We start from the raw sequence: 141,302 nt of genomic DNA, 5'->3' as shown, positions 1-141,302 counted from the left end.
GTAGGAGCAACGCGCTGTGTCCCCTTCTCCCAGTGTAGACTGTCACTCCAGGAACTCACGCACTCGCTCCTGCTCTGGGGGCGTCTAGCTCTTGAGTGCTTGGGAGCCTCCTGACCCGTCTGTATTCCTCGCCTCATTGTTTATCGTGAATTCCTGACCTGGATGGCCAGCCCTCTGTAAGTTCAAAACCAAGTAAGCTTCAGAGTAACGTTTCCGTGCCCCCGCCCTTGTGTTTTCCCTACTTTGGCAACTGCTAGCTTTTATCAGTCTCCCAAAATAGGAAATTTGAAGTTACCCTTAACAAGTTCTGTAGGTTCCATTTCCTTGGCTTCTCTTGGGTTCGGTGACATTTTGGTATTGAATCCCAGAGGGGCTCGAGGGTGTCTCGTGGGCACTTCAGTCCTGGGAGCAGCCACGGAGGCAGAGGGAAGGCCAGGCAGAGGGAAGGCTGTGCAGTAGGACTCTGCACCTCTCTCTCGTTGGGCTTCCAGGTAGCTCTGGTCTTTTCAAAATGAATGTGTCTGTTTATTTAATGTATTGGGTGACCCATGTGAATCTGCTGCCCTAGGCCCTCCCCTTTTTATCCCATTTCCACTGCCACTGAAGAGCTTTAGCCAATCATTATTTATTTATTTATTTATTTAGCCTACTTTCATAGTCTGAATGGAGCAGGACACCATAGTGGTGAAAAACATGACCGAGTTGGAATGCAGTTCTATCACTAACTAGCTGAACTTTTTTTTTAAGATTTTATTTATTTCTAGAGAGGGTAAGGGAGGGAGAGAAACATCAATGTGTGGTTGCCCCTCACGTGCCCCTATTGGGGACCTGGCCCGCAGCCCAGGCATGTGCCCTGACTGGGAATCAAACCAGCAACCCTTCGGTTCGCAGGCCAGTGCTCTGTCCACTGAGCCACATCAGCTAGGGCCTAACTAGCTGACCTTGAGCAAGTTAATTAACATCTCTGTTTCAGTTCTTTCATCTATATGGTTGTGATAATACTATCTTCTTCATAGTTGTGATACAGGTTTATGAGTTGTGATACAGGTAGTAGTAATACAGGTTTTATGAGTTACTAGCTGCAAAGTTCTCTTTAGAATAGTTTCTACCCACAGTAAGCATTATAAAAGTGTTAGCTATTATTCTCTGTTCTTCATGATCCCTTTTCAAACAGTGTTTTCTTTCTGCAGCCAGAATGATTTTTCAGAAATGCAAAGCAGGTTACTTTCCCAACTTTAATACTTTGGGGCTCCCTGTGAACTTCAGGATAAAGTTTAAACTTCTTAATCAGTATAATGTTGTAATGATTTGTTCCCTGTCTACCTCTTCAGTTTCAATTCTTCCTTTTCTAACAGTCTTAAGTTTTAGCCATTTTGAGCTTTCTACATGGCTCTTTAAGCTGGCAATGTTGTCTCTTGGCTCTGTTGCTTTTGTATGTACTGCTTTCTCTGTGTGGAGTATTTCTCTTTTCATTGACTCTTTGCATAGAATAATTCGGCGCAGGTGTTTTATTCCCTCGTGGCAGGCAGAGCAGCTGCTTCCCCGGCTGCACCGCACCGCCCGCCGACGCCCCGCCAGCCTGGGTTAGGAGTCTGCCCTCTCTGGGCCCGCAGCAGCACCGAGTGCTCCCTGTGTCGCCCCGCAGTGCGGCCATGTGCTTGCTCGTCTTCCCCCTCGCTCCCGAGAGCCCACACGCACCAGCTTCCCCATTCCGTGGTCTAGCAGCTGACCCCACGTTAAACGCTCAGTGTTTCCTGTATAAACGTTGTAAACAAGTCCTTCAGCTGAACTCGTGGTATTCTGTCTTTGGGTTCTTCTGGAACCTGTTCTATTTATAGATATATCTGGATTACCATGGTGAGTGGTCTTTTTATTAGTAGTCATGTTTAATCACTTCATGGAATTGATAGATTATTGTATTGTTGTATAAATATAAATTTATATTTTTAAGTGTTTTCCCCCCGTCTTAGTCTTTATACTGTTTCCTTCTACACAAACTAATCAGCTCACTCTGAAACAGTTGTAATTGTTTTTATCAAGGCAATAACTCATGACTCACACAGACTACAATTATAATTCTGTCATATTGTTTCATAGAATTGGATTTTGACATAGTTTATAACTGGCATTTATATTATGATTTCTTAGAATAGTCAAAATACAAATGCAAAATAACAAAAATACACTTCATCTAATAACACCAAGGGCTTACAGATTTAAAGTATCTTAAAAAGATACTTTATTTTAATTGGGCCTCATTTCTGAGTTTAACTTTAGGAGATAAGTATTAAGTTGTTTTAAAGAATGTTAATGTCAGACCCGTTGTTCTGTTTACAGATGCTGGAAATGAGATAACAAGACTGAGTGATTTAAACCAGGTAAACCCGTTTTCAGAGAGAAGGCTTTTGGCATTGGCTTACCGAAAAATAAGTATTTTGATGAGTGTAGCTGCATATTTTGTGTTTTGTATTTTTATTTTTTTACAGATTCATGTGAATTTATCCTAAGAACATTTATCTTAGTAATTTTATGTTTGCTCATTCATAACACACTTTTTGCATCATATATTGACAATTTTAAAGGTGGCATAATTGAAAACTGCAAGTATATTTCTTTGAAGATTCATGTGACTAATGTTATGTTTGCAGCAACAGTGGAAGCCAGTCCTCTCCCAAAGTGAGGGGTGCATTTTGGTTTCCCTTTGTGATGTTCAGGAAGTTGTTTCTTTTTCTCGTGATTACAGGTTATTTTGTAAAGATAAATACATATATTTTTTCAAGTATAATAAAGAAATCCCTACAGATGTCTATAAAGCAAGCGACCGGCTTTGCTTATAATTTTTATATGTCACTAAAGAAATGCCGAGTAGAAATGCACAGTTGTACAGCTTGCCCACTTTCTTGTAAACTCGACATTTCCTGTTATTTGAAACACTGTTTTTAACATGTTTATAGGATAATCTTGCTGAAGACAACCTGAAACTTAGAATGCGCGTCCAGGCGTTAGAGGAAGAGAAGTCCCTGCTGAGCGAAGAGAAGGTGGGTGCCGTGAAAACGGGGAGCATCACTGTGGGCGTGTGTGCTCTGTGTCAGTCTCCGCCGAGGGCCGGCTTCCGTCCAGATGAGTGATCAGTCCCGGAGAGTCCCGAGGATAAAGCTGACCTCACTGACGATTGCTGGGCCAGGTTGAAGTTCAGAGTGTGAGAGGCTGGCCAGAGTTTCTGTCTAGAGATAAGCCGGTAGGCACGCAGATAGAGCAGAAAAGGCAGGTGAAGGTCCTCGGTTTCAGAGGAAGTCCTGACGGCAGCCACACACGCAGGCAGGCGGGTCGGGCGTCTGGAGCGGCGTGCCGTGGTAACTCGTCCTGCTTCCCTGGCCCCGAGTGTGTCCGGCGTGGTGTGCGGGGCCTTCTCGGAGGGGCGGGGTGAAGGGGGACACTCTGAGTGGTGGAAACAGGGTCTCTGACCTGTATTGGTAGCAAGGATAGAGGAAGGTTCTGGAATGCGGTGCCGGGGGTGGGGAAAGGTAGTTTTGTGTTTGTACCACTTGGGGAGCTCGTTCCTTGACTAAGGCAGGTGTTTAAATACAGGAGTGTGATAAGCTGGTATTTATTACAGGCAGCTGTCTCCACTCAATTTAAGATCTTAATTTTTAAAAAGTAGTAACATAGTTACTGATGTACATGTTCAGTAATACATTCTGAAAAACTTCAGGCAGCGCAGGCGGGCTCTCCATACTTGTGTTGGCCGCCTCCTTCCCGAGGCCGCCTCTCTTACCAGTTTCTTACATATCCTGCCAGACTGTAGCTATGCACGTATGATTGGTACATAATTTTTAAAAATACAGATATTAGCACACTGTGCACACTGTTCATACGGACCTTAACGCGTTTTGGACATTGTCTCGTGTTAGTGTCTAGGCAGTGTTTCTCAAAGGGGTGCTGTTGCCACTCAGCCTGGGACAATTCTTAGTCACTTAAACTGTCCTGTTCGTCGTAGGGTCCTTGCGCCCACGTTTTGTGTCCCTTGGTGCCAGCCCTGTCTCCCAGTCATCTCTCGTTACTGTACTTGACGTGTTTCCTCCGCTCTGCTCCCCGTGCATCCCGCTGCTTCCGGTTACCTCCTTCTGCGACTGGCCTTGGAGTGGTGTGTGGTCTGCAGGTCTCGGCACACATCTGATAGGGCCTGTAGCTTTCTCGTGGTGGTTTTGGATTCTGTAGCTATTTCTGATAGCTGTTTCTGCTTTCTTTTGATGTTGAGTAACCCATTGTAACTCTTCCCTGAATTGTGTCTGCTCACTGGTTAAAAATGATGAAAGGCTGTATGTAATCTTAAGATCCACCTGAAAAAAAACTTTTGTCGTTCCCCTAACTTCACAGATAGCTGTAAAAAGGCATAGGAGAGTACTGTTTTCATCTTTGAGTTGTAATTCAGAATGGATGCTTGTATTGGAAGAAGAATGAGAACTGTGAGGCAGATATTCTAATATAGTTTTCATTTGTCTCTTTTGCAAGGTGTATATTAAACTATAGAAATATGAGATTCTTATTCACTTTAATGTACATTCCATAGAAATTTGATTTTTAAAAATACAGTAATGAAAGAAGGCATTATAGCATTATCACAAACATAATCAGAGGTTGAAATAAGATTGAAGCATTGAGAACTGTCCTACCTCTTGGATTTTGGAGGGAAAGCATTAAACACCAATAGAAGAGGACATGAATGCACTGAAAAAACACATGTAGACACATGTTTACAAATGTTTGAGAAAGGAGAACCTCATGTGCGCCCAGGCTAGAAGGGAAAGAAAGGAGGGAGGGCTCTTGGGTGAGGAAAATGTTTTGTGGTGACACAAGCCAGTTAATACAGGAAATTCCTTTAATGAGGGAGAAGAAGCCTTTATGTTTTAATTAGAGACGACAAACTTCTGAATGAACGGGTGTTGGTTTTCACATTTTTGTCTGGTCCGTGGCCATCGGTGACTGGCTGTCAGGAAGCGGAAGCTGAGGGAGCCAGGAGACCTGTTGGGGAAAGGGTGTTGTGGGCGGAGGGCCGGAACCGCAGAGAAGCGGCGGTGGGAGTGGGCTGGGGGGTCTCAGATGGCGGCGCGTCCCTGCAGAAGCCGGGTCAGAAGGCGACTCCTGCCTTGGGTTGTACAAACGTTTTGCATACAGATGGAGTCTGTGGCTTATGAATTTTATATGCGATTGCTGAGGTATTACTCAATAATGTTTCTGACACAGCATTTAAAATTGATTCCCAAGGTGTGTTAATGTTTTTACTCTCGGTGTCTCTTCCTCCAAATGATGGTGTATGTTGTCTTTCTCCTTTCTCATTTAAGGAAGAACTTCAGAAATCTCTTTTCAAACTAAACAATGAACATGAGGAAGTGAAAAGTGCAACTGTAAAAGACATGGATTTGGAATCGAAGTTACATGACCTAAGACGTGATTTGGAGGCAAAGGAACAGGAACTCAACCAGAGCCTCACTGAGAAGGACATGCTGGCGGCCGAGCTGGAGGAGCTGGATAGGCAGAACCAGGAAGCCACGAAGGTGAGGAGCGCCGTGTTGGAGACAGCGTGGCGGGGCGTTCTGCGCGGTAGTCCGCGAGCCGGAGTAACCGGCATGGGCGGTCGGTGTGGTTCAACTTCATGTTTTCGAGATGTTTTAGTTCGTCGATGCTCTGGCTGTAGAGGTTGGCGAACTTTTTCCGTAAAGCGTTAGCAAATCTTTTCAGCTTTGCGGGCCACACAGTCTCAGCTGCAGCTGCTCAGCTCCCTTGTGATATGTAAACATGTGAGTGTGACGCTCGTCCAGTAAAACCTCATTTACTGCAACGGGCGGTGGCCCGATTTGCCCCGTTAGCTGTGGTTTGTTGACTCCTGCCCCATGTGTAACAGTGGAAATGAACAGCATGTATCTTTTACCTTCTTTAGTTTAAATTCTAATCTCTAAAGTGACAAAATAGACTTGCTGTAAAATATTAGTAATTTTGTGGGGATTTTTTTTTTAAAGAGTAAACCATTTTTTAAAAGATTTTATTTATTTATTTTTAGAGAGAGAAGGGAGGGAGGGAAAGAGAGAGAGAGAGAAACATCAATGTGCGGTTGCTGGGGGTTATGGCCCGCAACCCAGGAATGTACCCTGGCTGGGAATCGAACCTGGGACACTTTGGTTCCCAGCCCGTGCTCAATCCACTGAGCTACGCCAGCCAGGGGCGGGATTTTTTAAAAAAGCATTTAAGAAGGATTAGAAATATCGGAGGATTATTATTTTGTTGTGTATGAAATTTTATAAAACTTTAGGTACTAAAATGAAAGAATGTTTTAAAGTTAATATGCTAATTAATTTTTCTTTCAGCACTTGATTCTGATAAAAGACCAGCTATCAAGACAACAAAATGAAGGAGATGACATCATCAGTAACCTCAGAAAAGATCTAAATGATGAAAAAAAGAGAGTTCATCAACTTGAAGATGATAAAATGAACATTACTAAAGAGTTAGACGAGCAGAAAGAAAAGTTAATTCAAAGTGAACTGGCCCTGAATTTAACCAAGCAGGAGCTAGAGGATAAAATAGAAAAGTTAGTGGATCAACTAAGTAAGTCACAAAACAATAACTTACATATCCAGAAGGAGAACCTTGAACTTAAGGAACATGTTAAACAAAAGGAGGAGGAGCTTTCTAGAGTCCGGTGTGAGTTTACTCAGCCCTTTACTCAAGACTCTGACAGTAATTTTAAGGATGACTTACTTAAAGAAAGGGAAGCCGACATTAGAAACTTAAAGCAAAATCTTTCAGAAGTAGAACAGCTCAATGAAAATTTAAAGAAAGCTGCTTTTGATCTCAAAACGGAAAATGAAAAGTTGGTTTTGGCATGTGAAGAGGTAAGGCGCCAGCTGGAAGAATCCGTTGCTGGTAACAGTCAGACTTTTCTAGAAAAAAACGCTATTCTGGAGGCTCTGAAGATGGAGAAAGGACAGTTAGAAGCAGCACTGTGTCTGGCTGAGAAGAGACTGTCGGAAGAAGCGGACAAGTGTGAGCGAGCCACTGAAGAGCTGGCGCGTGTGCGAGGGTCGGGTGCCGCCTTGCAGCTGGAGCAGGAGCGCCTGACGAAACTCGGCCAGGAGAAGGACTCGGAGATAGCAGCGCTCAGGAGGGACATCGAGCAGCTGGACAGCGATTGTAAGGCGACTCAGCACGCTCTGTCTTCCAGTCTAGAGGAGCGGGCGCAGTTGGCACAGCTCGTGAACGAGAAAGAAATTGCTATTGAAAAGCTTAAAGAGAGAAGTTCAGAGCTCCAGGAGGAGTTAGATAAACATACCGAGGCCTTAAGGAAAAATGAAATTTTGAAGCAAACCGTGGAGGAAAAAGACAGAATTCTCGGATCTATGAAAGAGGAGAACAGCCACCTGAAAGAGGAGCTGGAACGAGTGCGGGAGCAGCAGAGCCGGGCGGCGCCTGCGGCTGAGCCCAAAACCCTGGACTGCGTCACGGAACTGGAGTCTGAGGTGTCCCAACTGAATGTAATCAAGGGTAACCTTGAAGAGAGAATAAAACACCATCAAAAGGTAATCGAAGATCAAAACCAGAGTAAGATGCAGCTACTCCAGTCTTTACAGGAGCAGAAGAAGGAAATGGACGCGTTCAAATACCGGCACGAGCAAATGAATGTCACGCACACCCAGCTCTTTTTAGAGAAAGATGAGAAAATTAAGACCTTGCAAAAAACAATTGAAGAAATCAAAACCCAGCTGCATGAAGAAAGGCAGGGCGTTCAAACAGAGAATTCTGATATTTTTCAGGAAACAAAAGTTCAGAACCTGAACATAGAAAACGGAAGTGAAAAGCATGATTTATCTAAAGCCGAAACTGAAAGATTAGTAAAAGGAATAAAAGAGCGAGAATTAGAGATTAAGCTTCTAAACGAAAAGAACGTATCTTTAACTAAACAGATTGATCAGCTGTCCAAGGATGAGGTCGGTAAACTAACTCAGATCATCCAGCAGAAGGACTTGGAGATACAGGCTCTTCACGCGAGAGTTTCCTCCGCCCCCTGCACACAGGACGTCGTGTACCTTCAGCAGCAGCTGCAGGCCTTCGCTCTGGAACGAGAGCAGCTGTTAGCTGTTCTGAATGAGAAGACTAGGGAGAACAGCCATCTAAAGACAGAGTACCACAAAGTGATAGATATAGTGGCTGCCAAAGAAGCAGCCCTCATTAAGCTGCAAGATGAAAATAAAAAACTTTCCACTAAATTTGAAAGCACGGGCCAAGATATGTTTCGAGAAACCGTTCAGAATTTATCACGTATCATTCGAGAAAAAGACATTGAAATAGATGCATTAAGTCAGAAATGTCAGACCTTAGTGACCGTTTTGCAGACGTCCGGCACTGGTGACCAGGCCGGCGGCGTTAACAGTAATCAGTTTGAGGAGCTTCTGCAGGAACGCGACAAATTAAAACAACAAGTGAAGAAAATGGAAGAGTGGAAACAGCAGGTGATGACCACAGTACAAAATATGCAGCATGAGTCAGCCCAGCTTCAGGAAGAACTTCATCAACTTCAGGCACAGGTTTTGGTGGACAGCGACAATAATTCCAAGTTGCAGGTGGACTATACTGGTCTGATCCAAAGTTACGAGCAGAATGAAACCAAGCTCAAAAATTTCGGGCAGGAATTAGCACAAGTCCAACACAGTATAGGGCAACTCTGTAATACCAAAGATCTTCTTTTAGGAAAGCTTGATATCATTTCCCCTCAGTTCTCTTCTGGACCGCCGCTTACTCCCCAGTCGGCGGAGTCTGTTAGAACGGTTAAGTCGGACACGTTGAGTGAGTCTTCTCAGCAAGAGGTAGAAGAGCTCAGAAAGGCACTGGAGGAAAAGGACGCAACTATTCGAACTCTGCAGGAAAACAATCACAGACTGTCCGATTCCGTGGCTGCCGCCTCAGAGCTAGGGAAGAGAGAACACGAACAAGCAGGTGCAGAACTTAAGGAGCTGAGGGACAAACTAGACATTCTGCAGAAGTCCCTGAAGGAGAAGGACCTCTTAATCAAAGCCCAAAGCGATCAGTTACTCTCCTTAAATGAAAATTACACGAACAAGGTCAATGAAAATGAGCTGCTGAGGCAGGCAGTGACGAACCTAAAGGAGAGAATATTAAATTTAGAAATGGACATTTGTAAATTAAAAGAGGAAAATGAAAACATAGTAGAAAGAAACAAGGAAAAGGAAACAGAGTACCAAGCATTACAAGAGACGAATATGAAGTTTTCTGTGATGCTGCAAGAAAAAGAGTTTGAGTGCCACTCAATGAGAGAGAAGGCTCTTGCCTTTGAGCAGCTACTGAAAGAAAAGGAGGTATGTCCTGGCCGGCGTGTCGCGTAGACAGGGAGCCGGGGCGGCGGGAGGGCTTGTTATGCTGCTTCATGGGTGTTTATCTTTGAAGGGGGACATGAATTTGTTCATTTAGAGATAACTTATTTTAAGGTGTTGTGGTTCATTCTAAATAAATACACTCCAGAGGCGCCTGGAAGTTTCTTTTCCCAGTTACTAGGTATTTCCAAATATTTTAAAATGCTGGGTTAATTTTTTTTATCCTATTAAGTAAAAAAGGTTAGTAGCAATTAATATTTTTCTTCAAAAAATAGAGATGTGTTACAAGAGGAAAATTTGAAGTTAGTACCAAATTTTAGGCATATTTCAGTAGGTGCTAGTAATGGTTAACATTTCAGAAGTTTTTAATGAGAATGTAATGTAATGAGAAGCTCTGTGAAGTACACGCTAAGTCTTTGACAGTCTGCGGTAAGAAATACAGCCCTGGCCAGGTGTCTCGGTTGGAACGTTGTCCGGTACACCGAAAGGTTGCAGGGTATGTACCTGGGTTGCAGGTCTGATTCCCAGCTGGGGCATGCACGAGGGCAACTGATGGATGTTTCTCTCTCTCTCTGTCTCTCTCTGTCTCTCCCTCCCTCCCACCTCCCCCTCTCCCTCTCTCCTTCTCCCCCTCCCTCCCACCCTCTCTCTTCCTTCTACTCTCTGCAAAATCAATAAACATGTCCTCAAATGAGGATTACAAAAAAAGAATTTAGAAAATATATATGTTTTACCTTGTGACACAGTAAGCACTTGTGTGTGTGTAAAACTGAAAAGTTTCAGGAATCAGAAATTACCCTTACTGCATGTGATGCTCTGTTTAAAAAAAAAGTGCTGGATGATCCGTTAAATTGGTTTCTATGAACCAGTGAGTCATAACCTGGTGCTAACAGAACGTTAGCCACGAGGGGTGCTTTCCACACAGCGGACTCGTAAACACTCCACTCCCAGCTCTGCGCTGGTGTGACTGTGGGTGTGTGTTGACCTTGTTGGTTTGTTCTTCAGTCAGAATGGAGGATTGTAGCAGCTACATATTTCAAGTATCAGGAGTTTTGATATATTTAAATCTCTACATGCAGTTGATTTTGATTGTAATAAGACTATCTTGAAGACCTTGTAGTACATCATACTCTATCTAGTAATGGTTATCACTCTGATTTTGATGGTATTAGTAATAGAGGTTTGGAAAAGAAATCAGAATACTGAACAAGAGCTTCTTGAAGGCTTAAGTGCTGCCAGGCCCGTGATACAAAATGATTTAACTCCTTCTGCCAGTTGAGTTCTCTCTTAGAGTCTTGGATTACAGTTTGGGAATGATTCATGAACTCTTCACTTTGGCAAGGGGGTCATTTTCCCCTTGGCCATCTGATTGAGCACACACGCCAATGGGGTCGAGGTGCCCTCCCTTAGGTGTCACTTCCGAGCTCCTGTGGCACTGGTCTGCAGTCGGCATGAGAAAGGTCTTCCTGGTGCTCACTGACCGGGAGGGGGTGGGGCATCTGAGGGCTGGCAGGTTACGAGGGAGGGGTGTGGGGCAGGGAGGTGCTCTTTTTAATACGCTTTTTCCTTTTGTGGTTTTAGCCTCTTGTACAATGTAGTTCTATTTCATTGACATTTACAGATCTAAAGTATACAGATTTTTTAAAAAAGGTTTTATTTATTTTTAGAGAGGGAAGGGAGGGAGAAAGAGAGAGAGAAACATCAATGTGTGGTTGCTGGGGGTCATGGCCTGCAACCCAGGCATGTGCCCTGACTGGGAATCGAACCTGCGACACTTTGGTTCGCAGCCTGTGCTCAATCCACTGAGCTCTGCCAGCCAGGGCTTAAAGTATACAGATTTAACTAAGACTCACCTTTTAGGAAGCTCCCTAAGCCGAAATTAAGTTACTCTATTACTTGAAGGTAATTAGTGTAAATTAATTTTTCCCAATACTCTATGTAGCTGAAAAGTACCTTTATTATATTTTGAATATAATAAATAACATCTCTCTTTTTTAGTGTAAAAGAGATGTTCTCAATAGGAGTCTTTAACTCTTTAATTTTCCAATCATTTGTTCTTTCTCTGTAATATGGAAAACATTTTAATTGAAAAACTACTTGGAAACTCCTGGCCTCACTATCGAGGAGAGAGTGTTAAGATGAAAGGAACACATGGTTTTATGTTTTGGTTTAGATTGATTTATGTTGGGGGACACATTGTGCATTAAAGAAATGGAAAGTTTGCATGGTTATAGTTTGAAATAATACCTTCAAACTATAAATAGATTCATATGACATGCATATTTAAATAGCCTGCTAATTTTTTGTGCTTTTCAGAAATCCAGCTATCATCTTAATTTCATGGCCCTACTTTTGCAATGGTTATCTTTTTTATTTTATTTTATTTTATTTTTTAAAAGATTTTATTTATTTTTAGAGAGGGGAAGGGAGGGAGAGAGAGAGAAACATCAATGTGTGGTTGCCTCTCACATGGCCCCCACAGGGCCCCCATTCAACCCAGGCATGTGTCCTGACTGGGAATCAAACTTGCGATGCTTTGGTTTGCAGCCTGCGCTCAATCCACTGAGCTGCGCCAGTCAGGGCTTGCAATGGTTATCTTTTTTTTTTTTAAGGATTTTATTTATTTTACTTTTAGAGAGAGGGGAAGGGAGGGAGAAAGAGAGAGAGAGAAACATCAATGTGAGAAACATTGATTGGTTGCCTCTCACTCGCTCCCAACTGGGGACCAAACCTGCAACCCAAGCAAGTGCCCTGACTGGGAATCGAACTTGAGACCTTTTGGTTCGCACTGGTGTACAATCCACTGACCCACACCAGCCAGGGTGCAATGGTTATCTTTTTTCTGCTCTCTTTAATAGATTGCAACCAAGAATAAATTTCCCCATACAGCAAGATATTATTCCAGAGCTGCCTCCATTCATTAAATTGTTGCCAAAACATTCTTTTAAAACAGGCCGTGCCTGTGGAATGACTGGCCTCTCCTCCTCTGCCAGCGCGTTGATTGACACTTGCTCTGTCCAACAGCAGCTGCGAATGTCTGTCCGATGAGTGGGGGACACACACTCTCACGTGGTTTTGAGTGATTTTGGGTTTGTGAACACTGTTTAGGGGAACTCGAAGAGAGTGTGTCTTTTGAGCTCTTTTAAAAATATTTCTAATAAAGTTTAAGAACCGTTTGAGATTATTAGAAAAGTTGCAAAGACAGTGGAGAGTTTCCACGTGTCTCATACCTAGTTTCCTTTGTCACGTCGCGCTTGTGACAACTACTGAACCCGTGCTGGTGCATTACTGTTACCTGAAGTTCACACGCCATGCGAGTGTCCCCAGCTTCTCGCAGAGCAGCCCCCCTGCTCCCGGAGGCGCCCAGCACATCGCGGTGTGGTCCGGCGTCACATGCACTCACGCTCCTTTAGACTGACCGCTTCTCACTCGTTCCTCTTTTGATGACTTTGACATGGTTAGCTGTATTTTAAAATTAATTAATGAAGAAATGTCTTTTTTAAAAATGTGTTTTTATGTAAAGCTAAAGTTATTTCGTCCCTAAAGGGTGAGACTGGGGAGTTAAATCAGCTTTTGAACACGGTGAAGTCGATGCAGGAGCAGACGGTCACGTTTCAGCAGGAGAGGGACCAAGTGCTGCTGGCCCTGAAGCAGAAGCAGATGGAGCACGCCGCCCTGCAGAAGGAGGTACGCTCTGGCTGCAGAGGGGCCACGCTGCCCGCACTCGCTCCGAGAGCCCCCGAGTAAGGCAGCTGTAACGACTACCACCTGAACTGAGTCCCTTTCACGGGCGCCTTGTGCCGAGTCCTCCTCTCGTGTGCCGTGGTAGGATTTGGAACTCCAGGAATGCACTTTACTTCATTTTTCAAAGTGGAAATCATGATCTAATCATTCATGTTGTACACCTGAACCTAAAATATACCTTGATTTTTTTAAATAAAAAAGTGAAAACCATGACATATCTTGGATATAAAAAATATTTCCCATTCATAAAATATGGGAAAAATGAGATTTACTGAAAAAGTGGTTCTATGACAAAAAGCCTAGTACTTTGTACAGTTCCATTTTCCACTATAGCCACAGGACTGAGGTCTTCCTAAGTGAATCTTCCAAATGAATATTCAGGATGATCTCAGGAGACTTTTTTCTTAGCGTAAATACATCTTGCAGTGTGAGAAATTAGTGTACAGTTAATATGCTTCAATATGGGGACATTTTTTGATAACAGTGGCTTGTGGGGTAGAGGGGCGGGAGCATTTTGTAGAAGAAAAATAAAGAAATGTCCTCTGTCTAGGTCCAGCATTTACGTGACAAAGAATTACGCTTAAATCAGGAGCTAGAGAGACTGCGTAACCATCTTTTAGAGACAGAAGATTCTTACACCCGCGAAGCTTTGGCTGCAGAAGACAGAGAGGCTAAGCTGAGAAAGAAAGTCACGGTGTTGGAGGAAAAGCTACTTTCGTCCTCTAATGCGATGGAGAATGCAAGGTAACTTTCTCGTTTTCTTAGCCTTGATGTTAACCCTACGCTTCTTGAGTATAAGAGCCAAGAAGCATTTTTCATATTTTGCCTCACTTTATTCTCACAATATTCTGATCTCTATTTTACAAATGAATAAACATACAGAGGTTTGCTGACCTTCCCAAGGGCAGGCACACAGCACGCCGGAGGGCTTTCACACTCAGGTTTAGCGCTCACCCGGAGGTAGCATTCAGGGTGACGGCCTCTGAGTCTCAACTGTTACCCTGGAGAACTGCTTCTCGTCATTTTTGGAGTTTAGATTTAAATACCAGCTGATTTAACTGGCTTTTCTGACTCTAAAAGAAGTGAGTTGATTACATTTGTATCATTTTATGTTTAATCGAATGATCTAAGGTTGAACAAGGTTTGGCTCTAAGAAGGGAGAGAGTAAAGGAGGTAGCAAGGTGAAGACCTAGGTTAGTGTGAATCAACTCTTGGTTTATTAGAACTTTTGAGTAGCCAGGTCCCTACTTACATAGTTAACAATTTTATTAATTCAGTAAGATGTCTTTTTTTCTTATTACAAAACATATTTTTCACTTAAAGAAAAGCACATAAACCAAAAGAACATAAAGCCACAGTCCCACCCACCCAGAAATAATCTTTCTCTTTGTGTCTTTATACACTTTGATATATTTGTGTACATATTATATACTTTTAAAGCAAACTAGAGGTCATATATTCACACTGTTTTGTAACCTGCTTCTGTTAATATGAGTACCAGTACACATTAAACCATATGTTTCTGCAATATCATTTTATGGCTACATAGTGTACCATTTTTGGGATTGCCATAATTTCTTTAATCCAGTTTTTATTATTGGACATGTATGTAGAGTGTTTCAGTTTTTCAGAATTACTAAGAGTGCTGTCATACCTTAAGATAGGTATTTTTTCTTGTGACAGATTATTTCCTTGGTGTAAAGTTTTAGAAATGGAAGCTCGGTTCAAAGGGTATTTTTAAAACTTTTGAAATATATTTCTGAATAATCTTGCAGAAAAATCACGTCTACTTTTATTTCCATTACTGATATGCGTGTGTTTTTATGCATGTATTTACTGTGCACTGTGCTAAGGGAGCAGTGAGAAGATGGTAGATGCATGAGTCTGCAGAGAGCTGTGGGCCAGTGGAGACGGTACTCCAGAGGTGACCGGCCCCTCACAGTGTGGGGAACATCATCATTGCGTCACACTCAGACGGAAAACTCGTGTAAAATGAGAATAGTGGATGTCGTTCGTGTGTGCGTTTCACACAGAAGCACCAAGACACCCTTGGGCTGTGACGTTGCTGTCTCACTTTTCCGGCCCTGTTTGCTCTGCCCTCTTTCACTTGCCCGTCATAGTAATTGCCGGAGTAACCGTTGCTCAGAAGAGCTGTGGTCTTGGCACTCCTTTTTAAAGCCCGGGTGGACCCCCTCAGCCTTGCTTACTTCTTACTGTAGCCCACAGCGCACCAAACCGTAGTTCTCAGTGCTCCAGACACAGCGACTGGTTTTCTGTTTCTTTTCCATTTCATACTCACTCTCCTGCTTTAAAGTGGGCCTGATCTCCGGCAGTTTTTCTGTTAATCTCACCTATTCTTCAGGTAGCATTTCCTTCACAAAGAATGCCTTGCATCGCACCCCACTCCTCAAGTCCAAAACCAAACCCTGGGGTGATACTTTTTTCCTTTGACCCTGCATAATATTTTTGCATCTTTGATGGGGCGCTTATATTTTACAGGTAATTGTTGACTCGTCTTACACTTCTCTTCCACCCAGTGGAGTGTAAGGTCGCCGAGGGGAGCGAGGACGCCGTTTGTTTTGTGCCCTCCCGCAGGCACACGTTCTCGCGCACAGCCCAGTCGATGGTCAGCAAACACTTGTTTTGTACATAGCACACGCCACAAAGCAGGTTACGGCGTCTGAGTCTTTACCTAACAGCAGTACCACGTGGTACACGTTGACCTCCTGAGTGGCCTCGCAGCTCATTTCATCTTCACAGTCTCCCTCTGAGTGCTCCGCTAGCCTGCGAAGTTGAACGGAGCCCAGGGACATTTGAGGGCAGTTGTCTGCCGCTTGTCAGTTTGCTGCTCTTTCCACGAGAGGGTGCTGTTGGGTGAAGTTTCTTCAGAGTATTAATAACTGCTCTAAATGGGCTTCGATGGGCTGCCCTTGAGTAAGAATTTAACTGGATTATTAAAAACCCAGGAAAGACTTGCAGTAAGTATTTTGTATGTAATAATTATACATTAAGGAAGTACATCAGTGATATGAGGCTGCATAGGTATTACATAAATCTCTTAGGGAACTTTGATTTATCATTTGGGGCAGTTGCAGGGGTTATTGAAGTACAAGAAGGATAATGGTAGAAGATGATTAAGTAGTAATGAGAGCAGTTAATCAGCGCTCTCACCTTTGGAAGGCCGTGATTTCACATGTCAAGAGCAAGGGGGTGTCAGAATTCATTGCTCATTGGATTTGGAAGCTGGATAAAATGATTTCTGAGGTTTCTTACAACTTACAATTTGATGGTAAATTACATTCTGGAGTTTTAGCCTGGAAGCAGGAGAGTTGCAGGCTATTTGTAAATTTTCCTTATGGTGACATTTCTCGTCTAGCCCTATGCTATCTTTAAAATGATTGCCATTTATTCAAGTCACATTCGCAGCAAGGATGGTTGGATTAACAAAAATAGGGAGAATGAGGATCAGAGGCACTCCAAGGTTCTTTGAACTCGAACTTGATGTAATGAGGTCAGACTCATGGAGACAGAGAGTAGGACTGTGGTTGCCAGGGGAAGTGGAGCTACTGTTTAATGAGTGTGGTGCTTCGGCTGGGGCGGAGGCCAGGCGTTCTGGCGGTGGGTGGTGGGGACGGCTGTGCAGGAACGTGAATGTCCTCAGTGCCACTGACCTCTGCACTTAGAAGTGATTAAAGTAGTAAATAAAAAAAGTAGTAAAATAAAGTAGTAAATAAGAGACTTCACCTTATTAAAGTTATCTAAATAGTGTGAAATCTAATTTGCATTTAATCCAAAAATGTAGGGAAGATGTTTCATCTTATAAAGCGCCTAAATAGAAACAGTTTGATTTTTCTCGTGTTTGAAGCCATCAGGCCAGTTTGCAGGTGGAGTCCCTGCAGGAACAGTTGAACGTCGTCTCCAAGCAACGGGACGAAACCGCCCTGCAGCTCACTGTGTCTCGGGAGCAAGTGAAGCAGTATGCTCTGTCGCTCTCCAACCTGCAGATGGTCCTGGAGCACTTCCAGCAAGGTGAGTGTGTGGTCGCCTTCCGGCGAGGAGAAGTTGCCGTCATCATTGGGAAGGTCAGCTTGTTTCAGTGCCACGTTAGGTTAGACGTGGGGATATGGGTGTCTTTGAAAGGCTGCCCACTTGTAGGGGGGAAGATATGTAGCCATTAACCAGTTAATTGAGACTATTTTTACAAGTGAGACTAGAGAATGTAAGCTATGTATAGCAATCACTGAAAGTTGTCTTAGTATCTGTCACATGGCCAGGCAAGGTAAGTGTGGGGAGGCTGTAAGGGCGACGTGGAGAGGACGCTCCTGCAGTCACGCGTGGAATACAGAGGAAGAGAGTCGCACGCAGGAAAGGGGGTTCGGTTTTGAGATCCCAGGTGGAGGTTGAACCTACTTGAAGAGTTGACTGTCAGTAATCGCTCTCCTCTGGAAAGTTGCAGAACCTGTTCTTAGCTCTTCACCTATAGTTTGAGGTAACTGTTTTCTAGTCCGGCTGGAAAACAGTCTTTTGGAGACACGATAACGGTGATAACCTAGTGTGCTTTTTCACATCTGTCTCCCCTCCTCAGAGTTACTCCCCTCTGAGATTGTTTACCCATCCATTTGTTCATGCATGTAGTAATTGTTGGCGGTGAATTGCCTGCTGGTGGGAGCAGGCGGGCGATTAGGGGATGTGGGGCTAATGAAGCAACAGGAGTTTCAGCTTTGTGCCAAAGTTAAACTCTGACCTCGAACACTGTAGACCTTTGGGGTTACTCATATGGTCGAAATCTTGAATTTTAAGTATAAGTGTTTTCTAGATCCACTCCACATAAATACTGAAGTGAACATGTGTATAAAACAGTGTGGGCCTGAGGCTGTAGGGAGGAAGGCTTTGCCAAAGAGGAGGTGTTGAGTGGAGTCCTGGATGGAGGCGAGTCTGCGCGATGGCCCAGGTGGGGAAGGGTTCAGGCAGACCTCGGTACCTCAATTCCAGTAAGGCTGTCACTGAGGCATGCGTAATTGTTGAGACATATGAACTGTTTTTGTTGAATTATTAAAATTTCAAGTGGTTTAAAACTCTAATTTTATAACACAATTGCAAAATATATATAACTTTTTTCTTCTTTAGAGGAAAAAGCTATGTATTCTGCTGAACTAGAAAAGCACAAACAGCTCGTAGCTGAATGGAAGAAAAAGGCAGAAAATCTGGAAGGGAAACTGATCTCGTTACAGGTGGGTTGAAATAATTTCCCCTGTAAATATTATTTACAAAGCAATTGCTTGTAGAATCGTCATCCTAGAAATAATTTCCTAAATGATTAATTGAGTAAACACTGTCTGAGTGACTAGTCTGTCCCTGTGCCGTGGCATCATAGTGAGCAAGGTCCTCAGGGTTTTCCTCGAGTGACCAGCAGCAGATATGAGATGCAGGGTATTTTAATTCAGGGGCACGGATGAGTATTTTAGAGATCAAGGAAGAAAAAACAAATTAATCTACTATTTTAACTTTATAATTTTCTCTTTTCAACAAAATATATTGGGTACTTTATTTCACATGGATTGAAATAATAGATATCCCATTAGATCTTTTTTGCAGCATAATCCTTTAAGATAGGTTTTTTCTTTATTATGCTACATTTTATACATACAAAAATTTATATATAAAATATAAACAAAAGGAACCCTTATGAAGAGATATGACACAAAGTGACTTTCTTTTAGATTTAGGGTAAACTTTTCTAAGTTTGATTAGATTCTGGTGATAGCTGGCAGAAAATAAAATGTGCATACCTGTCATTGGTGGTGAACGTGCTGTTCAGGTACATTAATATTCCAAATAAGTGAAGCCATAGTTCCTGTACAGTTCTGAATTGTTAAATACTGAGTGTCTGCAGAACCGTGTGTAGATAACGTGTGTAAAATACAAGACCAGGCACCCAGCAAAGGCCCACACGCTCACTGCCCAGTGGGAGAAGTGGGGCGCCGTCCTTCGGGGCTCCTCGTGTGTGCCTCCCCCTCTCGTCCCTTCCTCACCGCCTCCGCCCTCACCACCTCCCCGTCCGGCCTGTTGTGTTGGCCCGCCCTTGTCATCTCGTGCGGTTTCGTCACGTCGATGTGCACCTTCGAACAGTGCACAGTGTGGTTTGGCATAGTGGTGAACTCTGTATAAGCAGCACTTTGAACTACACATCGAATAATTTTCCTGAGACTTGTTTTTTTCGCTTAGTAGTCTGTTCATGAGTCTCAGCCGTGTTGCTCTGTGCAGACTGTTCGTTATTTTTACTGCTTTGTTCATTGCGTGAATATATAATTTATTTACCCATTTTATCGGTGAGGATATTTTCATTATCTGGTCTTCAGTGTGGTTACGAACTTCCTTGTCCGCATCTTCTGGTGCGCGTTACAGGGGTTTCTTCCAGGTGTGCGTCTTGATTGGAATTGCTGAGTCATGGGATACGTGTGAGCAGTTTCCACTTTATTAGATGGTGGCACATGGTTTTCTAAAGCGGTTGTGCCGACTTGTTCCTACCAGTGGTACGTAAGAGTTCTCGTTCTACGTCCTTGGTGGCGCTTAACATTATAAGAATATGTTTAAGTTTTTGCCAATGTGGTAGGGGCAGAGGGTTCTCTTCTTCTGGTTTTAGTTTGCATTTCTCTGACTACTAATGAGGTCAAGCATCTCTTAATGTTTATTGGCCATTTATGGTTACTTCCTGGTCAGCTCAGTAATATGTTTAAACAAGTATTTTACCCAGTACCTTTAGTTGCTTCCGTTGGGCGCAGAGTATCTAGTCGGTCATACTGTTCGAATAGAAAAGTCAGATCATCTTTCTTAAACTAGGTTTGTTTTTAACTTAAAATGTAACATATATTTAGAAAAGGAGTAAAATTAATCAGAAGAAACAAAAGGGAATTAGTAAAGATAAAAGCTGAAATTAATGAAATAAAAATGAAACAATGGTAGAAAGAGTAACAAAATCTGAGTATTAATTTTTGAAAAAATCTTAGTATAGTTTTAGCTTTAATAATTGATTAAATATAAGCAAAATTAGGTTAAAATAGCATTTAAACTTCTTTTACACAAGGCTTAGTGTTGTGGGTTTTGAATATTAAGTCTTTGTGTATGATGTGTGTGAAGGCACACGTTGATACATACAACATGCGCTCCTCTGAGCTCTACCGCGAGCAGCTTCCTGGGCCTGGCAGGCAGCGCAGGGGGGTCACAGGGTGTGCCGGCGGGACGCACAGGCACGGGCTGGGGCTGCCGTCCGCAGGTGGTTCGGAAGGAGCGGCGCCAGCAGGACGGAACTGCAAGGGCAGGGGCCAGACTGCTGACCACAGAAGGAACTCCTTCTGTTCCGGGGGCTGGGGGTGGGGGGAGCCGCAGGCCTGCTGTCAGGGATTTTCAACTGGTTCAGTCAGCCGAGACCGGTCCACCCTGATTATCCAGGATAATGTACGTGCCTTCCCTAAATTAAGCTGATGAGCGGCTTTGATTCTATTTGTAAATACCTTCACAGCACGATGTAGGTTACGTGTGATTGAATAATAACTGGGGGCTATAGTCTGTCCAAGATGACACCTCGGAAAAGGTACCGCATTCTGCTTCAATATGGCAAAACTTGACCTAAAGCGTACATGAGTGAATATTCCAGAATAGCTAAGAAAATTGTGCAGCGGAACAACAGTAAGGAGGGGCTCGTGCACTAAACATTGACATAGAGCCATAAACCAGTGCCATCTTGACTAGATTAGTGGAAGAGGTGGGAAATTCAGAAACAGCTCAAGAGAGATTTGAGAAACTACACCCTCAACTAAACTAACTTAAATTTCATGGGAAAAGGATAGATCATCTAACGAATGTTGCTGGTACAATGGCTCTCTCTATGAAACAAAATAAAACGGGCCCCGTATCACACCGTGTGCGGAGTTAAATTCCACGTGTGGCAGGGCGAGGGCGCTGGAAATCGGGGCATCTCTGGGGGGTTCAGTGACGGCACGGATTTTCTGGCATTTGGTGGTCAGGGGCCAGGATGTCAGAAATACGTCCATTGAGAAACACTTTTTTGAAGATGTAAATATTTTCAAAAGTAAGTTTCCTATAAGAAAACCTAGAAGACCACATGGACAGTCTAGGGGCAAGGAGGGGCCTAGCCACGACTCAAATGCAAAAGGCTGCGAACACAGGGGAGCGTGTTCGACCACGTGCAGTTCAAACACTTCCACGTGCAGAAACGGTCGGTCGGCAGGCGAAGGGCAGATGCGGGGGGGTGGGTAATGTTTGCGGCAGCGCTGCTGACGAGGGGTCCGTCTCTCCTGTGGGATGAGTGCGCGCCCGCAGACCGCCCGGAGGGAGACGGCGCAGCAGGAAAACGGCAAGGCTCGTGACGAGGCTTCCACAGAAGAGCAGGTCCGGCCATTCTGTAATCAGGAAAAAGGCTCAGATTCACTAGCAGTTAGGGAAATAAAAAGTAATAATGAAACATCGGTTTACACCCATCGGGCTTACAAAACTCAGAGCATTCGTTGCTGTCGTTCTTGACTTTTTGTGTCTGCTTTTTGTAGCTTTTGTTCTGTCCCTTTTTTATGTTTGTCACCGTGTCCTTTTGTGTTGCAGCCTCTTTTCCTAATCAGTTCCTCTAAGAGATGGTGTTGGGTTGTGAAGCGTGGGCTCCGTCTTTGACACTCAGTTGCGTGACCTTGCCCAAGCGCACTGACGGAAACGGAAAGGGTTGACCGACTCTAAGATGCGTCCTAGCCCCGTAGTTGGTGAAGTAGCTCTGACATGCTGCGTTTTCATTCCCTTCCCTGCCTCAGGAGCGTCTGGATGAAGCAAATGCTGCGTTGGATTCGGCGTCAAGACTCACAGAGCAATTAGATTTGAAGGAAGAACAAATTGAACAACTTAAAAAACAAAGTAGGTTTTTTCCCTTTTCCTTTTCTTCCTGCACACTAGTGAGCCAGTGCCTTCCCCCATGCCTGGGTAAAGTTGGGCGAGACCAACTTCCGTGGGTGGGCGCCTTCCGTTTCCACCCCCCATGACCCATTTGCTTCTGTTCGAATGTGGTCCTGGTGAGACCAGAGTCGTAAGTTGGCGCTGGCTGTCCAGTTCGTCTCCCTTGGCACTGAGACGGTCAGGTTGTGTTGGCCGTCACCCTGGTGACCACCAAGGGGGCTGCTGTGACTGACCTGACTTCTTCTGTTGATGACTTCCCCCCAGTCAGTCCGTGTTCGTCTGATTACCTAAAGCCGTCTGCTGTGTTAGCGAGTGAGTGCTGGCCAGTAAAAGGAGCTGCTTGTGTAATGAGTGTCTGGGCGCGGCTGGGTTTTTATGATTGTAGACGGCGCTCCACCTACAGGCCACTCCTCCGGTACATTCTGACGCTTGCACGGTTTGTCATAAGCTCCGTCAGCACCCTGAGATGGGTCCTGTGCTAGGGTTGTCACCTGGGCCTCAGATGATCAGGTGGCTCGTCAGTGCTTTGTTGACTCTGACGTGACGAAGATGGCGTGTCCTCAGGTAATCTCTGATGTAAGGGTCCCCAGGAAGGTGAAGCTATTCTCGGGCTGCCTGCAGCAGGTACGGATGTGATGCTGTCAGAGGTGATAAGGGGACCCAGAAACTCAGCACCTTTTGGTGTCTGGGTAGTCGCAGTCACACCGAGACGTGACTAAGGAATTAAGAAGTGCCACCAAAATAATATACAAGTTAGAAACAGGCAAAACTGGAAGGAGGTGCCACCGCAGAGATGCTGTCAGACAGCAGAAACAGCGACTGAGACGCTGAGGAAGCAGGCAGGCGGGAACCTCTGAAAGTCAGGTACCAAGGGACAAGCCAGAATCCAGGGGAGGCAGGGGACAAGAGATTTTTGGGAACACAAAAAGTAAGGTTGGTCATGCGAGGTGGTTTTCCTCCAGGTCACTTGGTTCGGAGGCAGATTACAGGCCAACTGGAAGTCCTCTGTTCGCTTTGTACCACCTGCCTGGGGTCCCCAGCCTGGGGGTCTGGCACGGGCTGACAGTTGTGTATGGAGTGTCATGGCCATTTTACATGACACGTACTGTGTGCTGGGTTGCCTTTCTTTTACTCTTCACACGCAACTCTAAAGTAGGTGGCGGTAGTTTCATTTTATAAGTCAAGGAAGCCGAGATTTGAACTCTGATCCTTTACCCTTGACCAAAGTCCGTGTTCTTAGCATGTTTGCCATATTCCTTCCTGTCGGGGGAAGGGCACCGTGTAGTCTGACTTATACTTGTTCCGTGCGTCTCCAACTCCTTTGAAGGGATACAGGCCCTCCTCTGGTGCACCCTAAGTGTTGAAACCGTTGCCCATGTCTGGAGGCGGTGTTCACTGGGAAGACAGCCCAAGTGGGTCTTGAAGGCCAGTGCAGCTGCAGCGTTTCCTGGAGACACAGGGACAGCCCAGAGTGGACACACGGGGCACCCGAGGGACTAGCCGAGAATCACAGCAGCGTAGCACTGAACTCGCGGAGCTGAGAGCCAGCCCTTGGTCTGTGACGGCGCAGGGTTGTGTGTCATGCTGCTGGAGTGTCTGAGGCCACACCCCCTTTTGGACGTCTCCCTGAGTCGTTCGCAGTAGGTAGTGGTGCGACCGCAAACTCTGGGACGTGCTGTGGCCGACACCCACGACCAGAGTCCCTGCGCTACTCAGCGCCTGTTCAGGCCCCCACTTCCGCACCCGGCAGCAGGGGGACAGTTTCAGATTTGGGTCGTCAGTGACAAGGCTTAGGTGGCCTAGACCCCTATTCACGTGAAGAAGTTACAAGTAACTTCATTGTAAATGTGTAGTAAGGTTGCGAGTCAGCGTTCGCTACAGAAAAAGCCCCGATTGTGCTTCCACCGCTGGCGTTTGGGGGGCAGGCAAGAGGCCAGCGTTGCGCAGACGGGAAGCGGAGCAGATACAGCTCTGTTATGTCTTCAGGCTGTTCTTGCCCTGCACAGCTCTTAACAGTCTGTTCTTTTATTCCCTAAGTGCTCGGTACTGCTTTACATCTCTAAACAGTGGTGTGATTTTATTTTCTCAAAGCTGCACTCTTGATTTGATAATATAAATAAAACTTTGATTGGCTTGGTTGTTTCAAAAGAATCACTGTATATTTTCTTTCATAGATCATTAAGTACTTTAAATGTTGATTGATGCCGTAATACTGTACTTTATTTTTAACACAAAACTTGGCCAGACAGCAAAAATATTTGCCAGGAGAAACAATTTTGAAAAGGACATATTGGCTTTTGTTGCAAGAAAGTACACAGAGCCTTGAATCGTAGAGGCAAAGTATTGTTTTATTCCTAAGCATCTGCAGACTGATGATTAGTTGATATGAAGTTTCAACATTTAAACAATATTAGGAAACTGATTTTAAAAAGTGATATTTCATTGGAAATGCTGATTATGTCATTGCTACCAGAAATGAGCTGATTCAGTCGGGTCGGACACGAAAAGGGAGCTATCGGGGATAATACCGGTATTAAAGCAGCAAAGAGTTGATGATTCCAGTCATTCTTAGAATATGTAATTGTTGGTGCCGTGTACGTGCAGCTGTGCTCGTGAGTTCAGGGTGTTTTCAGGCTCTGTGTGAAAAGTAGGAAGGTGCCTTATCAGGCGTTAAATAATTAATGAGAACCAATACTTGGCTTCATTTTCAGTGCTGCGTGAGATACTAGATAGGATCCCTCTTTTCAAGGAAGTGACACAGCACATAGAAACACCACCAGTTCCTAACATAAGACCAGGGTGCACGGACAGCACTGCTCGTAAGACAGTGCATATTTAATTCCTCAAGAATCCCGTTGGGGTCAGGAGCGGTCCGTGGGCAGGAGGAGCTGGGGCAGAGCCCTGCATCGGTAATCTCGGGGCTTTCAGCCTGAAAATGTGACAAGTTACTCTCTTCATCCCCGACCCCCTAAGGGAAATAACAATGGAAGAAAACCCCAAGATGATATAGGTGCTATATTTAATAGATAATGTTGGCTGGTAGAAGAATCACTGCTTTCCTCCCTTTTAGAAATTATTCTTGCAAGGTTTTCCCTTGAAATACTCTTTTTTTTAAAATAGTTCCAAAGACTTATTTCACATGTCACCCCGTACTTGTACTGATTTTTCTATGAAACAGATAGGACAGTGTCTTTCATGAACTATTTGGAGCTGACCAGAGCTCATCATTTCTGTGGAATTGTCATTCACGGGAACGTACACCCTGGGGAAACGGGACTGCAGCCACGCCATCGAAAGATGTTACGTTTCCTTACTGCGTTTATGGCCCGCTCCCTTCTCTCACCTCTTGTTCTTTACCACCATTCTCGAGATGAAGTCCTGCTTAAATGAAGGTGACGGGATAAAATCGAAATTGTACAAAATTCTTTTTGTTTTGATGACTATTATTCAAAAGAGGAGTGAATTTTGTGTGCACAGAGAAAAATAAGTTTCATAAACAACACCAGTTCAGGTTCTGGCATCGGGAAACTCCTTTGGCCTGTCTGCTGGTTTGTACCCACGTCTCCCAGGGCCCCAGAACTGATATTATTTTAAGAGAGGTTTGGTGACTGCTTTTCAAAGTATCTGAGTTGAGAATGGAAAGTTTTCTTAGAGTGTTCTTTAAAGAAAATCTAGAATACCGTAAAAATGAGACCTAGTAAACCTGCTGTGGCATTTTAAAACTACAAATATAAAAGAAGTTTAAAATATTTTTATGGAACTAACTTTTTGGTATTGGATGGTAGAGTTTTTATTTCAAATAAAGACATTCCGTTTTCCAGGACATGATTTATACAAGAAAACATACAATGTCCTGTTGAACGCAGGCCAGATACATTCCCAGACGCTTTGTTACCCAAACCTTTTGAGGGATTTCTTTATAGATGTTTTTGGCAGAAGTGGTGATTTTAGAGGAAACATATAAGAAATACCAGATGCAGTTTTCTGAATTGCCATAAATGGTTAAAAAAATTATTTGTGATGATATAAACATCTGGGTATACTACACAACGCCAAAATTTTAGTTAAGTAAAAAGTGTGTATCAGTTAGATAAATAATTAAGCCCTTTTTAACTTAATGGTTCTATTCTTACATGTGTGTTTTATTAATTCTTCCAAGTATAAAGGCAGAAGGAAATTCTGTAGAGAAGAGAATGTTTTGAATTAATATGTTTTGTGTATTTTCCTTCATATGGATGAGTAATTCAGAGCATAAATCATATATTTCTTTTGTCCTGTGTTCTGTTCTTCCTAGATATCCCCCTCCCAGAGAAAAATCAATAACTCTTTCATTTATTTATCAAAAGTCCATCGTTTGCTGTTGTGTGTTACCCAGCACTAAAACAGGCGCTAGCGCTACAGAGGTGGGGGCAGGCTGCCGGTAGTTCCACCCGTGCAGCAGGTTGTTCCCGAAGGAAGGGGCGGTCCCTCACACTCGGTGACGGCGGTGCGGATGGGGAAGGGCTAGTGAAGACACAGCTGACCTCACGTAAGTGATGAGGAGGTGTCACTGAGCAGACGGGGTCGGGGAAGGGCATTCTGGACGCAGGGAGGAATTCATGTGAAAGTGTGTGACATAATCTGGAAGCCGGCTAAAGATCTAGCGAACTAGCAATGACCAAAGTGATGCATGTGCACACGTGTGTGTGGCGTTGGCGTGGAGTGCTGAGTGGACAGAGTGGGGAGTGGTTGCTGTGAGAAGAAACACTGTTGAGTGTGGATCACAAACACAGATTGTGGTCTGGGACGCTAAGGGTAACCCAGAAGAGCAGGTCGGACTGAGCAGAGGCCGTGATGAATTGGAGTTTCTTGCAGGGGCAGCAGATGCTCAGCCCCACTCAACTCTTGCCACAGAGGAACGGGGCCCAGTGTGGCCCGGTCTTCAGCTCTTTCACGAGACCCAGAAATGTAGGCTTTTATGTGAGTTATTCCAGAGTTTTAAAATCCTCACCCGAGGACATGTCTGTTGATTTTGAGAGAGAGAAACATTGATGTGGAAGAGAAACATTGGTAGCCTCCCTCCCACACATGCCCCAACCACGGATGGAACGTGGAGCCCAGGCGTGTGCCCTGCCCGGGGGCGCGAAGCTGCAGCTGTGTGGCGCGTGGGCAGTGCTGCGGCCGGCTGAGCCGCCCAGCCGGGGGCCATTCCGCCTTTCCAGCGTGACACGTGATTCCAGGCTTCTAAACACCTGTGTGGCCTGAACATGGCGTGCTGATTTGTGACAGAAAGCTTTCAGAAGTGGTTTAAGGTCCAGGCAGTCTGCAGCCTAGAGAGCCTTCTCTCATTAGAGTGTTTTCTGCAGTGTTGGTGACAGTAAGTGCCAAAGTTACTGTAATGCCTTCGCTTTTCACTGATGGGTCGCCTTCCGTTTTGAAGGGATGTGCTTGGCTATGTGAGCCTTTAGAAATTAAATATAACTTGACTCATATTAAAATATTCTTGTTTTGATATGGAAAATACAGTACCGAATATCAGAATTCATACTAGAGGATTGAAGGAAGAGGGTAGAGAGAAAATAAATTTGACCTGGTTATGTCAAAAATGTATATAAAATCTCTCCCAGATGCACATAGTAACTTGGACTTAACTCACGGGTAACCCTGTAGACCTCAGCATTGTCACTTCCGCTGAATCGCTGACCCCGATCTGGTAGAAGGCGCGACTGTGGAGAGCCAGACAGTGCGCGCTGTGGACTCTGCACCCGAAGTTCTGGCGGACAGGGTGGAACGAAGTGGTTAAGAGACAAAGCAAATACGTCTTATCTTCCAATGTAAATAAGTGTCAGGTGCCTTTTGAAAATACTGTTTGGTGTTATGATGGCAGTGATCTTGTATAAGTTGAAATTCTCTAATAAAAGGACCATCTAATTTCTCTCTTTTGCTTTGATGACACTTAGTTAAATGAAAGGACTAGATTTTCTTACATCAGATTTACTGTATTAGATTGAAATTGATCTTTTAGGTAGCCAGCTCATGTAAGACAAAGACCCGGTTTCTCTACTGACCTATCTGTGAACAGAGTCATCTTTCTAACATTTCTCCTTCTTTTGATGCCTCTGCGTTGGTTCATGAAGATGCCAAGGCAAAATGGAGGAACAGATATCCATGCTAATGTCAACCAAAGCGATACATACTATTGATATTGGTTAGGGCTAGATTAAAGGTGATATTTTAAGAAATCAGATGAGTGAGTACCAACGCTTCCTCCAGCACTTTCCTGTTCAGAAGAGTCGTAGTTAACCACTCAGCCTCTCTAGAATCCTTTGAGATGGGCATGCTCGCTTTACAGAACAGGCAGCGGGGGCTGGCCCTGGTGACAGAACCATGGCTGCTCTCCACGTCTCGTGACAGGACCACGACTCCTACTCGGGTCTCCTGTCTCCGGAGCCCCACTGCGACCACCATTCTCTTCCCAGTCGGGCAACGGTCTCAGCGGACCGAGTCCGGTCCAAGAGAGCGTAGTCATGAAATTGCCACATGACTTCGTAAGGAGCGTGACCTAACTTCACCATTTCTCTGAAGACCGTGTTAGAGTGCAGTGTTAATAATCACACATGAAATGTGAAATGGTGACGTGCTGGTCTGTTTCTTGGATTTTTGAATCAAGTTAGGATGGTCATTGCACCGTCCCCAGGTGCTGCAGAGAAGTCTGATCGGGCGGGTTTTAGGACGTCCTCATAGTAACTCTTCCCCTCAGCTCCACGAAACCTCAGCTGCTTTGTTGCTCAGCTTGAAAGTGTGCCCCCTTGCCCGCCTCTGCGGTCCTCCCCCCGCCCCCCCTTGTGGTCCCCCCACCCCCACCTTCTCTCTCTTTTTTTAACTTCCAAAGTATTTTTTTGGCATCTTAGATTATTTCACAGGGATATTGTATTTGGCTAAAAACCCCTTTCTGAATAACCATATTTTTTCCTGCCTGTGTAAATACAGTTCTGATTTCAAATTGTGGTTTGAATTAATGTTCAGTTTTATGGAGAAATATTCAGCATCTCTGAAGGGAGGAAGGTAATGGTGCCTGGAAGAAGCTCTGCAGGAACTTGACTGACTTTCCTAACCCTTTCCTAGTTAATGCCGGCCTTCCAGCCTCCTCCCCAGACCCGGAGGGTGTTTTCTGAACGTCAGCACCAGAACACGTGCAAACACTGCTCGCGTTTGACACAGCCCTGTGCACGCCCGCAGGATGGGCAGTGACCAGCGTTCTGGCACACCAGCTCGGGACCAGCTGTAGTCTGATGAGGAGTGTAAGGGATGTTGACCCTGGTATTTTGGCCTTCGGGATGTTTGGACCCTACCTTTCAGAATGCAGAGATTTTTTTTTTTTTAGTTTAGTTTTATGGAGGAAGAGGGGGAGAAAGGGAGGGAGGGAAACGTCAATGTGAGAGAGAAGCATCAATCAGTTGCCTCTTGCACGAACCCCAACTAGGGACCAAACACAACCCAGGCTTGTGTCCTGACCGGGAATCGAACCTGCAGCCCTCTGGTTTATGGGACAGTGCTTTAACCAACTGAGTCACCCTGGCTAGGGCAGAACACAGATTTTTAATCAAGTTTACACCAATATTCATGAATTTTTATCAAGAAAACATTTTTGACAAACTTGATTATAAAGACAGATTTCTTGATCAGTTTTTCATAAAGTTATACTTTTCTGATTTTACTTGAATCAACTCTTTGCTTTGTGAATTTTACTCTGAATATGTCCATCATTCAGTTTTTACTTTTTCAATAAGAGACAGTGTGTGCAGTGGTTATATCCTGGTTATGCTCCAAAGCCGTGCTATCAAATAATATGCAAGTCACATGTATAATTTTAAATTTCTCAGTGACCACACTAAAAAGGTAAAAGGGTGAAATTAACTTTAATAATATATTTCATATAACCCAGTATGCCAGGAATGCTGTCATTTTGATACGTAATCAATATTAAAAAAATCATTAATTGTAGAAGAAAGCAGAGAGGAGAAAGGAAACCTCAGGGAAGGAAGGGAAAGCAGGCGCACAGGGAAGTTGGGCCTCCGCTCCTGCTCCCTGTCCGCAGCCTGGGGGCCGAGGAGAAGCCAAGACCGGCCCGTCGTCCCCCTGGCTCTGCCCGGGGCTCCTGATGGGACGGGCGATTCACTCCAGAGAGCCTGGCCGGGAGTCCCGTCCGGGCTGGGAATGCGGTGCCAGAAGAGGCCCCGGGGCGGCAGTGTGGTGCTCACTGAGAGTCTGCGGTGTCTGCTACCGACTCCGGCTTCGACAGTATTCTCGTTCTCCCCCACCCCCCTTTTTTGATGCCCAAGCCTAAATTTCTTATTGGAAAGACGGGAAAGGAAACTGTAGTAGATTTTCCGAACACAGACCTCACTTTTATAATATGGTTATGGCAACCATCTCTATTTTGGTAAATTAGCCTATTATATGAATTATATTTTGCAATTCAGATTTTCGCAATTTAGAAGACCCATAGCCAAACTGGGCCTTTTGTCTATACGTTTAGTACTGTATGTAAGTCAGAATTTCAGGCATTGTATGGACGAGATGAAAACATAAAGCAGATAGACCTGGCTCAGTCCGTGAGGGTCAGAGGAAGCTTCTTGGGGGAAGCGACCTAGGAGCTAAGACGGGAAGGGCGGCCAGGAGCTAATAGGCAGTGCCAATGGAAAAGAGCTTTGCGGGCAGAAGAAAAATCATAGGAGTCTTGCAGCGGGACTCGAAAGTCCGGGACCAACCATGCTCCTGTGTAAGTCAGTAGATTTTGAACAAGGGCTCCGTGTGGCGCTGGAACGGCTGGACGTCTGTCCACGTGCACAAGCCGGGGTTGGGCCCCTGCCCCGCACCGTGCACAGAAAGGTAACTCCAGGTGGGTCACAGACGCACGCCTTAGAGTTACAGCTGTAAACTTCCAGGACAAAGCATAGGAACAGATCTTTGTGACGTTGAGTCAGGCAGCGGTTTCTTAGCTGTGACCCTGAAAGCACAAGTGACAAAAGAAAAAATAAACTGGGACTTCAACAAAATTAAAAACATTTGTACTTGCAAGGATACCATCAAGAAGGTGAAATGAACCCTGACGGGTGTGGCTCGGTTGTCTGGTGAAGGGAAAGATTGCAGGTTCGATTCCTGGTCAGAGCACATGCCTGAGTTACCCGTCAGGGCACACACGAAGGGCAGCCAGTTGGTGCTTATCGCTCACATCTATGGTTCTCTCCCTCTCTTTCTCCCTCCCTTCCCCTCTCTCTAAAAATAAATAAATAAAATCTTTTTTAAAATAGCAAAATGACAGCCCACAGAATGGGAGGAAATATTTGCAAGTCACATCTCTGATAAGAGAACTCGTTTCCAGCTATTTATGGGAAATGCAATGTAAAGCAGTAAGTTTGTGGAAAGAGGTCAGAGCGTCTCCTGTGGGTGTGTCTCTTGATTTAAAAATACAGAGCTCTGCTGCAAAGCAGTCTTCTCCGCTTCTTCCAGAGTGAAATTCATGATCTGTCTCGAAGGTAATAAGCATCTCCCTCAGGTCACGCCGCCCATGTCTGAGGCCCTAGGTGTGAACTCCAGGGGTTTGGCTGAGCGCCCCTCAGTCTGGGAACCCCTGGCCCCGCGGCGTGGCTGAGTTTGGGAACAGGGCATTTCCTGTTGAAATTCTAGACTGCTTTTAATATTGCTCCAACTCGAACCATTCCACCAAAGATTTTACAGATTTTGCTTCCTTGTTGAGCAAGAATTTTAAAATAGTCCAAACATCCTTCTGAATCAGCCCTAAATTATAGTATTTTGACCAGTATACTAGAATCAGTGATACGAATTATATTTTGCAATTTACCCAAGAATTCGCCGTATCAGCTACATCCTGAGCCATGGTCTTAGCTGTGATACTTTTCTTAGCTCACCGAAAAGCAGAGTCCAGCCAGGAAAATGGAAAAAAGGAAAATCTAAAATTGTCCTTTCTATTTCTTCCCATTTAACATTTCTCTGGAAATGTTTCAGGCAAGGAAGCAGCGGTGAAAATCTCTTCTTTGCTACTAAGTTTCTGAAGAGAATGAAAAACTTTGGGTGGTTTATAAAATTTCTGCTAAAGAACAGATTACTTTATTGGGGCTAAACCATATGAATTAATGCGTCCTCTGGCTTCTAGGTCATTTCTGTACCAGCAAACCTAGTTCACTGAACCTAAGGAGAGGTGAGATGAAGTAATCGAATGTCCCTCATCGGAGTAAGCGCACATATTCAGAATTCACGGTGAAGATTCTGAAGTCGCATCACACACTCATCCAGACTGTTTCATCAGCTAACGACTGTCTTCCTTCGCATGTTTTCAAACAGATGAGCTCCGACAGGAAATGCTGGACGATGCACAGAAGAAGTTGATGCACCTGGTAAACAGCACAGAAGGAAAAGTAGACAAGTACGCCTGCCTTTTACCTTCCGTGTGTTGTCTGAGGGGCCTTTCATGGTGAAAACCTGTGCGTGCGGGTGGGCGTGTCTGGTTCGGTTTTTTAAAGACTTTTTCTTGCACAGTGATGAGACGTAGGTAGTTTTAATAAGGGGTCAGTAGAATAGCTTCTCTTCTCTTGGCTTTTAAATAGAGTTTTCCAGCTCAAATTATTTTCCTTAAAACCATATGGAAGAGTTACAATATCACCACTCTTGTAAAATAAAAAGTGTATTCTTACCATTCTCTTTATTGTCTTTAAAGGAACGTATTTTGTTCAAATATATTGGATCTAGACTTCAAATGTATGAAATCCAGGTGTATATGTAGTATATCATAAATATTTTAAAGACTTCCATATTATCAGCAAATTTAAGTAGGTGTGAATGGGGAAATACGAGCATAACCATTACACCTACAAACTGTCATTACCACCTGAGGTCGGGGGAGAGTGATCTGAAGTGTCCTTTTAGGGGCGACACCAGGGCAGTCACCGAGTGTTACTGACGGTCACCGTCTCAGCTGGTCATGGGGTTGAAGTTCGTGGGTGGCTAGTAAGTGATGCTTCGGGCGTACACCTTTCGGGTTGTTCGAAATAGTCGTAATTAGAGATGGCAAGACTTTTTTTAAGTGTTACTTCAAAATATATTATTGTTTAGTGCCTTTTACAGTGATTATGTATAATTAAATAGTCATATGTTTAGTGTTTATTATTTCAATGCCCTAAATACTGGGATAGCTTGCTCAGTAAGCTTGAGCTGTTTCTGCCTCCATTTGTGTAGAGTCCTGATGAGAAACCTCTTCATTGGACACTTCCACACACCAAAGAATCAGCGCCACGAGGTCTTCCGGCTGATGGGCAGCATCCTGGGCATCAAAAAGGAGGAGCTGGAGCAGGTAACGGCGCGACAGGCGCCACCCCCAACGCGTTCACAGTGGAGACGGTGGCCTCGTGCACATTTTCTTCCTCCGTGTTGCGTAACTTTTCCTGGCAGAATTTTTTCAATAATGTGAAAATGGAACCATTTCATACTACAGTGAAGGGTGGACTTGCTTGGTTTGTATAATATTAGATTAAGTATTTCGTAACTTATTTTCCATCTCGTTTATCAGACTGCTGAATTTTGAGAGTGACAGTCCTCAACTTGTAGTCAAGATAGAGTTTGGGAGGACATTCCATTGTACTTGTAGCCGCTCTCGGGGCGGGGGGGAACGTTTATTAGGAATTGGACCTGAAAAGCATGTTTGGCTGCCCTCTGAAATCATGTAAAAATGGTTCTTATTTTTTCTTTTCTTGTACTGATAACCCTTTTCTGTTCTCAAATAACTTTGCAGTTGTTGAATGAAGATCAGGGCGGCGTGACCAGATGGGTGTCTGGGTGGCTTGGAGGAGGATCGAAAAGTGTTCCCAACACGCCTCTGAGGCCCAGCCAGCCAAACGTGTTCAACAGTGTAAGCGCTGCTTTTGCTCTCGCTGAGCAGGGGCGGCAGAGGGGTGGCAGGGCGCCTGTGCGTCACATTCGCTTTCAAAGCCTCAGGTTTCTTTTTTCAGGTTATTTCATGTAGCCCTTTTACTTGGAGTTTTGGAAGCTGAGATCCAGAAACATAATTAGCTTAAGGATAATAAGGCAGCTTTAATAAGTTTATTGCATATAGGTTTTATTTTAGCTTTTTATTTATATAGTGCTTCTATTTTCAAAATATTAACTATTTTTACTTGTATTTGATTATTGATACTGCAGGCACACAGTCCTTTGTCTTCCTACTAAATTATGAGGTTCTTGAAGGCGGAGGTTTTATTTCGTGCATGTAGGATCTGCCTGTCATTGAGCCAGTGAGTCCAGTGGGTGTCTGCTTTGTGCCCAGCTGTCCCGAGCACGGGCAGGCGGCCCCAGAGTGCCCGCTCCCCCTGGGAGCTTCCATCCCGGCGGGAGGGGCCGGGAGCGGACATGAATGGCGGTGCCCGGCGTATCTGTGGTGGGCTCGAGACGAGCACCAGCTGAACTGAGCAGCACTGTGAGGGAGAATGGGGAGTCTCTTTATTTTTTTATTTTTATTTTTTAAGATTTTATTTATTTATTTATTTTAGAGAAGGAAGAGAGGGAGAGAGAGAGAGAGAAACATCAATGTGCGGTTGCTGGGGGTTATGGCCTGCAACCCAGGCATGTGCCCTGGCTGGGAATCGAACCTGCAACACTTTGGTTCACAGCCCATGCTCAATGCACTGAGCTATGCCAGCCAGGGCCTAATTTTATATTTTTAATAAAGAGGGAACTGAGAGTATGTAACCTACTTACAGGTAGCTAACAACAAAACCCTATTTTAAATCGAATGGCATAACATTTACGGTTTTGGATAATTTGAAAGAATTTATATACTTGACTACATAAACATAATTATATATTTATATTTTTGTTATTTAAGTCATTTATTTTTAATTACAAATAATAATTAAGTAGTTTAAATTGAATAGCATAAAATGTAAAGGAAGGGTCAGCACTACGATGTTTTAATCTGACCAAATTACTCATGAGCTTTGGCTCTATTCATTGGCTGGGTGTTACTTTAGAAAAATAGAAGTTTAATACTTGTTTTCTGTCAATACAAGTTTTCATGTCTGTGTAAACAGTTATTAAAATGACTGTAGCATGTGGCTGATTCCGACTACAGGTTTATGAAGTGTTGTCATCAAAGACTAATTAAGTTAAAGGCTTCACTTGTACCTGTGTAACTAAAGTGCTAGCACTTTTAATTATTCATAAAGCTTATTTATAAAAAATGATTCAGATGACATGATTAGTTTTTAATATTTAGAGTAGTTAGTATATTTTCTGAGTGGTAGTGAATGCAATTTTAGTATCTGCCTAATATAAACCAAATGTTTTTTCTTAGTCTTTTTCAGAGCTTTTTGTTAAATTTCTAGAAACAGAATCCCATCCATCCATCCCACCACCAAGGCTTTCTGTTCATGACATGAAACCTTTAGATTCACCAAGGAGGAAACTAAATACAAATGTACCAGAAAGTTATAAAGGTAAAACCAGACACTTATTTTTGGTTTTAATTAACTGTTTAATTTATAATTATGTTCTACTCATAACTGTTAACTTTTAACTGTTTAATTTATGATTATGTTTTACAGTGATACTAAATTTTTATAGTGTTTTTGAAAATGTACAATAGCTTCTTCCAAAATTCCAGTAAGACGTTATATTTTGGCTTCATATGTTCTGTGGCGACCTGATACGTAATTGCTTTAGTTGATTTAAACAATGTGAAACACCTTCCCTTTGTGTATTGGTGTAATTGTTCTCTGTCTGTATAAGCCACTTGGACTTACTGGTATTCTTCTCGGAAGAGGTGGTGAGGTGGTGAGTCTCCGCCCAGTTACCTGTTTTCCTTTCCCACGAATGGCACTTTTTCTAATCGGGGAAGTGTAGTTTACAGTTAGAGAAAGATTTTTTCCCCTCTGAAAATCTAAGTGTTATGTTCAATACCCAAACCTTAGCATGTTAGTAACATTTATTATAAGAGCAGTTTGATAAACTGGCTTAGACATCCAGGAACATCGGGCAGCATTCTTACATGTTGAAAGATCTGCCCAGAAGCGAATGGTGTGGAGGTGAACATGTGCCACATAATTTTTTATCCCACTGTTTCTGAGGGTCTTTACGGAGGTTGCTCACCACTGAACAATGAATTGTTGGAGGTCTTGGGTGCTGAAGCCGAACTCCATACAGTGAGACATTGGGCATAAACCGAACACCTGTTCCAATGAAAACTAATTGTTCAGCCTAACTTTCTAGAGAAATAATCTAATTGACGATTGTTTTCAAACCTCTGAATGTCTAAGAGATGATCGGGTAACGCAGCGATTTCCACCCGGAGCGCCACAGGAGTTTTAATGCGCGCAGCCCCTGGCTGCTCAGTCGGGGGTGCGACCGCTTTCCCCTGAGATCACCAGCCAGAAATGACACAGCCAGCACAGCGACAGTCATCCAGGGTGAATGAACCAAAGTCATACCTATTTTTTGTCAGATTGGCAAACAAAATATTTTTTTGGTGTGCCACAGAACTTCAGTAATTAGGAACTTCAGAACTTAGTGTGTGCCATGAGTGCAAAAGGTTAAAACTGCTGAGCTAATGTAATAAGTGTGTTGTTTTCGTTTGGTAAGTTAATATAAACTTAATTGTTAGCATCGTAATGTGGGTGCCAGTTGTTTTCATCGTTATCGTAATTGTTTGAGGAAAAGCAAGTTCTGAAGTCCTTCACCTTTCAGGTGGGTAGGTAGAGAGTCTGCCTTGTGACTTAGACGATGCTCTTTAAAACGTGGTTGTAGTGTGGGAGCTAAAAAAGAATAACTTTCTTCTCACCTTCTGTGTTCTTTTATCGGGGCCAACCAGCCAAATTAACAGAGACGGATTAACAGGAGAAAATCAGATTTCTAATGTGTGTGCATGGGGAATGCACATAAGCATGAACATTCCAAAGACAGGCAACACTGGGCGTGTTGCAGAATCTCGGACCGTGGAGCAGGGCTGGGATAGGCTCTGAGATTTCCGAAGTGAGGGTGGGCTGCGCACGCGGACGAGGAGGAGTGGGCACGCATGCGGGAAGACCCTCGCTGGCCGCTCGGACACACTGAGGCAGACACCTTGAGGCGCTGGCTGTCCAGCTGACAGGCCCCGCCCGAGCCCGCCCACTCACCGAGCTCCACTGGAGGGGGCTGCCGGGGCGAGGGCCAGACCTCCGCGCCCCTGGGGCGGGAAAGGGGGAGAGGCTCAGGTTCTTTCTGGGTTTTTTCTTAATTACCAGCTTAACAATCAGTGTCCTCAACAGTAAAACTTTTGTTCCCCTTCGATAGTGAATGACGTTTATCAGTTCTATGACTTGTATGTAAATGTAAAACGGGAATATTAATGTGTTTAATGAAGTAGGATTCAGTCACATATTCTTCTGTCCCCTCTCCTTCCTCCCGTCCTTTCTCTCGGCCTTCATTCTTCCGTATTTCATAGACCCTGCTTACTGGGCCCAGAACCCAGCGGCACAATGAATTACATTTACTTAGGGGCCAAGCCCGGGAGCCTGAAACGCACGTGTAGTGCTGACTCCATAACCTGGAGGGGACTAAACGATTCCCGTTTTGTCGTTCAGATGTGACAGAGCCCCGGTCTGGCAGGAGAGCGGACGTGAACCCGTTCCTGGTGACCCGCTCGGCGGCCGTGCCGCTCGTGAACCCCGCGGGGCCCGGCGGGCCGGCGCACCTCCTCCTGAAGCCCATCTCGGACGTGCTGCCCACGTTCACGCCCCTGCCGGTGTCGCCGGACAACAGTGCCGGGGTCGTCCTGAAGGACCTTCTGAAGCAGTAGGCGGCGCTCCGGCCGGGAGGGACAGACCTAGCACTTTAAAGGACCGTGAACACACACTACGTGGATGCACTTGATCACACAGTGGCCTTTCGGAAAAAGTCATGTATTTGTCTGCACTTGTATTTTCTCTAAATTTAATAAAGATATTCTTAATACTTTTAGAAATTGCAGGTGTCACAGGAGGAAATGTTTGCTACATTACTGCTTTTTTCCTTCTCTGATTTGACCCAATTTATGCTAGAAGCATTTGATTTTTTTATCTTAACAGAAATAGAAAAATAAAAAGACAAAAATACTAGTAGCTATATATCAACTTTTAATTTTTTTCTCTGATTTTCAAACTCATTTAGGCTAGTAAAAACCTATGTTTTCTCTTTTAAAGATAACCAAGAGATTTGCCAAAAAAGAAAGGAAAAAGAAACTAGCAGTGGCTGATCTGCCCAGTGCAGAAGGCGGACGTGCAGTGCGTGTCAGCGGCCCTCAGAGGGCTCGTGCGCACGGGCGCCGGCCCTGGGAGCGCGCGGGTGTCCCGGGGTGGGGGTGTGCGTGCCGGGCTCTGTGCAGTTTCATCACGTGCGACCCGCGTGACCCGCCACTACGGCACAGGTGCAACGTGTGACCCCTCGGGCTGTCCCCTCCCCTGGGCCCCACCTCTGGCCGCCACCCAGTGCTCTGCCGTGTCCAGGGCGCTGTCACTTCAAGAGCGCTGTGTGAGTGCCATCCAGCAGGACGTAACCTTTTGAGACGGACTTCCTCCCTCAGTGCAGCGCCCTGAGACCCGTCCGGAGGGTGGCGTGCATGGTATCCACAGGTGCGCACTGTCGGTCCCCGATTTGGTGGTGCGAGCTGAGGTGTCTTTGTAGGGTGTCGTGTGAAAGCTAATGGCTTTCTCACACAACTTGCGTATGAGCGTGAAGTCGTACAGCTGCATTTACGAAACTACAAGTAGCAATATCACTCCGTGTGACCCTCCACCCCGTCTCGGGGTTGCCATCCGCTCTCTGAGCGCGGGGGAGCTGCTCCGACGCCAGCGCGAGGTGTTGGGGACGCCAGAATAAAGGGGTGTCTCTTCAATTTTTTATAAGCCCATCATGAAAAATCCTGACTCGGAACTCGATCAGGATGTTCCCGTTTGTATTCGTTGTTGATGTTGTATATTTAAAGACATTTCTTGGAAATTTTGTAAATTTCAACATGCCTTTAAAGCAGAAACATCTGTATAACAAGGAAATGTGAAATGATACTAATCCAAATATGTAAATAGCCCCGGCCCCGGCCTGGGTACATTTGATTATCTGTAAATTTTGCTGTGGCTAACTCGACACTTTCTACTGTGTTTGGGAGAGTGGAGATCTTGATGTATCGATGGGTAAAACTGGTTTTCCTGGAGAACTTGTAACCGAGGCACTGCTGCTTCACAATGTCGTGTCTCCTTGACTAATTTATTTATACTGCCGTTCTGTCTCTCGCACGTGTGAAAGGAAGCGGTCGTACCGGTTCTACATTAGAACTGTCCGACTGCCTCCCGTCTGTTTTACCTGTTATTTCTCTCATGGAATTATGACCCTGGGGTCTTACACGATCCTTTCAAAGACGTTTTCACTGACCATCCTCAATTATTTGCTGCTTGCCATTGAAGTTTCATTTCAGTGTGGAGCATCTGAAATAAAAGTTCTAAGTTAAAAAAAAAAAAAAGACACGTGATCCTTCATTTTGGAGAAGTAGAAAATGCAAAAATTTTTCTTTTATTTTGAAAATTAAGATTTAAGTAGTGGGCATTTGAGTAGCATGTCATCAGATTTTAAATGCCTTTTATGACACATCCAGTATTTCCTTCCCTGCTCAAAACAGCCTGTTCCCCCTTTGCCCCATAGGTTAACATGAGTCTGAAAGCTGCTGTGTGCAGATTGCGTATCTGAGTGTCACTGCACGACCTTACGTGGCTGCTAGTCAGTGAAGTCCGTGACCTTGGACCGAAGCTGCAGTACCTCATGTTTCAGCTGTGTCATCGTCGAAACTATAGCTCCCTGGTATGCACACTAAGTGTTTGTTGATCTAAACCAGACATAACTCATCCTTTTCTGCAACTAAGTTGTGTAAGAGATGGACCATCTGCGTCCGCTCAAGGAATCTTTTTAGTAGCCACAGAGTGATGAAGCATGTAATTCTAATGTCAGCAATAGGGCACTGCTAACGAACTATACTGCAATATTTTAAACTGCAGCAATTTCACTGTTTACTTCTCTGCAAACTTAGGAGACTTTGTGGTTGAACTTTGCTTTAGCTGCCACAGTTTTTCACAACATTCCCAATGGCTTTCAATACTGTGAGAGAAAATCCAGCCAGACGTTGAATGTGACATTTTCAGTACAATTCTGTATTGTATGGTTGGTTGAGTTTTAGTTCAAGCCATTATTGCTTTAAAAGGAAAAAAACAACAAAAAAACATGAGAAGAAGGAACTTCCTTACAATCAGCCAATTAAAATATTTAATATTCCCCTGCCCCCCAAATAAAGCCTCCAGTTCATTTTAACCTGTTAATGTTAATGTAAATGTTAATGTAAATCAGTAGGTGGAAAATAAAAAACTCTTCAGGGGTGGGGAGTGATGAAAATTACTGAGAAAGTGCTACTCATCCAATTCGAAGCACTTGAATTTGATTGCTAAAGCTAATGAAGTTTTTCACGTGTCAGAGTACCAGAAACCTCTTCCACCAAAATACTAATTTTGTAAGGATCAAGGCAGTGACGCTTGATATTTATGTTATAATTCCTATGGGAAAAGTAATGGCACTTTCAATGTTCTGACATTTGTGATGATTTCCCAGTGTTTACTTTTTTTAAACTTAAGGTTTCAGTACTCAAAATTGCTAAGTTGCCTTTTGATTTTTGGGGAAATAACTAAATGTGGGAAATTTGCAACCCAGCTATAAGATTGGGCTGTGTTTTGTACAGCTGAAGTCAATGCATATCTGAATTTCTCAGGAGCACTGCAAGGCAGGGGGGAAAAAAAACTCCAAATAAAAATGATATATGTGAGTTGGCCATGTGTTCATCCACAATAAAAAAAAAAGATTTTTTAGCAAACAGCTGCTGACTTTTTCTTTAGAAGGGGAGAAATGACTTACACATGTTGTTTATAACAGCCGTTGATCCACTACTGAAGCTAATGTCTTCACCGGATGTCTGCTGTGAGGATGCGCTGTGAGCCCTGGAAATGCGAAGTACGAACAGTTTATTAGATGCTTTACATTAGCTATAAGACTTTTTTTTTCTTTTAAGTTCAAAGGTGATATTATGCATCACTGGGCTCTTGGAGTTTCTGCAAGATAATCAAGTCACGTCTTCAGTGTCTTCGTGTTTTCTAAGATGTGGCATTCGACTATTTTTAACTTGAACGTGTGCTGGCTGTGCTGGAAGGAAGTTGAGAGGTGGATTTGGTTGGCCCTTTCTGTGGGATCTTTCACAAAATCACTTTGGACTGCGGGACTGATTTTTCTCGTCTCTGAAATAACCTACATAGCAAAGTGGGGTTGGAAGGATCCAAAGACACATTCATTCATAGTATTTATTAAGTGAACACATGTACCACTTGTGGACAAGTGTCAGCAGTTGAGATTATGGCCAAAAAGTGCATAACAATGCCAGGCGTGGGGCGTTAACCAAAGCCAAGACTCATGTCAGGAAGGTAGGGAGAGGTCAAAAGTGTGGAGAGCCTGCGGCTCTCTGTGGTCAAGAGAAGCTGTAAGAAAACCCCTTTGGAATTAGGGACCAGGGAGCTGTCGGCTTTGACTTAGAGCTGTGTTGGCGCAGTGGTGGGAGGAATAGCGGGATTCTTAAGGGAGATGAGTAGGTGATGAGCCATGGAGATAGTGTTTGTTGGCAAGTCTTCTGAGAAGTTAGACGGTGGGGGGAAGAGGACACTAGGAGAAGAAAGGGGGGTGGGGGGAGACTGGCTTCAGTGGGGAGGCTTAAGCGTGTGCAGGTGCGAATGCTAACAGGATGGAGAGGGTGCAGGGGAGAGCCCTGTAGGAGGCGGGCTGAGAGTCCAGACACGGGTGGAGGGACTGGCCTTGGACAGAGAGGGCTCCTTTGTTAGCACAGGCGCCATGGGAGAGAGGGAGGGGCGGACAGCAGGTGCATCTGGGAGGAGGGAAGTGGGAATCATCTGTGAGGTTGGCAGGGAACGTCATGGGCTAATGTGGGGGGCCTGAGGAGGGTCCGAGGCTTGAGAAGGTCACAGCGAAGTGGGAGAGATGGACTTCTGTCGCCATCACTAGAGAAGTGTGGGAGGTGCTAGGGCCCTGACTCACCCCTGGCAGACAGATGGGAGGAGGGCGTGTGGTGGTTCAAGGGAGTAACGCTGGCGCAGCCAGGGAGGAAGCGAGCTAGCAGTTCATGTCCAGCGGTTCTTGCCCTAACCGATTCTGATGGACTACGGAAGGTTATTCACCTGGACTTGTTTTCCGGTCCTTGGGGCTCAGGTTGCATGAACACATGATGTGGTGGAAGGTTTTACTGCATGTCAGCCATTTAATACGTCTAGTAAGTCAATAATCCTTCTTAAATACACCAACATTTGTTTTGGAGATGAAGAAAACCTCAAGAATGTTAGTAAGTGGATCATGAAGGCAAACGTTTGAACCCTTAGTTTGTTTTCTTCCTTGGCTGCTTGTGCATCAAAATTTTAGCCCTCCGGGGTTAAGAAATTAATCATTTGCACTATGATGATATTTTAACTGTGATACTTTTCAGCTGTGACTGTTTTTTTTTTTTCACAAGAGGGCTCTCCTTTGCAGCCCTAACATTCTTTGACTTCAGTGAACTATTTCTGACCCTCAAAAATTAAATCTCGATGATTGAAAATATTTGTGAACTTAATATAAGAGTTTGGTACAGTCGTTTCCCAGCTATCCTTGGACTGTTCAAAATGTAAAATATAGTCTTCTTTTGTTTGTGGAATATAAGGTATTTAAATGTTGGGGGCCGTTCAACTGTGAGTTTTCCTCTAACAATGGTGAATTGGTGTATATTCTTGAATGAAGACATTTCCCAAAGGGCGAGGTCCACGCCAGACGGTGAAGCGAAACATGATTTCTTTTAAAGAAAAGAGCTGGAAGCAAAGGAAGATAAATTTGCTTCAGGTTTCCTCGGCAGCTCCTTCCATTCCGCCGTGTTTTAAGAACCATGGTGTCATCTGTGAGTTAAACACATTCATCCCTTTATGAAAGGGATTTTCAGGCACTCCCTGAATAAAAAATGGAGTGGCGGTGATAAAGTTACACATTCTAGACTAATGAGGTAATTTTTTATTTTTGAAAACGTATATGGAATGTGTAGTCTTTGAACAGTTTTGGAGTCCTTTCAAGCCCGTTTCCCCAAAGCATTTAGCATGCCTCGCGCATGCACACTCCCCACCAGAACAGACCACATGTGTGTGTGTGCAACCTGCCTTGCTGTCTCCAGGACTGCACTTGCCAACCGCAGCTCCTGGGTTGAAAAAGATCGATAGCAAAAACCCATGCTCCACAGAATTGCTACTTGAGAAATGGACTTCCATTTCTGAAAATGTTTTCACTCCGTTTTTTTTTTTCTTTTAAACCTGGTAGCTTTCCCCGGTGAAGTCATTTCGTTTCTGCGGTCACGCTCTGATTTGTGTGTGTCAGATGTTTCCATCATCCGAGAGTAGACAATACGGATATGAGGGGGGACAGACAGCTGGCCGTGGCCATGTGAAGAGGTCAGCCAGTCCCCCTGCCAAAAAAACAAGTGTTGTAACCAGAATGGTCAAAAACAACCGTTTGGGGGTTCTGCTAATTGCCTTTGCAGACGAGACCTTGAAAACTGTTCCGTTTTGAAAAACTTCTAGAATGCAGGTAAGACCCACTGGAGTCTGTGGCCTTCCTGCCTGAGGCTCCCCACAACCCCCCCCACCCCCACCCCACCGAGCATCCTGGTTTATCCAGCACCCGGCCAAGTCTGAAAAGCAGCAGCTTTGTTGCCTGAGGGGTGAACTCCACGGAGTGGGGGTGGGGGCTGTGCAGAAATCATGACTTTGTCAGTCAGAAGTAGCAGGCTTGGAAGGAATCGTGGAGAGAACTCAGCGTTGCTAGCCTGAGGTTGCACTTCAGGTAGGGCGAAGGGCTGACCAGTGGAAACTTAATGAGGAGCCCCTGGAACCGGGACAGCCACGCAGGGTCCTGGCTGACGGGAAGAACTGACTCATGTGCAGGGCGGGTGGGGGACACGAGAGCCCAGTGGGCAGAACGGCCTCAGCCAACAGCAGCCTGGCGTGTGTGCTTTTCTCAGTCAACACGCAGATCCATTGGCAACGGACGGAAGTCACGTGGGCTCTCGGTGTTCAATGAGCACAACCTCCTGCTGACCATCAAGCCACAGACGGCAACCTCTGGGGAGCCAGAATGAGGGATTACAATGAGGATATAAAAAGAGCCATGGCTGGATGGCTCAGCTGGTTGGAGTGTCAACCCGATGTGCCAAGGTTGCAGGTTCGATCCCCGGTCCAGGCACTTAAAGACTCAACTAACAAAGGCATAAAGACATGGAATAACAACACACTCTCTCTCCTTCTCCCCCGCACCCCTGCCCACACACACATCAGTAAGAAGAAAAACAGCGCAGACATCAGGAACCACACTGTCCTTGTAGGGAAGATGGCTTCCTCTGTTTAAATCCAAATTTTAAGCCCTGGCTGGCGTAGCTCAGTGGATTGAGCGCGGGCTGCAAACCAAAGCATCGCAGGTTCGATTCCCAGTCAGGGCACATGCCTGGGTTGCGGGCCACGGCCCCCAGCAACCGCACATTGATGTTTCTCTCTCTCTCTCTCTTTCTCCCTCCCTTCCTTCTCTAAAATAAATAAATAAAATCTTTTTTAAAAAAGTCTATCCTTTTGTTCAGTATGGCGACATACTATATGATAGTTGCATACATGTTTTATTTTTATTTGGCAGAATGAAATATTGACAGTGTAATGTGTCTTCTGATTTTGGAGGGTGTTGCTTTTACTGGTTGGGTAACTTCAAGAATCTGGCAACCACTGCTGTAGGTGGGCTATAAACAGGAAATGAGGTCGCTTGAACATTCTACTATTATAAAACTTACATTAAATACTAACTTTGCCCCAACCCTCAGTATATATTAAGTGTCAGAAAACTAACGGACAAAAACAAAGCAGAGACAGCGCGTAGGAGAATGCCAGTAGCCGTTTTCTCGGGTGCATCTCTGGGGCTCCACGGCAAGGAGCACAGCGGCTGGAAGTCTTGGACAGCGGAGTGCTCCCATTTCCCACGGGAGTCTCTGTGCAAACCCCAGTTCCAACAGGCCACAGGGAGAGCCCAGGTGTTCTCGCGAGTCCCCGAGTTTCCTGAGAATTCCAAGTGTGTGCAGCGGATCCTGACCAGCCGGTTGGTTGAGGGGGAGGACAGTCAGTGGCAGCGTGCGATAGGCGGAGTTGTCCCCAGGCAGAGGTTCAGACACCTGCTCCGGGCCCCTGTTCTGCCTCTGGTGGTAGGATCTTGGGTAAATTAGTCCCTCCGGGCCTTCACTGTCACATCTGTAAAACTGGGTGGCAGTGCACGGTTCCTAAGTCCGGTACTCGGTCCTTCCTCCAGGCAATGATCTTTTTAACACCCCCTCGACTGGCGAGGGTCCTCCCTGGACGCGCCCTTGGCCTGTGCACCCCTGCTAGGCTGATCAGGCACTCCCGGTAACAACCAAAGAGGAAGTGTCCTGGCCTTTAGTGAGGACCTACTGTGCCTTGGCACCTGCTAGGTGCTTTATGAACACTCTTTCCTTTACAACATCATGATGTTATTTCTGCCCCCCATTTTATAGCTGAAAACCTGGAGCTCAACAAGGTTAACAACTAGCTTAGGGCGCTGCATTTGCCAGGATTCTGCAGAGAAGCAGAGCCGGAAGTTTTAAACATTGCATACGTTTAACATAAGCATGACACAGAGGGCAGAAACCGTGAAGGATGGGATGAAGACATGTAAACACGTAGAAAGGTAAATGTATGCATTGCCGAAAACTCCATAGATTAAGAGGTAAAAACAGACAAACTAAGAAAAATATTTGTAATATATTAAATGATAACGGGGACATCTCTTTACTACAGAAACAAAGACGGGCAGAGTAAGTAAAGGTAACTGATGCCCCTTAAGTTTTCCGGCGGAGCTGGCCGCTTGCCCCCTGATATCCGTGTTCTGCTTGAGCAGTAAGAGAACTCTGGATTTTTAGCGAAGTAGGTTCATGGTCTCTCAGAGCAGACTGCCTCTCCCAGTGTCCCTTGCAGCCAGATGCTGCTACAAGGGACACATTCCAAAATGTAGGTGTGGTGGCAGTGCACCGTTTTGGACCTTGTAGCGTAGGTCAACACCTTAGAGATTGCTAGGCAACAAGATAGAAGGAGCCTGAGTCTCCGGTACCTTAAAGGGACAGGGTTGCCAAACTAGCCCTCCACCACCAACCTACAGAACGTGAGACCATGGGTCATTTTATCCCGAAACATGCCTGTGGAGCTATTCCTACTGAAACACACACCACCACCACCCACCACCACCCACCACCACCCAAACCCCAAACCAAAGGCACCACTGGGTGGAATCCTTTCGACTTTTTTATTAGTTCACAGGGAGTGGCTGGGTACCTGGTAAGCCAGGAGAGGAAGTAGGCTTAGGGAAATACCTCCAAAGGAGTTGGACATTGGGTCTGCAGAGAAAGAGGGGAGTCAGGGACGATGAGAGGGATTGGAGGCGTCTGCACAATGCTGACCGTTTCGGGAACTGTGTATGTCCCATAACACCTGCCGGCTCGGTGACTGTGTCCCCAAGAAGACGGTGAGAAAAAGTACAGAGGCTGGATTTGCCTTCGGGGGAATCTTTAGCCAGGGAGGAGGAGAAAGAAAAGAGGCTGGGCAGGGCCGTAGCGAGCAAACCAGGGTAACCTAAAGTCACAGACAGGAGGGGAGAAGATGGATTCCCAGTGGTCGAATCCTTCAAAGAGACAAAAGAACAGTTAAAGATGAGGGCATGGTATTCCACCATGGAAAACTTAGGAAGCATCATTTTGGGTATATGGTGGCGACATGGCCAGACGCCAGAGGATTTGGGTGGGACTAGCTGGTGAGGAAGTGGCTGACACATGTACCCATGTGTCACGGATACTAGCTGTGCAAGCAGGCAGTCAGAGGAAGCACGTGTTGACCCTGAGAGGGAGTATGTGTATATCTTCCAAGAACTCCTTGTGATTAATTGGGCCCAATTAGCCGTTGCTGGCAGAGGCCTCTCACACACTCAGTGTCTTAGGGAAAAGCACAGACTGAGCCGCCAGCGCCCTGCACTGGGTTCCTGCCATCTGAGCCCAGCCTTATGAAGAAGCTCCTGAAATCATCTTTCAACCAATGGGACTGAGACCCGCCCTGTCTCATTGGACATGCAAAACTACATCTTCATTTGCATCTCTACTAGCCAATCAGCGGCTCCATAATGACCATCAGGATGCATGATTGTGACCAATCAGGAAAGTGCTATTGGATCAATCAGACTGTGCAAATCTGGATTCCTCATTTACATGAAAATGGACCAACCAGAGACTAAGGCAAGACTTTATACAAAAGCAGTCTCCCCTTTACCTCAACAGAACCCACTATGGTTTCCACTGGAGGCTGCATCTCCCAGCTTTGCGAAGTGATTACCTGAATACTTTCTCCCTTACCACACCCCATATTGGGGATTTCTGTTGGTATTATTGGGTTGGCCAAAAGTTCATTTGGTTTTTTTTCTGTAAAATGGCTCTAGTAGTACTTAGTTGTCTTTAACTTCATTTGAAACACTTTTGTTAGATTGTATTGTGACAGCTGTCATATCAGTGTGCATTTTTAAAAACTTACCAAAATTGGTGAATCTTTGTGTAGCCATTTTAATATTGAAGGTGGAAGAAAATAGGTAACATTTTTGGCATATTATGCTTTATTATTTAAAGAAAGGTAAAAACAACTAAAACACACAAAAAATTTATTCAGTGCATGGAGAAGGCGCTGTGACTGATCAAATGTGTCAAAAGTGGTTTTCGAAGTTTCCTGCTGGAGATTTCCCCCTGGACAATGCTCCGCGGTTGGGTAGACCAGTTGAAGTTGATAGTGATCAAATCGAGACATTAATTGAGAACAATCAATGTTGTACATTGCAGGAGATAGCCGACATACTCAAAATACCCAAATCAATAAAGCTATTGGTGCAAATGAAAAATCTGTCTTTTATTTTATGGAAAAAACCATATGGACTTTCTGGTCAGCCCCACAGGTTGGTGGCAGTGGACTTGTGCTGGAACAAGTCGTGGTCAGCTGGAAAAACGAGGGCTCTAGGGTCGAAGGGGCTTGGTTTAGGCCGGAGTCTTGACTGTTCGCTGTCTGTGAGGCCGTGAGGTCTCTAGGGCTGTTTGCTCCCATGCAGAAGGGAGGGGGTCCTATTTGATGGCAGCCTCATGGGGGGCGGGGTCAAAGGAGAGGGTGTGGTCGTGTCTCACACCGCCAGACACAGGCAGCAGGGTCCCCTTCCCTGTTTCTCCTCCTCTCGCAGAAAGGCATTCTGATGTGGTTATTTTGGACAGTGAAAAAAATAAACAATTTAATATGAATAGTCAAAATAGATCACCACATATATTAATTTTGTGAAATTCACCCTCAATTTGAGGCATCATATTTTTTAAAAAAAAAATAGCTCATCTCCTGGCTGGCGTAGCTCAGTGGATTGAGTGCAGGCTGCGAACCAAAGCATCGCAGGTTCGATTCCCAGTCAGGGCACATGCCTGGGTTGCAGGCCATGACCCCAGCAACCGCACATTGATGTTTCTCTCTTTCTTTCTCCCTCCTTTCCCTCTCTAAAAAGTAAATAAATAAAATCTTTAAAAAATATATTTAAAAAAATAGCTCCTCTGTTTTCCAGCGATGCCACAGTGAGGAAACCAAGTTTCAAAGGAGCCAGGAAAGTCCCACTCGGCAGACGATAGCCTCTTACAGTCACGTTACAATTCACGTTTTGTGAAGTTGTCCTGCAGCCGTGATTGTGTTTAACTCCGGTGATGGGAGGTGGGGTAGGTGCTGGGATCTCTATTTTGCAAATACAACATTTAAAAAGAATAACACGCCCTGGCTGGCGTAGCTCAGTGGATTGAGCTCGGGCTGTGAACCAAAGTGTCCCAGGTTCGATTCCCAGCCAGGGTACATTCCTGGGTTGCAGGCCATAACCCCCAGCAGCCACACATTGATGTTTCTCTCTCTCTCTCTCTCTCTCTCTCTCTCCCTCCCTGCTCTCCCTAAAAATAAATAAATAAAATCTTTAAAAAAAAAAAAAAAGAATAACACTTAGCAAAGGAAGTGCTCGTCTCTAGAAGCCAGCCAGGGTCCTTTAGCAGTCCATGCTCTACAAACCTCACTTTCTTTTCTGAAACAGAATTGCTAGATCAGGAAACACTATTGATACTGTGCACTGTGATGGTAGCTGGGCGTCTGATAAAGTCTCCCACCAAGTCTGTGTGGACAAGGTGGGGCAACGGAAACTGCAGGAGAGAAGCTGGCAGCACCCCGAGTTAGAGCATCGGCACTGGCCCCGCAATGTGCAAGAAAGAGAAGTGAACTGGTGCCCAGCTGGACGGAGGGCTCCCTCCTAGCACCCGTCCTGGTGAATTTAAAAAAATTAGTATTAATTTTGAGAGTGAGATCAATTTGTTGTTCCACTTATTTATGCATTCATTGACTGATTTCCCGTAGGCGCCCTGACCGGGGCAGATCCCGCAACCTTGCTCTATCAGGATGGTGCTCTGACCACCGAGCTATCCAGCCAGGGCTGTCCTGGTACATGTTTACTGGTAACTGTGATCAAGTTAAAGACATCATTACCAGCAGATCTGTAGTTGTCAAAGCTGGGAAGAACACTTAATACTTTAGGTAGTAAACATGTTGAAAAAGATCTGGAACGATGGACAAAAATTTCATAGGGTCACACGCAAAACTTTGTTTTTCACTAAAAAAACATTAGCAACCCAAGTATGGAATGGAGATGGCGTTCAGCAGCCTGTGTCCCGTGGACTGTTTTTGTTGGTGCAAGTTCAGTCTGAACCGAGGGTGAGGCAGCCAGTAGAAGGGGAGGGTGTCCAGGCTGCAGCAGGGTCGCGTGGCTCACAGAGGACCGACCCCTGGATAGGGCTGGGGTGTTCAGCTGGGGAAAAGGATACCAGCTCCAGCAAGAGGGGGAACTGTTTTCACAAAAAGGAAGCTGGTTTGGTAGCAGAGAGAGTAGCCTGTGGCTGCGGGGTGGGGGTGGTGGGGGGTGGGGATGACGACCCGGGGAAGGTGGTTACATGCAGGGAAATAGATTTGGGTTCAACTCAAGACAATTTCCTCACAATAGGAAACTGTTCGACCATGAGTGGGGCTGTCTTAGTGAGGCTATGATTTCCTTGTTCGGGAAAGTGGGTAATGCCACATGTACTGGACATTAAAGATACTTTGGAAAGGGTTGTGTAGGGGTGGGAATTTGGACCCAGTGACAGCCATGAGGATAACTGACTTGTTTTATTCCCCCGACAACCCTGAGGGGTTCGTACTATTTCTCTTTTGCAGAGGAGGAAGCGGAGATGCTGATAGGTTAAGCAACATGTGCAAAGTCACCTGGCAGCGCAACTCAGACCCAAGTCTTTCATCGGAGCTTTTTTTTTCTTTCCCTTTTATCCCAGCCCTGCAGTTTTAGGATGGAAACCACCTCTGAGGCCGTGGACACTTCTGCCTTCAAGACCCTCTATTTGCTCACACAGAAAATGGGCACATTGCCCTGGCTGGCGTAGCTCAGGGGACTGAGCATGGGCTGCAAACCAAAGTGTCACAGGTTCCATTCCCAGTCAGGGCACATGCCTGGGTTGCAGGCCATGACCCCCAGCAACCGCACATTGATGTTTCTCTCTCTCTCTTTCTCCCTCCCTTCCCTCTCTAAAAATAAATAAATAAATAAAATCTTAAAAAAAAGAAAAAAGAAAATGGGCACATTGATTCCCCCTCCCCCGGAGCCCTTAGGGAGGTTGACGGCGTAAGCGGGGTAATGTGTGGTACTAAGTCATTTAAAACCCTCTCCACCCCTCCAAAGAGCCCTACCTAGATAGAGGATATTTTTCAATAAATTAACTTCATATTTTGAATAGGCAATACATGCACATGCTACGAAATTCAGATTACACCAAAGAGTGAGCAGTGCGGAGCAAATTGTCCCTTCACCTCTCTCGTCCAGCCAGCGGCCCGACCTCCTTCCTAGGAGACGAACAGTGCTAACAGGCTCCTGCGTTTCTGTGCGCACGCACACACGCACACATGCACACACGCAAGAACGTGTGTGCCTACGTTCTCTCCAGTAATGGCAGGCTTTAGACACAGGTCCACAACTAACCCTTCCACTTCTTACTACGGTAGGCTGATGTGGGTGAACTTACCAATAGTCTACCCTTTCGACCTACAGAATATATGGGAAATCCTTCCATATCAGCACATATGGAGCTGCTTCAGTGTTTTGTTTTGTTTTTTAATAAAGTGTAACAGACAGAAGATTCCACAAACCCCAACTGTACACTCCCCTGTAGAATGAACACCCAGATCAATAATTAGGATATTACCAGCACCCAGAGGCCGCTGGAGCCCCTTCCAGTCACTGCCCCATTTTGATTTCTGTACAGTGGAGGCAGTCAATAGGCACCCTTGTGTGTCTAACTCTGTGTTATTGGTTGCACAGCCGTCCATTTCTGGGAGTCCCTTACTTTGCTGACCTCTGTTGACACCCCAGTGATGGACATTAAGGCTGTTTACAACCGTGCGCTGTTGCAAGCTTTGGGGGCTGTGAACAACCTTGTATATATATATATAATGCATTTTAAAACATGTTTTATGATGGGAAATTTCCAACACGCATAAGGTAAATAGAATAAATGGACACTCGGCTTAGACCGTCTGCCGTTCTAGTTAGAGCAGTTTTAGAGAAGCACGGGGCTAAACACAGTGAACTCTTCCCCCCCCCCCCCCCCCCCCCGCCCTTCTCCATTCTCTCGGCTGGGCCAATAATCAAATGAACAGAGACACATCAACAGTGGAAAATCAAATTTCTAATGCATGCAAATGGGGAATTCTCACGATCGTGAACCAGCCTTGTTTCTGGGGGGACGGGGGACGACACGCGTGACATGTTGGACGAGGGAGAGGAGCAGGAATCTCACGCAGTCCCGGTTTCGGAAGCCAGACTGTGGTCCAGAGGCAGGTGAGGGACACCGGAACGCACGGGGCTGGTAGATTCCTGCGCGCCCACCCGGAAACAATGAGCCGCGGGGGAAATCGAGCACACAGGCCCCTCGGGCCCCCTCGGGCCCTCCTGACTCAGTTCAAATGAGGCGGCCCCGGCGAGCCTCCTACGGTTCCCTTCCTGGAGAGAGGTCTTTCCCTCTGGATCTGTCGGGCCGCCAAGCGGGGGAGGGTCCAAAATTCTGAGCCTTTTCTTAAATTAACAGCTTAAAAATCAAAGTCCCAAAAGGCAGCTTCAGGGTGGCAAAACTTTGGTCCCCTTCAGTACAACTCCATTTACCTACCCAAAACACGCCCTCTGAGAAGGCTAGGCGTGCAGCCCCCTTCAGGGGCTGGGCTGTGGGGCCTTGGGCTCACCCAGCCTCTCTCCACCGGGCTGAGGACGCTTCCTAGGCTCCGGGCCGCTGGCCCTCCTCACCCCGGGTGGTGCCGGCTGTGGGTGTGGCTTGGCCGAGGGCCCCGCGGGAAGATGCAGGTGGGGAGGGAGGCACTTGGACTACTGCCAGTTCACTTTGGTCTTTGACGGAATAGTGTCTTTGGTAAGATTTCATTTGGTGGAAAGGGTTCAAATGCTTTTTTTTTTTTTAAGGAAAAAAAAGTTTGAAGCCACCAATACAATGAAGAACGTAGCAGAGTGCTTTTGGGGTATGAGGATCGTCCTGTTTTCCTGGCGGTCCTTGTTGTCTTTTCAAAGCACCTTTTCTGTTGTTCAAGTCCCTTTCCAGCCAAGGGGCTCTTTTTTTTTTTTAATGAAAAAGGTTTTTTTTTTTTAGCTTTATTGGGATATAATTGACATATAACATTGTGTAAGGTTCAGGTGTGCGACGTGTTGATGGGATCCGTGGACACTTTTTAATTAAAGCGAGAACGTGCCCCGGGGCTCGCGGGGCTGACGGGGCTGACGGGGCTGGCGGCGCGTCCTGGGGAGGAAGGTTTGCACTGCACACGCTGATGTCTTCAGTTAGCGCGGGCCAGATTCCGTCCTCCACCCCTTCTGGAAAATCGTGAGTTCCTGTCGCTTACTCCAAGCCTCTGCTTCATTGGTTCTGGTTTCCCAATAAATCATAAGACTCGAGTCCCTGCTGCAGCGTTTGTTATGAGCTCAAGTTATTGGAGAGGCGGCTAACTTTTTCATGGGTGTCCCAAAGCCAAGGGGTGCTGGGGTGCTGGATCCCCTCCCGCGCCGCGGCCACGACCGCCCAGCCCCGCGGGGATGTCCTCCCTGGGTGGGAAGTAAAGGGTCAAGAGGCCCTTCCCCGCCCCCGCCCCCCTCCGCCCCCCACTCCCCGGCACTTGCCCGCCAATCGCCTCCAGCGGAGATGCTGGGAGCCCGAGTGCGGCTGCTCGGCCCCGGGGAAAGCGCTCTCCTCCCAGCGCTGAGCCCTGGGTCCTGGCAGACGCCCCAAGATTGTTGTGAGCGCTGTAATCTGAACCAGCTGTGTCCAGACTGAGGCCCCATTTGCATTGTTTAACATACTTAGAAAATGAAGTGTTCATTTTTAACATTCCTCCTCCAATTGGTTTAATGCTGAATTACTGAAGAGGGCTAAGCAAAACCAGGTGCTCCCGCTGTGGGCTGTCCAGTGGCTCGGAGGACCCAGGCTCTCCCCTCGCCCTCTGCACGGCTCGCTGTCCCCCCGCCCCCCCGGAATACACTATCAGCGAGCCCCACGGGCCAGAAGAGGCCGAAGTTCAGGAACTGCTCCGAGGGTCCCGCACGGCCAGCTTTCTCTTCCCCCCGCTTTGCTTCTCCGGCTCCCGCATCTTGGACATGCCAGCATTTCAAAGGTAGGCTCTCCCCTCCCAACGTTTTCCTCCAGGGTCTGGAAACCTTCCCGCAACCCTGATGGGTGGAAAATGGCTATGGACCGATTCAGGCGGTGTCAGGATGTTGGAAAAGGCACGCGCGAGTGATGCAATGATATTGTTAATTATAAAAAGCTGCTCCTCTGTAGTTTTTCATCGTGAAGCCCTCTTTTGGGAGTGGGTGTTTTAGGAGACGGTCTCAGAGTCGGCATCCGGCAGAGGTCTGCGAAAACCTCAGGGCTCCGTTCCTCTTTCTTTTCGGGAAGGGCAGCAAATCCGTGTGCCTTTTTTTTTTTTTTCCCCAACAATTTATGTCTTTTTTTCAATCTGGGAGAGCCAGCACTGGTTCCCGAGCAATTATTTTGCTGCACTGGCCGTCGGACAAGCGAAGGAGGGGCCGCACATCCCGGGCTGGCTTCGCCCCTCATGCGGGGTCCAGGAAGGGCATGCGACCCAGAAGTCTCAAGCCCGTGAAAAGTGGGGGCTGCAGACCGAGCTACTACATGTAAGCGAACATTCCTGCTGTTCTTTTAAGAAAATTGTAATCCCAGGTGGGGAGTCAGCCCCCCAACTGTGAAGAGCCCTGTCTAGGTTATAGCTGCCCAGTCTTTCCTGAGGAAAGTCTGGAAAACGTAGCTGCTTTATGGACAGGTCGTGGGCATGCGTGCGTGCCTGTGCTGAAAAGGAAGCAGTGACAGTGCCATCCTGGAGTGGGGACACCCAGCCCTGAGAATCTGCTGCTCCCTCTGGCTTTCCCCGCCGCAGTTAGGGTGATGCCCAAGGTGGGTGGACCCACCTGTTTCCCAAAGTCCCGCGGACCAGTGAGGACCACCAGGGGCTTCCCTAGGACCCCTACAGTTAGTTTATTTTTTGTAGTTTGCTAGGGTTTTTCATGACAAGGTGCAACTGTTTATGGCAAGTGAGAGCAGCATGCTTGGGCATCGTTTCATTTTTTAGAAAGCCTTCTCAGTCAGCCCACAGCTGACCCAGCCCCCAGGACCCAGCTGCGGCTTTTTGCGGGGGGACTGGGCTGGAGACTGGCCCTCACAGAGGGGACCTGTCTCAGGACCGCTCTCCCGCCAAAGGGGATGGGAGAGCCGGGAGCAGGGGGAGCCGTGGGGTGAGCGTGCCTTTTCCACAAGCCCTTGAAGTCCACAGCGTTCAGGCTACCTGTCCTGTCTCCAACATAAACGAGACAGGGTTTTGTAACTAACCGAAAGAAAGCCTCATGCGAAGAGACAGGAAAACATTGAAATTCATAATATACAGCCTGGAAAATAAACTTGTTATTGTTCTTTCATTCCTTCCAGATATAAATCTGGCTGTCGCAAATATCAAAAAGCCCCGGGGTTTTGGCTCTGCGCTTTGTAAGGTCAGCGCTGCCTGCAGCGCCCTGGAACTTTGGCTCGTGCAGGCGCTCGGGTGCAATAAAAACTTGTGGGTGCTCAGGGTCTTCCGTCTGTGGACTGGAGACTAGCGGAAGGAATTGGGCTGGCATCTTCAGCGCCACATCAGGCTTCTGTGCCCTCTGCATGCCACCTGAATCCCAGGGTCCTTAATTTGGGTCCTTGGGTTCCAAGTACCCAAAGCTGTTGACTCAGATGAGCCTTGTGTCCTGCACTGGGTGAGCTTTGGAGTCTGTTGAACACTCTCGTTATGAAGGGAGGGATTATACAGTGGAGACTTGTTTGATAGGAACATGTCGCTGAATCCAAGCAGGTCCCAGGTTTCACTGCTCTGCTGGAGAAGCCTCCAGGGTCACCTCCTCCAGGAAGCCTTCCCTGACCTTCCTTCCCCTGACTTCCAGCCTGGATCTCATGGCACTCAGTGGGTATTTCTGTCAGTGTTCTAACCAAAGTGTGTAGATATTATTGATTCCTGGATCTCCCCAACCAGCTCTCCAGGGCAGGGATTGGGTCCTAGTTTTGTAGCCCTTCTGCCTGAGGTCCACACCTGCAAGCTGTAGTTGCTCAGATAAATCCCCATTGAACTGGGTAATGATAGCACCAAATAAAGCTCTGTATTTGCATAGATTTTGTTTCTTCACCATCGTAGCCATTTGCAGTGTTCAGTTCAGCAGCGTTAACATTTGCCTTGTTGTGCAACCAGCCTCCAGGGCTTTCACCTGGCGGAACTGAACTTCTGTTCCCTTTAAACAACTTCCCAGTCCCTCCTCCTTCCAGCCCCTGGCAACCACCAGTGCACTCCCCATCTTTGTGATTTGGGTTGCTGTAGGCGCCTCCTGCAAGTGCAACCCTACAGTGTTTGTTGTCTTTTAGTGACTAGCTTACTTCCTTTAGCACGATGTTTTCAAGGTCCATCCAATTCGTAGCCTATGTCAGGATTTTCTTCCTTTTTAAGGTTGAGTAATATTTCATTGCAGGTGGATACCACATTCCTTTTGTTTATCTGTTCATTGATCAATGAATGAAAGGTTGCTTCCACCTTTCGGCTATTGTGAATAATGCTGCTGTGAACAAGGGTGGGTGCACACGTATCTCTTTGAGACCCTGTTTTTAATTCTTTTCAGTATATACCCAGAATTGGAATTGCTGGATCATATAGTAACTCTGTTGTGTGTTTTTTTAAGATTTTATTTATTTATGTTTAGAGAGACAGGAAGAGAGGGAGAAAGAGAGGGAGAGAAACATCAATATGTGGTTGCCTCTTGTGCGCCCCCTACTGGGGACCTGGCCCACAAGCCAGGCATGTGTCCTGACTGGGAATTGAACCAATGACCTCTCAGTTCCCAGGCTGGCATTCGATCCACTGAGCCAGGCCAGCCAGAGCCCAATGTTGTATTTTTTTTAAAGATTTTATTTATTTATTTTTAGAGAGGGAAGGGAGGGAGAAAGAGAGAGAGAAACATCAATGTGCAGTTGCTGGGGGCCGTGGCCTGCAACCCAGGCATGTGCCCTGACTGGGAATCGAACCTGCGACACTTTGGTTCGCAGCCCGCGCTGAATCCACTGAGCTATGTCAGCCAGGCCAATGTTGTATTTTTAAAGCATGTTGGCAACTACAATTTTGGGGAGGAAAAAGCTTGTGTGGTCGAAGGGCAGGAATCTCGGGCTCTGAGAGGTTCGGTGGCTTGTGAATGTCAGAGCTGGCCCGACTCCCGATTTTGTGACTCCCCCTAAGTTTTCCCGCTGTGCGGCTTCTCCTTTTGCCCAGGTGCCCTCCTCCTCTTCTCTCACAGGGCCAGCGAGAAGTCTGCTGTGGCATTGGGTGACTTCCTTGTGACCCCTTCCTTCCGTGGGGTCTGCCTATCCTTTCCTTTCCTTTTATCATTGGAGGGTGTGGCTGGCTCCTTCCATCCGTCACCACTTCTTAATAAAGGAGTTTGAAACTCAGGCCTGTCTCTCCGTAAGCAGTGAGATCAGAGCAATGGGCCGATACATTGTTAATACCACAGCAGTGGGTTTTAGATTTGTTCTTCGAAGTAGCAAAAGCCTTTGTTGAAAAAATGCCATCTGATGCATTATCCCAACGTAGAAAACCAGCAGAAGAGACCCGTTCTGGATGGGACGGTTGGGGTATCCAGGGTCCCCCTTGGTCGCTCCAGAGTCTCCCCCTCCCCCAACATAAGCACATGACATCGCCACCATAAATGCACAGCAGCGTGAGATCCACGTTTACCCTCAGACCTGGATCCAGGAAGGAGCTCAGGCATTCATGTCGACTTTTGCTCTCCGCAGGATACTCACTGTCACCATTCTGGCGTTCTGTCTTCCAAGTCCTGGGAGCACACAGGTAAGCTTCTAGTTTTGTCGACAACCTGGAAGTGTGTTGCAAACCAGGATGTCCGGCTGTGCCTTTTGGAATCCTAGGCTTGGCGGGGGCTTTACAGTTCGCCCAAATCGAGCTCTTCCTTATACAGAGATGACAGCGGAGACTCGACCCAGGCGATGTCATTCAGAATGGGCAGGGCTGGGACCTCGGGGCCCTGACTCCCAAACCGAGATTCTTACCATCGGAGCACCCCCTTCCTTTGTGTCCCTGGGAGGGGCGTGCCTTGACTTATCTTAAATGTTAAGTCGAATGTGCTCCACTATTTCTGGGCAGCAGTGCCCCTGCGTGCCTGCACTTGGCATTAGCTGCTGAGCCAGGGCTGGCACCCAGCTCTGCTGGTTTCCTGAGCTTTACAGTGCAGCCTCCTGGCTCACTCGCTCTGTCTCTTTTGCTCCAAGGCGACACCTGAACCCTCTCCTGGGAATGCAGGCCAAATCCCTCCGCTCAGGGAAGTGGAACTCCTGTCGCCTCCCTCCTGCAACAGGGCAGGCTCCAGGGGCCTTCCGGAAAGGCCCCGCGACTGGTTTTCTAAATGCAGAGACTTGCGACTCCTGTCGTACGTGAAGCCCGCAACTCTTGGGGACCACGGGAGACCTATTTTGGGCTGTGTCCTTGTGGAACTGCCTTGCTGGGTTGGAAAGGGAGGAATTTCCCCAAATCCACTTTTCTCAGAAAATAGACTGCACCACGGAGTAGCTTGTATTTTCTGTGCTGACGTCAGGATCAGGTAGAGAAGTTCATCGGGTGCAAAGAACTCCTGCTGGGGGCTGGGAAGGGGGGTTGGATAGCACCCGAAGAGAGCGACTGCGGGGAGGGCACAGGAAGTGCCGCATCAGACGCATCAGGTGAGATCGTTGCGCTTCGTGACTAGAGCGTGAAACAACCCCGAACCATGTGCTCGAAACAGGGGTTTTGAAAGCAACGGTGCAGGGCCTGAAAAAGTAAGGCTAAGTGTGGAATGGCTGTGCACAAAAGGACAAGTGGGGGGTGTAACACAGGTGCTGGTGTTAGGGATGTTTTATTGTCTTTGTTTCCTGAGCTTTCTGTGATGCTGTTCTAATGCTTTTAGAGTTCAACAAAAATACGCCGGTAAAATGACCCTGCCCCCTCCTTCTCTCCCCTTCCCGCAGCAGCAATGCACTAACGGTTTTGACCTGGACCGCCAGTCAGGACGGTGTTTAGGTAAGAGGCCACGGAAGACCCTTCGTGGGGACGGGCTCGTGGGGGGGGGGGGGACAGGCAGTGGCAGCCCCAGGGCAGGGCTGTGTCTTCCTCCACTGTTGCCCGATACTGTCACCGTTGGGTCCGCACAAGCCTGGCCCACGGGAGAGAGCAGTGCCCGGGGTGGTCGGAGGCGACGGTGCCCTTTCATCCATCACCTTCTCTGTTCCCGCCACCTGTCCCCTTCACCGGGGTGAGCCCCGGGAGGGGGCAGAGATGGGTAAGAATTGATCCCTGTCCCCAGGGAGCTCTCCATTGGCATTAGTGTCCGTAGGCTGCCACACTGAATGGCCACCGATGTGGCAGCTTAAATAACACAAATGTATTATCTCACTGGTCGGGAGGTCGAAAGTTCAACAGAGGTCTGACTGGGCTGATCCGAGGGGCCAGCAGGGCTTCGTGCTGCTCTGGATGCCTTAGGGGAGAATCCAGGTCCTTGCTCATGCAATTGTTGGCAACATTGAGTTTCTTTCTTTCTTTACATTGAGATGTAATTGACATATGACATTCTGTAGGTTAAAAGTGTCCAACATGCTCATTTGGTATATTTATATATTGCAATACGATCACCACCATAGCTTTTGCTAGCACCTCCATCACATGATGTAATTCTCCCTTCTTTTTTTTTGTGATGAGAACGTTTAAGATCGACTCTCTTAGTGATTTCTAAGTATGTGATACAGCCCTGTTAACTGTCATCCCGGTGCTGGGCATTAGACGTTGAGAGCTTGTTCATCTCATAGCCGGAACTCTGTACCCTTCTTCCAGCCTCTCCCAGTCCCCTCCAGCCCCCGGCCCCCAGCCACCAGCACCCACTGTTCTGCTTACTGTTTTCAGAAGTTCGGCTTTCTTAGATTCCACATGTGAGTGAGGTCATGCAGTGTTTGTCCGTCCCTGTCGGACTCACCTCCCTTAGCACGGCACCTCCCAGACCCACCTGCGTTGTTGCATATGGCAGGATTCTTTCTTTTGTGCCTGGAGTAATATCCCATATTGTGTGTGTGTGTGTGTGAGAGAGAGAGAGAGAGAGAGAGAGAGAGAGAGAGAGAGAGAGATCCTCTTTATCCACCCATTCATCTGTAGGTGGGCACGCAGGTTGTTTCCATACCTTGGCTACCATGAATAATGCTGCAATGAACATGGGGGTACAGGTGCCTCTTGAGACCCTGTTTTCATCTCCCTTGGATGCCTGCCCAGAAGTGGACTTGCTGGACCATATGGTTGTCCTGTTTTTTTTTGTTGTTGTTGTTGTTAAAGATTTTTAATTTATTTTTAGAGAGGGAAGGGAGGGAGAAAGAGAGAGAGAGAGAGAAACATCAATGTGCAGTTGCTGGGGGCGGTGGCCTGCAACCCAGGAATGTACCCTGACTGGGAGTCGAACCTGCGACACTTTGGTTCACAGCCTGCACTCAATCCACTGAGCTACGCCAGCCAGAGCTGTTCTGTGTTTTTTTTTTTTAATTTAATCTTTATTATATTTTTCCTCATTACCATTTTTTACCCCCTCCCCCCAGCAGTCACCACCCTGCTGTCTGTGTCCACGGGTCCTTTTTCCTTTTTGCTCACTCCCTCCACCCCCTAACCTCCCCCGCTACTAGCTGTCATCTGTTCTCCATCTACGAGTCTGTCTCTGTGTTGCTTGTTAGTTCAGTTTGCTCATTAGATTCCACATGTGAGTGGAATCATATGGTATTTGTCTTTCTCTGACTGTCTTACTTCACTCAGCATAATGCTCTCCAGGTCCATCCATGCTGTTGCAAAGGGTAAAAGTTTCTTCTTTTTTATGGCCAACTATAATTCCTCCCAGCGCACCACTTTCATGGATGAGTTCAGGCTGACAGCTACTGAACGGGGCACTCAGAGCCCGCACTTCTCGTCTCCCAAGGTGGGAGCTGGTGGGAGGTTCCCAGGTGAGATGGCGGGGAAGGGGGAACCGTCAGCCTCCTGGCATCCCTGCCAGCCTCCTGTCCCACGTGGAGCAGCCCCCGAGGCTGGCGGGAGGGCCCCGTGTGTGATCTCAGGCTGGGGCCAGAGCTCAGGCTGCCCCTGCCCCGGGCCAGCGAGGCTGGTGTTGTAGAATGCCCCCACCTCCCCTTCCAGGCAGAACAGGCGGAGCGCCGGCCCGGCTGGCAGGGCGTCCTGCTTGCTGGCACGGTGTGAGCTGGCTTCCCAGTGGGGCCCCGCTTGCTTTCCTAACCAGGAACTAGCTCGCGGCCAAGCCTTGTCCTGGAGCAGGGGACTCTTTCTCCCCAGCCCGGCTGCTGTCTGGGGCAGAAACGGTTCCCGGGTCGACCACCCCAGGGTCTCCTGAGCATCCTGTGGGCGCACAAGCGTGTCAGAGAGGCTGCCCCCACAGATAAACACCCTTTATTTTAATAGTTCCACGTTCATGTTTACTGTTACCTTCTGTTTATGCTAACAGACAGTGGTTTTCATTTGCTATAGTCATGCAAAATGTAAAAAAATACATTTACTTGAGTTTCAAATGTGGCTTCATGTTTTAAAACGTATCAAGCAGCTGATAATACAGGTGTGTGTGGATAAGGCCAAGATCCCGATGGTGGCAGTTGATGGCCGACGTCTGGGGGACGTTGGTCATTCTGACTCTATATGACGAGCCTGTGGGACACTTGTCGGCGATGGGCTGGGCCCTGTTTGGGAGCAGATGCGGGTGGAGTGTTCTGGGGTTCTTCTGGGCACAGAGGCCTGCTTACCGAGGCCCCCCGCAGAGTGTGGCCGGGGGCCGCTCACGCCCGTCTCCCCCGCGGCCTTGCAGATGTGGACGAGTGCCGGACCATCCCGGAGGCCTGCCGAGGGGACATGATGTGCGTGAACCAGAACGGCGGGTACCTGTGCATCCCCCGCACGAACCCGGTGTACCGCGGGCCCTACTCGAACCCCTACTCGAACTCCTACTCAGGTCCTTACCCGGCAGCTGCCCCGCCGCTGCCGGCTCCGAACTACCCCACGATTTCCAGGCCTCCCATCTGCCGCTTCGGATTCCAGATGGACGAAGGCAACCAGTGTGTGGGTGAGTAGCCCGGCGTCCTGAGCTCCCTGTCCACGGCGCTCTGCGGAAGGCCGCGTCCCAGCCAGCGGGTCCACCCGATGGGTGGTTCGCTGCCCGCCAATGCGCCGGAGAAAAGATGGCTTGCTTTTGACATAGAATTTTCCCTCCTCGCAGCCTGTGTCTCTGGGTGCCCTCCTGTCTAAGGATCAGTTGGGTCTGGTGGTCACGACAGTTCTCCAGGAAGCCGATTTGTTTTTTCTTTATTTTCATCCTTCTATTATCTGTCTGTCTGTCTTCCATCCATCCACCCACCCACCCATCTGTCTCTCCACCCTACCACCTATCTGTTTAAGGACCAAGTTCACAGTTTCCCTGTTCAGGGGCGAGTGCCGCTGCTCACACTCAGCGAGCAAATCACAGAAGGAGATCTGGGAAGGACCAGTGCTTTCTTTTCATCCTGCCCCTCGCCCCCGAGCGGGGTGTGTGCTCCTGAAACAGGAGAAGCCGTGAGGGCCAGGACCCCTGTGCTGGAAAGACAGTGGTTCCTTGGGTGGGCACCAAGCCCTTTGGGCCAGAAGGAGCCTCACTGATGGGCGCTCACGGCACAAGGGGCTCCCTGGGGTGAGGGGTCTGCCATGAGTCCCGAAGGGGTCGGCGAGTGCTGTGACGGGGACCCCGGGGAGCCTGGTGTTCTGGCGGCCAGCATGGCCCTGGCGGAGGGTTACCTGGACTCCCCCTGCCACACCTGGTCACTTGGCTGTGGCCGGACCGAACCCTCTGTATCTGTCTCCAACTCTGGGAGACGGTCTAAGGTGATGATGGCTCCCAACGTTTGTGATCATGTGACTCAGGTACTAAGTCTTTTTGTCCCTGGACCCCCATCATATGCGATGTATACATGACGTGCATATCCTGTTACACTAACACGGTTTGAGGAGTATAAAGCATATGTAAGGAACAGAAACATTTAAAGGATAGGGTAAACACGAATGTGAATTGAAGTCCTAGTATTTCCTTCCTTTCCCCTGGGAGTTTGGGCGAACGTCCCCAGTCCATGTAGTGAGGTGTTTTTTGGTTCCGTTCCAGGGCTCGGGAGTGTTGAGCAGTAACCCACTGTCAGACTCTGTGTGGTTATTTTGCAATGCCTTCTGTGTGTTCGTGCAAATGAGCATGCATTTATACTTGAATGCGTGTAAATAATATGCCAACGAGTGTGCTTCCGAGTTACAAGGGAAAACTGGATGTGCCTGAACCCGAATGTCTCCATTCTTACTGGTCTCAAGAGGTGGGGTGTGGGGACGAGGGAGGAGGGAAGGGGTGAGCTGGTTGAAGGTCACTCGAGTGTAGATGGCTGTGCAGAGGGAGAGAGGGTGGGACCCAAAGCTCCATCCCTGAGGCTTCGGTGGGGAAGAGAAGAACAGTCCTTCCTGTAACAAGCAGCAGAGCAATAGACACTGTAATTGGAAGAGGCCTTACAGGTTGCCTTTGGTGTCTCCCTTCCCTTTTGTAGAAAAGGGGATGTGGACCCAGTGGGTTAGATACGTGCAGGGGCGGGTGGGGGTCCGCTCTCCTGACAACCAGTCTGCATTCTCCTAAGCCGACCACACGGCCGCTCGCATCTGCGGAGAGAAATGATCTCAAAAGCAAATGCAGACAAAGAGGGGTTGGGGTTGGGGTGTGGCTCTTCCAGGGTGTCCTGTGCGGCCAAACAGGCCCAGTGATCTGTGCGCCTCTTGACGTGGAGAAGGGGGAGTAATGGCCATTCGAGGCACTCCAGGTGTTCGGGCGGGGCTGTCCTGGGCCGTCTCCCAGGCCCCGCTGGCTCAGCAGCTGGGAAGGGCTGCAGGGCTCTCTGAGCTCCTCCTGCCTCCCATGGACCTCCTTCCAGGGCCCTGGTGCCTTTGAGAAGGAGGACATGGCTGGGAAAGCTATTCACCTCCTGGTCCCTGTGACGGCGTGCAGTGTGACAGCTCTAGCCCTGTCACACGGGACATGTGGGGCCTTCATAATGGCCCTTTTGTAAGAAAAGTAACAATCGAGGAACCCTGGTGAGGACTGGCACTGGGCCCGTCCATTTCCAGAAAGTTCAGCATTATGCATTCATAAGTCCGGAGCTCTTTCTAATTTCCCTGCACTCCACCCGACAGTTTCCTGATTTACAGAGGGTCCTTCTGGGCATTGAAAGAGGTGGCCTCATGGGGAGGGGTCAAGAGAGGGGACAGGGAAGGGAGTTTCTCTTTCCAACGCTGCCTCCTCCAGGAAGAGAGAAGAGCGAGGTAGGCCTGGGAACAGGCCGCTGGGGAGCAAGGCACACGGGTGATGGACAGGGGGAAGGACCAATGAGGGGACGTTGTCGTCACCACTCAGAGAAGGAGCACGTTGGTGTCTCCCAGAATGCAGGTCCAATCCTACGGAGGAAGCATGGAATGAACCTCGGGCAACTGGGGAGGACCGGGACACGTTTCTGAAACTTTGGGGCTCTAAGAGAGGCAGACCACAACCTCCAAAGGGGTCCCCTCCCCCTCCTCCTGCAGATAAAAACTAACAGAAAACAGTAACAGTAGCAAGCACTCACAGAATGCTGTGTGCCCGGATCTGCACACGAATGAACACGTTTAATCCTCACGGCAGCCCTACGAGGTAGCACGATTATTATTCCTATTGTATGATGAGGCCCCAGGGCACAGAGAGGTCAGAAGACCAGGGAAGCTCACACAGGATGGTGGGCCACGCCAGGACTTGAACCCGTTTGGGCTCCGGGTGAAGAGACTGAGGTGCAGCGAGGTAAAGGTTTGTCCAGAGCCTCTCAGAGAGTGGGTGGCGGGAGCCATGGTTAAAAACTGGGACCTTCCTTTTGAAAAGTTTTTTTTGGCAATTACTGCTCATGTTCTGTGAAGCTCTGACCCTGGGCAAAAGCAGAACAACGCGGTGAACGCTGAGCTGCCCGTCGTCACCCGGCTGCAGCGATGAGCGGTGTAGACCCGTCTCCTTCCCGCGTCCCCCTCACCTCGCAGGTTTCTTTACAGCGAATCCCAGGTGTCGTATAATTTCATCCTGAGCTACTTCAGGATGTGTCTTCCGGAGATAAAGTTCCTTCTTAAAAAATAGACACAACGCTGTCATCCAGCCCACGGAAGTCCACAGCACCACCTCGGCAGCGGCCAGACTGCCTGGGTGGCCTCCCAAACCTCGTGTTTCTGTCGGTTGGTCTGAATGCGACCCAGACGAGGCCGACGCGTGACGTTGGGTCGACAGCCCTCTCCACGCTAGGTCCTGGCGTTTCCTCGGCCCCTTACCTGTTGCAGGGCCTGAGTCGTCTGTCCTGTAAGATTTCCTGCACTTGGGGGTTAGCCGACGGCGGTCTCGCGGTGGCATTCACGTGCTCCTTCACCCCTCTGTCTTCCCGCGAACGGGTGGGAGTTAGATCTGGAGACGTGACCCAAGTCGGGTCTGGTTTTTTGGCAACCTGCTTCCCAGGGCGCGCCGTTGTTCCTGTGTTCCTCCCTTGTGCCCTGGTTTCTGCTCCCGAGTCGCTGGACGTCTGTGGGAGTTTGCAAATGCGAACAGGCATCCCTCTCACTGTGGTTCACTGCTTCTGAGTTCTGGGCCCCTTTCAAGAAAGCAGCTCCCTCCCTTGTGCCCAGACCCTGCCCTTTGGTTTCTGCGGGTCAGGCAGGGCTAGGATCCTGACCTTGGCACCTGGATCCCTGGGGCCTCTGAGCTTCCTTCTCCCCATGTCCGATCTGGGTTCCTCTTCAAAGGTGACTAGAGCCTGCTCCTTCAGAAGCAAAATTTGATTTGAGTCCACAAGCCCCTGGATGTAAATCAGGACCAGTCGGGGCACTTGCAGACAGCGTGAACGGTGACCCAGGAACCGAAACAGTTTTGTGTCATTTAGAAAACTGAGCCCTGGCCAGGTGGCTCGTCTGGTTGGAGCATCGTCCTGTACGCCAAAAGGCTGTGGGTTCAATTCCTGGTCAGGGCACATCCCTAGGTTGCGGGTTCAATTCCTGGTCAGGGTATGTACAAAAGGCAACAGATCAATGCTTCTCTCTCTGTCTCTCTCTTCCTCTCTCTTTCTTCCCCTTTGTCTTCAACCAACAAGCATATCCCTGGGTGAGGATTAAAAAAAAGAAAGAAAACGGGCACCTTGGCTTGGGGGTGCTCGGTACCAGGGCCACCTCTACGAGGGTGGTGGGCCTCACGCCTCGTTAGAGTGTTTCCCCTGGACCCTGGACCCTTGGGAGATCTGGGGACCAGCCCCTCGGGACGGAGAGCCAGAAGGACATGGTTAGTTGGCAAGGAGGAAAGGGCTGCCAGGAGGAAGCCTTGCCCCCCTAGGAAACAGCCAGGACCCAGACAAAAGGCAGAGTCAGACACGCACGAAGGGGTCTGAGTTGGCCCGAAGACGTCTCGGAGGCGGGACGGTGTGGGGCTGGCGAACAGTGCTGGTGCCGAGGGGTTGGGGCACCCTGAATCCAAACCCCCCCATTCAAGAACCTTCCTGTCACAGCTCGCCGCCTCAGAGGCCTCTGGTACGGGTTCCTGCACGTGGGTGCCACTTGCTTCTGAGTGTTCCTCTCCTCTGGGGCTCAACTTGTCACCTCTCTGGGTGGACATTCTCAGTTCTGCCTTTGCTAATCAACTTGGCATTGGCAGATTTCGGGACTCCACCAACAACTAGTGTTTGCGGCATAGAAAGCAGCTATTCATTGGAGCCACGCGACCCTGGGGTGGGGGGTGGGGGTGGGGCTGCAGAAACTCTTCTGGCTGCTTGTGAGAAAGCGGTACCTGTGTTCTCCCAGCTCGGGCTTTTCTCCCGGATCAAAGCGCCCCAGCCGCAGGGAGCAGCACATATGGATCCTTTTGGGGGACGGACGGCTGTGGGCCTGAGGTTTTTCTCTTGAGTTATTTTTCCTGAGAGCCAGCCAGGATTCCCTCAACCCATGTATGTAGAGAACCTCGTTGGTGCCAGGTTCTGGCCTAGGCGCCGAGGGGGCGGGGCGTCCGGGCTGAGCTGCAGGGCTCTCCCCAGAGCTCACCATCGAGGAAGGGGGATCAGCTGCCAAGCCAGCCACTGCAACTCCAGGCAGCCTGGGACAGGTTCCTGAGAAGGCTGGGGTCGAGGAGTGGTGAGGGCCGAACTCGGGAGTCAGGCGGGGCTTGATTCTCACCTTGGTTTGGCCGCTTCTGAGCTGTGAGAGCTTGGTCTCCATTTTCTCGTCTGGACAATGGGTCTGGCAATGCCCGCCGCACAGCTAACAGGTGGAAGTGCCTTGTCCAGGATCTGCATGGAGTCTCACGCAGTAAATATTGAAGGGGAAAGTAAATATTGATTCTGGGAGGAGGCGGCCAGGGTCTGGAGATGACAACCCATGGAGAGGTTCGTGGAGTCAGAAAATGTACTGGAGGCCTAACTCTCTTTTTCTTTTTAAAAGATACTATTCGTTTATTTTTAGAGGGAGGGAAAGGAGGGAGAAGGAAAGGGAGAGAAACATTGATGTGATATGAGATAAATCAATCGGTTGCCTCTCCTAGGTGCCCTGGCTCAGGAGTTGAACCCAGGCAGGTGCCCTGACTGGGAATTGAACCGGTGACCTCTTGCTTTGCAGGATGATGCCCGACCCCCTGAACCACACTGGTCAGGGCTGGAGGCCTGCTTCTTTAAAACGTTTGAAATGACCTAAAACTGAACTTGGCACACACACACCTCGCGGGCCTTTGCCCAGGTCAGCCCTTTGCAGAAACATCAGATGCTGCTTTGAAACACCAGCGAGGCCTGGGTTTGTTTAAATGGTGAGACAAAACAGTGGGACCTGGTCCCGAGGTGGCATTTGTTCCCAGCGCGGCACACAAGGGCGGGACACTGGGAGACCTCGCCCAGCCCTGGCGTCACAGGCTCCCGCAGGCTCCCCTTCTGACTCTCTCTCTATACAGGCCAGGGCTGTAACTTGAAACCCAGTCAGTCCTCAGGCAAACGCAGGAAGCCCTGGCCACTGGGCTCTGTAGCTGCCCAGGGCTTTGGCACCAGGAAGGCCTGGGAGGCGGTGGCCCAGGACTGAGGCACGGGCTGGGGGTGGGGGCCTACTGGTGGGTTCAGTCGGGTGCCCTTTGACCTGGGCCTGAGCACGCTGGTTCAAGTGCACCCCGCTTCCCGGGTCGTCCCCCTCTTGCTTCAGGTCCTTTCTGATCCGCGGCTGGGAGGCTGAGCAAGCCGCGCAGCCTCTCTGCACCTCAGTGTTCCCGTCTGTGCATGGGGGTCGCAGGGCCAGCCTCCTTCCGCAGGGCAGCAGTGAGAACGGAAGGCGAAAATGCACGTAAAACTGCCCAGCATGGAGGCTGGCTCGCGTGTCGGGGTGGGGCGCCAGTTCCAGCCGCTATAGTTTTGTTTTCTTCCCATCGGGCCCCCCCCCACCCGTCACGGACTCGCCCACCCCCCAGTCGTGTTATTCTGCCAGCACCCGTTTTCTCCTTCGGGGACCAGCTTGGCCCATGCGTTCCTTTCAGAGGGTTGGGGGTTGAAGTCTCGTCCCTGTGCAGCACTGGGGGTCGGTGACCTGTACCTCCGAGGAGGTCTCAGCAGCCAAGAGGCTCCAGGAATCACGCAGAACCGCTCTTCTCCGAGGGTCACGTGCCCGGGTATCAAGGGGTGGGGGGCGGGGAGTGCAGGTTCCGACTCCGAGGGCGTCTGGGGAGGGTCCGAGGTCCCGCCGTTCTCATTGGCTCCCTGCAAACGTGAGGTGGTCGGCCCCCTTGCATCAGCGAGGCTCCGGTCCCTCTGTCTGCTGTTGCACAGGGTTCTACTTAAAGAGCAATAGAAACTCCATTTTTAAAATGGAATTCCCGTTCTGTCTGGATTTGTTAGAAGGAGGTATTTTGTTTAAAAACAAAACAAAACAACAAAAGCTAAAAGAAATGATTTTAGAGCCTACCCTGAGGCAGCAGGCTGTGGTGGTGAGGGACCCGATAGGACATCAGTGAGAACTGGTCTCTGATCCCAGGTTGGCTGGGTATTTGCTGTGTGACGTTACAAAAGTCACTTGGCCTTTCTGGTCTGTTTTTTATTATTTGCAAAAAGAAGTAATGGTAGAAAATTAGAGGTCTTGATCTAGGGTCTGTGGATAGAATTTAGAGGATTCATTTGCATGTGTTTTCCCCACTAACTGATAATGAAATTTAGCATTACCTTCAGTTATATAGGTAATAAGTTATAGGACTGTTAGCAGTAGCTAGGGCAGTATTAATAAGAGAAACACAGATATATTTTAAAAATATTTTATTTATTTGTTTTTAGAGAGGGGAATGGAGGGAGAGAGGGAGAGAAACATCAATGTGTGGTTGCCTCTCACACGCCCCCTACTGGGGACCTGGCCTGCAACCCAGGCATGTACCCAGACTGGGACTCGAATCTGCGACACTTTGGTTCACAGCCCGTGCTCAATCCACTGAGCTACGCCAGCCAGGGCATGCTTTCCTTCTATGATCCTGTGAATGTAACGTTAGGGGCTTGGAAGCACCATTCTGGGAAGGGTCCCCGGGTTTTATCCGTCTGCACAGCAGGTTCACAAAAGGCTTCCGCTCCCTGGACCAGACAGCTGACTTCTCAGGTCCTCTCCCACTCAAGGAGGTCCCGCTACTCCAAATCCTCCCGACCCGCAGGGGAGCCGACACTTGCGTCCAGACTGTCTGGGTCTTCTCGTCGCTCATTGTCACCTGCATTACTTGGTGATGTGGGCTTTCTCCCCCTGTGCTTCCACCAGCCCACGTGCTCAGGGACACCGTCTGCCAGGGCTGTGCCGGTTCCCCTACAGGAGGTGGCCTCCCCCACCCGCAGTGGGAGCTGGCTCTGCGAACCGGCCCTGGCCCGCCATGAGGTGGGAGCCCGTGGGTGGGGCGCGCCCAGCCTCGGTGCCTTGGTGTGGTAGGCGCTTCGCCGGTGCCTCGTGTGGCAGTTTCTCAATGACCTACAAGTTTTTCTTGGCTCTCACCTTATGTTCCTTGGTCCGGTCCTGTTTCTGTTCATTATGTTCCACTCTGGACGTAGCCTGTGTGTGTGAAAGGCAGGAGAGGTTGCAAGAGGCTGGAAGGGTGGACTTTCGACAGCGGGACAATTCCGCTCTGCTCTCTGTGGTTCTGGCTCCAGTGGGTGCACGGCCCGGTCTCCAGAGAGTGCCTGCTGGGGGACAGGAGGGCACGGCTACCTGCCGGGTCGCAAACAGCCTCCCGTGCCAGGGCCAGGACAGCAGACCTGTCAGCAACTGGTCCATTGGGTGTGTCTTCCTCCACCGGCAGGTGTGGGTTATGGTCCTTCTCAGCGAGGCAAGATGGTGCCCAGTGGGTTGAAGCAGAGGAGGGTGACTGTAGCTGGTCCTTTTTCATCGAGACTAGGAGATTTCTTTTCTTTCTTTTTTTTTTTTTTGATTTTATTTATTTATTTTTTAGGGAGGGAAGGAAGGGGGGGAGAGAGAGAGAGAGAGAAACATCAATGTGCGGTTGCTAGGGGTTATGGCCTGCAACCCAGGAATGTACCCTGGCTGGGAATCGAACCTGGGACACTTAGGCTAGGAGATTTCTTTTCCAACGTCCTTTCGATGGGAGTGGAGGGAGCACGCCACTGGTGAACTCCGCACAGACTGCTCGTGTGGGTCCTGTCCCTGCCCCCGTGGCTCCTGCAGATGTCCCCCGGGGTCCCCATGTGCTGTGTGGATGGCGTCTGCAGGACATCGGTGGCTCCCACCCCCCTTACATTCTATGATGCAAGAATGGCGCAATTTGGAAGCTCTTTGCACTCCCTGGAATGCAGCCAATGAAATAAAGAAGTGAAAATACCACCTGGAGGCAATTGGTTAGTGTTATGGAGACTATGGGCCTGGCAACATTAAAACTGATTAAAGCCATAAATTAGGAACCATATCTAATGTTGCCGTCAGCAGCCTCACATAAATACCATCTGATAGGCCCGGGTTATAATATCTTTGATTTCTCACGGGACCTGGAGGGGGTGGCTCATCAGGCCGGGGTGTGGTGGGAGATAGTATGATGCCGTGGGAAGAGCATGGACTTTAGGCTCAGACATACTGGGGCTTGAATCCCACCCCCACACAGTTGTCTGACTTGGGGTGTTAAACCCTTAGAGTCCAAACCCTAAGACTGGACCCTGGTACTTTCCTTGTGGGGCTGTTCTGGGGCCTGGCACAGGGGGCTGCTGGGTGTTGGATGGTCAAGTCCGCATGCCCTCAGTGACTGACGGCTGCTGTCACGCCGTCCTCCCCGCCTCCCCATGGGGGCAGCGATGTGTTTGCTCCACACCCACCAATCACAGCCCAGGCACAGGTCGGAGAGTGGGGTGCCATTGGATGCTCACTCCGGATGGGGAGGTTTGGGGAAGTTTGGGGAGGGAGAGACCGCCTTTTAGCCTGTGCCACCTGCTGACACCTCTCCCCTCCTCGCTCTGACCCCGCTCAGGCAGGTGGCCTTGAGCCTTCCCCGGGACCTCAGCCCTGGCGAGGCCCAGGAGCACGTGGGCATGGTCATCCTGTGCTCTCTCTGGCTGCCAGCTTCTCAGGACGCACGGATACGCAGACACACAGACAGACAGACTCCAGACCACACTGGCCTGGCAGGCTGTGACTGGGGAAGTGCTGGTGCGTTGGGCTGACCCCTTAGTGCACAGAACCCTCCCCTCACCCCGCACCCCACCCTTAGGTGACCTCCCCCAGCAGACCGGACCAGGAGTCGCCTTGTTCCTTGAGTGTCCGGTGGCCCACACCCAGCATGGGTCCTCACACTGTGGGCACCGTGTGAGTGAATTGAATTTACACTGCAGCTGGAGGCTGATGGGAAAAGATGCCTGTGGGGGGCCTTCCGGTCAGACTGACTTTACGAGGAAGCCCCCCTTCCTCTGCCCTCTTCCCGTTGGGATGCACCAGATGGGAGTCTCTGGCAGGCTGTGCCCTTCCCACCTCGAAGCCAGCACTCCGTTCCCCTGCCAGAGGAGAGGCTCCGGCTCCCAAGGGCTTGCCTCTCGCCAGGGCCAGCTCCCTGCACAACCCCAGGGGGTGCCATTTAATTGTGTAACATGCCATTGGCACCCTCTGGAGCCCGACAGCCAGCCCTAGGCTCCTGTTTGTCTTGGAAGCAGAGGAGTGTGCTTGGGGAAGGGTCCCCAGGCCGTCTCCGTGGGGGCTGGCAGGGAAAGGACATTCACGGGATTCCTTCCCTCCCAGGGCCTCAGACATCAGACTGGATGTCAAGGGCTGACCTCCCCTTCCCCTGCAGCTGGCGGAGCCCGGCCAGAGGGGAGACGGGGACAGCCGGCACTGGGCCCTGGCCCAGGGAGCCGGCGAGCACGGACTCCGGGGGACGGCAGGCGGGCGGCCCGGTGGGGGGAGCAGTGAGGCTGGGGCCACTCGTCAGTGCCGTCCGACTGGCCCTCAGACGAAGAGCCGGCAGAGACCCAGCCGGAGCTGATTTATGAGCTCCACATAGCTCGCCTGTCTCAGCACCCCCCAGGAGTCCGTGAGCCAGACAGAACAGACTCCGCATCCGGAACCAGTGAGGACTGGCATTTCCCTAGTTCCCATGGGAATCGGGGTGGTCACTGGAGGGAGAGAGTGTGAAACAATGGAAACACACGTGCACACACACACGTGCACACATACCCCACGGCTCTGCTTCACTCCTGCTGGGGAGAAAGACAAGTCCCCCGTTTTCTGCGTCTGAGACTTGTGAGGGGTGCGCCCCACCGCCGCCGGGCCGCTGGGGGCAGGGGGAGCGGGAGGGACCGGGCCGCTGGGGCAAGCCACGAGCTCAGGGCAGACTTGGCAGTGACCGCAGCGACCCGTACCGTGTCCTCGGGCGCATGCTCCTTAGCCGTGATGAGTGGACGCTGGTGATTATTTATTTCACGTCTGGATCCCGCAGGAACTTTCTGTCCTGGTTGCTGTTGTATTTTTAGCACCTGATGGGTTTTTTGTTGAACAAGCCGAACGGCTACACGGGGTGAATTATATACGTGTAGGACTCAGAGGAGCAAGAGAAAGCGGTCATGTCTGAGATGTCCAGACAGGTTAATTCAGTGTTATTAATGGACTTTATTGATTCATTTATCACGTATGTGCTGGGGTCTGTGTTGTGTGCACACGCGAAGATAAATCACGCATCGTGACCACCCTGGGAAGGTCACGCTCTTTCACCAGGAGTTGGGGTGGGATGGTAGGAAACGGGGAAGCCGCCACTTCCGTGGTTGCGACCCAGTGGAGTGGGGTGGCGGCAAACGCAGGTGGGAGGCTCCCGCCGGCGCCGCTGGAGCGGTCCCAGGGACCGTCTGCCCAGACAGGTGTTCCACAGCTGCGCGTCACTGGGCTGGACAGACCTTCGCGGAGCACATCTCCGCTCAGATGCCGCCGAGTGCTGGAAGGGGATCTGACGACGCAGCAGACATGGTCGCTGCCACCAGGCCCTCGCAGCTGGGCGGATATGGTGGGGGGGGGGTTGGGGGGGTGGGGGGAACGTGTACATCAGCATCCAGCACGAACCGGGACAGAGAGGCGGCCAGAGCAGTACTGCCAGGCGCTGGGGGCGTGAGCGCCCACCAGCAATAGGGATGCTGCTCCGAGAATGGATACAAGGTCCGCGGTGTGGATGTGGAAGGGCTGAGCGGGACTTTTATGTGAGGGGTGGAGAAGGGCTGTCTGGGTCGAAGGAATAGCGGGGGCAAAGCCTTGGAGGCTAGACATTTCACGGCACGTGGAGGAATCGCGTGGCAGGCCAGCCTCGGTCAGGAGCCCGTTGACCGCCTGCCCGGCCAGGAGACGCAGCCTGGCCGTGGACAGGGGGCGGGGCAGCCCAGAGTGAGAGAGACGAGCGAGAAGCTCGCCTGGACTCCGGCAGCCTGCGAGGCTCTGCCCGTGGCTTGGGCTTTTGTCTGCGAGCACCAGGGCTGCCGGGGGAGAGCGGCATGTTGACGGCTGCCCGGAGAAGGTGCCTGGTGTAGGGGCCCAGGGGACCGGGGTCTTGATCGCATCCTAGCGCCGCAGCAAGTTCCGTGGGTGGCTGTGGCTCCAGTCCCCTCTCTCTCTGGGCTCCAGGTTCTCATCGATACCAGAGGGGCTGGACCACAGTCTCTAAGGCGCCCTCCACCCTGACCACTCAGGATGTGAAAATCTAGGTGGAGGGGACCCTCTGCAGGCAGAGGGATTCTGCAGACCGTGTCTTTTCCTTCGAGGCAGTGAGTTTGCGTTTAGTCCAAGCTCTGGGGGCTAATTACTGGGCCGCCTCGTAATGACACCGCCTCCATGTTCTCAGAGTCCCGGATGGAGCCTTCCTTCAGGCTTGAGGCAGAGACGGGCCCTTCTCTGAGGGTCTGCAGGGAAGGGGCATCAGTCAGATGGTGATAACACGGGGCCTGGTTCCCTGGGACATCTGGCATTGCCTTCACAGCACCTGGGGAGGGTCTGCAAGCAGCTGGAGTAAAACGCCAACTCCGTGTGAGGAAGGCGAGAATCCCCTTAGAGTGGAGTCCCCAGGAGGGTGCTCTACTCTCAGGCCCTCCTGGAAAAGCCCCCACCGCTGATCTCCCAACAGACCCCTTTGAAAGGGTCACCTCATCCTCGTTTAGCTCCGGAGAACAGCCCTTGGCCGGGGGCCAGGTGGCGCTGGCCTGCGGTCAGTTGGCTTCTCGCTGTGGGGCGCTGGTTTCTGCGGTCACATCCTTAGTCGACTCCCTTAATTGTGATAATAATTCCCACTTGGACACTGCCTCTCGCTCTTCCCAGTGCTCTCATATCCACTAAGTCACTGAGTTCTCCAACAGCCCAGCCGGCAGGCTCAATATTGGTTCCCGGTTTTGGAGAGTGCTTGGGAGGGCTGTGGGACTGTCCCGTCCCAGCATCCACAGCCTGTCCGTGAGAGCGGCCCGCCACAGTGGAGGCCTGGAGGCTGGCTGACTTTCAGGCCCCGCCCCCACCCCTGCCCCACCCATGAGATGTTGCTTTGTGGTTCATGGGCCCCACTGGCCTCCTTTCTCTCCCTCCAGTATGGCAGGCCCTTCCCTGCCTCGGGGCCTTTGCACGCGCTGTTCTCTCTGGAACGTTACCCTGGCTCTTCTCGTGTCTGGCTCATTCTCCTCTCTCAGGCTTCAGCTCAGTTTAGATGTTTCCCTAGTTTAGATGTCACCGACCTGTCCAAAGGAAGCCTGCCCTCACCCTCCACCACAGCCCTGTCATTGTCTGTCACAAATCTGAGCATGTGCAACATCGCCTGGAGGGACTGGAACACAGATTGCTGATGTTTCTCATTCAGCAGATTTGGGGTGAGGCCAGGAAACTCCACCCCCTGGAGTTTCTCACTCAGCAGATTTGGGGTGAGGCCAGGGTTTCCAAGAGATGCTAATGCATCTGGTCTGGGGACCCCACTTTGAGGACCACTGACTGATAATTATCTTTTAATTATTTAGTTAATTAATTAATGCTGAGGTGTTTTGATGTATAACATTTGAGTTTTTTTTAATTTACTGATTTTAGAGAGCGAGAGAGAGGAAGCGAGAGAGAGGGAGAAACACAGATTCATTGTTCCGCTTACTCACGCACTGGTTGGTTGATTCTTGCAGGTGCCCTGACCAGGGTTCGAACCTGCAGCCTTGGTGTACGGGGGTGATGCTCCAACTGAGTGCCCCGACCAGGGCAACATGGAACATAGTAGTTCCAGGTGCACAGCGTAACAATTTGATATTTGTATGCATAAGCAAATAACCCTAGTTAACATCCATCACCACCCATAGAAAAATGTAATCCTGGTTAACTTCCACTACCACATACGGAAAAACATTTTTTCTCGTGATGAGAACGTGTAAGATTTGCTCTCAGCACCTTTCGAATATGCAAAACAGTATTGTTAACGGCAGTCAGCGGGCTGTGCGCTGCATCCCCGTGACTTATTTTATAACTGGGAGTTTGTACCTTTCGACCCCTGTCCCCCTTGTTGCCCACCCCACCGCCTGCCCCACCACGCTGTCCTCTGTATCTGTGAGTTCTTTTTTTAAGACTCCATGTAATGAGAGCATAAGGTATCTGACTTATTTCACTCAGCATAATGCCCTTGCCATTTCCTCCTTTTTCATGGCTGGGTAATATTCCATTTGGTATATATTACTGCATTTTCCTCATTTGCTCCTCCGTCACGGGCACTTCGATTGTTTCCATGTTTGCTGTGCTTATTTGTTTGTGGTCTGTCCGTCTCTGACCGCGTCTCTGCCGTGTTCCCAGCACCGGGCCCTCGCTGGTGCTCGGTGGGTATTTGTTAACGAGCGCCAACGGAAGACTCGGTCAGGGCCCCGTGCTTCACGATCATCCCACTCGTGAGAAGGGGGAGGAGGCCGAACATGGACAGAAGCCCCTGGAGTTACTTGGTCTGACCGATCCCGTTACCTTTTTAACTTTTCACGCCCGAGCTTTGTCTAAGGCTCACTGTGAGTTTTGTGTGTGGACTGCATGGGCGACGGTTGTGAAATCCCAGGGGAATGACTTGGACTGTCTGGGTTCGAGCAGGGTTGTCAGGAGATACCCAACCACGCTATAGGACACCCAGCCAGGTGTGGGTCCCCCGTTTGCCACGTTTCTGTGCTGGGCTGGAACCCCCACATTTGCCTTCCCTGCCAGCAGGTGGGGAGGGGCACACACACCAACTCTTCTCCCGGGAGACGGGGTCAGGTGGGGGTGGGGCATAGAAGGCTGAGGCTGTGACCCAGGGCCTTCCTCTGTGATGAGCAGACTGGCCCAAAGGGAGGGAGCCTTGACCTTGGGCTTGTCAGCCCCACATTGTAACCAACCGTGTGACCCCGCCCAGCCGCCACCGCTCTGAACCTCCCGGGAGCCTTCTGGGTAAGTGAATTAAAATTTTACGACTGGCTTGCACAGAACACTTCTCATAATCCCCAAAGTGGTGCTTTCAGAATCAGCCAGTGTCTGGGGCCTGGTCCTCCTCTCTGGTTTCAAAAGAACAAAGTTGAGGTCCTTGCCAGACTGGAATTGGGTTTGAACTGTAAGATTCTATCTTCCTTGGCAAGGGGGAGCTGAAGATAGAATCTGGGATGATTCTAGATCCCCCAAAGCTATTACTGTGGCCCAGGATTGCTGAAGGCAGGCTGAGACCCGGCTGAAGCTTCATCCTCCGGGTGGGGGCAGGGCTCCCCGCCAACACCCCCTCACCAGGACTCACAGGAAGTGGATGGTGAGTGTGTGTGTGTGTGTGTGTGTGTAGGGGGCACGGTGCCAACTCCGCTGGGGGCCACCTCACCTTGTGGCTACCGTGAACTAAGTATCAAGGCAGCAACTAATTCTGCCCAAGGTTTTCAAGGAGGTGTGTGCCGAGAAAGGACGTTCACAGTTTAGTCGGGAAACCTGGAGACCAGGGATGAGATGTCATTTACCTCCGAGATCACTTCCAGGGTCATTCACAGAGCCAGGGGGCAGGGGGCGGCAAGCCCAGAGTCTCTGGATTCTTAATCCTAAGAAAAGACACTGGCTTTGGAAGCCGAGTGGCCGTGGGCAAGTCACTGCTCCCCGGGGGCGTCCCAGAGGAGAGCGATTCACGGGATTAGTTCAGATAGTCACTTGTCGTGGATGCGAAACACAGGACATCCGATGGATGGTTTGTGGATCTTCGATTCTCTCACCCATGCTCATTTTCAGATGTTCTGAGCAGTTCGGTCAGGCTAGTGTCCGTCGGGGTAGGGCAGGGCAGGGCAGGGCAGTGCAGGGCAGGGCATGGACCAGTCTGCTGAAAATGGGCTCCTGGCCAGGGCTTCCAGTCCTCGAGGCAGACTCTGGTTTCCCGAGAGCTCCCCCGCAGCCAGCCCAGCTCCGCAGAAATGCCCCGCTTGGCCGCCTTTCCAGCTGTGGAGCCCTGTCCTCTCCACATTCAAGCTCCGTCAGGAGTTGTAGATGGAACAGATCTGGCTGCCAGCATGAACTCTTTCTAAAGAGGAAAAACAAACAAACAAATAAGCAAACAAACAAACGCCGAGGCAGGAGACCCTGGGACTTCAGCAGGCAGACGAGCCACCGAAGGGTTCATCAAGGAGGAAGGGATGGGGACGAGGAGACAGCGCAACTTGTCTCTTCCCTGCTGGCCAGGGGGAGGCTGGCCAGGCCCACATTCCAGCGTGGGCTCCTGACCCCGCTGAGCTGGGCAGGAGGGAGCATGCGGGGTCTGGTCGACAGCACCCCTGAGGCCAGACGGGGGACAGAGGAAGGGGAGGCTGTCACTGCCCCTTGGAAGGCGGGCTCCTGCGTGGGAGGTGCTGGGGGCCGGCACACGGAAGGTCCGAGTCTCCTTGGGCTGCCCCAGAGGTGCCTCAGACCGGGTCTTAAACATCAGACATTTGTTTTCTCGCGGTTCTGGAGGCCGGGCATCTGCGGTCCAGGAGTCGGCGAAGCCGGACCCTTCCAGGGCCACAGCGGTGGGGTCTGCTCTGGGTGTCCTTGGCCTGTAGAAGGCTGTCTTCACAGTGTCTTCCCTCCAAGTGTCTCTGTGTCCAATCGCCTTCACCTCTGGAGGATTCCAGTCACACTGGATTCAGATCCACCCCAATCTCCTCAATTTAACGTAATTACCTTTTTAAAGGCACCTCACCATCTCCAGATAGTCCCATTCTGGGGTACGAGGGGTTTGGACTTCAACACAGGACTTTGGGGAGGGACACAATGCAGCCCATGACAGGGGACACAGCCCTGCTCCTCCAGCAGGCACCCGTCTGAGATCTGAGGCACGGGGAACACTGTTCTTTTTCCTTATCCGTAACGAGCCAGGCCAGATGCGACTTCTTCTTGGAGGCCTTCTTCCATCTCTATTACCCCATCCATTGGAATTCGCTCCCCACCCCGCGCCGAATTCCCCAAACACTGAGCTTGTTCCTCTGCTGGGGCGTTTGTCATCATCTACCTTAGACTTAACGAGAAGTGTGTCCGTGTCCTGGATGGGTTAAAGCTCTCGAGTAAGTGCTATCTCTCTCACCTCCCCCACCTCCTCTCTGGCTCACGGAGCCGGTTCAGCGTTCCCTGGCTTGCTGACGGGTCCGCGGGCCCACGAAGCTGGGTGACACATGCCAGCTAGACACGGAGATGTGGCTGTTAATAAGACAGCGACAGCAACGTGCTTTTCCTTAGCTTCTTTGCGCCCCTTGTTGACAAAGTTCAGCTCCTGGATTTATAAAGCAGAGAAGCCCTTTTGCCCTCCTGTCCTTGTCTGACCACAGCGGGCCAACGGAGGAATCTGCAGACTGGACGCCCAGCATTCTTAAACCCCCAGAGTTCAAAGAGAACGACTCCTTTGGCCCGTCTTGAAGAAACTCTTCAATCATTTCTGGAATAATGGCATTCTTCTGGCTCAGCCCTAGGGCTGCTGCTCCCTCCACCCCCCAGTCCGGTGACCTTCTGTCCCTTTGTTTCTTGGCTGGAAGTCTGGGGCTGCTGCTGAGAGCAAGCGCCGTCTCAGCAGAGCGAGGGGTCCTTCCCACGAGCCCAGAGCTGCACGGCCCGGAAAGCCTGACTGTGCAGGAACAGCTGGCCTCGGGCAGACTGCTGCTGAACAACAGTGCTCACAATCAAAGAGCACTTCGTGCCGGCTCGGTGTTTGGAGGACAGAGAAGGGACCATCGGAAACGGCAGGTCTCCCATCTTCATAAGAGAGGACTCCGCCTTTACTTCCTCTCGAGAAGCTGCTCACCCGGCACCTGGGAGAGCGGTGTGCCTGGGGATTGGTTGGCCCTGGGAAGGCTGGGAGGGGCTTGGGATGCCTGAGTCCTCGGACCAATCACGTCCCCGGACCAATCAAGTCCCTGGACCAATCACGTCCCTGGCGCGCTCTCCACGGCGCCTTACGCTGTTGTAGGATTTTCCATGTGAGCCTCAACGTGGAAACGTTGGGGAAAGACTACTTTAGACGGATGTGTCCTACGGAGATTTCTAGGAGCACAGAGCAGGTTTCTCAATATTTGCCTTTGAAAATGAAACACGCCCACTTACTGCTCTCGGTGCTCTGGCTTCTGACCGAGCGAAGGCCAGCGGCAGAACTCTGCGGACCGGTAGAACTGTAGGCAGCTTGCATGCGCTCAGTGTATTCAAGTCACCAGGACTCCGGGCTGCGAGTCACAGACACCCGGCTCAAGGCAGCTTAAGCAAACAATGAAAGTAAAACAAGAAGACACAGAGTTAAGAAAAACGACATGCCCATATAATTTATGTGTTTTTTTTTAATAATGGAAAAGTCCGCGAGCAGACTTCGCCTTAGCTGCGGCTGGCTCCAAGGGCTCACCTGGCATCATCGGGGCTGGGTTTCTTCTCTCTCCGTCTCCTGGGTCCCCTACACAGGCTCCTCTGTTCCTGATGCAGCCTCTCTCGGGGGGCGGGGGCCCCTGAGAGCCCCAGGCCTTTCTCCGACCAGTTCAGCAACCACAGAGAGGATGCCTCAGTCACCGGAGCTCCAGCAGAAGGACACGGTTGGGCTCCGGTAGCCAGCTCGGGTCACGTGCCCACTCCCAGGCTCATGACTTGTCCGGGACACGTGCGGCTTGGACTCACCCAGCCCACGGCTCAAGTCCAGACCTGGAGCCAGCAGTGGGTCTAAAGCCCCCGGGGAACACATGCACCCAAAGTCGGGGAAGGCAGTTCCTCATAGGGAAACTGGGGTGCTCTTCCCAGGTGGAGGGAGTTTAGATGTGGAGAGGGCAAGAGCTGTGCCTGGGGTCCCAGCGTCCCCCTGGCAAGGGGAGAAGCAGAAGGTCCCTGAGTTTGTTCTGAGCCAACAGGGCTGGCCAACGAAGGGTGTGCTCGCTGGCCAACTCAGCATGCTCTGCGAGCACCGGGGGACAATGACCAGTGAAAAAGGAAGGGGACCGGAGCCTTCATTGACGCTGCCCACCTGTCCTCAGGTGTGCAGTGCATGCACACTGCACCTCAAAGACAACCCACGCTCCCTTTCATTATAAGTTGTCCGGGAAATAATACCACGGATTCTCTTTACAGAAGCAGTAGGCTGTTGCAATGCCCCGAGTCAAGGAGAAATGTCCAGTGCCTTGCTAGAATCTTCTGTGCTGCTGTCTTTCTTGTCCTGCCCTTAGGAAAAACAAAAGAGAGATTGTTACCATGTATAACTGCCATCATTCATCACCACCACCGCCACCACCACCACCACCACCACCTGCATCAGAGTGCCAGAGTGTCTCTGACCCTGTTTTAGTTTAAGGTGACAGCCCTGGTCTCGCCCTCGATCTGCCTCCACTCACAGGTGCAGAACTGCTGGTCCTTCTTTACCTCCCGTCTCCTCACCGCAGTGCATCTTGGGAGTGGCCTTTGTTTTCTTATCTGTAATGTGAGGACAATGCCTGTCATAAATGCCTCAGTCAGGATTAAAAGAAGGTACCCAAAGCATGTGACCTTAGAAGGTGCTCAGTCAGATGCATTGCTGTGTGTAGCCCGAAGACAGGGTTCATGAGAGCAAAGAACTTCTTCCCTTAAATGAAGTCCCACTGGGCCCTTACACAGTGTGTGGTCGCTGGTTCTAAGTGCTTCAGAGCTGGGACAGTGGTCAGGGGTGCGCCACAACGACGCTGCACCTGAGAAAGCAAATCGTGAGCAGTTGGAGAACTCTATCCTGAAAATCAGTCAGGATTATTCTAGAAGCTTAGGGCAGAGCTTAGTCTATCAGAAGTAGACTAGAATCTTTCCAGCTCAGCCCCGCACTAGCTGTGTGACCTTGTCCTAAACTCTGAACCTCGGTTTTCTCTTCTGTTAAATGGGGTAACAATTCCCGCCCTGCCTGCTTCACAGGATCCTTAGAGATGCAGCAGAGCCCTTAGTGCCGCTGAACTCTGCAGGACTAGTTGTTTCCAGAGCATTCTAAAAAAACTGCTCCACCACAATATTTATGAGGGTGCTATTGTTAGTGTGTCTCGGTGAACCACGAGCTGAATGTGGAGAGGATGTGTGCAACATTTGATACATACACAAAATTATATGTCACGCACGTGAGCCAGAAGCCTACCAACTGTGCCTGTGGGGGAACCCAGCACCCAAAACCCGAGAACCTGTGGGCTTCTCCATCACGGGGCCCTCCATCTCCTTCCAAGGTCTTCTGAGACTCGCTTCCTCCTACGTGGTGTTTCTAAGATTCCCATCCACGTGGTTGTGTGTACCTGTAGTCTGTTTCTTGCTTTTGTGTACTTTTCTATTGTGGGACTTGCACTGGAGCACAATGTATTGATCTAGTATTTTGTCAGAAGACCCTGGGCTGTCTCAGGTGTCCGCGGTCAGCAAGAGTGGTGCTGCAGAGCGCTCTCCCAGCCGCGCCCCGCCTGTGGGGCAGGTGTGGGCGTTTCCGTTTTCTGGATCGCCAGTTTGCACGTTGCTCCGTGACAATTAAGTCTCTGATCCACAATCCATCCAGCACTCGGGTCGCCAGACTTCTTAATTTTCTCCAATCTAGTCATCGTGAAATGCTTTTTCTCATGCGCTTAGTTGCATTTTCCAGGTTACTAATGAGGTTAATCATCTTTTAATGTGTTTATTGGCTACTTGTGTTTACTCTTGGGATGTAGTTTGATCATCATCTTTGCCCATTTCTCTATTAAATTTTCTTTTTTTTGCACTTGTGATGTGTATGAATTCTTTTAATATCTAGATACTCAGCCTATTTCAGCTGTATAAGTTGCAAATATCTTGATGGTGTTTTGAACAACAGACAACCCCAGTTCGTGGAGCTGAATTTATTCATCTTTTCTTTTGTAGTTAGTGTTTTTGTGGGGACTTATTTGAGAAGTCCTTCTTTATGGGAAGATCATAAACATAAGATCATAAATATGTAAGATCATAAATTATAAGATCATAAATATGTTTTCTGACATTGTCTTTTAAGAGTTTTAAGGCTTTGACTTTCACGTACAAATCTTGAAGCCACTTGGGGCAGATTTGTGTGTGTGGTGAGGCGGGATGCAGTCACCCTTTTCTTTGTGCGGATGGCCACCGGTCACTCCATCACGTGTTATTGCATCCTCCCTCCTCTCCGTTGCTCCGCGATGCCCCGGCTCACCTACCAGGTGTCCATGCCTCTGTTGTATCTTTCTGTTCTCTGCTGTCTTTCATTGCCAGTTTGTGCACCGATGCCACGCAGTGTTAATGATTATAGTTCTATAATGTCTTATTAGATAAGCCACTTAAAAATATTTTTTTTCTTCAAGAGTGTGTTGGCTGTTCTTGAGTCAAGTGTCTTAAAAAAAAAAAAACTCCAAAACACCCTGTTGAACTTTTGGTTATATTTCACTGAATCTTTAGATAAATTTGAAGAGAACTGGCATCTTTGTTTTATTGATTTTTTTACACCCTTGAACCTCAAATCTCTTTCCCTTTGAAGGTCTTCTTTAAATATCTTTCAATGAGGTTTTATAATTTTCTCCAAACAAGTCTTGCAGTCTTTGTCTAGATGCATTCCTAGGAAGCTTTTTGTTGTTGTTGTTGTTGTTGCTATATTAATAGCATCTTTACAAAATTCAGTGTTTCTATTGTTGCTGGTATGTAGACATGCAATTTATTTTTGAATATTGATCTTATATCCAGATGGCCTGTGAAATGCTCCTATTATTTCCAATACTCAGTCTGCAGAATCTTTTGGGTTATTCTGACAATCACACTGTCTGTGAACAGTGAGATTTGGTTCTCTAATTTCTACCCCTCTTATTTATTTTTCATGTTCTACTGCATTGGCTGCTGCCTGTAGAACAGCACTGAGTATGGGTGGTGATGGTGGCCGTCTTTGTCAGTTTCCTGATAGTGAAACGACTGTGTCTAATGTTTTCTCATTCACAGTGAGGTTTGCCAAGTTTCCTCTTCTTCTGAAAGTATTGACTGGTATTGAATTTTATCAAATGGGTTTTCTACAACTATTGAGATAAATATATGTTTCAAAATCTGCTCATGTGGAGAATTACATTGATGGATTTTCTTATTAAACCACCTTTCATTCATTCCTAGGTTAACTAGCTTGGTCGTGATATAGTACAATTTGTTCAAAATATACTGCTGGATTTGTTTGGCGAATATTTTAGTTAGGACTTTTTCATCATGTGTATATATTAAAATGCCTGTCACATTCCTTTTTAAAAGCTATTCTTCCTGGGTTTGGTATCAACATATTAGCTTGATGGAGTGAGATCATCTTTCTTTTCTATTCTCTGGAAGGCTAGAACGGTCTGTTCATGAAAAGTTTATTGGGAAAGAAAGTTTATTGGAATGCATCTGTAAGATCGTTGAGGTCTGTTTTTGTGTGTGTGTATGAGAAGATTTTTAGCTGCTGATATAATTTCTTTAAGAGTTATGGGACTATTTGGACGTTTTACTTTTTAAGTCAGTTTCGCAGTTATGTTTTTCTAAGAATTTGTCCATTCAAGTTTTCAGGTTAATTTGTATGAACTTTTTCACAGCATTCTCAGTACTGTCTTTAGGTCTGCCGAGTCTAGTTCTGTGGCTATTTTCTTTCATAATATTGTGGTGCTGACTTTTTTTTTTTAAATGCTAAAATCAAATCCATTTTTAAGCCATTTTTAAAGAACCAGTTTTTGGCTTTGTCAATCTCTATTTCTTTTTATTTTTTTTTTTACTTTTTTGCTATTTATTTCATTTATTTTTGCTCTTTGTTATCTTTTCTAATTTTTTGGATTTCTTTGTTTCTTTCCTCATTTCTTAAGCCAAGCACATGGCTTTCTTCTTTCCAAACATTAGCATTTAAGACTATATATTTCTCTCTCTTTCCTACAAGAGTGGATATGTCGTATTTTCACTGTCATTAAGATCTAGGACTTGTCTGATTTACTGTGATTACTTCTATGGTCTCTGATTTATTTAGTGATGAGTTTAAACTTTCACACATTTATGGAGGCTTATCTTTTTGTTAACTGACTTCTTTTTAATTATGTTATCACCAGAGAATATGGTCTGTGTGATGCTGATTCTGTGAGATTGGTTTGGAACATGATTCGTTCACTTTGGTATCTGCACTGCCTAGCACAGTGCCAAGAATGCAGAAGTGTTTGGTCAATGTTTGCCGATGACATGAATGACAGATGGATGCCTGTCTAGTGACCAGGCATTAGAGGGATTGTCTCTTTCTGCTCAGCCAAGTCATCCAGTCCTGCCAGCTACATCGCATTGCAAATTAGCCTTGCAAATGAGCACCAGTACTAGATGGGTGCTCCAAGGTTCCCTTCTAGCCTGCTCACTCCTTCCTCCCTTGGCCTGGGAAGCAGACACTGAGTAGGTGGGTGCGAAACGGCTCATAATACTGGTAGTGTGAGATGGTCAGGCCCAGCCTTGAATGTAATACAGTTAGATCATTGCTTTCTATTTATTTCTTCTATGACTTGGAGGAAAGTATGTTTTCTCTAATGCCAATAGTCTCTAAAAATACACATAAGGTGGCATTTCCTCCAATGGAAACTTTAAAAAAAAATTCTTGCAGCATTGTCTTTTAAAAAAAAGATTTTATTTATTTATTTTCAGAGAGAAGGAAAAGGAGGGAGAAAAGGGAGAGAAACATCCATCGATTGCCTCACACATGCCCCCAGCTGGGGGTCTGGCCCGAAACCCAGGCATGTGCCCTGACTGGGAATCAACCCAGCAACCTTTTGGTTTGCAGGCTGGCACTCAGCCCACTGAGCCACACCAGCCAGGGCCCAAAGGAAACTCTTATCTCATTGAATCCCTGAAAGTAACCAGCCATGATCCCCCCTTGTAAAAAAAAAAATTACTGAGTTCCTGATCTGTCCTTTTCGTTCTATCCAGGGACCATGTCCACCTCATTTTTATCCCTGATAATAGAGGGGTGGTAACACCTTAGACTTGCCTAAGAGAATATAAAGGCGTAACAACATCTGGCTGAATCCTGCTGGTACAGGGCATTTGCAGACGAATGGAAAATACATCCGCTCTGCACTAGTCCGTACATATTGGTTCGGTGACTCTGTGAACAATGAGTTACATTTTAGCCTTTTTGAATCAATACCACCCGGACATATGAGAGAGAAAAGGGTGAATCGTTTGCTTCTCTGTCTTTTCCTAAGCCCCCTGAGAAATGCCTTTTGAAGATACCTATTAAATAGGCCCCGAAAGAGGTCCAGAACATTCTTACTTCAGAGGAAACCTCAGGAGAGGTGGCAATGTTTCTAGGTTATAACAGCATTTATAAGTCACAACAACATCCATATAGTGTAACAATGTGCATATCCTGTAGCTGATCATACATTATAACAGTGTTTATATGTTGTAGTAAATGGCTGATGTGAGGCTGACCAAACAGTAGAAGATAACTTAATGGTGCTCCCCAGTACTTTTTAAAGTGGCATCACGTTAGGAGTCCTTCCCATTCAGGTCCCCCTGTGACCTTAAGTCTGCTCCCTGCTTTATAATAGCCTGGTCTACAAGGTCGTGTCCTCATTGTTGTATGCCAAGGCAAACTGTGGGCATCTCCCTGCCTTGCTATGTCTGTTCCTCCTGTGTCCTCCAGAGGGCGTCCTTAGCCCTGCCTAGGGCAGAGGCGGTGGACGGTGAGTGACAGGGGTAGGGAACTCACCTGGAGCGCAGAGGATTCAGACTGGTCTACCTTTCCAGACAAGAGACCTCAGGCATCATTTTTCGAGGGTGGAAATGGGCTGAAAAGGACTTGCTTGAAGGCCACCAATGAGCTAGTAGAAGGTTCCGGACTAGCACTAGGCTTCCAACCCCCTTTCCTCTCTTCTTTTAGGGGCGAGTTTCCCACCCGCTCCCTTCCTCCTCCTCCTCCTCCTCTTCCTCCTGCTTCCCTGACGGAGGGCCATCTGTCTGCCAGGCATGATTGAAAGACTTTATTTACACGGCATCCTCACAAAGCCCCACGAGGTATGTGACATCACTAACTCCTTTTACAAATGAGGACACCAAGGCTTTTAGTGGTAAAACTAAACATGAATAACAACAACAAAAAACGTGTTTAAAATCACACAGCTAAAATACATGAGGGCGGTAGGATTCGAAACAGGCCTGACGCCAAAGCCGGTGTCCCCACCAACCTGTGTGGCCTTTGAACCGATCCATCTCTAGAAGCACCAGACCTCTGCAGCCCAGACCTGCTCATTCCCGCTTCCCTTCCCCCCGCCCCAGCCCTTCTCCGCCTTCAACGTTGTCTCCCTCCATCCCCTTTCTCCCCGGTTCTCTGCTCCCACCCTGGGGGATGCTCGAGCCTTAATTCCCGTGCAGAGAAGGGGCTGCTGGGGAGTGGGGGCTGTTGGGGCGGAAGAGTGGAGCCCCCCCCACCCAGGAGCCCCGGGCGCTGCTGTGTGCTCCCTCACCAGGACTGGGTTGCAGACCGGAGGCCGATTCCGACTCTGGGCGGGAACTGTTGATACAGTTTAGAATGGAATTCAGTGAGGAAACAGGCTTTGATGTCCAGATGCTAACTTTTTCGTTGCTGTAAAAACACATACCGTCTTCATCATTCGTGCGCGTCCAGTGCAGTCGTGTGAAGCACGTTCATATTGTTGTGCCACCAATAATAAAGACTGTATATCTTCTTGCAAAACTGAAGCCCTGTACCCATTACACGTGAACTGCCCGCTCCCCTCTCCTCCCAGCCTTTGACCACCGCCATTCTGCTTTCTGTTTCTATGAGTCTGACTACAGTAGATTCTCATATAAGTGAAATCATACAAAATTTGTCTTGTTGTGCCTTATTTCACTTAGTGGAATGTCTTCAAAATTCATCCATATTGTAGTAGGCATCAGAATTTCCTTCCTTTCTAAGGTTGAATAATATTCCATTGTGAACCTGTGTGATTTATACACACATACACACGTACACACATTTTGTTTGCCTACCCATCTGCTGATGGACGTGACAGGGGGTGGGGTCATGGGAGACTTCCCACTGAAGGCAGTCTCTGAAGAAGAAGGGTTAGGTCGACTGTGCCGTGTGCTGCTGAGGAGTAGCGAAGAGTGGAAACCGAGTCATTGGAGATGATATTGCGGGGGTCGCTCGTGACCTTGATGAGAGAGGCTACAGTCGAGGGAAAGAGAGGGAAGCCTGACTGGAGTGGGTTAAAGAGAGGTGGGGTAGGCTCCCCGGCTGGTGTGGCTCAGTGGATTCAGTGCCAGCCTGTGAACCAAAGGGTCGCTGGTTCGATTCCCAGTCAGGGCACATGCCTGGGCTGCGGACCAGGTCCCCAGGAGGGGGTGTGGGAGAGGCGACCGATCCATGTTTCTCTCACATATCACTGATGTTTTATTCTGTTTCTCCCTCCCTTCCCTCTCCCTAAAAATAAATAAATAAAGTCTATAAAAGAGTGGGGGAGAGGCAGGGGCCGAGTGGTGACTGTAGCCAACGGCCCCGGGCCGTCTGCGGCAGAGGGGCACCCAGAGCTGCGCTGGTCCCCGGGAGGCACACTGGACCCTCTGTTTCTGCTGCTTGTCTTAGACTTCCCTTCGCTACTGCTACTAACACTTACCAAAAGTGCATTCACTAGGAACCCGATCGAGCAGACTCTTGACACAACTGTTCAGAATCGGGGACTACATTTTGGGGGGGCGGCACCTTATGGTGGCTTTTTTAAGGTACGAAAGTCAAGTTGTTCTGACGGAAGCTAAGCCAGAGAGCTCACTAAAACATAAAATGTCATTTTGGTTTTTGCTAGAGTTAGTTTCGTCTCTTCGCTTTCTTTCTTTTCCCCTTTTCTGTTCTTTGTTCTTCCTGCCCACCTTCTCCATCTCTTCCTCCTCCAGCCTGCTGAGCTTGGTGCCAGACTTGTCCACAGATGGGCTCCCCTCCCCGGGCCCCCGCTGTGTTCACCCGCACGTCTGCTCACACTGACCGCTCTTCACTCTGAGTGTGCTCTGCCCCCTGTGCCCTTGCACACGCCTCTCCTACTGCATCTCCTTCTCTTGGTTAACTCCCATTCATTTGTATTAGGGGATAAGCTAAGCTGCTGTAACAAAGAGAACTTCAACACACGGTTTAGGCCAGAGAAAATTTTATGTCTGTCTCATGGCATAGTCCAGAGGCAGATGGTTCAGGACTGGTAGGGTGGCTGGGCCACCCCCACTCAGTGGCTTTTACCTCTGGACCCAAGATGGCTGCTCCAGCTCTCACCATCACACCTGCATCCCAGCCAGTGGGAGGAAGAGAAGAGACAACAGGACCACACACTCATTCCTTTTAGAGCATGACACAGATGTCGTTTCATGCCACCATTACTTACATCCCACTGGCCAGAATTTAGTCACATAGCCACATTTCACTGTAGGGAAGCCAAAAAACAGTCTTTACGTCGGAAAATGGATAGTGGAGGGCAATATCCAATTGAGGCAGCTTCTGCCACATCATCCATCTAGAATTACCCAATATCTTCTGTTGCAGGAAGCCTGTTCCTCCTGGGGGTATCCCCATTCTTCCTTCCAGCATGGCACTTACCATGCAGAATTGGGATGACCTGCCCTGGCTGGTATGGCTCAGTGGATTGAGTGCCAGCCTGTGAACCAAAGGGTTGCCGGTTCGATTCCCAGTCAGGGTGCATGCCTGGGTTGTGGGCCAGGTCCCCACTAGGGGGCATGTGAGAGGCAACCACACCTTGATATTTCTCTCCCTTTCTTTCTCTCTCCCTCCCTGCCTCTCTAAAAATAAATAAAATCTTTACCAAATTTTTTTTAAAAGAATAATTGGGATGATCTGGTCCCTTATCTGTTCCTTGCTGGACTGTAAACAGACACGGCTCATGCCCCAAGCATCCCTGAACCCTAGCACCTGTGGCAGCGTGGGCTCGTGGTGAGTGGTGCAGCATCGATGAATCCTGAATGGCTGTGCTGTCGGCGCTGAGATGCGGGCACTGGGCCCTGCGGGTAGGGGCGGGGCTGGAGTGGCCTGGCAGGTGAGGTGGTTGGCTGGCCCCACAGGGGGCTCCTTCACCTCTCTGCCTTCCACGCTGAAGTCCAGGAGCCTGCCAGGGGCCACAGGGAGGTGGATGGGAAAGAGCAATTCAAGGATTTTCTTTAAGTTCAAGTGATATAATCCAACTCTTAGCACGTCCAAAGCCTGGTAAGGTGTGGCCGTCTCCGCTCTGTGCTGGGTGGGGCAGGGCCCCGGCTTCCACACTCTCTGGACCCGTGGCCCCCTTGGGCAGGAGGTGGGATTGCCAGGACTTTCTCCCCGGCACCATCTCCCCGCCCCCGTGGTCCCCATTCTTCACGTCTTCTTGCCCCCTCTTGAGGCTTCTCCTCCTGAGTTGCAGCCTCAACAGTTATTCTCTGCCATGCCGGGGTCGTCTGCTGGAGCTGGGAGCTGGCAGCTCCGGACAGGGTGGAGGGGTGAGGGCAGGAGAGGAGACCAGCATCGTGGGGGTGGGGGTCTCAGCATGAAACATTCACACCGTTTTTTGCCTGGCCCATTTCCCCCATAACCTGTGATGTCAAAAGCACCATCCACCTGTCACTTCCCTCCATTTTCTTAGGAGACCTCAGGGTCCAGGAATGGGTGTATGTGAAGGGACTGTTCTCCTACGACACTGTCCAGTGTCCAGACCTGCCCACGCCGCCCAAATGGGGGACGGCCCCGGTTGTGGGTTCTCACGGCCCCCTGCAATGCCCTCTGCCCTCACTGGGCCCACAACAGCGGCCTTCCCCGCGGCCTGCGAGCCCTGGGAGGGCCGGGGCGGCAGCCTCATCCAGCAACAAGGAAGCAGGTGCAGGAAGTCAGTGACATTCGCCCGGCGACGCTGGTTAGATATTAATGGAGTCGGGAGGGGTGGCGGGGTCTCTGATCGATCTCGGGCTGGGGAAGAGAGCAGGTGCAGGCTCATTATCGCGCTCCGAGCTCTGCGAGTGGCCGGCAGGGGACGGTGGCCGCTGACGAGGGGCCCACGGGTCCCTCGTGGGAACTTGCACACCTGCGAGTTCTCACAGCCGGCCCTCAGCCGGGGTTTGCCCCCAGCCCGAAGCGTGGGTCGGGTTTCCTGCTTGTGCCCTGGGAGGTCCTGTGGACGCCCGTTCTCAGGCCAGGCCAGGCGGATGGACGGGGCACCTTTCCCCTCCTCTGGCCCCTCCCTCCCTCCCTTGATTGCTGTGAATAAACGTCTCCCCTGTCGGCGATGACACCCAGCTGTCTGGGAGGAGAGAGGGAACACCCCCATCAGGCCAAGCACATCAGGCCAAGCACATCGAGGCCTCGGGGCGGTGAGGACACTCTCACGTCGGGCCAAGGCTGGGATGGGAGCGAGGCTCCAGACACCACAGGCCAGCGCCCGAGGCTCCGTGGGTCCGGGCCTGCGAGCCAGTGCCTGTCAGAGGCCCTTCATTCCACGGCAGTGAGGTGCCGGCCACAGAAGAGGTGGGAGGCCGCGCCGTGTCCTCCGACGTCTGTGACTGACCCGCCTTCCCCTCTGGCCGTCGGAAAAGCCCAACAACAGAGTCCCGTCGTTGCCAGCATCCTTCCCTTCCCTTCTCTGCCACGTCAGGCCCTGTCTGTTGCCTAGGAGACGGGTGTGAACGAGACCTGCTTCCTGCCTTCAAGAGACTCGTGGTTTGCAGGAGGAGACGGGGCTGTCCACAGGGAACCGCGTCCCACCGCGTGACGTGCCCGTGCTCGGCACATGTGAGGGTGTGGAGCCACCCACACGCGCTGCGCTGCCCTGCCGGCGTCGGAAACGGAGCTCTGAGTTCTCCAAGGGGCGGGCGCACGCTTTGGAGCGGAGCCTTGCGACCTCTCCTGTGCCTCGGGTGGCGTGGAGGCTGCGATCACTGTGCACTCAGAGGGGGACGCCGGAGGCTGGTGGACTAGCACCAAAGTTATGACGCTCATTGAGAGGAAAGTCAATGGTGTCCAGAAGGAGGGCAGTGAGCCAGGTTTCCAGAAGAACTGCCCCAGAGTGGGGAGGGGTGGGGGTGGGGATCTGTGGGCCACGGAGCTTTCTAGGCTGGGATCCCGAAATGCGGTGACGCTGGTAACTGAGACGCCATCGGAGAGGACAGTGTGGGGGTGGAGACAAGGACAAGACAGAGAAAAGACAGAGAAGCAGGGCACCAGGAAGCTGGGTCACGGGGGAGGAACAAGCTGGCGGGGGGTGGGGGATTTGGGGAGCAGGAGGAGGGACCTGCAGGGAGGGGAGACACTGGGATGCCAGGGCTGTCGCCTTTATAGGCTCTGCCCAAGAACACTCCCTTCCAGAGCGACGGTCTGTTTGTTTTCGTTCCAGTCCCAGTTAGGACCAAGCCCCATGCCCTTTAAGGAAAAACACCACGTCTGGATCGGCCACAAGCAGCCGGTCCTCATACTCTCAGGGCATCTTGATGCGTGATGCTTGCGGGGGGCAGGGGGGAGGCATCTGTCATCTCCCTCTTGCCGCACCCTCTGCCACGGCAGTGACCCTGCGTCCACTCCACTGGCAGAGCCTCGCGGGCTTGGCCAATGCACTGCCCGGTCTGAAAGCGGCGGAGGTCAGCTGATGTTTACCAAGCCCTCGGGATGAAAACCGTTGCTCAAGACCCGCGCAATGTGATCCCCATTAGCGGCACAGCCTGTTTCCGTGGACGGTCAGCGCCGGAAGGGGCCTTGCAGACTCTCCTCCCGGCTCTCACTGTGTGGACAGAAAAGCAGGCGTCACAGAGAGGCGGGAACCGGCCTTCCAGCTGGCTTCTTCTAGAAGGAAAGGATTTTCTGTTGCTTGGAACAGGCACCGCGTACTTGCGGCCTAACCTGAGACAAGACGAGCGAGCCCTTGCAGCCTATGCTTCCCGTCGAGCGTCAGGAAGCATGCTATAAACACACAGAGATCTGGCTCCTCTCGACCGCCCGGGACCCGCAGACACAAGGAGAGCAGATGTCCTGGGAATTCAGGACAGCGCGAGTTCTCCAGCGCTGAGGTCTTTCATTAAGCAGGTGTCTGGGAAGCAGGCCCCGTGGAGCTTCCAGCCTTGGCTGGGCTCGTCTCGCCGAAAAAATGGCACCGGCCCAGCTCAGCAGCAGGCCCGGAGCTGGCCTCCAAGTCGGAGACGCAGGAATGTGCCATTGTTATTTTCTCCTTTCTTATCAAGCCCCGTTAGCTGGAGCGAGGAAGGAGCAAAAGCAGGCTGGGAAAACATGTTGTTTCACCGGGTAAAAATTTACTACCAAGGAAAGGATTTCACCGTGTCCAAAAAAGGACTAGTGAAGAAGGCCTTTGGGCGGGCAGGGTTGTCCAGACACTCGGGGACAGCGTCTCCCAGTGTCACCCAGTGAGAATGTCTTCTGTTGGCCGATGGCTGTGCTCACGCGGGAGCGGAGACCTTCTGCTGAGGCTGTGGGCACGGGCTCCCAGGGCCAGCCCTTTGGGGGCACTGTGCGGGGGAGGAGGACACACAGGAAGAGGAGGGAATCACGCGTCGTGGTGCAGAGGCTGGTCCTCCCTGGCTGTGGCACCCAGTGGGACGCACACAGGCTTGGGCCTTCAGTGTCTACCATGACGGAGTCACAGATGGATCCTGGGAGGCTGACGTGCAGAGGGGGGCACAGCTGAAGCCCCGTGAGGAATGCTCCTGCCTTCCTGCGCCTCTCGTCCCAGTCTGCTGGCGCGTGCCTGGGGCTCTGGGGGAGCAGGCTCTGGCTCTGGCTCTGGCTCTGGCTCCGGCCCTGGCTGAACCTCAGAATTAGCCACGCCTTCCAGCCCCAGGGCTGTCACCTTGGTGTCTGTGGTGAGTTCCAGAACACAGCCCGCAGGAGCCAAGCTGGAAACAGCGCGGCACCAGGGCCAGGAGTGGCGCTCCCGGGCACCTCCCCCTGTGCCCTGCAGCGGCCAGGGGGCCTGTGGGCACGTTGTTTGGTTGTGAACACCCCTCGCAGCCTCTGAGGCAGGCCGCCGAGGCTTTACCTCGCACAACACCCGAGGATCCAAGAGGGCAATGAACTTGCTCAGTAACCCTCGGTGATCACGTGCAGGAGCCTGGCCACACACCCAGCTTTGCCTGCCCCCGAAGTCCTTGTGTTATTTGTATTTTTATTTTTTACCCACTAGCCCTTTCGGGGGAGGCTCAGCTCTTCAATCTTTTCTCCTTTAGCTTTGGTGCAGGGAGAATGTGCTCCCTGTGGGCGTGGGGGAACTGCGAGTTTCTGCTTTGTTGAGTTTTGTTTTGCAGCTTTTGCAGGACACTTAATTTCGGTCAGAATTTGTGTTTGGAAAGCAGTTGCAGTATTTCCCTTTTACAGTACAGGACTAAGTGATGAATTATACATTCGTATATATATATATATATGTATATATATGTACACTATGTATATTCAAATGCAGTAAGGAGCTGGCATACACACCTGTACTATCTACACTCAAACGCACATTAGCCTGTCGCCCGGCCTGCAGAGGTTTGCACACAACGGCCTATGAGCTCACGCTAGGCTGGCACTGGCACCGTTCGCTCAGCACGGGACAGAGACGTGGACTGCGTGCTGTCTTCGCAGAACCAGCCGCTCCCGGGAAGCCCGTGCCACCAGTATTGACCGACGGTGTGAGACTGCGAGGTCCTGGGCCCGCCCGACAAGGAGACGGCTGCCTGTCACCACTGGCATCCGTCACAGGCGCCTGCCCCTGGGTGTCTCTGTGGCCCTCGGCCCTCCCCACGCCGTCCCTGGAGTCCGTTTGGAAGGTCCCGCTGTTTGCCGTCCAGGGTTGCTACGGGGTGGGGGGTGTGCTCTGAGACTGGAGGCCTGCCCTCCACCTGGAGCCTCTGTGAGACCTTGCCTGGACTTGAAGGGTGTTCTTTATCCGCCCTGCGTCCTGCATCTGCCCACCTGAAGCTTCCGTCGGGCTGGGGACAGGAGATCCAGCTGGGGGTATGAAACCCCACAGGGATGCCCTAACGTGAGGCTTGGGGGCCCTCTTCTGCCTGTGGCCTCCTGGGTGGTATCAAGGATGATGATGCTGAGTGGTTCTGCTGATGTTCCTGCGTCCGCAGTGGTCCCGGACTGGGCCTGTTCTCACCGAAGGGGCATCTGCAGAAGGGACGGCAGCTCGGACTAGGCTGGTGGGCCCGCAGAGCCGCGCTGCCCCATGCACAGGGTGATGCCTTCCCAGGCATCCCTCCTTCTGGAGGAGTCATCGTTCTGGAAGAGTCAGCAAGAAGCCCTGTCCTGCTGGTTGCCGTGACAGCGGTGGGCGTTGCCCCATCTTGGGGGAGGAGCCATGGCTGTCCCAGTGCCATCCTCCCAGTGCCCAGGCAGCTGGCTGCAGCTCCAGGAGCAGGTGGGGGTGGATGGGGAGCTGGCAGAGGACTGTCAGTAACGTCTGCTCTGGGGATCGGGGTGGTCACAGGGCGTGTGCTCGCCGCCAACTCTCCCAGGTGACCCGAGGTTTGGGAGGACACGCACACCCACGCACAGCCTCGGCAGGGCACGGAGGATGCACGAGAGGATGAGTGACCGCACGGCTGGATGCACACGGCCCTCTGGCCTCTCGGGAGACGCTTCCCAAGTGTCACACGGCAGGGAAGGAAGTCACTGGCACAGTCTGCATCAAGGGTGACGGCGCTCACGGGGTTGCTGGGACCTGCACTTTTCCGCTGATGCAGAAAAGCACGCTCTGCCAAAGAATGTCCTTGGAGGGAGTCGGTGTATTTTTCCTTCTGTTATTTAAGTCAAATGCATCTAATGTAAGCGATTCAGCTGTGAGCTGGAATGTGGGATGGATGGGTCTCCTCGCCCCAAGCGGAGCCCCCACCGTGAGCGGGCCCAGCGTCAGCGCCACCCGCCGTGTCACCTGGCCGTGGGTTTCCATGGGGCGGGTTGCTTTTGGAGTCCACACAGCAGGACGGTCTTGTTAGCGGGTAGGCTGGGAAGAGCTCGCCTGGGGGGTACAGGCAATGATGCTTGGTATCCATGTGTCCGTCCGTTCACTCACCAGGCAGCCCCTGAACGCTTCCTGTGGCCACAGCTTTCTACCAGGTGCGTTTTGAGGATACAGAGCTAGGGCACCCCCCAAAACTCCAGGGACTTCTGTTCTCCAAATATATCTAGATTGACAGTCCGTTCAATCAGATAATAGAAGTTGCAAATTTACTTGTTTCTTTTTTTTAAGATTTTATTTATTTATTTTTACAGAGGGAAGGGAGGGGGGGAGAGAGAGAGAGAGAGAGAGAGAGAGACAGAGACATCAATGTGCGGTTGCTGGGGGCATGGCCTGCAACCCAGGTATGTGCCCTGACTGGGAATCGAACCTGGGACACTTTGGTTTGCAGCCCGAGCTTACTTGTTTCTTTTGAATGTACACCAACAGAAATGCAGTATAACCAAGCTAATTCCTTAACTCTGTAGAAGTGGTGGAGCTTTTTAAAGAATGAACTTTAAAGATTTTGGGTCTAGGTTTGACTGTTCTGCATGTGCTTGGGTATGTGCGTGCACACACACGTGCACACTTGCGCCCCACGTGCGCTGCTCAGCCCAGTCTCAGGGCCCGCACGTGTTCCTTCTGTGCGGGGCCCTCGGGCACTCGGTGTGCGTGCCAGGCACCCAGACGGAGCCTCGGGAGCTCGCTGTCACCGAGGCCCTGTCACGGCCCCTCTCTCCTCGGGTCTCCCTCGCCCCGCACTCCCTTCGAGGCAGGAGAAAGAGCACACATTCCTGAGGCGACGCTGTTCCCAGGGTACAGTTTCCATCCATCACGCCCCTCCGGAAAAATGTAAATATGCTCCCGCCGATAGTGGCATTATTTATTATCCCAGGCTGCCACACGGGCTGGAGCGGGCGCGGCTGCCGGCCAAGCCTTATCCGTGGTTCCCCTGGGAGGCTGCTCTGGGAGGGCAGAGCCGGGGGTGGAGGGAGGGAGGCTTGGGGGGAGGCGGGAGCTCTGGCAGCTGGGCTGGGGCTTTGCCACCGAGGCTGCACACGGTCAACGTGTCGGGGCGGAATGGGGCTGCCGCCACCTTGGAACCAGGTCCTTGGAGTCGGTCCACGTTTGGAGGGCGGAAGGCTGGCTCCACACGGTGCCCAGGCACATGGTTTTTTCGGGGGTGGGAACCGATCCATCTCGTTGGCGTTTGACTTGTGGCAGGTGGGTAGTGGATTGTGCTGACGTCACTCAAATCCGAGAGGCCGCTGCTTGCCTGGCCGACATTTCGTTGAGCCAGCCACGCTCGCTTCCTGTGCACACAACGGAGAAGGCCCGTGCGACAGAAGACCCTTGTTCTCAGGGCGCTTACACACCGGGGCTGCGGGTGCCCCCGCCCCACTGCACTGCAATACGCAATGTCAAGAGGCAGGCAATTTTCCGGGAGGGGCAGGAGAAGGCACCCAAAACTCAGTCCGATCTCCTCTGCCAGGCCTGCCAGCTCCCTCGTGGACCGGCTTGGTCCTGGCCTTCACGACCACGGCCGTTCCCACACAGAGTGGGCTTGGATCAGGCAGGCCACGTTCCCATCTGGGAGGTGGGGCCCCCGCCCACTGTGCAGGGTGATGGCAAGAACCAATACAGTAAGCTGGGCACGCTCCCCAGAGCTTTCCATGTTGTTTCCAACTGTGCGGCTGTCTGTCGGGTGGGGGAGGGGGAGGAAGCTGCAGGGGAGCCAGCCCTGACTGCAGTGATGGGGAGCCATAGGTGCAGACAGGTGTGGCCGGGGACGGACGCTGGAGTCAGGCCAGGCAGGCCCAGGGCTGTAGGTCGACGTGAGAGTGGGTATCAGGAGGTCCCGTGACAGGATGCTGCACGCTCTCCCTAAAATTCAGCGTGGGGAGACAGCAAAGAAGGGTTCACCCTAGCGGAAACGAACAGTTTTGTGCACCACCTGTGTGCACCGGAAGTCTTGACAAGTAGGACTTGGCGGCAGCTCGGTCATTGTGCACTGAAGCGCTCCGTGAAGACGGGACTGACTTGGACAGACGCACCTCCCCACTGCCAGGCGGAGGGCGGCGGGCACGGAGCCGTGTAAACAAGCCTGGTGGTAGCCGAGGGCGCGAGAGAGCAGCTGCAGGAGTGGAAGGAGTGCTGGCGGGCTCCGGGAGGCTTCTCGAAGCGGGGGGAAGCCCAAACCCAAAGATTTTTGTGGAGGGATCCAATCCAGTGACCCGAGGATGAGCCTCCTTTGGCGGGGGACATTTCTGTGTTCTGTTAAGGTCTCAGAGGTGTCATAGCTCTGCGCACACAGTAGGTACACGAAAGACCTCTATTTAACCAGCGGAATGGATAAGCCTAAACAAAATGCATCTCTGGAACAAGTGATGGTTGTTACCCAGGTGACTTGCTTTCGGAAAATGATGGGGTAGGACGGCGGGAAAGAGCTCGTGGGTGTGCGTTCTCTTCTCGGCCGAGTCCCTCAGAAATGGGTTTCTGGGGAGCGGACCGGCTCCGCCCCCTCAGGAAGGGCCGGCGTCTCCTCTCCTAGCGACGCTCCTTGGGGAGGTGCTCCGTCTTCTTGGCTGTAGCCCAGGGACGCGACCCACTGCCTGCCAGCAGACAAGCAAGCAGCTGGCCCCTTGGTGGCTCTCAGTAGACGGAGGTGACGTTCCTGGAAATCTGTCTCATTGTAGATGTGGACGAGTGTGCGACGGACTCCCACCAGTGCAACCCCACGCAGATCTGCATCAACACCGAAGGCGGCTACACCTGCTCCTGCACGGACGGCTACTGGCTCCTGGAAGGCCAGTGCTTAGGTGACAGCTCTGGGGCCCACGGGGACTCTTGGAGGTGGTGACGGCCGGGGCGGGGGGTGTGAAACGTGGGCCAGCTGGGGGTCCCTAGGGCAGGGGGCCTTTCTTTGCAGGGGGCGGGGACGTACAAGCCTGGTGAGCTCCCATGTGTCATGCATCACCACCCTTTCAAATCCGTCGTCACCATCACCGTCGTGTCCTCGTTAGAGATTTTTCAATCCTCATTGGAGGATATATTTTTTAAAGATTTAATTATTTATTTATTTATTTTTAGAGAGGGAAGTGAAGGAGAAAGAGAGAGAAACATCAATGTGCGGTTGCTGGGGGTCATGGCCTGCAACCCAGGCATGTGCCCTGACTGGGAATTGAACCTGCGACACTTTGGTTCGCAGCCCGCACTCAATCCACTGAGCTATGCCAGCCAGGGCAGAGAACATTTTTTTATTGCTCTTTTTAGAGAGAAAGGAAGGAGGAGAGAGAACTATAGATGCAAGAGAAGCATTGATTGGGTGCCTTCGTAGGCACTCAGACCCGAGATCTGTGCTGGGACCGGGGATCCTAGGTGTCTGGACCGAGGTGGTTACACCTTCAGGTGCCCCGGCTGGGAATCGAACCCAAAACCCTTCGGTTATAGGATGATGCTCTAACCACGGAGCCACACCGGCCAGGGCCGTCAGAATTTTTGAATGCATTTTTAAGGCTCCTGTCTGATTTCTATCCACACTGTTTCCTCTCCTTCTGAAAGCTGACATCCAAGGCGGGACATGGTAAGGTGGGGGGTTACCCTGTCCGAACCAGAGGTCACGCTGAGAGCAGAGAACAGTTTGCGCAGTCACAGAAAAGGTCACGTCTCCGGTGTGTGGACCGGTGGATTCCGAGCTCACGCCGTCTCCTCTCGGCCCCCCACCGGAGCCACCGCCATGCCCACCCCGCTAGCTGGTCTTCCTTTTTGCCGTGAAACAGCCAGTCATCCCCAGCTGAGAACCTTGTTTCTTGCCGTTGGCACCCGCTGTGCGATCTCTCTGTGTATTTTTGCTGGAGGGCTGTCTCCCTTTCCGCCCCTCTAGCTTTGGGTCCAGCCCAGTGGATGAATTCACAGCAACCTCGGGCTGTCAGTTCCAGTTCTCTTCCTGGGGTCTGATTGCGATACCATGTTCTCGGAGAAGCCCTGCCAGTTCAAGTTCTCTTAGACGCGGCTCTGTTGCCTGCAAGTCAGTGCCGGGGGAGCTGAGAAACAAGCCCCGGCCGACCGCATCATGGAAACCAAAAAAGAAGGTTCTTTTGTCCAAGCCTCTCTGGCCTGAGACGGCATTGGGGCCGGCTCTAGGGCCCCGTCCGTGGCCTCCTCCGGGCCTGATAAGCCCGCCTAGACGTGGCCTGGCTGTGCCTCCCAGGCACGCCCCCAAGAGCTGGCTGCCCACGGGCATCTCAACCAGCCCCAGCGATTACGGAAAATCTGATGCCAGGGCTTTGAACATAAGCAGATCATTGTGAGTGAGTTATTTGTACGGGAACTTAATATGTAGCGTTTCAGAACTGGAAGGGATGTTAGATATTATGTCATTCAACTTGCATGGAGCTGGAAACCGGGCCTCCAAGAGGAAGGACGTTTTGGACAAGGCGAATTCGGTCTAAAATCCGCTCTTGTTTCTCAGTCTGGTTTTTTTTTCACCACAAGGGGGCGCAAGAGGGGGGGGTCACAGGGACACACAGGCTGAGTTGATAGCTGGGACAGAGGAAAGCCCTCCCCATCTGAGGGGGGCCAGCCCCCAGGACATTCCGGTACCCACCTGGGAGGGTGGCTCGTCCACAGAGCGGGACGCTCTGGGAGGGATGCTCCTGGAGGCCATCGTGGCGTCACACACACGGCCTGCCGCTAACCCAGGTCCAGAGTGAAGGCCTTTACTCCTTGTGGCTGAACTCAGGCCATTCTCTGGCCAGACTCGTCTTTCTCTTTTAAAACCCAAGTTCCTGAACCATCCACCCCCCCAACCCATGCACATTTGGAGGCATTGCTTTTGAAGAAAAACCATGGGCAGGGGACTGCCTTTCCTCCAGGGCACCCCAGGATGTCCCCCTTTTCCCTGCCGCCTCCCTGTCCTCAGTGATGTGTCCACCTGCACCCAGGAAAGAGGTCGGCTGGCGGCTGCACAGGCCGAGGTGCCTTCTGAGCAGGAGCTGCAAAGCCCTGGTGGCGGGGGGCAGTGGGAGGGGCCAGGTTAGAAGTGGATGGGACTCAGAGACAGAACAGAACCCCAAGGGTGGGGCGCAGCCTCTGAGGAAGGTTGGACAGCAGGCGGGTGGTGGTGGGACCCTGTCTGGCAGTGGATGGTAGGAACCAGGCACAGAGACTGAGGCTCTGAACGGCGTCCGCAGCCCTGGGTGGACCCTGGTTCCAAAGGAATGAGGGTCCCGGGAGGGAATGTGGTTAGTGTAGGGGGTGGTGGGGATGCAGTAAGAACCAGTGTAGCTCCAGTCACATCGGTCGGTGACAACAGGTGCCTGTGTAGGTGAGGACTCTGTGTCCACCCGTGCCCTTCATTCAAGACATCTCAGCCTATAGCAGTGAATGCTGCAGCCCATCCATCAGCCCGTCACCCTGGGGCGTCGGGAAGTGCTTTCCCAGGGACGCCAGGCTGCCCATTGACGGGTACCTGTTGGCAGGGAGGCCATACCTGCCGCTCGGCTAAAAGGACCCGTTCACTCACAGAGCTGCCTGCTCAGCATAGACCAGCCACGGCTGGGAAGAGGTGTGTTTGTCCAGGGTGCTGTGTCTGCTCTGGTGCAAGTCGGAGACCCCGGGGGGCTCCGGAGGGAGCCCTTGTGTCACTGGGTTCACGGGTCCCTAGACCCCAGTGCTGCCAGCTCATCCTCACCTACACTTGCCCTTGTTCCCGACACCTGGACACACTGGTTGTTGGTGGGGCCGGTGAGGAGCCTGTCGGAGCGAGGCTACCAGTTCCTCTTACACTTTGAGCTACCTTGTCCCTTCGCGGGGCCATGAGACATTGACATAGAATCTTAGAGTTGGCTCTTCCTGTGGGTAAAAACCCTGCCCACTCGGAGCGGAAATGTCCCCTACAACTTTGAAGACAGGTTCAGGCGTTCACGGGAGTGAGATGGGTCAAGGAGGGTCACGGGGAGACTGAGCCTTGGAATCCAGAGGGTGTCACGGTCGCTGCCGCTCCGTAGGCGCTGTCTCCACGTCCGCTCCCCCGGCTTCCCTCCGTGGTCTCTGTCCCGCAGGGACGGGCAGCTAGGACACCGGGGGCGGCGGCAGTGGTTGAGAAGGAGTGTCTCACCTTGTGCGCGTCTCTGTTGCCAGACATCGACGAGTGTCGCTACGGCTATTGCCAGCAGCTGTGTGCGAATGTCCCTGGATCCTACTCCTGTACGTGCAACCCCGGTTTTACCCTCAACGAGGACGGAAGGTCTTGCCAAGGTACGTGACCCGGACGGACGGCGACTTGGCCACGCTGTCTCATACACAGTCTGACGGTTTGTGTTGGCGGGAAGCGCTGTCCCTGCTAAAGCGCTTCCTGCTGGTTGTCTCCGCCTGCTCCTCCCTCTGCGTACAGAAACCTGAGACCTGAACGGAGGTTATCTGACACCTGTCGAAAGGTACGCCGGGCACTGCTGAGTTTAGGAGCACCGTCCTCCATCAGCCGGGAGCTTACGCCCGAGCGCATTAGCTTCTCCCTGCACCCCGGGAGGAGTCCTGCTGGCTTTCTCGACTACTTAGAAATGTTCTCGCATATCCTGTAGCCCAAGTTCAATTCCTGGGGCCAAAGTGGAGCGGTCAGAAAGAGCTCCTGACCCTCGATGAATCACAAAATGAGCACGTACACTCTCGGCAGGGCTGTTGGGGGCAATTCTGACGCCTGTCACTGCAGCTTTTCCCCTTCGGCCTGTGCCAGGAGGGCCTGCCGCCTCAGCAAAGAGTCTGGTGGCGGCGGTCCCCCCACTGCTCGGCATTCCCCACAGGAGCAGAACGGGGCACAGGCGTCTTCTGGTTTCCACAGGATCTCTTCAAACACTGATAAGGAAGACAAACAAGCTACGTGCTTAGGGTAGTTTCCCTCCGCAGGTTTCTTCTGCTCAGGAAGTGAATGGGCGACTTAAGGCTCGAGGAATCAGTGCGAGTCCCGCCTGGCCGCCAGCTCCCGCCCCCCGCCCCCCCCCCCCCCAGGCCGGGCCTCCAGCCCCTGGCAGCGGCCCCATCCAGGGAGGAGGCAGTGCCGGGGACTCAGAATGAGGTCTTTGTCTGGAGTCTGCCACCCGGCTTTGCGGGGCCCGTTTCCTTGTCACCCCATCCTCCGAGGTCTGGCTGGCAGGCTCCCGGCCAGCGCCTGGGAGGATATTGTGTCTCCATTAGTTCAGTCGTATCGAAATCCTTGGGTAAACAGGAAGGCATCAGCGTTAACGCGTTTGATCCTGCGTTCTTGGGACGTCTCTCCTCCAAAGCTGGTTCTGCTGATTGTTCCAAGGAGTCTTGGTTGTGTTCCTCTCGCCAGGAGAGGTCATTTTCTTCTGAGAGTGGAGACGCGGTTGGGAGATCGAAGGCACTGATAGAGCAGGGTGTGCCCCCCCACCCCGCCGCCCCCTCGCCCCCCCACCCCAGCCCAGCCCCGTCATTGGAGCAGGAGCCAGCAAGTGGGCCCCTGGCTCTCTCGCTGCTGGGATAAGCAGCTTAGGACAGACGCAGGCTCCTCCGTGCCAAGGCCGAGGGCTGGACGTGCCAGCCCAGGTTTCCCCCAGAGGCTGGCTCGGTGCACCCGGCGCCTCCTGAGGAATAGCCAGGCACAGCAGAACCGAAAGTCCCATGTGCCCTTGAGGCCTTTCAGGGCCGGGCCTGTGGCAAGGAGACAAGGAGCAGATAGGACACCTGGCAGCGCCAAGGCCAGCAGCAGGCAGAGCACCCAGGCCGCACGCGCACCTGGCCCCTGGGATGTCGCGTCAGTGGGGCCCACTGGTGACATGGAGCGTTCCCAGCCCCCGGGAGCTTTCATAATGTCAACACCTCATGCGAGGAAGTGTGTGCTTTGCACTCTTCCGGGCGTGGTCACGTCTGTTCGTTTCATTGGATCCCAACAATGGCCTCGTGAGGTAGGCTGGGCAGGAGTTTGTGGCTCTGCTCCCAGATGAGGAAATCAAGGAGCAAAAAGGTTAAGCAATTTTGGCCAGGGTCGCTCAGCCAGGTGGTGGCAGGGTGGAGAGTGGAACCAAGGGCCTTAGCCTTCCTGTCCAGCAAGTGGGAGTGGGGTTCGGGCTGCTCCCACAGGACTCGGAAGGACGTTTGGGCATATGTGTGGATCCCAGGGCTGGCGGGGAAGGGCAGCCGGGGCTCCTGGGGGGCAGAATCCTTTGGGTCAGGGCTCCCCCAACCTCCCAGATGCAGACAGGGACTGGCCTGGGCTTGTTAGAAACCGGGCCATGCAGCAGGAGGAGAGCTCAAAAGGAATGCACCGGAATCATCCTGAAACCGTCCCCCACCCCTGGTCCATGGAAAATATGTCTTCCATGCAACCAGTCCCTGGTGCCAACAAGGTCGGGGACCATGGCTTTGGGTCCTGCTGCTCGGCAGAAACCTCTGGGAGCTGAGAGAGCGTGGGACTCAAGCTCATTCACCTCTGCGTGACCGGCGTCTGGCCGGAAGCCGAGCACGCCAGCCCCGGTGCTCGCCAGGGCCATTCTGCCGGAGCCTGCGCCCTGCAGCTGGGCCCCGAGACCTCTCCCCTGCTTCCCGGGCAGAGGCCTCCAAGCTCCCGTGGGCACCGGCGGGGACAGGTATCTCGCCAAACCCTCCCTGCATGCCCGGCTATTATTTCTCTTTCTCCAGATGGCCCCACACGTGCCAGGAAGCAGGAAGTATGTGGGCACGGGATTAGCCCTCCGCTTTAAGAAAAGCTCCTCAAGCTGCTCCTGGTGAAGGCATGTGGCTCTGACAACACTCCAATCTCTGCTCAGAGTCTGAAGAGGTTTACTGGGGCTTTCTGAAGAGGAGAGACACTCTCTCAGCTGGAACTGGGGTCCCTGGCATCAGGAACGTGGGAGAGAGTGGGCTGGAAGCTGGTCCCCCTGCGTAGTGTGGGAGGGGGCCCCCTCCGCCCCCCGCCACCTCCGTGAGCCGTGCAGAATGAGCCTTGGGTTCTGCAGAAAGACCCTGGACTCACCTCCCAGCTCCGTCCGTGCCCTTGTTATGTTTGCACATCTGTCAACCTTAAAACAAATGTGAGCACCTCGCTCGCTGGTGTGTGACTGATACACAACGAACTGCATTGTTAAAGGCACATGATACCATGAACTTTGGCATGTCCACACCCCGAGAAAGCACCGCCACTCTCGAATAACGAACATTCCAGCCTTTCTAACAGTTTCTTATGCGCCTGTGCCGTCCTCTCCTTGGCCCACTGACCTTGTAACGCAGGGCCGTGGCCCTGTGGGGGATCCTATTATTATCTATTGTTGTTGGTGATGTTATTTATGCATAATTGTCCTAGCTTGGGCTGCCCTGACAAAATATCTTAAACTGGGGGCTTACACAACAGAAATGTATTTTCTAACAGTTCCAGAGACCGGAAGTAAGTCCAAGGTCAGGGAGCCAGCGTGGCCAGGCACTTTGGAGGGCGCTCCCCCTGGCCTGCGGACGGCCCGTGTCTCTCTGAATCCTCACCTGGCAGCAAGAGCAAAAGCAGGCTCCCTGTGTCTCTTTTTACAAGGGCACTCATCTCATCGGGGGGCGGTCCCCATGCTGGGACCTCGCTTCAGCTCAATTATTTCAGAAAGGCCCTGTCTCCAAACACTGTACCATTGGGACTCAGGGCTTCCGCATGAGTTGGGTTGGGGACGTTCTTAGACTTGTCACAGTTACTTAGTTGTTTACCTGAACGTCAAAGTCAATGGCAGTGAAGGGAGAGTTCGTTGGGAATGGAATGTAGCAGGGGACGGGAAAGAGCAGCTATTGGCTAGAAGTTCCTGTTGGTGACCTCGGGGAGCGGACTTCCTAGGAGGGGTATACATGGGTATGTGCATATATGTTCATGACATGCAGACATGTTGCTTCTACCCTTCCCACTCCTTGACCCCAGAGGGGCATGTGGACAGCACCCCTGATTCTCCAGTGAACACTTTGGGGGCTGACGTCTCGGTCTGCCAGGTCCCGGATGGAGGTTCGCGGTGCCTGTGGGCCTGGTCTCCCAGCCGCAGGTTTGGTGGCCGGTGCGTTTTCATCTGCCTCGTGACAGCGGGCCTGTTGTTGTGGGGACGGTCAGTGACGCGCTGTGGCTCTGGCTCTCCGCAGACGTGAATGAGTGTGCCACCGAGAACCCCTGCGTGCAAACCTGCGTCAACACCTACGGCTCTTTCATCTGCCGCTGTGACCCGGGATACGAGCTGGAGGAAGACGGCGTTCGCTGCAGCGGTAATGAGCTTTACGGAGCGTTGGAGGTTTCCGCCTGCACCCGGGACCCGGGGGTGGGAGGGCGGAGGTCAGTGGCTTTCTTCACAGGTGTTTCCTCTCCTTCCCAGAAGCCTCTCCAGTTTGGGACATTTCCCAGTGCAGTGGGGTCACAACCCCACAAAACAGAGACAAGTCACTGCTTGAAAGGTGGCACGGGGTCCCACCTTCCTTGTCGCTTGAGCCCAAATGCAAAAACCAATGGAGTTATCCTTGAGGGTCTGAGATGGGGGCGAAGGAGGGACGAAGTCACCCAACTGGTGTGAGTTGTCTGTCCTCAGCCAGCACTGACCCAAGTCCTGGGATCACAGAGACAGTGCTAGCCCAGGGCAGCCACCCTGGACAGTTGGGAGAGGTGGCCGTGGGGTGGACGAGGTCAGGCGTATGAGTGCAAACACTTGGCGAACTTCTAAAATCTCTGCAAACACTCGGTGCTCAGCTCCAGGCCCGGCTCGTGGGGAGCAAGCAATCAGCAGTTTTCAGATCGATGAGTGAAGGGTTGAAGAGCGAATGGATGAAATCTTAATTTATTGTGAGAACACAGATGTGATGGCTCAGCCGACCTTTTATAAATTCCCTTCCAGCCCTAGAGGCCGAGTTTCTGCCCATGCCAGATGGTAAATCCTGTTACAATTTTCTTATTAACTCATGTAACAAGAAACTTGTAAACCCCTTGAAAAATAGCGACAGCCTCTCACTCATATTTATGGGCGTCCTACACAGAGCCATGCATACCGCTTTCATTTTCTTCTTCCTTTTCCTCTTTTTTTCTCTGTTGTTTGTTTGTTTGTTTTGGGGGTTTTTGGTGAATGTTGAATCCAGCCCCAGCCCATCCACTGTTGGCATTCTCAGCAGTCAGTGGTAGATGAGCACAGTCCAAATTAATAAAGCTCCGCTCTGGTTTTCAGAGTAAGTGGGCCATGCCCTCGGGTGTGACAATCTTTCTGTCTTGCGGAATGGAAAGTTTCCTAATCCGGGGTCTCGCTGTGATGGGAGCTAACCCTGTCGTGAGTGGGGCTGGGTGCAAGGACAGCTGTGCTCTGGGGACAGTGTTCCCTGAACAGATGAGCCCCCCCCCCCGGGGGGGGCCAGGAAGCTGGAGCAGTGAGTGAGCGGTGACAGGGAGTCGTGCACCAGTTCCGCGTCCCTCCCAGACGCCGAAATGAAACACCCTCAGGCCTGAGAAGCCACGTTCCCCCTGGATTTCAGCTCCCCGCCTGGTGCTCTCTGGGGAGCCTGGGCTCAGGGACGAGTGGGCGGAAGGTTTGGATTGGGAGAGGACCAGTTGTTTCTCCAGAATTCCCGGCGCGTCCCCAGAGGTTTACCGGCCACCCGCAGGGGCGGCGCGGGGGAGTGGCTCTGGAGAGAGAGGCCGGTTTCTGGCTCTCCCGTTCCGTGCTCTCCCTGGGCGGGTCCCTCCCCAAGGCTCAGTTTTCTCCTTCATTAAAAACAAACGTGCCCCCTCGTCGGATGGGCAGTCACACAGGTGAAGTGATGGGTGCACCTGAGTGTTGTCACCGGGTCCCGAGTCCTGTCTCTGAGCACAGGTGGAAGAGGCCGTCGGCTTTTCCAGCACTTTTCACGTCCCCGGTGGTTTGGCAAGGGTTTTCATTCAGCTGACTTGCTTTCCCCAACACAGCTAACCCCTCCGCGTTCACCCTGAGGCCCACTGTCCTTAGACTCAGCGTGAGCTTGACCCCTGGACGCCGAGGGCTTTAGGGCTGGCCTCGGACAGCACTGCGACAACGAGAGAGTTTGCTCCCTGCTCCTTCCTGTGCTGCCCACTCCTCTGCTGGTCATTCCCCCAGGAACGTTACCCTCGGTGTTATCACAGCCAGTGTGGCTCCTCCGTGGCACCGGACCCTTCCCAGCTGCGTCCCCTTGTCCCTCAGGGTCTGTGGGGAAGAGCTGATCCCCAAAACCATGGTGGGCTCTCATGTGGATGAATGAAAATGGCCTCATGTGAGCTCCTGGCCACAAACTGGGCTTGTATTACATTGGTTTGGCCCAAAAGTCTGTTTAGTTTAGTTGGGTTCTGTTTTTTTTTTAAGATTTTATTTATTTATTTTTAGAGAGAGGGGAAGGGAGAGAAAAAGACAGGGAGAGAAACATCAATGTGTGGTGCCTCCTGGGGACCTGGCCTGCAACCCAGGCATGTGCCCTGAGTGGGAATCGAACCGGTGAGCCTTTGTTTCACAGGCCAGCGCTCAATCCACCGAGCCGCATCAGCCAGGGCTGTTTAGGTATTTTTCTGTAGAGTAAAAGACACATACTTCATTTCCACCAATAACTTCACTGATTTGGATATTTTGAGTGTATTGGCTCTCTCCCACTATAGGCTTCTAGTGGGTAGAGGCCAGGGGTGCTGCTAAACACCTTCCAATGAGTAAGACAGCCCCACAGCAAAAGGTTATTTGGACAAAATGTCAATAGTATCAAGAAACTTCGCAAACTACTTTTGACTCATTCGATCAATCACAGCACCTTTTCCACACACTGTGCGACTCTTTTTGTGTGTTTCAGTTGCATTTTTACCTTTCTTGAAATAATAAAGGGTAATACGCCAAAAATGTTATTTTCTTCCATCTTCAATATTAAGATGGCTGTACAAAAATTCACCAATTTTGTCACGTTTTTTGAAATGCACGCTGATGCAACAGCTGCCACAATACAATCTAACAAAATTGTTCTGGATGACGTTAAAGACAACTAAGCGCTACTCGAGCCAGGGTAAGAAAAAACTAAACAAACTTTTTGGCCAACCCGATATTTCAGCTCTTCGGCCTGGGGCTTGCAGACCCTAAGACAAACTGGGTGTGGATGTCAGGGCCCCTTCCTGCCCGGTGGGAGGTGGGGGTGGGTGCTACCATCTCTGCCTGCACGGGAGCTCACCCAGCTCCAGGCAGTTCCCCCAACCTCAGGACTCCCCAGATCCACCCGTTTTCAGTCCTGATGTGATAGGCTCAGGGAGACATTACAGCATTGTGTTGAGAAGTGTAGGAGCTGGAGGCTGGCTGGGCTCAAATCCCAGCTTGAATCCAGGTTGCCCATTATCTGTGACTTAACGAGTCACCACACTTCCTTAGACCTCCGTTTCTTCTCTGTAAAATGTGGCCCCCAATAGCGCCTCCTTCAGAGGGCTGAGGTGAGAATCAAATCAGAGGAGGCGGGTAGGGCAGTGAACTCCGTGCTTGGTCCCTACCCAGTCTCAGGAAGTGCCAGGGTTTACGACTGCCCCTGCTGACGGCATGAAGGAGTTTACGAACTGACCTATTTTCAGCCTCCTTGAACCTGCCTCACCCCACTCCAGGCAAGAATTCTCCATAGCGGGGCCAAGCAATAGAACTATAATGTGAGCGACAAATGTGACGTATCTGTGATCTAGTAGTCCACAGAGAGTGAGGCCCCTCTGTGTTCTGATGGGCTGGGGCCAGAGACACGGACCCCTCAGGCTCCCAGGGGCGTGGGGGAGGGGGTGTGGCAGAAGCAGGTCCCACCGTGCATGCTTTAACTTTCAAGCCAGCAGCCCGGTTCTGCTGGCCACCACCCATCTCCTGAAGATCCCCGGAGAGCCCGGAAGGAAGGAGTTTTTCCTCCTTGGACGTGAGAGGCATGGGGCATGCAGCCGGAGTCCTCCGACGGCGGAGGAGCCTCCTGCTCTGCTGACGCCCACCCTGGGCGACTCCAGCAGCCGTCCGAGGGCTGTTACAGCGATCCGAGGACATGCCACTTGGGGAAACTAGGGAACGCAAGTTTTCGGGAAATGACATGAAATGAAAACATGTTTTCTTTGGCATGTTTACTGAATGACGCGCACACGGGGGCTTCGTTGCCAGAGTGTGATAAAGAGCTGGCTTTGCTGCAGCGCCTGCTTCTGCATCGGTGGCCACGGAGGCTCCCCGTCCCGTTCCCTCCTGTCCCCTCCTGTCCCCTCCTGTCCCCTCCTGTCCCGTCCTGTCCCGTCCCCACCTCTGCAGCCAGACAGTGGCCCAGCGCCAGGTTCCCGGGTCCCAGGGCCCTCCTGAGGCAGGCAGGCTGCCACAGGCCGCCGTGCCCGCCCACCCCATGCTGCTCTAGAGATCTCTCGTTCCGGGAGGTTTCTGGATGTAATGAAGTTTTAATATTGGGTTGGCCAAAAGGTCTGTTTAGTTTTCCTATAAAATGAAAGCCACATTTTTCATTTTCTCCAATAACTTGATTGATTTGGATATTTTGAGTATGTCGGCTCTCTCCCACGATTGGCTTCTAGTGGGCAGAGGCCAGGGGTGCTGCTAAACATCTTCCAATGAGTAAGACAGCCCCACAGCGAAGAATTGTTTGGCCAAAATGTCAGTAGTACCAAGAAACTTTGCAAACCGTTTCTGACCCGTTGGATCAGTCACAGCACCTTCCCATACACTGCACAGATCTTTCTTTGTGTTTCAGTTGCGTTTTTACCTTTCTCGAGATAATAAAGCGTAACATGCCAAAAATGTTGTGTTATTTTCTTCCATCTTCAATATTGATATGGCTGCCCCAAAATTCACCAATGTGGTAAGTTTTTTAAATGCACACTGATATGACAGCTGTCACAATACAGTCTGACAAAATTGTTTTGAATGAAGTTAAAGACAACTGAGCACTACTAGAAACTATCATACAGGAAAAAAAAGCAAACAACTTTTTGGCCAACCCAAATATAATGGCCTTCTGGGTGTGTCCCTTTTTAGTTGTGATTTTAGGAATAATATTGTGTTTCAACTTGGGACGATTGGTAAAGTTGCCCTTTCAGAGGACCAGGACCAGTGAATGATTTTCGGATCCAGGGGAGGAATCCCACACTCAGCAGGCAAACAAATCCCACCTCCAGACTCAGGGGGTGGGTTCACCTACGGGGCAAGATGAATCAGCAATGACTAGATAATGTAGCAGAGCCAGAGGCAGAGGGTGTGGGAAGCCCAGTGGAGACAGGTTTTACCTCCCTGTAGAAAGTAATTCCCTAACAATTAGGGCTGTCCTAATATCAATGGGCTTCCTTATAGGTAGTGAGCTCCCCATCTTCAGAAGTATTCAAGCAATGAATTGGGAACTTCTCAGCAGTAAAGCTGTCATGTGTGTCAGAAGGGTGTGGAAGCTGGAGTAGATGGCCACTAAGCTCTCCAACTAGTCTGTGATTATAAACAGCAGGCGTAACTTGTCACCCCCAGACATGGATGAGTGCAGCTTCTCCGAGTTCCTCTGCCAGCACGAGTGTGTGAACCAGCCTGGCACGTACTTCTGCTCCTGTCCCACCGGCTACATCCTGCTGGAGGACGGCCGCAGCTGCCAGGGTAAGGCTGCGGGCGATGTAAGGTGGGGCCGCCTCAGGGTGCTGTCCCCTGGGGAGTCCTGCGCCGCTTTGGGAAGGTGACGGGGTAAGAGCATGAGTGGGTGTTGGTGGCTCCCAGAGCGGCAGGCTCTGGGCAGGGTCCCAGGGCCGAGGCCTTCCTGCCCCGGGATTCGTCCTCTGGCCCCAGAAAGGACACACCCACTCTCACTCCTGGAAGTGGACTCTGCAGAGAGAGGCGGCTTCCTGAAGGGCCGGGGCCGCCTCCCCAGGCAGGTCTCTGGGGGACACTGAGGACCGCTCCTGTCCTTACCAGGACATCTGTGGCCGGGCCAACCGGGGCCCAGGCTTTCTCACGGCCCCTGGGGGCCCCTGGGGGCCCCTGGTCACTCTTCCCCTACTGACTTCCTAGAGAGCGGGTACCAGGGGGACCTCGCGCAGCTGACTGCTCGGTCCCTCAGAGGGTCGGGACCCCAGGCTGGGTAAGGGGTGGGTCTTGTGCAGAGGGGCTGCCGGGCCCAGCCCCCGGCCCCGTGCTCCACCCTGACCCCACACCAAGCGAGTGTTCTCCGTAGCAGCGCTGAGCAGTAGGAAAGGAGGGGGAGCTACGAAGGGAAGCCACAGACACAGGGTCCGGCACAAACGACGCCCCCTTTTTTTTATCACAAACTCTTTTATTACAAAACTGGGAGCACGTAATTCTGCAATGTACCAACATCACATGTAAGCACCCCACGTAAGATTTTAGGTGAAATGTTCACATTAAAACCGTCAGTTATTACACCCATATTGTCACCCTGCCAGCCACACTCCAGTGGGCCTTACTTCTTCCGGACCCTGTACAATTTAAATTTTCCTAGTAGCCACATTAAAGGAGTAATTCTTTTTAGGTAAAAAGAATTTTAGCTTCTTCATTTCTTTAATTTCTTCTTTACCTGAGCAGGTCAAATTAATTTTAAGACTATATTTTATTTCACGCAATATATCCAAAATAGGATTCCCACATGTACTCAGTAGAAAAATTAGTAATAGATAGTTTACATTCTCCTGCACTAAGTGGTCCAGTCTGGAGTGTATTTTCCACCGACCGCACGTCCCGGTGTGGACTCGCCCCCTTCCGAGTGCTCAGGGGCCACGTGGGGCCCGCCGTGGCTGCCGTGCTGGAAGGTGCGGCTCTGCAGCAGGTCAAGGGCAGCCCTCACGCCCAGCCCCACAGCCCCGGGCGCATGCAGGGCCAGCGCCTGGGAAGTACTGCCCGGCCGCAGCCTCCCGTCCACCCTGCCTTTCAGACATCAACGAGTGCGAGCACCGGAACCACACGTGCACCCTGACTCAGACGTGCTACAATTTGCAAGGGGGGTTCAAGTGCATCGATCCCATCCGCTGCGAGGAGCCTTACATCCAGATCAGCGATAAGTGAGTCATGGCTTCCCCTTGGGGAAAGGGGGTGTGTGTGAGGGGCCCGGGCGGAGGCTGCCAGTGTGGTGTAGAGGAGAGTCCACCTGCCGGGGGGCTGGGAAGCCTGGGCCACTGCCACGCGCTCCCCCCGCCCCACGGTTCTTGATCACTCGCCCACTCATGCCAGACCTGTATGACGATTCTCCAGGGGGCGTCCAATCTTTTTGGCATCTCTGGGCCACACTGGAAGAAGAAGAGTTGTCTTGGGCCACCCGTTAAATACATTGTGGCACATAATCACACACAAAAAAATCTCATACTGTTTTAAGTAAATTGACAGTTTTGTGCTGGGCCACACTCGCCACCACTCTGGGCTGCATGCAGCCCCGGGGCCGCAGGTCGGGCACCCCTGCGAGGGCCAGCCGGGAGGGGAGGCCAAGGTTACAAACCTCCTTTCCCTTTGACAACTTCGTGCTGGGTACACGGGTCTTTTTAGGGCGGGACTTCCAGCTGTCCTGGGCATGGGGTCCACCCGGTGGTCTTGTCAGAGTCTGACCCAGCGGGTGGTGGCACAAGAACCCGGCTGTCTGGCGAGCACCGGGTGACACGGGGGCTGCCCGTCTCTCTGGACTGGGCTGCGAGTGGCGAGGAGCAGGAGACGTCATTAGAAAGTTCCGAGGACTCGAGGGTACTTAGCTCGCTTTAATCATTTCCGATATCAGAATGTTCAATGTGTTTTACCGAACCACCAGGTGGCAAATCTTAGAGCCGAGGGTAGAGTGCAAGCGAAGACAAGCTCTCCAAAGTACAAGCCCTGGACGGTGTTTTTTCTGTGCATGGTCTACTAGGAGCACCTTTTCCTTCCTTTAGTCCCCACTTACCCACTTCGGCTCCTCCTCAGGCCACACACACACGCACACACACACACACACGCGTGCACGCAAGTGCATGCATGCTCGCCCTCTGCCCTCCTCTCCACTGGGGGCACACTGACTGCCCGGAGCCCTGGGATGAATAGCACATGCCCATGGTGTCCTCTGGGAATGCAGCACCCAAAGGGGATGTGTGACTTAACCAGTGTGTTTCCCTTCTGACCAAAACCAACAGAAGGAGACAAAGCAGCGACAGGCAGGCCCTGCAGCGACGCCCCCTCCACTCCTCACTGAGAGCCGTGCCTCCAAGCAGCCCTTTGGAGCTGGTTCTTTGATTTCTGGCTCCAGGGCCCTGCTCGGCGGAGAAGCAGAGCTTTGGGCTGTGCTCACCGGCTTCCATCCCGGTTCTCGCTGGGCATCTCCAGGCTGCCCATGTCTGTGGCCGGGAAATTGTCCCCATTCGACCCCCCGAAGCACTCAGCTGGTGCGTTCCTGGTGAGGTCCCTGGCACGCCGCTAAAAATGCTCAGTGACTCCAGCCTCCTCTTCCAGGCCCTTCCTCGTCCAGGTGTCCTGTACTCCTGCCAACCCGGACAGCACACGCCCTTGGGTGTCCGGCCTCCCGGCCTGGTGTGCACACTTCCTGCCTGGGGGAGGCATCGCTGTCCTCGCCACACGGACAGATCCGAGCTATCTTTCAGATCTCGGCCCCGTGCCGCCTCCCGCAGCTGGTTGTGATCCTCTGCAGCTGGCGGCCATCACTCCTCCCTCCCACATCTTCTAGAGAGCCTTCTCTGTGGGACACGGGACACTTGAATGTGGCCATTTGGCAACAGGGACATTCGACTTGGCAACTTTGATGCAGCCTTAAAGAACAAAGCTTCAAACATTCTTTTCTACATGCATGTAGTCGAGCTCCTGTCATGCACCAGACGCTGCGCTAGGCGCTGTGGGGTTTGCTCTCATGGCCGTGGGGGAGAGAGACAGGAAACATGCTGTGGCAAGTGAACAGCAGCTGCGTTCTGATAGGTTGTGATTGGTGCTGCAAACAGGGAGAACAGAATGCACAGAACGGAAGACGGGGTTGGACCCGGTCGGGGCTGGGAACCTGTGAGCCCTCCTGAGGAAACAAACGGCCTGTGGGCTGGAGCGGGAAGGAGCTCTGGTTAATGTAACGCAGAGTAGAAGAGCAAGGGGAGCAGCAGTATGCAGGCTGCAAGGCAGGAGCGACCTTGATTTCTTCAGGACATAGAAGGGCCCGAGGTACTACAGCCTTGTGAAAGAGTGGACAGTGACTCAAGAGGAGGTTAGAGGCATTGACAGAGGCCAGAGCCCAGGGGCGTCTCAGAGGTGAAAGTGGGTGATTCGTTTCCATTCATCTCACGATGGGTGGCGACTGTTGCCTCCTTGAGCAAGGTTGAGACATAGTCTGGTTTACGTGACATAGGGCACTCTGGAATGGGCTGGAGGGGGAGACCCATGGGGGGCCATCGCAGGGATCCAGGTGCAGTGACAGTGGGGATGGTCACACAGAACTGGCTGAATTTGGACAGTGTTTTGGAAGTAGAACCAATAGGTTTTGAAGATATCCAGTAGACTGGGAGTTAGGGGACAGTGGCAGACATGTGACAGGCTCCCTTTTGCTCTGGCCACCAAGGCTTGTATCCACAGGTGTCCTCAAGCTGCCGTGAACACTGAGCCCCAGGGGCATCTCAGGGACCAGGTGAGAGATGGGAGGTGGTCAGAGTCAGTTAAGGGGTGCCTACCACAGGCGCTCAGTAGGAATCAATGGTTTTATGTCACGACGGTGCTCCTCCTCGTGCTCTGAATTCGCTGCTTTGGATGAGAGACATTTGTGTCTGTGATTTATCTCCCCCGATAGACGGCAAAACTATGTGAGGTCAAGATCTTATTTACCATTATAATTACAAAGTGTCTTAAGGTCATGTCTTTTTAAAAATTATAATGTATTGGTTATGCTGTTACAGTAGTCCCAATTTCCCGCCTTTACTCCCCTCCACCCAGCACCCCAACTCCCTCAGGCAATGCCCCCACCATTGTTCACATCCATGGGTCACGTGTGTAAGTTCTTTGGCTGCTCCATTTCCCATACTGTACTGTACATCCCCATGGCCATTCTGTAACTACCCGTTTGTACTTCTTAATCCCCTCACCTCTTCACCCCTTTTCCCCCACACCCCTTGCATACAGCAACCATCTGTATCCATGATTCTGTCTCTGTTCTTGTTTGCTTAGTTTGCTTTTTAGATTCAGTGGTCGATAGATTTGTATTTTTTGCCATTTTATTGTTCATAGTTTTCATCTTCAACTTTTTCTTAAATAAGTCCCTTTAACATTTCATATAGTCGTGGTTTGGTGATGATGCACTCCTTTAGTTTTTTCTCATCTAGGAAGCTCTTTATCTGCCCTTTGATTCTAAGTGATAGCTGTGCTGCGTAGAGCAATCTTGGCTGTAGGTCCCTGCTTTTCATGCCTTTGAATATTTCTTGCCAATCCCTTCTAGACTGCAAAGTTTCTTTTGAGAAATCATCTGACAGTCTTATGGGAACTCCGCTGTAGGTAACTAACTGCTTTTCTTTTGCTGCTTTTAAGATGTTCTCTTTATCTTTAATATTAAGCACTTTAATTATGATGTGTCTTGGATGGGCCTCTTCGCATCCATCTTGTTTGGGACTCTCTGTGCTTCCGGGACTTGCATGTCTATTTCCTTTACCAAATTAGGGGAGTTTTCTTTCATTAATTTTTTCAAATAGATTCCCACTTTCTTGTACTTTCTCTTCTTCTGGGACCCCTGTGATGCAAATGTTGGAATACTTGAAGTTATCTGAGAGGCTGCTGATACTATCCTCATTTTTTGGATTCTTTTTTCTGCTTGTTGTTCTGATTGGTTGTTTTTGCTTCCTTATATTCCAAATTATTGATTTGATTCTCGGTTTCATCCACTGTACCGTTGTTTCCCTGTAAATTGTTCTTTATTTCAACTAGTGTATCCTTTGTTTCTGACTGGATCTTTTTTATGCTGTTGAGGTTCTCACTAAGGTCCTTGAGCATCATTATAACCAGTGTTTTGAACTCTTTATCTGATAGATTGCTTCTCTCCATTTTGTCTAGTTCTTTTTCTGGAGTTTTGATCTGTTCTTTCATTTGGGCCATGTTTCTTTGTCTCCTCATTTTGGCACCCCCCTTCCCCATGTTTGTTTCTGTGTATTAGGTAGAGCTGCTTTGACTCCCTGTCTTGGTAGCATGGCCTAATAATATATATAGTAGACATCCTGTAGGGTCCAGTAGCAGAGCCCCCCCATCACCCGAGCTGGGTGCTTGAGGTGCACCCTTCATGTGGGCTGAGTACATCCTCCTCTTGTAATTGAGCCTTGGTTGCTGTGAGCAGGTCAGTGAGAGGGATTTACCCAGGTGAGTCTGCCTTCGCCCTGCAGGGAGGATCAGTTGTGTAGCTTTGACTGTGGGGCTTTGACTTGGTCTGTAGCTGTCCATTACATGTGCAAGCTTTGGGGTTTCCCAGGTGGTGCGGGCCAAGGTCAGCCCCCACCTGTGTTCTGCCTGGGGCCAATGTCCATGAGCTATAAAGCAATCTGAGATGGCTACTACTTGTGCTGGGCCTGGAGATTCCCAGGCAAAGCCAAGCTGTAAATCTAGGCTGGCTGCTGCTAGTGCTGGGCCTGAGGCCACTTAGCAAGATGTAGTGGGGCTAGAGGCTCAGTGAGGCCAGCTGTTGCTTCTTTAATAGGATTTAGGAAGTTGTGAAGCATGAGCCAAGACCAGCCATTCACATGGAAAAGTCACTTTTGACAGCTTAGTGGGCCTGTAATTTGGGTGGGGTGGAGTCTCAGAGGATCTCCAGGGTGGGGCAAACAGTGGTAGCCAGGTTGATGGAGTCTCAGATACGGTACCCGCCAGCCAGCTCTGTGGCTCTGTGGGGGGAGAGTTAAGACAAGGGACAGTGGCCTCTGTCTGCCTTTCTGCCTGGGAGAAAGCTGTCCCTCAGCTCTTGCCTTGATGCCAGACACTTCAGTCCCTCCCTGTACACCACTGGTGCCTTTCAAGCTGCGACCCTGGTGCTGGAGCTCAGAGGGAGTGAGTCTGAGTAAGTCCGTGTGTGGGTTCTTTAAGGGGAACTGCTTGGGACTCCAGAACTTTCTTCCATTGACTCCATCCCTGCTGGGTTTTGCAGCCAGGAGTTATGGGGACTTATCTTCCTGGCACTGGATCCCTGGGCTTGGGAGGCCTGGTGTGGGGCTGGGTCTCCTTGCTCCCAAGGTTTCCCCCCTGAATTTTTATCCACACGTGGATGTGGGACCAGCCTCTTCCACATCTGTGCCCCTCCTACCAGTCTGGATGGATGTGGATTCTTTAATTCCGTGGTTGTTGGACTTCCATTCAATTCGATTTCTGACGGTGGTGAGTGATGGCGGTTCCATATTTTAGTGGTAACTTTGATGTGGTTGTGCAAGGAGGTGAGCCATGTCTGCCTGTGCTGCCATCTTTCCTGGAAGTTCTCGACTTTGTGTCTCATGCAGAGTGAATTCTGAGTTCTTGAAAAGATTCAGTCATGTTGCACACAGACTAAGCTACATGTGGCAGAGAACATGAAGGACCACCGAAGACCCGTCGATCTAATGTGATTTCCACTATGAAAACGTCCTTTTTTCTTTATAAAAATAAGACCTAAAATGTCTTGATGAGCATGTACAGCTGGCGATGTGAAGGGCAATGCCTCGGCGACACATTTCCCTAAGGACGTGACAAATGGGAGGGGTGCAGAGAATGTCCCAGGACTCCGAGAGCCAGACGCCTGAGGTCTACACTCTGGTGGCAGGAGTATCTGCTTGGCCGGTGCAGGCCGTTCTCTAGGAGGCAGGGAGCTCCGTGACATGCTGGAGATCGTGTCAGCGACAGCCGGGCGCAGAGCGGGTCTGCGGTTACAGCTTTGCACACTAGCAATGGGGTGGCCTCCTTCTCAGTGTTGAAAAGGGACAAGTAGGTACGACCGGCGGCCTGAGAGGGTTTTCCACGTTCTCACAAAGTCTCCCTTCTCAACAGCCGCTGCTTGTGCGCCTCCGAGAATCCCGGCTGCCGAGACCAGCCCTTCACCATCTTGTTCCGGGACATGGACGTGGTGTCAGGACGCTCCGTGCCTGCCGACATCTTCCAAATGCAAGCAACGACACGCTACCCCGGGGCTTATTACATTTTCCAGATCAAGTCTGGGAATGAGGGCAGAGAATTCTACATGCGGGTAAGAGGGGATGGTGGGCACCGGTCGCTCCCCCCAGCGATGATGCACCGTGTTGTCTAGCCTGGCACATGCTTCTAGAAGCGGGGCTGCGTGTGGCTGGGAGGGGCGGGGGTGAGAAGTGAAGAGAAGAGTGGAACGGGGGTTAGGACATCAAGGTTCTGGTCCTCACCTCCTCCTGCAATTCTGGTCTCTTTCCTCCTGCAATTCTGTGGGAGAGGCATTTGCATAGCCTTTTATCCATCCACCCATTTGACAAATATTTATCAAGTACCTACTACGTGCAACTGGAAACTGAGAACGTAGCGGTCGATAAGACACCCCCAGGCCTTGCCCTCCGGGTGCCTACACTGCCGTGAACGCAAAGGCCCCCTCACAGGAGCGGGCTCTGCCTGCATTGCCCGACGCCGTAGCGGTTGGGCTCTTTAAGTTTACACTGATTGAAGTTAAATAACATGACCAATTAGGTTTTTCTGTGGCACTAGCCATATCTTGAGTGCTCAGTAGCTACACGTGGCTGCTGTATTAGCTCAGACGTAGAGCATTTCTAGCCTCGTTAAAAGTTTGATGGACAAGAACTGACTTCTCCATGTCAGTAAAAACCGCAGAGCGCGTGCCCTAAAACGCATTTGCTTGTTTGTGGACTCCATGCATGTAACACGGTCCCATTTATATGACTGAGCTTTATGACCCGTAACTTCTGGTGTGGTGACACCTGTTCTTTTTTTTGTTTGTTTTAAAGATTTGATTTATTTATTTTTAGAGAAAGGGGCAGGGAGGGAGAGAAACATTGATGTACTAGAGAAACGTAGGTCCCACACCCCCATCTGGGGACCTGGCCTGCCACCCAGGCATGCGCCCTGTCTGGGAATCAAACCCGTGACCCTTTGCCTTGGGGGACAACGCCCAACCCACTGAGCCACACAGGTCAGGGCAATGTGACCTCTTTAGAGACCACTGGCCTAGATGTTTTCCACATGTCAGTGTGAGTCTGGGCACTGGTCCAAACAGTGGATTCCAGAGCTTCATCTCCAGAGAATCTGGAATGATCTGAATTAGCCAGGATAAGTCAGAGCCTGGTGGCCGAGGCCTGGGACGTCGGTGTCTTATGGCTGCTGTAAGAAATCGCCAAAACCTTGGTGGCCTCATAAGACAGCAGACGCTTCCTCTGATGCAGGCCTGGAAGCCAAAGCCCGACCTCCCTCCCACCGAGCTGCACTCAGCCTGCTGGCAGGACTCCGCTCCCTCCGGAGGCCCCAGGCGGGAATCCATTTCCTCTCCTCCTCTGGCTTCTGGTGGCTGCCAGCATTTCTTAGCTTGTGACCACATCGCTCCAGCCTCTGCCTCCTCGGTCACCGGTCACCGGCCGCCCCCTCTGTGTCTCTTATCTTGATGCTTGGGATTGGATAGAGGGCCTGCCCAGGTCCTCCGGGAGGATCTCTCAGTGTCAAGGTTCTTCACTTAGTCACACCTGCGGAAGTTCCCTTTCCTCTTTCTGGAACATTTATAGGTCCCAGGACATAGGACCTGATATCTTGTGGGCGGGGGTGCATTACCCAGGAATCTACATTTCTAACAATCACAGCGGGGAGTCCCCCTGAGTCACTGTGGGGAGTGATACTCAGAAAGGCTGCGAAAGTGTATCCGCTGCTGGGGCAGATGGCCCCAGGGCCCGCAGAGGTCCACATAGCCGAGCTTCCTACCCCTCCTTTCCCAATCTCCTGGCAGAGTCTTCCAGCCCTCGCCTCCGGGGATGAGCCTGCCTGAAACCAGGGAGGTCTCAGAAACCGAGGTCAGGACAGATTAGAGAAGGTCCCAGGTGCTGGCCACATGCCTGTGTCCTCACTGATATGTTTTTGGCAAGCCCCGAACAGGGCCGGGCCTGCGGGATCACACGGCCTGCGGAGCCGACATCTGCAGACCAGGGTAGCAGGCTCAAGGGCTTTGGAAGGAGATGGAAGGAGCTGAGGAGGAGAAAGGAGCTCCTGCGAGATGAAAAAGACGGAACCGTGTTTATGTCTTTTCCCCAAACCGTAAGCAGCAGCTGTCCGGCAGAACCCCACATCTGGGAGCTTCCGTGGGCCTGCTGCCCGTGGGAACAGAAGGCTGCCTGCCGACACCGCCGGTCTGGCCTCTCTCCCCTGCACAGATGCAGCGGGCCCCTCCTGGGGGCTGCAAATACCATCACTGATCCCACCGGCCTCCGTTCCCGCCCCCTCCCACCAGCAAAAGAGCAGATCTGCAGAAGGTGGTCTTGGCTGGGCGAGATTCCGCCCACTCAGGTACCACCCACTGAAATCCCCCAATGTGCCCTGTGCGGCTGACTTGTAAGAGGTGCCCAGGATGGTGGGGGAAGCGGATGGTCCTACACATGGAATGGACAGGTGTGAGGGCTCCTTCTGGAAGCTTCCTCTACTGCCCGGATTGCCACAGCAACTAGGGGACCCTTGGAGCTCACAACGCTGAGCTTCGGGTGGCTTGCACCCTCTCTGAGAACACTGGGAAAAGCCCCAGTTCTTTAGTATTTATTCAGAAGAGGAGGCCAGGGTGCTGAGGAATGTGGGGACGCAGTGCCCGCTCTGAGAATGGCTGCAGGGACTTAAAGACGGGAAGGTGGTAGCCCTGGCTGGCGTAGCTCAGTGGATTGAGCTCAGGCTTCGAACCAAAGTGTCCCAGGTTCAATTCCCAGTCAGGACACATGCCTGGGTTGCAGGCCATAACCCCCAGCAACCACACATTGATGTTTCTCTCTCTCTCTCTCTCTCTCTCTCCCTCCCTTCCCTCTCTAAAAATAAATAAATAAAATCTTAAAAAAAAAAAAAAAAAGACGGGAAAGTGGCTGCCAGCTGGGCAGGTCCCACGGGCAGCACCTAGGAAAAGGAAAAGAGCTCAAGGAGGGGAGCCTATGAGGAGGCCACAGGGCGTGGGAGGAGGAAGACAGACAAGGCGGGACAGCCCCAAGTCCGGGCTGCCCAGAGTTGCAACACCCTCCTCAGGAGGGCGCACGCAGCGGTTCTCTTGAAGAACTTTTTCATCTTTATTTTTTTACATGATTTTTTTTTACATACTCATGGTAGAAAAATGAGAATATACAAATTAACCCAAAAGTTATAGCGTCGTCTTCCTGCTGTGGGCTCCGGAGCCAGGCCGTCCCACCCCAGGCGTGGCCCGCGGTGCACCAGCTGCGTGACCTTGGCCGCGGTACCTGACCTCTGCAGCCTCCACTTCCTCATCTGTGCAGACAGGATGGTGATGACAGTATTTACTTTAGGATTAGATGAGATCACGTCCTTGCGCAGCGCCGGGGACACAGAGTGCCTTCTCATCAAACAGCTGGGGTCGGGCGAGGGGGGAGCGTTCGATAGCTTTCTTCTCCCCACCCTGCCGTCTCGAGCCGGGCACCCCTGGGCGACACCTCGGGTTAAACCCGTAGGGCGCACGGGTGCTTTCAGTTATGGGTGAATCGCCTCCTCCTCCCACGTCCGAAGTCCGAGCTGGTTTAAGTGGGAACTTCAACCTCTCAGTCTCTCATTCAGCGTAAAGGCGGGTGCGGGGGTGGCCCCGGAGGGGCACTTGGCCTCCATGCACTGTCCTCTTCCCCTGCCCCCACGACTGGTGCTGCCCCGACTCCTCCTCCGGGGCGGGGGTGGGGCGGATGGCGGGAGGGAGAGGGTGGGGCCCAGGTCCTGGTCGTTGCCATGGTAAGCAGGTGTTGCTCCGCTCACAGGCTCTTGCTTTGGATGGATGTTTTGTGGGGTGTTGGGAGGTTTCCCTGAGAACTGAGCACTGACCATTCCCTGGTGTGGGCGACAGGGCCTCTTGCCCCCCTTTCTGGTGTAACATCCTGCACAGACTTTCTGGGGGCGGGGTCACCGCCTCACCCTGGCAGGCAGACCTCTCGCCTGGGCTTCAGGACACCAGCAGCCAGGTCCCTGCCGCGGCTGCTATTGATGGGGGTGCAAGGCCGCTGTAGGGCTCTCTAGGCTTCCCCCGGAGGGAGTCGGACACCGCCCTCTGCACCCTGACTTGTCAGGGGACCCACAGCTCTGAACAGATCTCTTGAAACCCTCTCTCGCTTGAGATGGGGGCTGGTACAGGCGTTCAATACACGTTTACAGGTTGGAGGGGGTCACAGAGGGAGAGAAACGGACCTGGCATGAGGCCGCCGCTCTCCAAGTCCTGTAAGACAGAACCGACACCGCGCAAGTCCTCCACCGTGCCCGACAGCTGCCGGCACTGGGCCCAGGGGTTTCCCACATCCCGTGGGCAGGGCCCGCCTGGCCAGCCCGGTGTGCAGAGGGGAGCGCTGAGGCACAGAGAGGCTAAGTAGTTGCCCAAGATCTCAGCCAGGAAGCCCCAGAGCGGGATTCACATCTGGTGATCGGGCAACAAAAACTCTAGACATACTCTCGTATTTCTCTGCAGGGTGTGGGGTATTTTACTTCCTCTTCTAGCTTCGGGGTCTCAGCAGAAGTTGAGAAGACGAGAAAAGTCTGCTGTAACATCTAGTGAAAATAGAGGGTATCCAAGTAGCATTGGTTACTACTGCATTGGTGGGGTGGTTCCCGCTGCCGCTGCTCCTGCTGTGGTGACGAGCCGGTGAGCTCTGGGGCCCTGGAGGAGCCAGCAGTGCTGCCCACGGGCCTGGGGCGTCACGTGGGAGGGGGGCTGATGGCCACTCAGGCTCTTCCACCCTGAGGTTCCCTGGTTGTATCACAGACACTTGGGAGAACTTCATCTTACCCAGCAGGCAAACCCCACTCATGTGCACACGCACACACACACGCACATGCACACAGATGTGCATGCATGTGCAAACACATACACTCATGTGCACGCACACACTCACACCCCCACTTGTACACACACATGCACACATGTCCCTTTCACATGCCCTAGCGGTGGTCTGTCTCCCCCCGAGCCCTAGACAGAGGACGGGTGATTGGCTTTGGCCGGTGACACAGGGACGCAGCTGGAACCAGGAGAGGAAGCGCAGTCAGGGGGTTCCGACTGTGCCAGAGCGTGTTCAGCCCGTGACGCCCATGGGTCAGGCGGCAGGGCCGGGGAAGCCGACTGGCCGCGGCCGTGGCTGCTGGCCGCGTTCAGACGGTGCTGTCCCACAGGTTGGCTTGAACAAACCCGAGCGTGTAGGAGCAGGGCCAAGGAGACATACTCGGGCTGCTGTTCGCAGCCTACGCTCACTGGGGGCAACTCCGAGGGCACCCGGGACTCACTCCTCCTCCCTTCACCGACAGCGATTCAGCACCACCCTTCCGGTGGGCACGTGCGCTCTGCAACAGACAGGACGTGAGGAGCCCCCACTAGAAGGAAGGGAGGGAGGGGCAGCCGGGCAGCCGCGCAGACACTTACAGTGCAGAGGGGGGACTATCAAGTAGAGTTGCTGTTTGGGGAAATTAGGAGGTGCCAAGACCTCACCGTAGAGCGTGGTGGTCAGAACGTGATTTTTGGAGTCCGACCCTCCGGTACCATGTGCTAGTTTGGTGGCCCGCTCAGTGCACTTAACCTACTCACATTGCGGGGGGATGAGGGTCAAACGAGATGCGTGAAAGGCCGCAGCCAAGTGCGTAGCATCAACCCCTCCACCACTTCTACTCACTTCCACCTCCATTGTCATTGTCATCCCCCGCCCCTACGACAGGCAGCCCCACCCACCACCTCCACCACCACCACCACCATCATTTTGCACTATGACCACCAAGGCCACCAATGGCCAGGGGCTCTCAGGGGCCTGTTTCATGAATGCCCTGACTCTGCCCTGAAAGCCCAGCAGGCAGTGCGGGAGCAGCGTGGGCTGCCCTCAGCTCCCCTGGCTGGCGCCTGAGCCCTTCTGGTGCCGTGGGCAGGCCTTTCTCAGGCCGTTGCAGATCTGAGCCCGGCGGAGATCGAACTCCCTGGCCTCTGAAGTTACTTCCGAAGGGGAGAGACAAGGAACTTTCTATACTCTGCAGACTTTTGCTGGGAAAGCCCAGAGAAACGACCTGGAAGTTTCTAGTTCCACCCGGCTCTGGGCTCTGCAGCTCTCCCTCCAGAGGGCCACCCGCGGCTCGGGGTTCTCAGCCCTCGGCCTTTGTTCATGCAAACAGCGAGAGCTGGCGGATATTTATATATGTAAATGCTCTATTTCCCGGTGCGGCTGTGCCCTCTGAGGAACTGGCCCCGGGCTCTGGGATTTGCAAGAGCTGACAAGGAAGTCCGAGAGATCCTCCGCGTGAGCAGGTGCCAGTTGCGTCGGTGCTGACGTGAACAGAGGGAGCTGCTGCCAACAGGAAATGGTGTCAGCGGACAGGGGGGGTCTCGGCACCTGGCTGACACCTGTCTGCCGGCCCCACCCTTGACATACCTGTGGAGCTCTCAGGGATGTCTAGAGCTATATAGGGAGCCTTCCCTCGTGGAAACGGATGAAATACCTGGTGTGGCCTAGTTCCTTGGTTTGCAGGGCCCACTGCTCTGTTCCTGGCCCAGCGCCAGGCTCTGCCGCTTGCAGGAAGCAGTGGCCCAGCATACCCTTGTCCCTCGTGCTGTGTCCTCTCCAGGGGCCTGCTGCCTGGGCACTTTATGGGACCCCGACGAGCGTCTCCTCTCCTTAAGCGCAGGGCTGGGAAGACAAGCAAAACCCGCCAGTCTCCTCTGATAATTGTGCAGTGCCACGGGCCAGGGCTTGGGGTCAGATCGAAGCCCGTGAATGAACTCCCTTGGCTCCGCCCCCGGCTAGCGGGGTGACCCTAAGCAACTGTTAACCTTCCCGGGCCTCAGTTTGCTTGGGGGTAAAATTGGAAAATAATGAGACACCTTTAATACGGCAGCCAGGACCTGTGCTTTTACTTATTTATTTTTAACTGTTATTATTTGAATCCCCACCTGAAGTTACGTTCATTGATTTTGGAGACAGAGGAAGGGGGAGAGAGCAACATCGGTGTGAGAAACACCCAGCAATGGCCTCCTGTATGCCCCCACTGGGAATTGAACCTGCCAGCTGGGGTTGTGCCCTGACCGGGAATCGAACCCACAACCTTCTGGTGTAGGGGGACAGCTCTCCAACCCATTGAGCCACCCAGCCAGGGTGGGGCCTGTGCTTTCAGAGGAGCGCTTCTTGGTTGTTAACGTGCCCATAAATCACCTGGGGATTGTGTTAACCGCAGATTCTGGCTCGGCAGGTCCCAGGTGGGGCCTGGGATCCCGCATTTCTAACAAGCCCCATGGTGCTGCCCAGGCGGCTGGGCCAGGGACCCATGCCGTGAGCAGCAGCAAGGCCTTCCTGGGTTTTCCTGAGGGTTAAACAAACACGGGCACACAGAAGGGCCAGAGGAGCGCCTCACCCATGGTGGGTCTCCGTTGGTGTCAGTCTGCTCTCCCTCCTGCCTCGACTTCGGGGAAAAGGTCCCGTGGAGAGGAACTATTCACATGAAGTTGTTAGGACCTCAGCAACAGGGTGGGTCGCCAAAGGGTGAAGCTGGAGCTGGCAGCAATGTCTCGACGGGAGCCTCACAGGGGGCTGCCTGTCGCAACCACCTGGAGACTCACCAGCGGACTTCGGTCGCCCCAGGCGTCACCGAAAAACCCTCTGAGGCATGAAACCCTGGAGCCGGTGCCTGGAACTGTTAGTTCAGAAAAAGTGTCCGACGTGCTCTGGAGGCTGTTTACCTGGAAACCACTGGCCTGGCACAAACCCGCCCTGCAGAGCCGGGGCCCCAAGGGGTGAAGTGACAGATTTAGGTCACTCAGTTCCATTGCTCATTCATTCTTTCATTCAAGATGCATGTATTGCACACCCATGTGCCAGGCACCACCGTGGTGTTCGGGGGACCCAGGGGTGACAGACCTAACCCTGATCCCCACTCTGTGGAGCTCACGGTCTGGTGGGGACCTGGCCACCGGGCATGGGCCAAGTAAACAGTGTGGGCAGGGGTACATGGTAATGAATACTCTCCCTTCTGTGCAGAGTAGCAGCTGCAGTGGCAGAAGGTCTGGGCGGGGCGGGGGGGGGTGGAGGGAGGGGTGAGTTCCATCGAGGAAAGCAGGGAGGGCTTCTCTGAGGAAGTGATGTTTCTAGGTGAGGCTCGAAGCATTAGCAGGAGAGAGCCTGGTGGCATGTGGGCAAAGCCAGAGAGCGTGTGGCACCAAGGGGGTGCCAATGTGGCCGTAGTGGGGAAGCGGGGACGCCCTGACTGAGGCTGCAGAGTTGGGCTGGGGCCAGACCACCCAGGGCTTCTGTTTTGGGGGTCCCGTGAGAGACCGTGTGTCCTGACGGACAGCTGTCTGCTTTTTTCCTGACCTTCTCTGCTCTTCCGGAGGGCTCCTGGGGTCAAGCTCACCCTTCCCCCCAGGCTGGTCAGAGCTTCTCTAACAAGTGTCCCGGGTTCTGTCCACAGCAAACGGGCCCCATCAGTGCCACTCTGGTGATGACGCGCCCCATCAAAGGGCCCCGGGACATACAGCTGGACTTGGAAATGATCACCGTCAACACCGTCATCAACTTCAGAGGCAGCTCCGTGATCCGACTGCGGATACACGTGTCTCAGTACCCATTCTGAGCGCCCGGGGCCGGAGCCTCCGACACTGCCTCTCCACGGCGCCAAGGGACGGGAGAAGAGGAGAGAGGGAGAGTGAGAGCGAGACGGACGTCACCGCCTTTCCTGCTGAACGTTTCCAAGGAGACAGCCCGCCATCCTGACCCCGCCCCTATTATCATAGACCTGGTGTCCCGCGGGGCGCGCCGGCCCCCGTTCCCACGACGCAGTTATTGAAAAGTATTATCATTGGCACCCTGACCTGAGAGATCGATGGTGATGTTTCGAGCCCTGCAGTTTAGCTTCTCATTTTGTAAAGAAAATAGCTTAGGTTTGCTGGGGTCCGAGTCCACGTTCAAAGACTGTGAACAGCGCCCCCTCGCCTCCTCGCTCGCGCTCGCTGACTGCCGCTTCGCAAAGGCCCCGGGAGCTCGCGCGGATGCTGTGTGTAGCTAGTCTGCCCCTTCTGTGTACAGAGAAGGCTATGGAGAGAAACCAGTGCAGGATCTAAGGGTTTTAAAGAGTCTATTTCAAAACCATGTCTGGTATTTTCAGCCATAAAAGAAGTTTTAGTTTTCCTGAAATTTGTATAACTATTTAATCCTTTATTTTTTTTTTTGTTCATTTTGAGAGGTTTTTTGTTTTGCTTTGTTTTGTTGGATTTTTTTTTAAAAAAATAACAAGTGGTGGAATTCCTTCAAAAGGTCTTTAGGCACGTGTTATGTCCTGTCTTCCCAAACCCAGTCTCCTCTCCGTTTTAGCCCGGTGGGTTGTTTTGAGGACCCCTTCTTCATGCTTTTTTTTGGAATTTTTACTGAACTGGGTTAGAAGGCAGAGGTCCCCAAACTGATTAAACATTCGAAGAGATCTTGCGTTTGGTTCATTCTGACATCGTAGGTGATTCGGCACCTGCGGTTGGTTCTGGCTCTCGTCCAGCCTGTTCACCGTCCCGGCTTGAAAAGTTCTCCAGAGAACTTGACCTTCGTGACGCAGGCACGTGATGGGGACAGGGGAGCAGGCATGGGGGTGGAGAAGTGAGGGGCAAGCATCCATCCTGCATCCTATTTCACTCAATCAGAAAACTCTCAGCCCCTCTGTTATGTGGGTTCTTTCCAAGGACTTTTCCAGAGCAGGGATCTATCCCATTCACTCTCAGCCAGCGGTCCCCGACCGTGCCTGCGGAGTGGGGGGGTGGGGGCGAGTGGGGTTTTTAAGATGAAACTGATTTCCTGGGCGCCACTCCCAGAGACTCCGATTGAGTTGTTTGCAGGAAGGGCCCAGGCGTCAGGAATTTTTAAAACCCTAATACCCAGGTGCGGCTGAGAACACGTGGTAATGGACACTACGAAGAGAGGGGGACGAGCGTGGCCCAAGTCCTGGCCACCTTGCTGTCACATCTTTTTTAGTTACTTGTAGGGTGCATCACCCTTTTCCTGAGCAAGGACCCTTCCAGTGCCAGAACCCCCGGCGAGGGTGAAAGGTCAGCAGTGCCAGGCCTGGATTCGAGAACAGGTGTGGGGGGAGGGGCAGCTGCCTTGTACCTGACCCCACTAGTGGGCCCGAGGCTTCTGAAGGAGCAAGTGCACTCCCTGATGGCCGAAGTTGCTTCTGCAGGCAAGGTCTGTTAAGATGTATTTATTAAAAACCTACTGTGTGCCAGGAACTGTGCCCTGGATTCTTAGGGTTAGGAGGGGTTTCATAGATTCTTTTTTTTTTTTAAGATTTTATTTATTTTTAGAGAGGGAAGGGAGGGAGAAAGAGAGAGAGAGAGAGAAACATCAATGTGTGGTTGCTGCAGGCCGTGGCCTGCAACCTAGGCATGTGCCCTGACTGGGAATCAAACCTGTGACACTTTGGTTCACAGCCCGAGCTCAATCCACTGAGCTACGCCAGCCAGGGCGGGTTTCATAGATTCTTAATAGCTGGTTCTTCGGCGGAAGGAACAGTGTACTTGGCTTCCTTACCCAGCAAGCATGTCTCATAGCCACACTAGCTTTGCCGTGGCTGTTTTTTTCTCTAAAACTAATCGCATCCAAACCATTTCCCACTGTGCTCCTTCAGCAGGTTCAAGCGATGTTAGCAGTAACACTGATGGCAAATGGCTCTGAGCACCTCGCCCCACAGCTTGGGAGAGCAAAGGTGGCTTACCTAGAGACTTGCCAGCCCAGGGGCCGCGCCGGCTCTCCCTCCGCTGAGCAGAGTCCAGACAGGGGCTCTGAGCCCGGCTCCCCTTGTGGGGTGAGCGGCGAGGCTTCAGGAATGGGCGCGGAGTTAGGGGTGCTGCGGGTCGCTGTGAGCTCCACACAGAGCAGCTCCCAGTTACAGACTCAGGCTCCACGCGGCACATGGGGCAGGTGTCCTTGAACTTCTGGAACAGAGGGCAGGGAAGCTTGGTCTTGGGGACCTTGGGACCCACTGGTTTCAGAGATGCCACATTTGGACCCAGGCTATATGGGCCTTGCATTTTATTTGTCCACGTCAGCACGTGGCTTCCCGCTCCTAAGAAAAAAGGCACAGGGACTCGTAAAGCCGCCCAGAGAGCTTCTGGGGCCTCAGGTTGCTCTTTCCAAACACGGTCTGATGAATTCGGTGTAAGTGAATCAGAAGCACATGGGATCGATTTACCTTAAAATGCACTTGGGCCTAAAAACTAAGGAAAAAAACACCCAGGGGAAAATGTGTACAGCAAGGCCAGACCCCAAACACTTGGGGAACAGTTCCAGAGGCTCCCCAAACCCGAAACGCTGTTGGCTTCACCCACCCCCTTGAGAACAGGCAGATGTTACCATTTTCACAACAGGGGGGCTAAGCCTGCTCTTTGAATCACACGGCATTGTGCTGCCTCCGCCGAGTCTATGGGGCTGGCCGTACCATGGAACCCTGAACTACCTGGGCCTTCCACGCCTGTCCCTTGTCAGCTTTGTCCCATCTCCCAGGAGGGCCGAGAGCTCGCCATTCGAACCCTCCACCAAGGCCTGAAGAATGATGGGACCTTTGTGGGAGGGGCACAGGATGAAGAGCGGGACACCTGCCAAACATCCTTGTGTTTCCGCCCGACCTGGGTTCCATATGGACGAAAACTTGCACTCAGCTGCCTCTACTTCTCAAGTTTTGAGATTCCTTGAAATGTTCTCTGGGGACGACAGCCAGCATTTCCACTAAAGTGCAAGTTTAGAGTTTCACAGTGGTGTGCCAACCCCAACACTTTCTAACTGGTATGGAATCCGCCTACCTGCTGCCCCTCCGGCCTGGGTCACATGCTTAGATGTTTTCTTAGGTAACTGTCCTGGCCCTCGGGATGTTATTTCTCCAGATGGCGGAAACATTTCACTCGGTCTGATGACTTCATTTTCAGTGGTTTAAATGTATTTTTGTGGTCTGAGTGTTTATTGTAATGTGCGCGAGTTCTTCCTGAAGCAGAAGGCTCACCAGAGAGAGAGAGAGAGAGAGAGAGAGAGAGAGAGAGAACACGACAAAGCAGCAACTCTTCTTCACTTCCTTCTCAGCACCCAGAATCCTGCTGGGCGAGCCGGGCCCTGGATTCGGAGAAGGGAAGAGACAGATGAGGCCCGTCGATAAGATGTTTATCCGGGGGCGCATGCAGCCCGTGAGAGCGAACCGGAACGCAGAGTGATGGGAGCATTTTGGCAGTGGGAAGAAAGTGGTTTTGGTCGTGTTGACCGCGTGGAGTTCTCCAATGCAAACTCCTTCCAGACACTATCTACCTGTGGCTGTTCACTGTGCACGTAAGGGCTGGCACGGTGCCTGGCACAGTGCCGGTGGTCAGGGTCACTGAGTGAGGATGGTGCTGGGGCACGGCGAGAGAGTGGAGAGAAGGGGAAAGACTCGAGGGAGCTCTGGTCGAGGGGGTCGCTAGGTCTTGGGGGTTTATCAGGCCTGGAGGCCGAGGGAGCTAAGGGACAGTCTGAAGTGAGCTCAGGAATGCCTTAGAAGGAGGAGCTTTGGTAGTGGGGAAAGATGACTTCCATGGTAAACGTGCATCTCTTAAAACGTGTTTTTGTGGTCGCTGAGGTGTAATTTGCATGGAGTGAAATGCATCGATCTCAGTGACACCCTCAGATGCCCTTGTGCCGACAGAATGTGCTGAATGTGAGGCGACTCTGGGACATCCGGTGGAGGTCCTCAGAAGACGGTGGGAAGTGTGTATTCGGTGAGAGAGTTTGGTGCCAGACACGTCAGGGCCCGGGGTCCTGTGTGAGGGGTTCTGGGGATGCCGGTCAGGGGGCTCTTTGGGGCTGAAAACCTGAGGATACATTGTTCGGTCTAAATGACCAAATACAGCCCTGGCTGGCATAGCTCAGTGGATTGAGCGTGGGCTGGGAACCAAAGTGTCCCAGGTTCAATTCCCAGCCAGGGTACATTCCTGGGTTGCAGGCCATAACCCCCAGCAACCGCACATTGATGTTTCTCTCTCTCTCTCTCTCTCTATCTCCCTCCCTTCCCTCTCTAAAAATAAATAAATAAAATATTAAAAAAAAAAAATAAATAAATGACCAAATACACTCTCGAAAACAGTCATCCACTCAGAGCGAGCCAGTGAATTGCTTCTTGAGTGAGTGGCGGGGCTCCTGCCCCCAGTGCTGATGCTCAGCACACGTGAGGAAAGAATGCTAAGACAAACAAGAATGACTCATCGCCTAATATGAAAACTGAAAATTGCATTAACCATGTGACCTCTAAGCTTCCTGAAACAGCAAAGTCGTTTTCTAACGAACCCATTAGGCAGATAAATGTTCTCGGTTGGAGGTCTGCATTCATTCCCTTCCGAAGAGCACCGCATTTAATTAAATGTGCAGGGAAATCTCTGTCGGCCTTAGGAGGTACGGTGATGTGGTCGAAAGATCTCTAGTCTGCAAGTCCAGACAGCTCTAGTTTTTTTCCCCACCCCTTTCTGAAAAAAAAAAAAAAAAAAAAAGGAAAACATTTTCTAGGCCTCTTGATCTGGGGCAAGTCACTTGGCCTCTCTGAACCTCGGATCCTTCTTTTGTAGCCTGCAGAAAATTTTACTCCTGAATCTGCTATTTATTCAGCTCCGGAACAGGTATTTCTCAAGTTTCTACTCTGTTCCTGGCTCTGGCCTGGTAAGAATCCTGCTCTAAAAAGTCTTTGCTCTGGCCTATTTAGACGGCCTTCCTGGTGCATCCACGGTGTGCTGGACGAGTCAAAATGCTGCTGGAAACCACAGCCCGGTGTGCAGCAAGTGGAGATGGAGTAGACCTAATTTCAAGTCCATGAACTGAAATGGAGAGAGAAGGACATCGCTGAGGGAAGTGGGCTGCTTTGGTCCTCCAAGTTCCAGGAACTGTTTGTAGACAGAGTCTTGGGTCGGGAGAGCGGCTTTGTTATTCAGAATACTTGAGGCAAAGAAAGGCCGGGGGATACTGGCTGCTTGCTAGGATAACAGGGAAGAAAAGCATTCCCACACATCCTATTTCTCAAAACAACAAGGGGTTGTCCTTATCCCCCTTTAACATAGCAGGAAAATGAGGCTCAGAGAACCTAAGCAGCACACTCCAGGTCACAGACTAGGGCACGGCAGAATCAGGACCCAAATCCAGGTCTACTCAACTCCGATCCCAGGGTTCCCTCTGCCTCATCAGACCCGCACAAATTCTCGCAGTTGTCTCAGCCAGAACAAAATTCCTACTTAGCACCTGAGTGGTGCACAGCCCCCTTTTCTGCCCTCGAGCTTAAAGAACACGGGCATGCTTTTGCACTGAGGGTGGTGGCCTCCATACAGATCCTGGCGGCTCAAAGGATCTAGATATTATATCACGAGGTCCAATCACCTGTCTATGATGAGGAATCTGAGGCTGGGGATAGGGGATTGATTGACCAGCCAACCTAGTGGTATAACAGCCTACAGGCCTCTTGACTCCTGGTCTAGTTCACTTTCCCCTAAACCACAGAATCCTTCCACTCCTAGAACCTGTTAGCTGCTTGTGTCTCAAGCGGCGTGAGAGCTGTGTGCTTCACTCGGGGCTCCCCTTGCCCTTTTGTGTGGAAGGACCTTCGCTAGTGTAGACCACTTTCATGTCCATGCACGGGAATTCGGTAAGGTCAACTCTGGCGCTATGAGGGACAGATGAAATCTTAAAGAGGCCAGAGGTATGTGGCAACTCAACCTGGAGCTGAGACAGAAGGTGCATCATTGGCAAATGGAAGGCTTCAGGGGCCTTGGGTGGGAAATGGGCGCCCACCACTTTGGTCTGCAGAATGAGGAGGTGGAGAGAGGCAGAACGGGTTTCCACAGGGTACTCCGGCCTTAGAGGTTAATTAGGGTCATGAGCAAGCAGCCACGGTAGGCACAGCTCTGGGTGACAGTGGGGGCAGTTTTTGGTGACACAGCATGGAGCCTACCATGCATATTTCTCTTGAGTTTGCTTGGTTCCGAGGCCATTTCAGCACCACCGCCCCTTCCCCGGTCCCTTGCCGGTTGATTTGACATGGAACTGCCTCTTACTTCCATGAAAACGAGATGAAACAGCGCAGTGGCGGGTTGGACAGTGTCCCTGCAAAATCCACGTCTGCCAGGAACACCACAATGTGATCTCTTTGCACGTGCGATTAACCAAGGTAGGATGAGGTCACACTGAAATTGGGTGGGCCCTAACTCCAGTGACTGATATCCTCAGAGGAAGAGGAGGGGACACACGAACATACATACGTGACCCCAAAGGCCATGTAAAGATGGAGGCAGCATTGGCATGACGTAGCCACAAGCCAAGGAACAGCAAGGGTTTCCCGGAGCCACCGGAAGCGAGAGGAGGGATGAGGTAGCATTGTTCCCTGGGGCTTTCAGAGGGAGCACGGTCCCGTTGACACCTTGATTTGGGACTTCTAGGCTCCAGAACTGTGAGAGAATATATTTCCATTGTTTCAGGCCAGGTTTGCGGTCCTTTGTTACAGCAATCCTAGGAAACTCATGCAAACGCATTTTCACTGGGGCACGTGGTCACCTCACCAAGGACCTGAGAGTGGAACTTGCCATTCCGGCTCTCCGTCCCCATTCTCTCACTGGCTCTCCTTCCTCGCCCCCCTTGCCTCCTGATCTCTCTTTCTTCGGAGGCGCCTGAACCCCAAATCCATTTGGCTCTGTCATGCAGAAACCCTGCTCTCACACTTGGCTGCTAGCCTGCCACTCAGGCCAGAAGCCCTCCGGGTGCCCTCCCATGCTCGGCTGTGCAAAGACCCCTTGCAGGAAACAGCAGCCCCCTGAGAAGGGAGATGTGGATTTAAAACACTATTCCTGTCCCCATGTTGAGCAGACACATTCCCTTTCTACTGCCTGTGCTTTGGCTGCCCAGAGGCAGCGAGGTAGACGCTGCTGGCCTGTGCCCGCCGCACCCCTGGAACACTCAGGGCATGGACTGTGGAGGCCCAGAGGAGCCTGTCCCTCTGCCAGTCAGGGGGTGCTGCCCTGGGCACTTCGGGGAGATCCCAAGAGAGTACAAGCGGTTGTCCCACCCTTGAGGAACATTCCAGAAGACTACCCTTAGCTTGTCTTTTTAAAAGGTTTTGTTCAGCTTGTTTGGTCTCTCCAGTCTTCTAATAACAATCTCTGACATTCCAATCCTCCTCCTCCCTCCCTCCCCGTGTTTCCCTGTCTTTTATGTGTCTGTATGTATAGAGCTTTTAAACCTTCTGTTACCCTTATTGTTCTATTTTTATAAATGTCAAATTCTTTTTTAATTAATTTTTTTTAACTTTTTGATTTCAAAGAGGGAGGGAGGGAGAGAGAGAGAGAGAGATTGATGTACTGTTGTTTCACCCATTTATGCATTCATTGGTTGATTCTTGTAGGTGCCCTGACCAGGGATCAAACTCACAACCTTGGTGTATCAGGACAATGCTCTAACCGACTGAACTACCTGGCCAGGACTGTTCTATTCTTTTATGCTTGTAAATTTCTAAGACATATGGAGTAGTATTGTACTTTCCATCTTTTATAGGAAAAAGGCAAGTCACACCCAGAGGTGAAAGAAATTGTTCCAGATCACCTATATTTAAGTGACAGAGCTCACCCTGAACAGCAGGCCAGAGCCCTCCCTGCAGACGCCAGGGCCTCTTGTTGAGCGGCTGCGAGCTTCAGCCTGTAGCCTGGCACACCCACTGGGTTCAGACCGGCCGTCGTGCCCGAGTGAGGGCTCTGGGCACTGCACGGGATTCCGTTTAGATCCCACTCTGTTTTAAAAACCAATTTCTAGACTGGTCCTACATTAAGTATATTAACTGGTTGGAAGAAAACTCTGGATTTTGACTCTGGTCTCAGAGAAATGTTCTTACTAGGTTACACGAATATTCTGACTCAATAAGAATTTGCGCAAACAATGCGTCCCCCAGGAGAAAAGCATGCCAGGTCCCAGATGTTTAGCACGTTTGCCTCAGATATTGGAGGTCGTGGCCTCTTGTGCTTGTTAAACCAAAAAATGGGAGACCATAGAAATGATTTTTAATATCTAAGCGTGCTGCGAGGTCAGGCTGGATTCTGAGTAATTGTGGCATTTCAGCAAGTTTTTTGATCACAGGTTTTCTCGTGTGTGGGTAATTAAAAAAAAAAAAAAAAAAGAAAAGGAAAGGAAAGGAAAGAAGAACCAATCCAGGCAGAGAGCTCATGAAGGGGAGTCTGAACCCTTTAGTTTGGACTCAATTCCAGTTCCTTTTGGCCGATCTATGCAAATGTTCAGACATTTCTTTTCCAGTCCTGACATTCAACTTGTCTGTTGACCATTCAACATTCAGTCACTCACCTGGGACTGCCCTTCGATCCACCAACCACTTAGCGAGGAGTCTTGGGGTTCAGAGTGCTGCAACACTAGTAGTAGCAGGCACCCACTGGGGAGGGCTTCCTCTGCCTGTGAGAGAGAGATCCTCTACCCCGTCAGCTTCACCCTCCTCTCTGCCCCCGCTGTGGTCCGTGGGCCAGCCAGTCTCTCTGCTGCCACGTTTGTGCCACCCCCCCCCCGGCCCCTGCTCCCTGCAGTGTATTCTCAATGCAACGGCTCGAGTGCAGATGTTAACTTGGTTCATGTCATTCCTCTGCTCCGTACCCTGCAATGGCTTCTCCCGATGCCCCCCTCCCACCCCACACTCTTCTGTCCCCCACTCTTTCTTTTGCTCCAGTCATCAGACGCTCTCCCCGTCCCTCCAACGTGCCAGGCGGGGTTCTCCTGTATGCTTCTCGGGGCCAGTATAGGTTGCAGCACACATGTTGCATTATGGGTATTAAGGGAGGAAACTGGGAGATGATTTGTTTCAAGCAATTGACAACAAGGTAAGGATTTATTGGTGGGGTCAAAAGAAATCCAAAGCCTGTGAGGATTCATTTTTTTCAACAATCTTTCTTGTAGGAAACTTGGCCCAATACAGGTTTCCCTTATAAATCGAGAAAGTCAAAGTTAGTGAGGCAAAGTACTTTCATCCCGATAGCATATACAATATTGTTGGGAGATTGGCCATTTGCACTCACTGTGAAATGTTAAGGGTTAGGATCTTCGCGTTATGGGGACCTAGCACCTACGGTTAACTTGCTGAGCCATTGAATGAGCAGTGAAGCCCCAAACTAAGGCTCTCTTGCAGAGTTGAGACGATGAAACCTCTCAGGAAATGTGTTTCAGCTAATTAGGAATATCCTTTTTGCAGCACTAAACCTTTCAAGTAATTTTAGTCATTTTGATGGCTATTAGAAAGAAAGTGTTGGCCACTTTCCTGTCGTGGAGGCCATACTGTATGTGTCATACGTACAGTTCTACTTGATTCGGGGTTATCACTGTGAACTTCCGTGGCTGCACTCGGCTGCATCATGATACAATGGTTCTGTATTACGTATAGATCTGTTTGCCCCACGGGTGACTGTGCTTCTTGAACTCCCGTGTCTTCTTTGCATAATTTTATAGGGGATTTGGGAAGAGGAAAAGGAATACATGGGCAATTTACATCCTGAGAGTTTTGTGGGAGCCTTAGTCGTGCTGATGGTTCAAAAGGAGGTAAATGCATGTGCTAGTTAAAAGTGAAAGGGCCCTAGATCATTTAATACTCTCTCCCTTCACTGTCGTCTCCCACTGATGCTTCTACGAACAGCATCCAGCAGCCCCAAGACACTGGCCGCTTCCAGAATCTGGGGCCAGAGACGCATCGACTCTGTCTGGATCACACGGAGGGAGAGTCACCGAGGAGGGAATGGAGGGGTGCTGGTCACAAGCCCCCTCACCTCCCCTTCTTGCTAGCAGGAAGTTGTGTTCATGGTGTCGATATTGTCGCTCAGCACACGGCCATCTTCACCTGCCCGTGTGCATCCTCACACACACACTCCCCTGTCGTGAAGTGGTCGTAATCGGATTATAACTCACATTAAATCGTGCTTGAAAGTGCACCACATGCTTTCCGTTTTTAATGTTATTCATCAGACATTTGAATGTTACCTACACCACCGTCCCAGGCTGTGTGGCGGATGTGAAAATGCGAAGATGACTATGGCCCTGCCCCTTTCCATTCCCTCATTGTGACCAACGTATTAAGAGCAAAGATTATCCTTGTCCCCACTTTCAGGACTATGGCCCTGCCCCTTTCCATTCCCTCATCGTGACCAACGTATTAAGAGCAAAGATTATCCTTGTCCCCCCGGCTCAAAAAATATATTAAAGCTAGCATTTAAACACAGGCTTTCAGCCTCTAGATCCCATGTTTTCCTCTAGGCTCCCACGCCGTAAATAAACACTGAGAGGCAAGCACTTAAAGCAAATATAAACATATGTAAATCACAATCAATTAAAAGTGCCAGACTCAGTTCCAAAGAATCTCATCGGGACCTAGTTTTTTTTGTTTGTTTTTTTTCAGTACTCATATCAAGTCTCATGTGTTTAAGTGATGAAAGCTTAACATGTATCATCTTAGCCAAAAGATGTTATTTATCAGATGTGTCCTGGTGCAACGGGAAACCAGAGTGTAGCTTCCTGCAGGACTGGCCACGGCCAAGAACTCAAATGCCTTGGAACGTCTCACGCCGCCTCCTGTCTGTACTCCTCTCGGGGTGTCAGCTTCGTTCTCCTTCATCACATGGACAGCTGCCCGGGGGACCTGCCAGTGAAGTGTCTTCCGCTGCCGGAAAGAGGACTGACTGTTCTTGCCTAGTTATTGTTCGACAGAGAATTCCAGAGAGAGACGCTGGGTGGCCCTTTGGAGTCACGTGCCTTTTCATGAACCAATCCACTCCGACTAGGGGAATAAAATCTTGGAAACTATAGTAGGCACAACTACAAGTACAACTTTAGGAAATGTGTACTTGAGGGAGTGCTTCTTACGATCATCTCATGACATAAAGAGATATCTACTCTTGAGCATCCTAAATTTAATCTACAAAAAGTGTTTTTTAAAGAGAAGTATCATTTTTTAAAGATTTTATTTATTTTTAGAGAGGGAAGAGAGGGAGAAAGAGAGAGAGAGAGAAACATCAATGTGCGGTTGCTGGGGGCCGTGGCCTGCAACCCAGGCACGTGCTCTGACTGGGAATCGAACCTGTGTCGCTTTGGTTCAAAGCCTGCGCTCAATCCACTGAGCTACGCCAGCCAGGGCTCAAAAAATATTTTTTCAAGAAATACCCCATTCAATTTTGGAAGCAAAGTATTTGTAGAACTCTATCACAACATTTTGGGTGTTTAAAGGAGTCAGCGCCATGCCACAAGGAAGGGGCAGGAGAACTCCATGAAGAGAAGGCTATGGAATCCTCATTACTTTTGGTCAGTCCAGGAAGTGAAAGAGGAAGGCAGGATGTGGAGATGGCCCAGAGCGGTGAAAACAAAGTAGTGACGGATGGAGAGAGGGTGACTCTGGAGAGGACTGAGCATAGAGCGTGGCTGCCACAAATGACATTGACTTTCAGGCATGGCTGCAGTCATCTTGGAGAAGGCAGGAGGCAGAGTGCAGAAACCCCTGGAGCTAGAAAGCTTAGTAACCTTCTGGTCTAGTCCTTTCGTTTTAGGTATGCGCAGGTAGATGGAAGAAGTAATCTGCCCAAACTGTAAAGCCTTACTTATTTCATTGGCACACACGGGAAAAATAATGAGCCCAGCCCTTGCCTATGTCAGGGGTTATTCTTCTGAGGGAAACTGGAGGAAGTTACCAGAATCAAACAGCGCCTTTTGTACCACCAGGCTGGCCTTGGCCAGAGAGCAGGTATAAATATCCAGGGGGCTGATGAAGATGGGACAGCTGCTAAAAATGGGGTGAGGGGGCAGGAGAAAGACCCCAAGTCAGCAGGTTCCAGAAACTGACTTTACCTGCTTCATGACACGTTCAGAGCTGAGTCCCGCACAGCTCCCCCAGGCCGGCCCCCATCCTGGGAATCTTCTCCTTGTGATCTTGGGCATGCTGGGGCTGGGCGCCGCCTGAGGCTTTTCCTACCTGCCTGGCCTTGTTTTCAAATGCTCTCACGCCAGGGAAGCCCTTTCCAATCTCCGTGCTACCCCATAAGTAGCAGCAACATGATTTGGTACAATACATTGATCTCAACGTTAGGCCTGATTAGTCAAAACATTATTTTACCCTTTTTGCTAGTTATTTGTTCAAGAATGAGCATGTGACCCAATTCAGGCCAAAGAGACATGAGGAGAGGTTTGTCAGCTTCTCTCGAGAGCGGTCCAGGGGAATTTATTCTGCCCCCTCACCTGAATCGAAAGAGGAGGCTCTGAATGCCCCGGCATGCAATCTATAAACACAAGGAAACTAGATTCAGCATGAAGCTTACACAATCTGGAACAGAGCAAAGGGAAGGAAGGCATTCGATGATATGTGGCTGAATTGCTGGGTCAGTGACTCTGAAGTCTGGTCTAGCTTCGGACTTCCTTTCAGGTCAGCCATGTCAGTTACCCTCGCCGTGGAACAAGCCTTCCCAAAACGCAGTGGCTTAAAACAACACATTATCACTATTCAGCCCATAAATCTGCAATATGGGCAGGGCCCCGTGGGGACCACTTGTCTCTGTCCCACGAGGTGTCAGCTGGGGGCATGAGGATCCACTTCCCGGATGGCTCACCCCATAACTGGAGAGTGGGCACGGGCGCAGTCGGGTCAGGGCGTCCTGACCCTTGGTTCCCTCTCATGTGGTTCCTGCTCCCCACGCTTCTCAAGCTTCCTCAGAGCGTGGTGGCTGGGTTCCAGGGGCAAGCCTCCAAAGAGAACCAAGCAGAAATGGTATTGCTTTTGATGACCTAGCCTCGGGCATCGTATTCCATTATGTCCACAGTCTGTCATTTCCACAGTCCTCTGGTCAGCCAGGCACCCTGGTTAGCCTAGATAGAGGAGAGAGGACATCCCGGTCTTTGGAGAGCGGAAATTCCAAGAATTATGAACATGATTTAAACCACCACACTGGCTAATGCATTTCCTTATTTTTATGACCGTTGGAGCTGGGTTTTTTACTTGTGGCTGAAAACATCCTTATTGGAGCTGAGTTTTTTATTTGTGGCTGAAAACATCCTTATCGATATCGTTAGTGTCATCTCAGCCGTGGGCAGCAGAGTGTCTTCACTTCCCAACAACGATGCCAATGGTAACATACTCGTCAGTAATTTCCCAGTTATTTAATACCAAGGTTTTGAAACTATTTCCGTTTTTTCTTTTGCACATGAGAACAGCATCCAGCTTCACACTATAATGGATTAGAGCCATTTATCTTAATTCTAGTAGACTTTTCCCAACGGG

The 141,302-nt window shown here is 50.8% G+C and overlaps 2 protein-coding genes across 8 annotated transcripts in view; both read left to right on the top strand.

The window, feature by feature from the left end:
* Nucleotides 1-40,909, top strand: part of TRIP11 (thyroid hormone receptor interactor 11) — a 63,261-nt gene extending 22,352 nt beyond the window's left edge. For 2 of the 4 annotated variants that reach the window (XM_036013296.1, XM_036013305.1), the window contains exons 7-20: nt 2,338-2,378; nt 2,955-3,038; nt 5,343-5,555; nt 6,363-9,368; nt 12,930-13,070; nt 13,678-13,871; nt 16,993-17,156; nt 18,255-18,358; nt 21,944-22,043; nt 32,427-32,508; nt 33,318-33,432; nt 33,871-33,987; nt 35,428-35,569; nt 37,691-38,172. In XM_036013296.1, the coding sequence (XP_035869189.1) occupies nt 2,338-2,378; nt 2,955-3,038; nt 5,343-5,555; nt 6,363-9,368; nt 12,930-13,070; nt 13,678-13,871; nt 16,993-17,156; nt 18,255-18,358; nt 21,944-22,043; nt 32,427-32,508; nt 33,318-33,432; nt 33,871-33,987; nt 35,428-35,569; nt 37,691-37,905 (4,718 nt within the window). In that variant the 3' untranslated portion in view covers nt 37,906-38,172. Of the gene's footprint in view, nt 1-2,337; nt 2,379-2,954; nt 3,039-5,342; nt 5,556-6,362; nt 9,369-12,929; nt 13,071-13,677; nt 13,872-16,992; nt 17,157-18,254; nt 18,359-21,943; nt 22,044-32,426; nt 32,509-33,317; nt 33,433-33,870; nt 33,988-35,427; nt 35,570-37,690 lie in introns of all 4 variants that reach the window. The other 2 variants (XM_028506705.2, XM_036013301.1) reach the window with 2 other exon arrangements.
* A 12,656-nt stretch (nt 40,910-53,565) lies between these two features.
* FBLN5 (fibulin 5) lies at nt 53,566-128,450 on the top strand. 4 transcript variants are annotated; one of them, XM_036013286.1, is made up of 11 exons: nt 53,566-54,046; nt 57,763-57,817; nt 58,990-59,038; nt 61,854-62,108; nt 98,634-98,756; nt 102,079-102,195; nt 106,054-106,173; nt 111,396-111,518; nt 112,804-112,930; nt 118,863-119,058; nt 127,446-128,450. In XM_036013286.1, exons 1-11 carry the CDS (start codon nt 54,030-54,032, stop codon nt 127,605-127,607), a joined length of 1,344 nt encoding a protein of 447 aa, XP_035869179.1. In that variant the 5' UTR covers nt 53,566-54,029; the 3' UTR covers nt 127,608-128,450. The 4 variants fall into 4 exon arrangements, with proteins under 4 accessions (XP_035869179.1, XP_035869177.1, XP_035869171.1 ...); XM_036013284.1 differs by having other exon boundaries at nt 58,987-59,038; XM_036013278.1 differs by lacking the exon at nt 53,566-54,046 and adding an exon at nt 54,244-54,569.
* The last annotated feature ends 12,852 nt before the right edge of the window (nt 128,451-141,302 follow it).

The sequence above is a fragment of the Phyllostomus discolor genome, chromosome 1, assembly GCF_004126475.2.
Source record: "Phyllostomus discolor isolate MPI-MPIP mPhyDis1 chromosome 1, mPhyDis1.pri.v3, whole genome shotgun sequence".
NCBI lineage: Eukaryota > Metazoa > Chordata > Mammalia > Chiroptera > Phyllostomidae > Phyllostomus > Phyllostomus discolor.
The sequence above is the reverse complement of the archived record's forward strand: the minus strand, read 5'-3'. Positions and strand labels throughout refer to the sequence as shown.

Coding starts and splice junctions, on each gene's coding strand:
- FBLN5 (XM_028506782.2), top strand. CDS start 54,376: ATGTCTTTTTTTCAATCTGGGAGAGCCAGCACTGGTTCCCGAGCAATT. Junction 59,039..61,853: donor CCAGTCAGGACGGTGTTTAG/GTAAGAGGCCAC, acceptor GCGGCCTTGCAG/ATGTGGACGAGTGCCGGACC. Junction 106,174..111,395: donor AGACGGCGTTCGCTGCAGCG/GTAATGAGCTTT, acceptor TGTCACCCCCAG/ACATGGATGAGTGCAGCTTC.